Source organism: Leucoraja erinacea, chromosome 4, assembly GCF_028641065.1.
Source record: "Leucoraja erinacea ecotype New England chromosome 4, Leri_hhj_1, whole genome shotgun sequence".
Classification (NCBI taxonomy): domain Eukaryota; kingdom Metazoa; phylum Chordata; class Chondrichthyes; order Rajiformes; family Rajidae; genus Leucoraja; species Leucoraja erinaceus.
In genome coordinates, this window is record NC_073380.1 from 46606556 (window position 1) to 46750734 (window position 144179).

At 43.6% G+C, this 144179-nt stretch overlaps 3 protein-coding genes across 3 annotated transcripts; 1 reads left to right on the forward strand and 2 right to left on the reverse strand.

Moving 5' to 3' along the window:
• Positions 1 to 22345: 22345 nt before the first annotated feature.
• On the reverse strand, positions 22346 to 25865 carry LOC129696344 (uncharacterized). Its single transcript, XM_055634165.1, has one exon. The coding sequence runs from the start codon at positions 23501 to 23503 to the stop codon at positions 22547 to 22549; it is 957 nt and encodes a 318-aa protein (XP_055490140.1). The 5' UTR covers positions 23504 to 25865; the 3' UTR covers positions 22346 to 22546.
• Positions 25866 to 27294: 1429 nt separating this feature from the next.
• rnf139 (ring finger protein 139) lies at positions 27295 to 47650 on the forward strand. The gene is made up of 2 exons (XM_055634164.1): positions 27295 to 27646; positions 45487 to 47650. Exons 1-2 carry the CDS (start codon positions 27484 to 27486, stop codon positions 47319 to 47321), a joined length of 1998 nt encoding a protein of 665 aa, XP_055490139.1. The 5' UTR covers positions 27295 to 27483; the 3' UTR covers positions 47322 to 47650.
• A 4719-nt stretch (positions 47651 to 52369) lies between these two features.
• On the reverse strand, positions 52370 to 114109 carry tatdn1 (TatD DNase domain containing 1). The gene is made up of 13 exons (XM_055634166.1): positions 113966 to 114109; positions 107578 to 107643; positions 103504 to 103553; positions 101331 to 101394; positions 99305 to 99448; positions 99106 to 99148; positions 89886 to 89971; positions 83526 to 83556; positions 83336 to 83345; positions 80952 to 81028; positions 62344 to 62414; positions 57769 to 57895; positions 52370 to 53306 (listed from the first exon to the last, which is right to left on the reverse strand). The coding sequence occupies exons 1-13, from the start codon at positions 114015 to 114017 to the stop codon at positions 53204 to 53206; spliced, it is 924 nt and encodes a 307-aa protein (XP_055490141.1). The 5' UTR covers positions 114018 to 114109; the 3' UTR covers positions 52370 to 53203.
• Positions 114110 to 144179: the final 30070 nt, after the last annotated feature.

The following is a 144179-nucleotide window of genomic DNA, read 5'->3' on the forward strand; positions in this document are numbered from 1 at the left end:
CTTCACATGAAGATTGCCACAGCATGATGTTTTAAGCCATTGCACTCCTCTAATCCATCAAAGGACAACAGAGACCTCGGGGATTTATATAAAACAAATAATAACTGCTAAATTTGTCATGCAACCAAGGGTAGCGACAGAAGAAAAACTATATGGCCCCTCGGAACATGACAAATGCACAGGCTCCATTAATCTTATTCAAGTCCAGTGGCAGCACAATAACCAGCCTTTGGGCAGGGAGGATTTGAATGTCAGGACCTGCTGCCAGAGAATGAATGATTGGACTCTGACATTCAGCACAAAGGGGAGATTGAGGTTAGATGATGGTTAGATGATGGAAACTCAGGATTGCGGGTTTTATTGGGGGAGGTGGGGGCAGGTGCAGAAGATTAGCTCTGTTCCTGCTGGACATCACCAAAACTTTGCCTGTTCCCCTTTGCAGAACAAACTTAAGACAGCAGTCATTCAAGAAACTATTTTATTCCCATCAAGTGTAAAATAAAAAGTCCATAGGATTGGAGATGATGTTGAAACATTTCAACTAGATTTTTAATGGTGTTTTTCTATACTATTACTAAAAGTCTCATCTTGACCACTTCCTGTCTACATTGTAAATGCATTTTAGATAAAAATACTACCCTATATCGTAATGATTTTTTCGCCATCTTACTTACCGTCCTCCTCTCCTCCAACTGCCCCAAGTTTTTTTCCCGATCGGTAAAATAATAATAAAATGATGAATGTTTAAATAAATCGTGAGATCAGCAGATTGGTCTTCTCGCCTGTCAGTCACCGCGATGAAGGTTACGCCCCTTCTAGGGGGCCAGGAGAATAAAGCCCCGGACATGAGTCAGTCACCCTGGAAGACCGTGAGTGAGAGTTGAGTCCAGAACTGTGAGTCTATGCTGTGAGTGAACTGAACTGTGAGTCTGCAAACTGTGCTGCTTGAATTGAATTGAAGGGTTGGTCTACAAACTGTGCTGCATGAACTGAATGTCACGCTCATTCCGGAAGTCCTGCTCACTGCAGAAGTCCCGCTCAGGGGAGAGGCCGCGCTCAACCGTGTGAGTAGATTCAAGAGAGTTTTACTGTTATAGATATGTGTGAGAGTGTGTGATGGATGGTGTGAGTGTGTGTTTGGGAGTGATGGTGTGTGTTTGATATGGTGGGTGTGTGTGAGATGGATGTGTGTGTGTGTGTGTGTGTGTGTGTGTGTGTGTGTGTGTGTGTGTGTGTGTGTGTGTGTGTGTGTGTGTGTGTGTGTGTGTGTGTGTGTGTGTGTGTGTGTGTGTGTGTGTGTGTGTGTGTGTGTGATGTGTGTGTGTGTGTGTGTGAGAGAGAGATGGAGTGTGTGTGGCTGTGAGATGGAGTGTGATGGATGGTGTGTGTGTGATGGAGGGTGTGTGTGTGTGTGTGTGTGTGAGCCCACCAGCCGTGAGTCAACTGCCAGCCTACCAGCCATGAGTGAGTCAACTGCCAGCCCACTAGCTGTGAGTGAGTCGTCTGCCAGCCCCCCAGCCATGAGTGAATCAGCTGCCAGCCCACCAGGCCCGAGTGACTGAACTGCCACTCAAGAATCCATTTGCCCACAATGTCCATACTAGTCCTCTGGAAACCAGTCCCTTCATCCAATAACACTCATACTAGCGCTCCAGAAATATCCATCCAAACTTGTCCTATCCATATACCTCTCTAACTGTCTCTTAAATGTTGGGATAGTCCCAGCCTCAACTACCTCCACTGGTAGCTTGTTCCATACACCCACTGCCCTTTGTGTGACAAGGTTACCCCTCAGATTCCTATTAAATCTCTTCCCCTTCAACTGTAAACCTATGTCCGCTGGTACGCCCCCGATCCCCAGGGCATAGAGATTTGGTGAGTCAGTACCCGATCTAGTGAGAGTTCATCCAGAACTATACACCTCTATAATTGAACTGTGAGTCCAAACTGTGCTCCAAGAATTAATTGAAGGGTTGGTCTACTCACCCTGCTGAACTATAGTGTCGCGCTCATTTGCACCTGCACTTCTGATCCCTCCTGCTCTACAACATTCCCCACAGCCCTACCATTCAGAGAGTTTGGCTGTTTTCCGCTTCCTGGGAATGTGTGATTGAGGTGTGACCTGACGTTTGGGAGTGAGCGTGAACACCACTGGGCGCTGCTGAAAAAGGTGTGTGTGCAGAGACTGTGTGTTCCTGCGTGTGTGCTGTGTGTGTGTGTGAACAACATGTGTGTGTGTGTGTGGCTGCTGTGTGTCCTTTTATCGTGTGCTCCATTGAGAGCATACTAACATACTGTGTATGCGTGTGGTACACCAGCTGCACAGTGCTCAGAGGAAAGCGCTCCAGCCATGAGAGGCCAATTGACAACGCCCAGAGGATTGTCGGCTGCCAGCCCTCCTTACCTGGAGTGAACCTACAGTCCACCAGCCCTGAGTGCTGCAGCTGCCAAAACCCAGCCATGATAATCGGCTGGACATCTCCCACCCGAGTGACTGAGCTGCCAGCCCCCTGTTTGAGTGACTGTTGCCAGCCCACCAGGCAGAGTGACAGATGCCACTCAGGATCCATTTGCCCACAATGACCATACTAGTCCTCTGGAAACCCCCCTGCTATCCAATAACACTATAATGTGGCCAGCCATCCAAACGCAGGGTCCGATCCAGATACCTCTCTAACTGTGGTAACGTTGTGAATAGTCCCCAGCCTCACACTACCTCCACTGGTAGCTTGGGTGTGTACCCACTGCCCTTTGTCTGACAAATACCCCTTCCTATTATCTCTTCCCCTTAACTTTTATTCCTCTGGTTTCCCAGGGTGAGATTTGGTTCGTTACCCCGATCTATTAGAAATGATTTTTGAATGCTGCACTGACCCCTCATCATCCTTTCCAAAATTTCGTTGTACATCTCCCTATGTTAGAACCAAGCACAATAAAGAAACTATTCTATTCTATTCCCCACAGCCCTACCATTCACTGATAAGGTCCTGCCCAAAGATCTTATAGCGGAGCAAGATAGGCTACTCCTGCTAAATACAATGGGCTGACGTGTGGTACGCTACGGAGGGGATCCTGGGCATTTTCCCCCGCCCATTTTAGTAACCGGAGCCTGCCTGACCCGACCCGACCCGCAGTGTAATCAATGAACCGTTTGTGTGTGTGATATAGGGTGAGATTCATCATTCTGTCAGTTCATACTTCTTATCAAGATAAAATTTGACTCTGGTAATTGTCTTTTTTAATATATTTTAACTCATTTCTTTTTAAATGTCTCCCAAGCAGTGTTTGAGTTGATTTTGTAGTAACCGGAACCGACCCGACTCGCAGGGTAATTGACATTGCGGGGGAAGTTTTTGTGCGTGATATAGGGTTAGATTCATAATTCTGTTAGTTTTCTATAGAATTTTGTAGTAATTCTGTTAGTTCATACTCCTGTTAATTCTTGTTAAAGAATAAAATGTTTATAAACACACATACATGAATGTGATATAAATGTTTATAATCATATAACACACACAATTATATTTCTTCTAATCCAATGATTAACTTTATTTCAGACTAGACAAGGGACATTAAATAAGAAACATTGTAAACCTCCCCGCAACCTCACACACACTAGGCCTTATCCCCGGGCCCCACACTCCCGCTGCCGCGGGCCGCACACTCCCTCTCCCCGGGCCGCATACTCCCTCTCCCCGGGCCGCGCACTCCCTCTCCCGCTGCCCCGGGCCGCACCCCCCCTCTCCCCGGGCTGCGCAATCCCTCTCCCCGGGCCGCGCACTCCCTCTCCCTCTCCCTCTCCCTCTCCCTGGGCCACACACTCCCTCTCCCCGGGCTGCGCACTCCCTCTCCCTCTCCCCGGGCCGCACACTCCCGCTGCCCCGGGCCGCGCACTCCTTCTCCCCGGGCCGTACACTCCCTCTCCCCGGGCCACGCACTCCCTCTCCCGCTGCCCCGGGCCGCGCACTACTTCTCTCTGGGCCGTACACTCCCTCTCCCCGGGCCCCACACTCCCTCTCCCCGCTGCGGAAACAAAGATCCGATCTTTGACCGGAAGCAAGATGGCGGAACAAGATGGCGGAGCAAGATGGCGGGGGCTGGTTGCTAAAATGGGCCATATAATCACCCATGAATCCGCCCATGAGCGTACTACACGTTTGCGTGAGAGTAACCCATCTTGCTCTGCTATAAGATCTTTGGTCCTGCCCTTGTTTGACATCCCACAATGCAACATTTCTCTATTAAATTCCATCAAGCATTCCTCAGCCCACCTGGCCAATCGATCAAGATCCTGCTGCAATCTTTCACAACTGATATTTGCTCATTTCTAAGCTTCCCCCAGTCTAGTTTCAGTAAAAACACTGAATCAAGAACTTGAAACAACTAATCTTTATTTTAACAAAAGCGCGTCACAGTTCAACTACTGTACCTATCCCACCACGGGTTTGATCCTCGTATCTCCCTGTTCAAGCCCGCTAGGCCTTGCTCAGAGAGACATTCTAGAAAGTCACACAGTCCCAAGCCCTCTCCCAGAAGATTGACCCTGGACCTCGTGGTAGCAAACTTTTATATGTCCCAGGACCTTGAGGGGCCGAACCAACAATACAATACAATACAATACAATATGGTTTTATTCGTCACTTTGCACATAAAGTGCAAGTGAAATGGGGGTGGTCTCTTAATAATCCAATTACAGATATCGATTAACCCCATACATAACGTACATTTTCCTAACGCAATAATACAGCAGCTCAATACATTGTATAAGAAAGAAAGCTCTCGAAGGAAGCTAACAGGAACAAATATTGAAACATGTGCCCTGAGATTCAAACAATTTCTCCTATGCTCAACAGTTCAACCAATCATCAATTAACAGGATGACCGGCTTGCAACATTATGTATACTATTTACAATGCTTTTGCAGCGATCCAATAGAAATGATGCATTTAAGGTTAGTTTGCAAAACCACTATAGATGTTATCAATTTAAGAGAAACAGGGAGAGCACCTGGACCCCATACCATCCTGCATATCAGTGAGCCAAGACTGGCTGGCACCAATCAAAGCCTGTAAAGTTCAGCTGACAAGAGTTAAGCAATTCTGACAAGTGCAGGGATCCTCCATTTTATGGTGTCTTTAATTTAGCCAATATTAACACAACCATCTTCACTATCTGCAAAACCACCCGCTTTTGTATCATCTTGTGCTGGATAATTTGGTAGAGCTACCCAATAAAAACAGGGATGCTCTTTCTTTGTAATCCTGAAAATGATTTCCTGTCAAGTTTTTATGAAGTTCCCTTCTGAATCCCACACTTTCAAACAGTACGTTCTAAATCACATCAACCGCACGTTAAAATAATTCTGTGCCATTTTTGCATTTCTACATTAAAAAATCCAATCAACCAATGATCATTTTAATAGCTTTCTCAATTTATTGCATCACCTTTTCATGTTTAGACTAATCTTTAGAGATACAGCGCGGAAACAGGTCCTTCGGCCCACAAAATCTGCGTCCACCAGCGATCACCCCGTACCCTTGCACTATCATAAACACGTGGAACAATTTACAATTTTACTGAAACTAATTAACCTACAAACCGGCATGTCTTTGGAGTGTGGGAGGAAACCAGATTGCCCACAGGAAACCCATGCGATCACAGGGAGAAAGTATAAACATCGTTCAGACAGTCAGGGCCAAACACAGGTCTCTGGTGCTGTAGGCCAGTAACTCTACTGATGCACCACTATAATGCCCTCTGCTGTAAACGTCGCCCAGGTCAGGGTTTATTTATTCATTCAAGGGATGTGGGCTTTGTGGGTTGAGTTCAAGTGAGTTCAAGTGAGTTTATTGTCATGTGTCCCTGTATAGGACAATGAAATTCTTGCTTTGCTTAAGCACACAGAAAATAGTAGGCATTTACTACAAAACAGATAAATGTGGCCATATACCATGATATAAGCATTAAGTGCCTGTCCTTAATTACCCCAAAAGCTTTTGGATTTTAGGATCATGATCACTTTCATGCTGCTTTTTTCTCTTCATTATAAAATATGTTCATATTTCCTTATGGTATGTATATTCCATCTTCAGTACATTTGCGGATTTCAACAACTGGGATGTTCAGGAGCCTATTACTGTCCCACTCTTGTTTACTATCGCCCCAAGTATCATGCTGCAATCTTTGTCCACCCATACCTATCAAGCCTTGGTTGAGCAGTAGTTCTACTCACAATTCTTGGCCGATGACCGTTTCATTTTCTCTCTCGTCTGGAAAATAAAAAGGGACCATTGAGAAGTATTCTTTGCTTTCAGTCACTGATCATTTTCAGTCTCATCATTTGGACTCCTTTAACCTTGGATGAACCTATTTCCGGATTGGGTGACTTTCTACTTTATTGACAGTAAATCTTTTATAAATATTCTCCAATTACTGCAAACACTTTGATCATTTACTGTAGTAGGTAGCCTTTTCTCAGGTGGAGACAAATGCATAGTTGTTTAATACCTCCGCTGAGTGCTCTAGCAGCAGATTACCTTCTTTCTCATCCCCCATCAGCCCCAATCCTCCTTTGATTGCCCTATTACTATTTATGTGATTACATTATAAAAAGACGAGTTACATTTACAGTATGCGGTTAATACAGCAAAACATTTCAAGGAACTGCACAGAGGTATTAAACAGAATGTAACACCTAACAAATTAGAGGTATTATTGACCCTTCTTGTGTGACCCTTCTCCCTATGTGGCAAGTGGACCACTCAACACAATTATATTTCAAGGGTTTTATTACTATTCAATGCTTAGCCAAAACACATCCACAATTTAATAAACATCTGATGGATTAAATCCATACCCCACTACATGATGCATTTTTTGAAATCAAATAGGGACAATTCATATGTAGTAATTTATATATCATAAATAAACATAAAGTACTGCAGTAATTCAGTGGGTCAAGCAACATCTCAAACCCCTTCTTCAGACTGGAGGTCTTCTTCCAGTCTGAGAAGGATTCTGACCCAAATCTTTTTCTCCTGAGATTCTGCCTGTCCCGCTCAGTTACTCCAGCACTTTATGTCTATCGTCGATATAAAACAGCATCTGCAGTTCCTTACTAGGAATATATAGTAAATGACAGGGTGCGAAGGAATATTGATGAAATGAGGGACCTTGGGATTCAAGTCCATAGTTCCTGTAAAGTGAAAGGCAGTAGTGAAGAAGGCACATGAAGATCTCACCTTCATAGGACAGGACATAGAATGTAATAGTTTGGACATAATGTTGCAACTTTACAAAACACTGGTTAGATCACACCAATGGCCTACCCCTTATTCTTCAACTGTGACCCCTGGTTCTGGAACCTCCCAACATCAGGAGAGTTTTTTCCTGCATCTACCCTATCCAATCCTCTAAGAATTTATATCTATCTATATTACTAAATCTCTGTACTTGACCGCTTTTGGCCTACTGTGCTGCGATTTCCGAGAGAACGCCGCCGCCGCCTACGGCCGTCATTTTTGGCCACTTCGCTCAGGGCCCCACTCCGCCGCATGTGTGCCAAGGATTTTTCCCGTTGATGAAAAATGACAGAGATGTTAATGTTTTTACAAAATTCCCCATTCTCTCTGCTGCCCCTGCTGGAGGGAGGGGGAGGGACTATGAAACCAGGAAGTGGTGTGCCTCAATCAGTCTCTGCAAGTGGTGTGCCTCAATCAAGTGGTGTGCCTCAATCAGAGCTCTGAATAACACTGAACAAATGTCTCCACAGCTGTGAGTACCCATAATGCGGTTTGAAAATAAAAATATGGTTAGTTTGAGGAAAAAAGCACTGCCAGCAAATGGTTGTTTGGGTTGAAGTAAAAATCCCTCTCTCTTTCTCTCTCTCTATCTCCCCCCTGTCTCGACTCCCTTTCTCTCTATCCCCCACCTCTCTACCTCTCTCCCCCTCACCCCCTCCCCCCTTCTCTCTCTCCCCCCTCCCCCCTCTCTCCCTCCTCTCCTCCCCTCTTCTCCTCCCCCCCCATCCCCCCTCTCTCCTCCTCCCCCCTCCCTCTCTCCTCTTCCCCTCTCCCCTCTCTCCCCCTCTATCTCCCCCCTCTCCCTCCCTCCCCCCCCCTCTCTCCCCCCCCCCTCCCCCCCTCCTCCCCCCCTCCCCCCCCCCTCCTCCCTCCCCCCTCCCCCCCTCTCCCCCTCCCCCCCCCCCCCTCCTCTCCCCCCCCCCCTCTCCTCCCCCCTCTCCTCCCCTCTCCCCCCCCCCCCTCCCCCTCCTCCCCCCCCCCTCCCCCCCTGACCCCCCCCCCCTCTCCTCTCCCCTTCTCCTCTCCCCCTCTCCTCCCCTCCCCCCCCCTCTCTCTCTCTCCCCTATTTTTCTCCCTCTCCTCCTCCCTCCATCCCCTCCCCCCCCCACCGTCCCTCCCCCTAAACCCCCTCCCCTCCACACACACCCCTAACACCTTTCCCTCCACCCTCCCTTCCTCTCCCTCCCCCTCCCTGCCTCTCCCTCCCCCTCCCCCTGCTCCCCCTCTCCCCCCCTCCCTCGCCTCACCCCCCTCTCTCCTCCTCCTCTCTCCCCCCCTCTCTCCTCCCCCCCTCTCTCCTCCCCCCTCTCTCCTCCGCCCCTCTCTCCTCCGCCCCTCTCTCCTCCCCCCCTCCCCTCCTCCCCTCCTCCCCTCACATCCCCTCTCCCCCCCCTCCCTCCCTCCCTCCCCTAAACCCTCTCCCCCCCACACCCCCCCCCTACCCTCTTCTTCCCCTCCCTCCCCCTCCCCCCTCCCTCCCCCTCCCTGCTCCCCACCCTCCCCCCCTCTCAGCACCCCCTCTCTCTCCCCCTCTCCTTTCACCCTCACTCTCCCCCTCTCTCTCTCCTCCCCACCTCCCCCACCTTTCCCCCCTCACCCACCCTCCCTCTCCTCCTCCTCTCCTCCACCCCCCATCCCTCTTGCCTCTCTCTGTGTCTCTGTCTATCTCTCTGTCTCTGCCCCCTTCTCTCTCTCTGCCCTCACTCTCTAACCCCGCCCCCCTCCCTCTCCAGATGTGAGTGCAAGTTGGGGGAACAGACCCAACGGGTCTAGTGTTTCTATAAAATACCCTCTCATCCTTCTAAAGTCCAGTAAATACAAACCCAGTCGACCCATTCTTTCAGCATATGTCAGTCCCGCCATCATGGGAATTAACCTGGTGAACCTACAATGCACTCCCTGAATGGCAATAATGTCCATCATCAAATTAGGAGACCAAAATTGCACACAATTCTCTTGGTGCGATCTCACGAGACCCCTGTACAACTGCAGTGGGACCTCCTTGTTTCTATGTCAAATCCTCTCGCAATGAAGGCCAACTTTCTTCACTGCCTGTTGTACCGGCATGCTTACTTTCAGTGACTGATGTACAAGCACACCCAGGTCTTTTGCCTTCTCCTAATCTGACATCATTCAGATAATAATCTGTCTTCCTGTTCTTGCCACCAAATGGGATAATCTTACATTTATCCACATTATACTGCACCTACTATGCTTCTGCCCACTCACCCAACCTATCCAAGTCACCCTGCAGCCTCATAGCATCCTCCTCGCAGCTCACACTACCACCCAGCTTTGTGTCATCTGCAAATTTAGAGATGTTACATTTTAATTCCCTCGTCTAAATCGTTGTTATATTGTAAACAACTAGGGTCCCAGCAACGAATCATGCGGCACCCCTAGTCACTGCCTGCCATTCTGAAAAGGACCCGTTAATTCCTACTCTTTGCTTCCTGTCTGCCAACCAGTTCTCTATCCATATCAATACCCTACACCCAATTTGCATGAGCTCTAATTTTGCCCACTAATCTCTTGTGTGGGATTTGTCAAAGGCTTTTTGAAAGTCCAGATACACCACATCCACTGGTTCTTCCATATCCATTCTAATTGTTACATCCTCAAAAAAAATCCAGAAGATTGGTCAAGCATGATTTCCCCTCCATAAATCCATGCTGACTTTTACCGATCCCGTCACTGCTTTCCAAATGTGCTGCTATAACATTTTTAATAATCGACTCCAGCATCTTCCCACTACAGATGTAAGGCTAACTGGTCTATAAAACCCCGTTTTCTCTCTCCCTCCTTTTTTTAAAAGTGGGGTTACATTGGCTACCCTCCAGTCCACAGGAACTGATCCAGAGTCAAGAGAACATTGGAAAATGATCACTAATACATCCATGATTTCTAGGATCACCTCCTTGAGTGCAGACCATCAGGCCCTGGAGATTTAGCCGCCTTCAGTTCCAACAGTTTACCTAACACCATTTCCTGACTAATGTGGATTCCCTTCAGTTCCTCCCTGCCACTAGATCCTCAGTCCCCTCGTACTTCCGGGAGATTATTTGTGTCTTCCTTAAGGGCCTGTCCCACTTGCCGACTTTTTCAGCAACTGGCTGACGTATCAGGGTCAGCAAAAGATTTTGAACATTTCAAAATCCAGCGGCGCCAAAAAAAAGTTGCGACACTTGAGGGAACACCGCACATCAATACATCATCACGCTGCGTCACACCGCGACCTTTTCCGGTGACCTGATACATCAGTCAATGATGCCGATAGTCGGTGAAAAAAATCGCCCAGTGGGACAGGCCCTTTAGTGAAGACAGAACCAGTACTGGTTTAACTGTTCTGCCATCCCCTTGTTTCCCATTATAAATTCACCTGTCTCTGACTGTAACGGACCTACGTTTGTTTTCACTAATCTTTTCCGTTTTACATACCTAAAGAAACTTTTACAGTCAGTTTTTATATTCCCAGCAAGCTTTCTTTCATGCTGTCCCCCCCCCCCCCTCTTAATTAACCCCTTTGTCCTCCTCTGTTGAGTTAAAAATTTCACCCAGTTCTCTGGTTTGCCAATTTATATGCCTCTTCCTTGGACAGTGAATCTAATCGGAGAACTAGGGTGGGGAAGAGAGAGGGAAAGCAAGTGTTACTTGGTTAAAGAAATCAATAGGGAGGTTGCATGAAAGGTCATATGGTCAAAGGGCGTGATGCACGGAGTAGCGCAATCCTTCTGGAGTACAAGGCAGCTTCCGGCACTTATGAGTAACACACGAAGCACGTACATTCTTACCTGTTACAAACTGCAAAATGGTCAATTATTGTGCTGTAAAAAATTGTGGAAATAGAGTTAATCGTGAGAGATATTTATCGTGCTTCATAATTCCAAAAGTGAGGAGAAATTATGGTAGAGAGAAGCACGAGCTGAAGGGACGACAACAGTTGGCGAAGGGTTGGCGAACATTGGCCGTGCAGATATCAAGATTGAAAATATTGAGAATTACTTAATTATGCTAATTAAAGCATTCCATCTACATCTCTGGTAATGAAATCGTAGGTTCAATAATTGTATGGTAGAAAATGACGCACACACATACTCGGAGCTTTGTTGTGTTACAACATAAATGAATGAAATGGTCTCCGATAAATGCTTGAATTTGTGCTTGCTCTGTCCTTTCTTCCTAAACAATGTCTGTCATTGCTTGGGAATTAAATTGTGTTCTCAAATGGAGCTCAAGTAAATACCCTTATTGTTTCAGGTGGGGTTTCATTAGACGGTTTATTAGACATTTGTAATGTGCGTGAATCAAAGATGATATCTAGCACAATTGTGGCTGAAGGTTCTTTTCTCTTTGCAAAATTACTGATGAATATTTTATTAAGTTGCAGTGCCTCCTGGAATAGGTTTAAAGTTAAATGCACAAACAATGATTTTAAATCAGTCTGAAAGTGCTTTTACACTGCAGCATGAGGATATTTTAGATGCAGTTTGGGTTCCAACCTGACAGCACCGTGGTCACATTGCTTCTACCTGCTTGGAAAGATAATCTTGTTAACTTCTGCCTGCCTGGAAAAGTAATAATCTCTTTTGAATCGGCTTCCCATACCTATCACTTACCACTTATACTCCAGAAGGAGTTGCGTGGCAACAGTACGGGTTAGGTATCCTGACCTCGCCTGTCGTGCAAGGGCCCTATAATACCGCTGGGTTGTAAGCAGCCCAAGCGAAATATGACAGTGGAGGAAGCCCAGGATAGAATGGTCAGTATGGGAATGGGAAGGGGAGTTAAAATGTTTGGCAACCGGGAGATCATGTACACCGAGGCAGACTAAGCAGAGGTGTTCAGCAAAACGATTGCTGACTCAGCGCTTGGTCTCACTGATATAGAACAGTCCACACCTGGAACAGCGGATACAGTAGATGAGGTTGGAGGAGGTGCAAGTGAACCTCCACCTCACCTGAAAGGACTGTTGGGATGTTTGGACGGACTCGAGGGAGGAGGTATAGGGACAGGTGTTGCATCTCCTGCGGTTGCTGGGGAAAGTACCTGCGGAGTAGGTGGTTTTTAAAGCGGAGATTTATTTTATTTATTTTTATTTACTTTTATTATCTATTTCGAACAGAATAAAATAATAAAAAGCAAGTGTGAAACAGCAAACAAAAACGAAACAAGAATATTTATAAATAAGTGTCATAAACAATATCTATAAATAAATGAAATCGTATGTGTCCGAAAAGGAGCAGGAAGAAGCCAAAGCTTATTAATTCCCACCCCTTATTCAACTGCTTGTAATTATCTTATACAAATTTAGCAGCTATATGTACACCATATGTACACCAGCCACTATATGTACACCAAATTATTTACATTTATACACTAATCAAATATTTACAAAGCCATACAAAAAAAAAGAAAAAAAGAAAAAGAAAAGAAAAAAACCCTCATATACTATACAGTATCTTAGTCATATATACAATCCATCACTCTATAATCACCCTTCCCAATACAATCAGTATAACAAATATCCCACTCACAATCACCTATCCTCATCCCAATATCCTTTTAAACAAGTGTTTTTGTACATCTTTTTAAACTGAATTATGTTTTGTGCTAAGTTTTTTCTCCTGTTCCAGACCATTGCACAAATTCACACCACAGATTGCTATGCACATACTTTTAAGAGTTGTTCTGACATTGAGTTATTTTAAATTATGTTCCCCTCTCAAATTATACACACCCTGTCTTTCCATAAACAGATTTTGTATATTTCTTGGAAGTAAATTATTTCTTGCTTTGTACATGATTTGCGCAGTCTTAAATTTAACCAGATCGGTGAACTTCAGTGTATGTGACTTTAAGTATAATACATTGGTATGTTCAAGATATCCAACGTTATTGATAATTCTTATTGCTCTTTTTTGTAATGTGCATAACGGCTGGATGGAATTTGCTCCTACATCTGATGAAAACAATGCCTGAAAGTCAGTCAGTCCTCTGCATGCGTCAGACTGTGACGTGGTAGACGTCTGCCACCCTCCAATCATAATCACCCATCCCGCTGAACATTCTATCGCACATTAGGTGAACACAGGGCCGGATTTACGTATAAGCTAGACAAGCTTAAGCTTAGGGCCTTGAGATCTAGGGGGGCCTACTCACCTCGCTGCCTCACCGGACCCGTCGAACCTCGCTGATCATCCGCCCACCGGGACCTCCTACTCTTTGCCCGCTGAGCCAGACTCCACTCCCCCGCCCACCAGCAGCCCGCTGCCGTCGCCTTACCAGCAGCCTGGACTCAGCACTGGGCCTGAAGTTTCCACGCTGCAGATTCCCACTCCCCTGGGTTTGACTGCGCTGGGTCCAAGTGCTAGGCCCCTCCCAAAGCTGGTAATCTCAATGGCTGTTCCACTGGGTCTTCCCCATTCCCCTCAAACCATGTGACCCCAGCTCGTCCCCACCCACACTACAGTCTTCATACCCCCCTACCACCCACCACCCCTCCACCAGCCTTGGCCTCAGTCCACTCACCTGCCTTCCTCCAGCCCCAATCCCCATCCCAGCCGTATGTTCACCATCCCCCCCTGACCTCCCCCTCTCAGATACCGAACGGTCGGTCCTCAGCAGAGGTCTCACCTTTGTCCCACTCCGTCCCCACCTCAATGAGTTCCATGCCCGCCGCGATTTGGAGCTCTTCTTCCGTCGCCTCCGCTTCACACCGTTCTTCCATGGGAAGGAGTTCTCGCCCCCATTGATGATCCCTTTTCACATCCCCTCCTCTTGGACCACCCCTCATGGCCATTGGTACAATGAAATTTGGGGGTCACCGTCTTATGTCGGAACGGGAGAACATTCTCAGGGGCACCGCGGCTCCCGAAGTCCACAGGCTGAGCTAGGTGGAGATTCACACTGGCGGCCCTGGGCAATGGGTTCCCAGGGCTCCGCAATATTAAAATCAGCACGGCCCGAGGCTGGGAGGTCTGCAAACCACAGCTCCATAATGTTGAATTAGCAGGCCCAACACTCCAGAGCTTCAAACGGCGATCCAGGTAAAGCATCGCCCGCTCCGCGGTGAATCCAATATGTATTTTAAAACAACTGTTTAGGGACACCGTGGCTACCGTAGGATCTAAAAGTGTCTAGGTGGAGATTCACACTGACGGCCCTCGGGTATCATGGTCCCTAGTTGTGGGGGTGGAATTGGGAGGGGGGGGGGGCTCACCGAGGCTTAGGGCCTCTCTCATCTAAATTCGCACTGCTCCACCTGTTGCTCAACCTGCCAAGGCCTACGCAATCTCCCGATTGCTAAACACTTTAACTCCCCCTCCCATTCTCACAATGACCTTTCTGTCCAGGGCCTCCTCCACAGTCAGTGTGAGGTCAAACGCAAATTGGAGGAACTGCACCTCATATTTCGCTTGTGCAGCTTACAACCCAGCGAAATTATATTGATTTCTCTAACTTTAAGTAACCCTTGCTTTCCCACTCTCTCCGTCCCTCCGCCATCCTAGTTCTCAGACTAGTTTCACTATTCTTGAGCCATTCTACATTTTCCTTGATCATCCTCTGCTTTAATCTGTTGTATTCACACCTTTCCTTTCCATACTCAGGCCCGTACGAAGCTTTTCAAAAAGGGGGGTGGCATGACAGGATTACAAAAAAACTTAATGTGAAATAATGTGCGCGCTGCGCACATCACGAGCGCGAAGCGTGAAGTCCCTCGATGCCAGGGTCCAGGGCCCGCTCAAGGGCCCTGGCTCAGGGGTTTTAGATGCTTTCTGATGCATTCTGAGCCTTATTTTGGAGCATTTTTGCACCAAATCAATAATTCAGAAATTAACAGGAATCTGAGAGGTAGCTTTTTCCACACAAAGGGTGCTGGGTGTATGTAACGAGCTGCCAGAAGAGGTAGTTAAGGCTGGGACTATCCTAATGTTTAAGAGACATTTGGACACGTACATGGATAGGACAGATTTAGATGGATATGGGCCAAACGCATGTGAGTGGGACTAGTTTAGATGGGACATGTTGGTCGGTGTGGGCAAGTTGGGCTGAAGGGCCTGTTTCCACACTGCATCATTCTATGACTAAAAAGCGAAGAAGAAAAATGCATGTAGATAAGTAGAGCAGATTTGAAAGAGGAGTGAAGGCAGAGAGAGATTTATGGGTGGAAAGGAACATAGGAAAGGAGGGGGAGAGAGGCTTGGGCAGATGGGTGAAGGGAAAATAGTCACTGCTGGAGTAACTCAGATGGGTCAGGCAACATCTGCGGAGAACATGGATAGGTGACGTTTCACAGAGTGCTGGAGTAACTCAGCGGGTCAGGCAGCATCTCTGGAAAACATGGATAGGTGACATGTCATAGAGTACTGGAGTAACTCAGTGAGTCAGGCAGCATCTCTGGAGAAAAGGTATAGATTATATTTCGGGTCAAGACTGTTCTTCAGTAATATTCATGATGTGACATGAATAGACATTCCTGAATGTTACCCAAACCATCGTGAGCTACTTTGTTACGGTGCTTGCCCCCTCCTATAACGTCTCTGCTGCCTTGAGTGATGCAGGACAGGACCCAAGCTTTGGGGCACGGTGTGAAGCTGTTGCCGTCTGTCCCAGCCTGATAAAAACCTGGATGGAGTAGATTTGGAGAGGATGTTTCCACTAGTGGGAGAGCCTAGGACCGGTGGCCACAGCCTCAGAATTAAAAGACATTCCTTTAGGAAGGAGATGAGCAGGAATTTCTTAAGTCAGAGTGTGGTGAACTGTGGAACTCATTGCCACAGACAGCTGTGGAGGTCAAGTCAATGGACATTTTTCAGGAGGAGATTGATAGATTCTTGATTGATACAGGTGTCAGAGGTAATTGGGAGAAGGCAGGAGAATGGGTTTGAGAGGGAAAGATAGATAGTCATAGAGTGATACAGTGTGGAAACAGGCCCTTCGGCCCAGCATGTCTCATCTGCACTAGTCCCACCTGCCCACGTTTAGAAACATAGAAACGTAGAAAATAGGTGCAGGAGTAGGCCATTCAGCCCTTCGAGCCTGCACCGCCATTTGATATGATCATGGCTGATCATCCAACTCAGTATCCCATCCCTGCCTTCTCTCCATACCCCCTGATCCCTTTAGCCACAAGGGCCACATCTAACTCCCTCTTAAATATAGCCAATGAACTGGCCTCAACTACCTTTTGTGGCAGAGAATTCCACAGATTAACCACTCTCTGTGTAAAAAATAATTTCCTCATCTCGGTCCTAAAAGTCTTCCCTCTTATCCTTAAACTGTGACCCCTAGTTCTGGACTTCCCCAACATCGGGAATAATCTTCCTGCATCTAGCCTGTCCAACCCCTTAAGAATTTTGTAAGTTTCTATGAGATCCCCCCCCCCCCCCCCCCCTCAGTCTTCTGAATTCCAACGTGTACAAGCCGAGTCTATCCAGTCTTTCCTCATATGAAAATCCTGCCATCCCAAGAATCAGTCTGGTGAACCTTCTCTGTACTCCCTCTATGGCAAGAATGTCTTTCCTCAGATTAGGAGACCAAAACTGTATGCAATACTCCAGGTGTGGTCTCACCAAGACCCTGTACAACTGCAGTAGAACCTCCCTGCTCTTATACTCAAATCCTTTTGCTATGGATTCTAACATACCATTTGCTTTCTTCACTGCCTGCTGCACCTGCATTCCTACTTTCAATGACTGGTGTACCATGACACCCAGGTCTCGTTGCATCTCCCCTTTTCCTAATCGGCCACCATTCAGATAATAGTCTACTTTCCTGTTTTTGCCACCAAAGTGGATAACCTCACATTTATCCACATTATACTGCATCTGCCATGCATTTGCCAACCCACCCAAGCTATCCAAGTCATCTTGCAGCCTCCTCACAGCTAACACTGCCCCCCAGCTTCGTGTCATCCACAAACTTGGAGATGTTGCATTCAATTCCCTCATCCAGATCATTAATATATATTGTAAATAGCTGGGGTCCCAGCACTGAGCCTTGCGGTACCCCACTAGTCACTGCCTACCATTCTGAAAAGGACCCGTTTACTCCGATTCTTTGCTTCCTGTCTGCCAGCCAGTTCTCTATCCACATCAATACTGAACATCAGTGCTTTGAGCGGCTGATCTTGGCTCACCTCAAAGCCTGCCTCCCCCCCACACTGGACCCCCATCAGTTTGCCTACCGGACCAACAGGTCTACAGAGGACGCCATATCGGCGGCCCTACACTCTGCCCTGACCCACCTGGACTACAACAACTCCTACATCTGGCTGCTGTTCATTGATTTCAGCTCTGCCTTTAACACCGTCATCCCAGCCAGCTTGATCACCAAACTCAGTGGACTTGGCATCTCCACCTCCCTCTGCAACTGGACATTGGACTTCCTCACTAACAGACCACAGTCTGTTAGGGTCAATAACCTCACCTCCTCCACTATAACACTGAACACCGGAGTGCCACAGGGCTGTGTGCTCAGCCCTCTCCTCTACTCTCTCATCACCCACGACTGCATTAAAAAGTACGGATCCAACGCCATTATTAAGTTTGCTGACGATCCACGGTAGTAGGACTGATCAGCGACAACGATGAGTCAGCCTACAGGGATGAGATCCAGCACCTGACCACCTGGTGTGCCGACAATAACCTCATCCTCAACTCCAAAAAGACGAAGGAGATTATTGTGGACTTCAGGCAGACAAGAGGAGGCAGTCATACCGCCATCCATATCAACGGGACTGAGGTGGAGCACGTCTCCAGCTATAAATTCCTCGGCGTGCATATCTCGGAGGACTTGTCCTGGTCCCTCAACACCTCCAAGCTGATCAAAAAGGCACAGCAGCGCCTTTACTTCCTTAGGAGGCTCAAGAAAGCCCACCTGTCCCCCCAGATCCTGACCAACTTTTACCGCTGTACCATAGAGAGTATCCTGACCACCTGCTTCACGGTATGGTACAGCAGCTGCACTGCTGCGGACAGGAAAGCACTACAACGGGTGGTGAAAACCGCGCAGCACATCATCGGTGCCCCGCTCCCTGCCATGGATGCCCTCCACCGAAAACGGTGTCTGAGACGGGCTGGGAAGATCATCAAAGACCCCTCACACCCCAACCATGGACTGTTTGCCCTCCTCCCATCAGGGAGGCGGTACAGGAGCCTCAGGTCACGTACCAGCAGGATGAGGAAAAGCTTCTATAACAACACAATCACACTGCTGAACTCGGAGTCCCGACGATAGACTTTCTCTGGTCCCTCCGTCCCCCTTTGTTTAATCATTCTGTATTTCCTGATTATTCTGTATCTTCTCTCTTTCTATTTTTTTTCTTGTTTTTTTTCTCTTTATGTACAACTACTACGGACTGACGCAAAACTGCATTTCGTTGTACTGATACTTGTATTTGTGCGATGACATTAAAGTTGAATTGAATTGAATTGAATTGAACCCCCAATACCATGTACTTTAAGTTTGTTTGCTAATCTCTTATGTGGGACCTTGTCGAAAGCCTTCTGAAAGTCCAGATATAACACATCCACAGGTTCTCCCTTATCCACTCTACCAGTTACATCCTCGAAAAATTCTATAAGATTCGTCAGACATGATTTACCTTTCATAAATCCATGCTGACTTTGTCCAATGAACTCACAACTTTCCAAATGTGCTGCTATCCCATCTTTAATAACTGACTCCAGAATTTTCCCCACCACCGATGTTAGATTAACTGGTCTGTAATTCCCCGTTTTCTCTCTCCCTCCCTTTTTAAAAAGTGGGGTTACATTAGCTACCCTCCACTTCTCCGGAACTACTCCAGAATCTAAAGAGTTTTGAAAAATTATCACTAATGCATCCACTATTTCTGGGGCTACTTCCTTAAGTACTCTGGGATGCAACATCCGGCCCTGGGGATGTATCGGCCTTTAATCCATTCAATTTACCTAACACCACTTCCTGACTAACCTGGATTTCACTCAGTTCCTCCATTTCATTTAACCCCCGGTCCTTGCTATTTCCAGCAGATTATTTATGTCTTCCTTAGTGAAGACAGAACCAAAGTAATTATTCAATTGGTCTGCCATGTCCTTGTTCCCCATGATCAATTTGCCTGTTTCTGACTGCAAGGGACCTACATTTGTTTTAACTAATCTTTTCCTCTTGACATATCTATAAAAACTTTTGCAGTCAGTTTGATCCATATCCCTCCGAATCTGTCCTATCCATGTACCTGTCTAACTGTTTCTTAAATGTTGTAATTGTCCCTGCCTCAACTACCTCTTCTGGCAGCTTGTTCCATACACCTACCACTCTTTGTGTGAAAAACATACCCCTCAGATTCCTATTAAATCTTTTGCCCTTCACCTTAAACTTATGTCCTCTGCTCCTCGATTCACTTACTGTGGGTAAAAGACTCAACCATATCTATCCAAATCATGATTTTGTACACCTCTATTAGATCATCCCTCATCCTCCTGTGCTCCATGAAATAGAGTCCCAGCCTACTCAACCTCCCCCTATAGCTCTGGCCCTCTAGTCCTGGTAATATCCTCGTAAATCTTCACGGTACCTGGGCCCAGTGGGGGTCAGGTGGGCTGGGCCCAGCGGGGGTCAGCGGGGGTGGCGTGGGCCCAGTGGGGGTCAACTGGGGTGGCGTGGGCCCAGCGGTGGTGGCGTGGGCCCAGCAGGGGTGGCGTGGGCCCGGCGGGGGTGGCGTGGGCCCGGCGGGGGTGGCGTGGGCCCAGCGGGGGTGGCGTGGGCCCGGCGGGGGTGGCATGGGCCCAGCGGGGGTGGTGTGGGCCCAGCGGGGGTCAGCGGTGGTGGTGTGGGCGGGAGATGGCTTGGGCCCCAGCAGCAGGGGGAGGCGAGGGGAGTGGGCCCCGCTGCAGCGGCGTCTGGCATTGGGGTTACAGCCGCTGGGTTCAGATTCAGCCACTCCCGCCCGGTGACGGGAGAACGGAGAACTGGCTGTTTCCAAAGTGGAAACGCTGATTTTTTTTTTTTTCTTACTCTGGGGGAAAAAAGGGGGTGCGGTCGCACCCAACGCACCCCCCTTCGGACGGCCATGATACTTCTCTGTCTCCCTCTCCCCTGACTCTCAGTCTGAAGAAGGGTCTCATTCCTGAAAGGTCATTCTCGAAAGGCCTACTCCAGCACCTTGTCTATCTTTGGTGTTTAACCAGCATCTGCAGTTCCTTCCTACACAATATTTCATTTGTAAGTAGTTCCCTGATTCAAAAATTTCTTATATCAATGCAAAGCTGGAATTTTTTAATGCAGAGAGTGATAGTAAGAGAAGGAAAATGGGGTTGAGAAGGAAAAATAGATCAGCCATGATGAGGAATGGCAGAGCAGACTTAAAGGGCCGAATTAGGTTACTTTCCATCATCGATCTCTGTGCACTGTAAGTGGTCACAAGGTTAATTCCCGGGATGGCGGGACAGTCATATGCAGAGAGAATGGAGCGGCTGAGCTTGTTACTCTGGAATTTAGAAGGATAAGAGGGGATCTTATTGAAACATATAAGATTATTAAGGGTTTGGACACGATCGAGGCAGGCAACATGTTCCCGATGTTGCGGGAGTCCAGAACAAGGGGCCACAGTTTAAGAATGAGGGGTAAGCCATTTAGAACGAAGATGAGGAAACATTTTTTCACACAGAGAGTTGTGAGTCTGTGGAATTCTCTGCCAGGGTGGTGGAGGCTGACTCTCTGGATACTTTCAAGAGAGAGCTAGATAGGGCTCTTAAAGATAGCGTTGTCAGGGGATATGGGGAGAGGGCAGGAACGGGGTACTGATTGTGGATGATCAGTCACGATCACATTGAATGATGGTGCTGGCTTGAAGGGCCGAATGGGCTACTGCACCTATTGTTTATTGCCCTGATTATTCCACAATTCCTTGTATCTTATACTCTAGTCGTTGGGTTATTTTCAAAGTAGAAATTGAAAGTTTGTTGATTAGTAAGGAGCAGGAAAATGAGGCTGAGGGAAAAATAGAACAGCCATGATGTAGATAGGCGGAGCAGACCCAATGGGCCGAATGAATGGCCTGATTCTGCTCCTACGTCTTAGGAAAGAATGCAGAAGCAGAACCGATATTTCATTTAGATTACTTTTCTTTAAAACAATATATTTTTATTAAAAGCATTTGTACAAATAGTAATAAACAACACATTAGTTTCAGAGTTCTAACATAGCTTCAATTTTAAACGTTTTTTTTAAAGAAAAGAAATAAAGAAAGAGATAAGAGAAACTATAAACTAATAGAAAGAAAGAAAGCAAGAAAGAAAGATTACAAATATAAAGATTATGGATATAGATCCGGGAGATGTTGAGTATAATTGTTCATCCAACCTTAAACTCAAGTTTTGACTTTAATTTTGTGTTAAACTAGTTTACTTTAAAAAAAATTCAATAAATAGAAACCATATCTTTAAAAATAGTTCTAGTTTGTCAATTAAGACAAATCTTATTTTTTTCCAAATGCAAGGTCTCGGTCATTTCCGTAATCCACATTTTAATTGTGGGGGTTGCTGTTTTTTTTCCAAAATTTGGGTATTAATTTTTTTGCAGTTATTAAACTGTAATCAAGAAAGTGTCTTTGGCTTATCGTAAAGTTTGTGCTATGTTCTGATAATCCTAATACTATTAATTTTGGATCTGGGTCCAGTTGATTATCGATAACTTTAGAGATAATTTTTAAAATGCCCGTCCAAAAATTTTGCTTTTTTATATGTTGCAAAAGTGTGAGAAACTCGCTTCTTGAAATTGACATTTATCACAGAGAGGGGAAATACTTGGGAAGATCCTGTTTAATTTTGTCTTCGAATAGTGTAATCTATGTAATATTTTAAATTGTATTAAGGAATGTCTAGTATTTAACGAGCAGTGATATATATGTTTTAAATTTTCATCCCATGTGTCTTTCATTATGGGTTGAGCCAGTTCATCCTCCCATGCTCATCTGTATGACTCTGATGACGGAATGTCAGTATCTAAAAGGGTATTATAAATATAAGATGTTGTGAGGTAAATGAAACTTTCACTACTCGTAATTTACTTAACTTTATTTAAGCTTTAAGCAACTTATTTCTTTAATACATAAACTCAGAAACGTCTGGCAAACATGGCTGATTCCGCAGGCATTTCCCGCCCGAAATACTTCGTACATGCGCACACTCCGAAAAAGTCCTGCGCATGCGCACACTCTAGAAGAGCTCCGCACATGCGCCCACTTCATTCTCCCCTCCTATTTATAAGTTGAGACGGTCAGGAGGTTTAATACGTCTTGATGACCGTCGCAGCACTGGAGCTTCAGGAGATAATGGTGTTTCAATAGCTGGGGGTAGATATATTGCTTGGTCATCAACTTCACTCATATTGTTATTTAGATTTACAATTTTAGAATTTCTTATAGACGTTTCCATAGTTGGAAGTGTTGGAGGAAGTTCTCGATTAGTGTTATCAAGAAGTGACGGAGCTGATGGAGGAAGTTCTCGATTAGTGTTATAAAGAAGTGACGGAGCTGATGGAGAAGACGGACATGGTGCAAGGTCATGAAGTGAGACAGTTGACTGACGTCCATCCCGATACTTAATAGTTGCATAAGAAGGGTTGACATCAGTCAGTTCAACTTCATCAACAAAATGTTCATTCTTATTTAATCGGACATAACGGTGAAGCAACACAGGCCCAGGGCTAGTCAACCATGATGGCAGAGAAGTACCACTAGAAGAACGCCATTTGAAGTTAAAGAACCGCTTGGGCGGAGTAGTATTGGTAGCAGTTGACGGTAGAGATCTGATGGAGTGTAATGCATCTGGTAGAACATATTCCCAATGCTGATCTGGTATATCATTTGACTTTAAAGCCACTTTCGCTGCTTTCCAAATGATTCTGTTATACCTCTCTACCTGACCATTTCCAATAGGATGATATGGTGTTGTTTTACTTGTTGCAATTCCTCTCTTAGAAAGGTAGTCCTTTAAATATTTTGACATGAATGAGGTGGCCCTATCAGAACGTATGTAACTTGGAAATCCACAGATTGAAAACAGTTGATCTAAACATTTGATAACCATAGCAGCTGACAAATTTGGACAAGGAAAGGCAAATGGAAACCTCGAATATTCGTCAACTAATGTAAGTGTATAAACATTTTGAGAGGAGGATGATAAAGGCCCTTTGAAGTCAATACTCAAACGTTCCATAGGTTGAGTAGCTTTGATCAATCTTCCTTCTTCAGGACGGAAGAATTTGGTTTTAATTCAGCACAGATTCTACATGAAGCACACGTCATCTTCACATCTTCTGTAGAGAAATGTACGTTTTTGGAACGAACATAGTGTAACAAACGAGTGACTCCAGGATGAGACAGCCCATTGTGAAGATCAGTGAGTGCAGAAGAATGAACAGAGGCACAAAATGCTCGAGTTATTGTATCCGGAGCGACATTATCCTTACCAGGGCGTTACTCAATTGAATAACTATATGAGATAATTCAATCCTCCATTCATGAATTTTACTGTTTTTAATCTTCGTTCGTTTCCGATTATCCAGCTAAAAGCTACTGAACGCTGATCTGTTCAAAGTGAAGTGCTGGCGAGCAAGGAAATGACTCCATTTCCTCACTGCTTCCATAATTGCTGTAGCTTCCTTTTCGACGGGTGGGTAGTGCAATTCACTACCTTGGAGAGTACGAGACATGAAAGCCACTGGTCGTCCTCCTTGATTTAATGTTGCTGATACTGCTAAATCAGAGGCTTCACATTCAACAACAAAGGGGAGATCCTCATCGATGGCGTGTAATGTCGCAGAATCCATTTGTTTCTTTAAAGAAGTAAAGTCAGAAAAATTTGGTATCCATTTAGCATAATATGCAAACATCCCAAGAACCCTTCGTAGAGAGTTTAATGTAGCTGGAACAGGTATCTCTTGGAGTGGGCGGAGTCTTTCTGGATCAGGCTTGATTATATCATTTACAACTCAATAACCAAGAATATTAATTGATGACACTGATGCTATTGACAGCCTCATTTAATGTTAGCTTTTCAGAATGTACAACATTCTAAAACCGTTGTACATTTTCATCATGTTCAGCTTGGTCTTTTCCTGCAATAGTTATATTATCAAGATAAGGGAAAGTATCTTTAAGGTTTTCCTGTTCAACAAGTTTGTCCATCTCTCTCTGAAAAATAGCCACACCATCAGTTACACCAAGAGGAACTCTGCAGTAGTGATATAATTTCCCATTTGCCTCAAAAGCAGTGTATTTCTTCTCTGATTCTTTCAAAGGAATTTGGTAGCAAGCACTTTTTAAGTCAAAAGTAGAGAATATCTTATACTTAGCTAATGTATTGATAATCTCTTCTATTCGAGGTAATGGATATGCATCAAGCTCCGTGACCTGGTTTATAGTTTGACAGTAATCAATGCAGAGTCTCTTTCTATGTCTCTCCAAGGGGTCCTTAACCACGACAACTTGTGCCCTTCAAGGGGAAGAACTGGGTTCCATAATCCCTTCTTGTAAAAGATTAGCTACTTCTGTGTTGATAAAGTTCCTATCATCTTTACTAAAATGTCTTGATTTGATAGCAATTGGCTTGCACTTGGAGGATAAATTAGTGAATAATGAAGGACATTCAACAGATGCAGCAGAAAAACCACACAATACTGGTGGCTTTGACAATACAAGATCAGGCATAGTTCCTTCATACATTATTTGAAATGATCTGTGCTGTTTCTGGAAATCCTGACCTTGCATTATATCGCTACACAAATTTTTCAAAATACCAAGACATACAGATTTATAGCTAGTTTTGTTCAGAATAAAGTCTACAATACAAGATCCTATAATTTGAGTATTGAGAGTTGTCCGAGCCATCGAGATTTCTCTATTTGAAGGAATTATAGTTAGATTTAGTCGAGACACAACTTGTTCACATAAAACTTTCTGAATTGCCAGAATCAAGTAGTACATTAAGTGTATGGCCATTAATGGATACCGTTGTGGCTGCATGAGACAAGCTCTGAGGAAATGCAGCTGTAATTGCACATAAAGAAGGCGTATACATGGCAGCAGTCACAATTTTAGTAGTTGCTTTGGACTTGCGTACTCTAGAATAATGTCCCTTCTTGCCACAACTATTACAAGTTGCCTCTCGAGTAGGACATATCTCTCTCTTATGAATATTACCCCCGCAAAAGTAACAGTTCCTTTTTGAATCATTATATGCTGCAGCAAGGGCACCTTTATCAGTAGAAATTGTTTGTTTGCTCCATATTAGTACTTGGGTGAAATTATTTTGTAGTAGTTGCAGCAGATACACATTAGATGAACCATAAGCATCTGAATTTTTCAGAGCCAAGTCTAAAGAGTAAGCTTGATTATAAGCTGACTGTAAATCCAAGGTTTTGTGCCTTAATAGTCTCTGTCGTATTAAAGGCGATGCCAAACCATTGATAAAGGAGTCTCAAATAACTTCCTGTCGATATTGATCAGCTGTAACTGCTTTGAAGGCAGTCTTTACTAAGTCTTTGAAGTTCTTGTAAAAATTCATCAAGTGACTCACCAGGTTTTTGTTTCCGAGTAGCAAGGAGGTGTCGAGCGAATATCACGTTGGGTGTCTTAACGAAGAGTCTGCTTAGTACATCAATAGCAGAATCATAAGTTGTACATTCCTCTATGTAATCATATACATCAGAAGAGACAAAGCTTATTAATGCCTTGAGTCTGTCTGGTGCATCATTGCCACACTCATCAAAGAAGTTATTTAGTATACGAAGCCAGTGCTTCCAATTCTTTGCAGCAGCAGGTGAGTTGGGATCCAGATCCAAGCGCTGTGGTTTCAATAGTTTCTCCATCCCAAGTCGGACTGTTTGACTTCTAAGATAAGTTGCTTAAATTGTCGTGAGGCAAATGAAACTTTCATTACTCATTTACTTAACTTAACTTAACTTAAGCTTTAAGCAACTTATTTCTTTAATACAGAACTCAGAAACGTCTGGCAAACATGGCTAATTCCGCAGGCTTTTCCCGCCCGAAATACTTCACACATGCGCACACTTCGGAAAAGTCCTGCACAAGCGCACACTCTAGAAGAGCTGCGCACATGCGCCCACTTCGTAAGATATTAATTTATTTGTATTGGGATGTCGGTTCAGCCATTCATCAAGGATTTCTAAGTTGTAAATATCTAAAAAAATGCTGTAATTCCTGAAAAGAGAGAAAAGTCCCCTTTTGATAAAGGTCTCCCATCATTTTAATTCCATGAGTTTTCCATTGAACAAATCCTCTATCTAAGACAGACGGTTTGAAAGAAGGGTTATTTACAATAGGGAGAGATAAATTACCCCATTTTAAGGTACATTTTAATTGTTTCCAGATACGGATAACACTATGTATAATCGGATTTCCTCCATATGTTTTTTTATTCAAATTTATTGGAGCTAAAAGAATCGAGCCTATGTCAAAAGGTAAACAATCCTCATTGGATTAAACATTTAGATTAATTTTCATCACTGATCTTGTGCATTGTAAGTAGTTCCCTGATTATTCCACAATTCCTTATATATTATACGCCAAGTCGTTGGGTTATTTTCAAAGCAGAAATTGAAAGTGTTGATTATTAAGGAGCAGGAGAATGAAGCAAAGGGAGAAATAGATGGGCCATAATGGGGATAGGCGAGCAGACTCGACGGGCTGAATGGCCTAATTCCGCTTCTCCGTCTGAAAGAAAGTCTTCCGCGCGCGCCCGACTATGACGTTCCGGACGTCGGCAGCCGTCCAATCACAATCGCACATGCGTGACGCAGGACGTTCCATCGCACGTGACCTGCGGCACGCAGCTCAGCGCCGCGACGCTTCTGCGTGCGTCCCATTATGACGCGCGGGAGCGTATGACGTAAGGAGGGGGGTGGGGGAGGAGGGAAGCGAGAGAGAGAGAGCGCACGCAACGGCCGCAACATGGAGGGGACGAGGGGAGGCAGAGCGGCGGCCGAGCAGCGGCAACAACAACAACAACAACAACAACACCAGCAACAGCAGCACAGCACCGACGACAGCTGACTCACCGGCGGCCACATCCCGGCCTGCTAAAGGGGGGGGGTAGGTAGGAGGGGGGGCTGGCTGCGTGGCGGCTTCCCAGCCCCACCCGACGGCGGCGGCGGCGGCGGCGGGCGACCGTTGGCGATGTCCGCGCAATGGGTGTCCATGGGGAGTCACCTGCGAGGGGTCCTGGACGTGGCCCTCAGGGTCCCCTGTATCTTCCTCATCGACGCCATCTTGAACTCCTACTACGACGCGGACGAGCCGTTGCCCGTGGTGGCTCGACAAGTATCGCGGCGGCTGTTGGGTGAGTGAGGGCAGTCGGAGCCACCGCCGCTGGGGAGGGGGAGGTGGGGAGGAGGGCAGGCAGGCCCCGGAGTTACACTTGCTACTGGCTGAACGCCCGCCGCGTCCCCTCGCACAAGTTGATCTCTCCTATTTGGATCGGGTGATGTTCTAAAAGTAAAGGTTACTGGTGTTGGATTCGGTCAATTGCAGTCCTGTGGGAAAGTGCGCAGTTGTTGGCCGATCATTTACTATCGCAATCCGGCTGGCAAGACTTTCTCACCATCTTCTCTGACCTTCCTCTCTCCAATTTGGAAGGGTCTGACCTCAGCAGGGGACCCCAGCGTTTACAACTAAATGACTTGCGAGTTCACCATGATATTGAACTCTTCTAACGCATTTGCCCCCCCTGGTCTCTGGCAAAGAGGCCTCATTGCACTCACCGCCCCTCAGTGATAATCCCTGAACATTTTCACTGCTCCTTCTTGACTTCTGCTGGTCTTCTACCCACTCTGGACACTTCAATTTCCAACTGCTGGCATGACATCAACCATCTTGAGTCTCCACTCCCTTCACCCATCTTGACTTCTCCACTACCCTCATCCACGCCTGTGTCAACCCCTCTGAACATGCACTCAATAACAATCCTAATATTGTCATCAAATCTGTTGACAAGGAAGGTGCCATTGTCACTTCCTCGTATCTACCCCTTGACAGTGACCCCATGGATAAGCCACCAACTCCCAAGCCATCTCACCACCTCCAGCGATCTCCAACCCTGCACCTCCTTCCAAACGTCCACATGCAAGAGCCCTCGCAGACTCATTGTTTCTGCCTGCCAAAATCGTCTCCAAATACTTTTTTCTTCTTTCTCGCCCCCCCGCCGCGCCCGCTTGTGTCTACTCCCAATTGAGCAGGAGACTGTGTACACTCTTCAAGGGTCTGATGAATGATCCCAACATCGTTTATCCATTCCCTCAACAGATGCTCTTGACCTGCTGAGTTCATCCAGTACTTTGAATTTTGTTTAAATTCCAGAACCTGCAGTTTCTTGTGTCCCCTGGGATAACTTTTTTTATTTCATTCATTTTTTCACCCCCATCAGTTGGGAAGAAATGGGTCTATAATACTTGAGTGTCCGATAAGAAAGAGCTTGGACAGGCTTCTGCTCTTGTACCCATATTAGTAAAGGAGAGAATATAATTGAAGAAAAACAAGTGCTTGTAGATAGTTTTGTCCATTCACTGAAAGTGTAAGTACATAGGTTCACTGAAAGTAACAGCTCAAATGGATAGAGTGGCATAGAAGGTGTACGGCATGCTTTTCCTTATCAGTTGGGCCATTCAGTATAACAATTATGAAATCGTGTTGCAGCTGTATTAAACTGGTTTGACCACATTTGAAGTATTTTGTCCAATTCTTGTCGCTGCGTTGCAGGAAGGATGTGGAGGCTTTAGAGAGGCTGCTGAACTTTTAAATGAACCTTTATTGACTGGTTAGCGGTGAAGAGAGTCAACAAGCTCCTGGATGTGCATATCTCGGCATATCTGACCTGGGCCCATAATGCAATTATAAAGAAATACCTCTACTGCCTTAGAAGATTGAGGAAATTCAGTATGTCGACGGATACTCTCTTGCACTTCAAGATGTATACATTCAGGAACATTTTAACCTCACAGCTTGGGCCGGCAACTCAATACAGGAACAGAGGAGATTACAGAATGTAGTGGACATTATCTGATCCATCACGAGTACTGACCTCCCCACTATTGAAGGGATTTATAGAAGTTGCTGCCTCAAAGGCAGTCATCATCATCAAAGACCCGCACCATCATGACCACACTCTCATTTCACTCTTGTTGGGAAGAAGGTGTAGGAGTCTGAAAACTGTGACCACAAGTTTCAAGTTTAGCTTCTTCCCAACAATCATCAGGCTCTTGGACACAACACTAGCCAAACTATGGACTGTCTTTGGTTGCATTAAGGACTTTGGACTTTTTGTACAAGTATTAGGGTTATTAGTGTATTGATTTTTTTATTACATCTATTGGTAATGTGTTTGCAGGCCTTTTGTGCTGCTACAGGTAAGAATTTCATTGTTGAAACTGAAACTAAGAAACTTGGGAAAGTTAATGGAGATGTTTTGAAGACAGTCTGTATTATAGTTGTGAAGGTGCTGGACATCCAAAGACATTTGAAAGTGGATACATTTCACATGCTGGATCAGATACTTCCAAGGATATTGGAAAGCTATTTTAGAAATTGCAGGCTGAGATGTATGAATTATTGTTAGCCACACGCGAGGTGCCAAAGGACTGGAGAGTGGCTAACGTCTCTATTTAAAAAGGGCTGCAAAGAAAAATCTGGGAGTTATAAACGGTGAGTGACATCTGTGGTAGGAAAGCTACTATAAAGGATTCTGAGATATACATACATTTGGAAAGACGGGTTGATTTCGGATAGTTATGGCCATCGTGTGTGGGAGAACGTGTCACAAATATAATTGTTTTTTAAGAAAGAACCAAGAAGGTTGATGAGGGCAAGGCTATAGACCTTTTTGACTTTTGCAAGTGTTCTACATGGTAGTTTGCTCTGGAAGGTGAGCTCATGGGTTCTTGTGAGTGCAACGATTTGTATGAGATTGTACGAGGCATGATTAGTACGTTTGCAGATGACACTAAAATAAGTATACTAAAATAGGTGGTTGTGAAGATGGTTATCAAGAGTTGTGGCAGGATCTTGATCATCTGAGCAAGTGGACTGAAGAGGCAAATAGAATTTAATTTGGATAATGGGCCTATCCCACTAACGGAACTTTTTCGGCGACTGCTGGCACCCGTCATAGGTCGCCAAAATTTTTCAACATGTTCAAAGTCCAGCGGCGACCAGAAAGAAGCTATAACTCTTTGGGCGACTGAGGAGACTACTCACGACCATACAGGCGACACCCCGGCGACATGTCTGGTCGTGATGGTTGTGAGTAGTCGCCCAAAGACCTTGTTCCTCAGTCTGAAGAAGGGTCTCGACCCAAAACGTTGCCTATTTCCTTCGCTCCATAGATGCTGCCTCACCCGCTGAGTTTCTCCAGCATTTTTGTCTACCTTCGATTTTCCAGCATCTGCAGTTCCTTCTTCTGGTCACTGCTGGATTTTCAGCATGTTGAAAATTTTCGGCGTCCTGCAATGACCTACGACGGGTGTCAGCAGTCGTCGAAAAAGTCGCGTAAGTGGAACAGGCCCATAAGTATAAGATTTGGCATCTTGGAAATCAATCTAGGGCAAGACCTTCATGGTGCACGTTAGGGCCCTGAGAATGTTATAAAACGGTGTGATTGATGGATGCAAATACCTAGTACCCTGGAAGCAGCTTTGCAGATAAATAATGTGGTGATGAAGGTTTCATCAGTCAGGCCGTTGAGTATTGAATTTGGGATATTGTTATAGTTGGGATATTGGTGAGGCTGCACTGGCGTATTGTGTTCAATTTTGGTCACGCTGCTATAAGAATAATGTCATTAAGCAGGAAAGGATATGAAGAACATTTATTATGTTGTTGCCAGGACTTGAGAGCCTGGGCTCTCGGGAGAGGTTAGGCAGGCTAGAACTTTATTTATTGGAGCACAAGAGACTGAGGAGTCATCTTACTGTGGTATATAAAATCGTAAGGCAATACATAGGGTGAATGCACAAGGTATTTTTCCAAGGTTAGGCGAATCAAGAACCAGAGGGCATTATTTAAGGTTAGGGGAGAAGGCGCTAACTTGTTCACTCGGGATGATAACTATATGGAACGAATTGCCAGCGGAGGTAGTGGAGGCAAATATAATAGCATTGAAAAAACATTTGGACAGGTATATCGTTAGGAAGGATTTGGAGGGATATGGGCCGAACACTGGCAAATGTGGCTAGTTAGATGGGGCCTCTTGGTCAGCATGAACATGTCGGACAGTTTCCATGCTGACATAATATTTTACCCTAGGTAGACAAAAATTCTGGAGAAACTGAGCGGGTGAGGCAGCATCTGTTACAAAATTTTGAGATTTTAAAAATCAAGCCTGCAATTTATCCCATCAGATAAAGCATAAAAATGCCTATTTTGAGACTTGATTCACTTTCATATCTTCAGTATTAAAAAAGTTATGGTCATTTTCATACTCGGAAATTAGCATCGTGTTCCCTATTGCTTTTCCATGAACTTAATACAAAGACTTTAAGACTTTTGCCTTCCATCACAGTGAGGAGGTGCCTGGTGAACTCACTGTGGTGGATGTTAAATTTGTGTTTATTGTGTGTTTTTGTTATTTTTATTATATGTATGACTGCAAGGCAACAACATTTCGTTCAGACCGAAAGGTCTGAATGACAATAAAGGATGCTTTGAATTTGACTTTGGTAGGGGAAAGAGGGAGAAAGCGAGGACTGCCTGAAATTGGATGTCAATGTTCATACCGCTGGGGTGTAAACTACCCAAGCAAAACATGAGGTGCTGCTCCTCCAATTTGCGGTGGGACTCACTCTGGCAATGGAGGAGGCCCAGGACAGAAAGGTCGGATTCGGAATGTGATGGGGAGTTGAAGTGCTGAGCCACCGGGAGGTCAGGTTGTGACAAAAATGCTGGTAAAAAAGGGTAATATTTTACCCTTATTTGCTCGTTGCATAAGCATGGTAGGTTTAAATTACATGTTTACAAGGACACCATATAACCATTTAACCATATAACAATTTACAGCACGGAAACAGGCCATCTCGACCCTTCTAGTCCGTGCCGAACACATATTCTCCCCTAGTCCCATATACCTGCGCTCAGACCATAACCTTCCATTCCCTTCCCGTCCATATAACTATCCAATTTATTTTTAAATGATAAAAACGAACCTGCCTCCACCACCTTCACTGGAAGCTCATTCCACACAGCCACCACTCTCTGAGTAAAGAAGTTCCCCCTCATGTTACCCCTAAACTTCAGTCCCTTAATTCTCAAGTCATGTCCCCTTGTTTGAATCTTCCCAACTCTCAGTGGGAAAAGCTTTCCAAAGTGCCTTTAAACATCAACATTTTCCTGTTTCACTATTTAAAAAAAAAAACTCGACTTTCTTTCTAGCAAAGCAAATTACCTCATTTTTAAAAGTTGTATGCCTGTCTACTTAACTATTATATTGCTCATTTACTCAAGTTTCATTCTATTGAAACTGCTTTGCATCCTAATTGCTACTCACCTTGTCACTCGTTCTGTCATTGGTAAAGTAGGATTTTTTTTATGGCTTTCGCCAAATAGTTAACCTAGCATGTGGTGAGGTGTGCCATAACAGTGACCCATTTGTTGCTCTACAAGCCAAGGCCTGCCAACACAATTAGTATGTGACGGGTATGGAAAAAAAAGACCGCAAGAGATGAAGGGAATTAAAAGAATAATAGATCTTCAAAAGATAAATCATAAATCACAAAGTAATAAGTTAATAGTCAGTTTGAAGGGAATCGTCTCATAGGGCTGTAGGGATCATATCATCTGACCTGCTGTGCATTTCGTAGTAGGCTATTGTCCAACATTAATAAGTCATTACACAGACAAACATAGAAAAATGGGTGCAGGAGTAGGCCATTCAGCCATTTGAGCCCACACAGCCATTCAATATGATCATGGCTGATCATCTAAAATCAGTACCCTGTCCCTGCTTTTTCCCTATATCCCTCGATTCCTTTAGCCTTGAGCTAAAGCTAACTTGAAAGCATCCAGTGAATTTGCTTCACTGCCTTCTGTGGCAGAGCATTCCACAGATTCACAACTCTCTGGGTGAAAAAGCTTTTCCTCATCTCAGTCCTATCCATGTCACTCTGCAGCCTCATAGCACCCTCCTCGCAGCTCACACTGCCATCCAGCTTGTGTCATCCACAAACACGGAGATGTTACATTGAAATTCCCTTGTCTAATTTGTTAATATATATATTGTAAAGAACTGGGGTCCTAGCACCCGAGCCTTGCGGCAAAGAGGCTTAACTGTCACATAATTTTGCCTTATTATCTGAATGGGAGACACAAAACGCTGGAGTTACTCAGCGGGACTGGCAGTATCTCTGGAGTGAAGGAATGGGTGATGTTTCAGGTCGAGACTCATCTTCAGACTGAAGTCTAAAGAAGGGTCTCGACCCGAAACGTCACCCATTCCTCTCCAGAGATGTTGCCTGTCCCGCTGAGTTACTCCAGCATTTTGTGTCTACATTTGATTGAAACCAGCATCTGCAATTCTTTCCTGCACATTACCTGAATGGTGTCAGATTAGGAGAAGGGGGGGGGGGGGGGGTGCAGGGAGACCTGGGTGTGCTTGCACATCAGTCACTTAAAGTAACCATGCAGGTACAGCAGGCAGTGAAGAAAGCTAATTGCATGTTGGCCTTCATTGCGAGAGGAATGAGTTCAGGAGCACTTCCTATTGCAGTTGTACAGGGCCCTGGTGAGACCGCACCTGGAGTATCGTGTGCAATTTTGGTCGTCTAATTTGAGGAAGGATATTATTGCTATTGAGGGAGTCCAGTGTAGGTTCACCAGGTTAATTAACGGGATGGCTGGACTGACATATGATGAAAGAATGGATCGACTGGGCTTGTATTTGCTGGAATTTGGAAGAATGAGAGGGGATCTTATTAAAAACATATACAATTCTTAGAGGATTGGACAGGGTAGGTGCAGGAAAAAAGTTCCCGATGTTGGAGTCCAGAACCAGGGGGTCACAATTTAAGAATAAGGGGCAGGCCATTTAGGACTGAGATGAGGAAAAACTTTTTCACCCAGTTGTGAATCTGGAATTCTCTTCCACAAAAGGCAGTGGAGGCATTCACTGGATATTTTCAAGAGAAAGTTAGATTTAGCTCTTGGGAGTAAGGGAATCAAGGGATATGGGAGGGAAAGCCAGAACGGGATACTGATTTTGGATGATTAACCATGATCATATTGAATGGTGATGCTGGCTCGAAGGGACGAATGGCCTATTCCTTCACCTATTTTCTATGTTTCTCTGCTCCCTAACTTATTTGTGTCACAGTTCCAATGAAGAATCCCAGGTTTGAAACATTAATATCTCTTTCCACTGATGTTGCCTGACCTTAGTTTTTCTGCAAGTTGTGTTATCTCAAGCTTCCATCACCTGCAGTTTCTATAATATGCAAAATACTGTATACAGTTTGTATTTTTACCCTGTAGTGTTATGGACAGGAGCAAAAAGGGATGACATTACTCAATTTTGTACGATTGTAAATATGATTGCAGAACTGGAAAAGTTTGAAACATTGGTAGAACTCAATATGGGAAAGTGGAAAACTTGCTCTGCGCATGCAAAGCAAAATTGGGGAAATAAAGTTTTACCCACAATTTTATCTTGCACTACTTGTCTTTGGAACTTGTGCCAGAGACTGCTACTTTAACATCTCTTCAAGAGAGAATGGGGATGATCAGTGATGTCAGTAATGGGCAAGCTTATTTAAAATTGTCAGTGTCGTTATAGAGACAGCATGAACACATACCTTTTAGCCACTAAGCCTGTGCTGATCTTCAGGCACTCTTTGTTTACAGTGATCCTATCCAAATCCACTTTACTCCTTTTACTCATTTACAGCCCCCTCTTCCTTATATTCTACCACTTGCACATTGGGGATAATTACAAAGGCCGATTAACCAGCCAACCCATCCATTTTTGGTTTCTGAGAGGAAACTGGGGAAACCTTCAATCGCCAGGAAAACCACACAGACAACCATAGGTTATGAACACAAACCATGTGACACCAGCTCTATTAGCTGTACCACTGCTCAATTCAGACCACTTGTCTTCGGTGATAAGCACTGTGCCCTCCATAATGTTTGGGACAAAGACCCATCATTTATTTATTTGCCTCTATCCCACCATTTGAGATTTATAATAGAAAAATAATCACATGTGGTTAAAGTGCATGTTGTCAGATGTTAATAAAGGCCATTTTTATACATTTTTGTTTCACCATGTAGAAATTACAGCATATACATAGTTCCCCCCCTCCCCCCCATTTCAGGGCACCATAATGTTTGGGATGCAGCAATGTCATGTAAATGATAGTAGTCATGTTTAGTATTTTGTTGCATATCCTTTGCATGCAATGACTCCTTGAAGTCTGAGATTCATGGACATCACTAGTTGTTGGGTGTCTTCACAGGCGAGATGATTTAAAAGGAATGAACTGGGACATTTTGTTTTATGGGAAAGATGTAGAAGAGAAATGGAGGACATTTAAAGGGGAGATTTTAAGAGTACAGAATCTTTATGTGATGAAGCCGGATTTTAGTTAAAAATATAAGAAGATATTAAATTGGCTTCTGGGCTAACTTACAGCTTATATTTAGTGTCAAATTAGGCTTGCCTTAGGTTGCGGTGTGTGTGAGATAATAAATCCTATAACATTGTCTCCCAAGTGACAGGCAGAGAAGGAGCTAGTCAAATCTTTGAAGTGAGATGCCATAAAGCAAATGACCAATGTTTATGGGGGAGGAGGCAATAGAGGAAGAGAGACATAGCTAGTCACATCTTTGAAGCAAGAGGCAATAACACAAATGACCTATGTTTATGAGGGACCAAATGACAGAGGAAGCAGCGAAAAGAGCTAGGGTGGTCTATTTGGAGATAAAATGACCTAAAGCAAATGGACAATGTTTTTAGTATATCTTGTATCATGTAAACAAAAGGTTTGATGTGATGCATTCTGTGGAAACCTTTTCCTGTACCTCTGACCATGACTAATGTCTGTGGAATGTGCTAAGGGGACAATAAAACCCTATTTAAGGCAATGTAATTCTGTTGTTCAGAGAAGGTGGCTGAGCACAGTGAAGTGTCTACATTGGTCACTTAGCTGGAATTCTCGCTCCCTTCCATCGGCCGATGTTAAGTAAAGCTGGTCTACCAAACAGTTTGTGTGGTGTCTGTTTATTAAGAAGCGAACCTGGTTTAGTAGTTATAAAAGTAGCTTTTTCATATGTTCCTGTTCGGTTGAAAGGAAACAGTAAAAATTGGAAAGAGCCCTGGTTTTCAAAGGAAATTGGACATCTTGTTCGGAAAAAGAGGGAGATCTACAATAATTATAGGCAGCATGAAGTAAATGAGGTGCTTGAGGAGTATAAGGAATGTAAAAAGAATCTTAAGAAAGAAATTAGAAAAGCTAAAAGAAGATATGACGTTGCTTTGGCAAGTAAGGTGAAAGTAAATCCAAAGGGTTTCTACAGCTATATTAATAGCAAAAGGATAAGGGTTAAAATTGGTCCATTGGAGAGACAGAGTGGACAGCTATCTGCAGAGCCAAAAGAGATGGGGGAGATATTGAACATTTTTTTTCTTCGGTAGTCACCAAGGAGAAGGATATTGAATTATGTGAGGTAAGGGAAACTAGTAGAGTAGCCATGGATACTATGAGGTTCAAAGTAAAAGAAGTACTGACACTTTTGAAAAATATAAAAGTGGATAAGTCTCCAGGTCCTGACAGGATATTCCCTAGAACATTGAGGGAAGTTAGTGTAGAAATAGCCGGGGCTATGACACAAATATTTCAAATGTCGTTAGAAACGGGAATAGTCCCCGAGGATTGCCGTACTGCGCATGTTGTTCCATTGTTTAAAAAGGGTCTAAGAGTAAACCTAGCAATTATAGACCTGTTAGTTTGACTTCAGTGGTGGGCAAATTAATGGAAAAGATACTTAGAGATAATATATATAAGCATCTAGATAAACAGGGTCTGATTAGGAACAGTCAACATGGATTTGTGCCTGGAAGGTCATGTTTGACTAATCTTCTTGAATTTTTTGAAGAGGTTACTAGGGAAATTGACGAAGGTAAAGCAGTGGATGTTGTCTATATGGACTTTAGTAAGGCCTTTGACAAGGTTCCTCATGGAAGGTTGGTTAAGAAGGTTCAACTGTTGGGTATAAATGCAGGAATAGCAAGATGGATTCAACAGTGGCTGAATGGGAGAAGCCAGAGGGTAATGGTGGATGGCTGTTTATCGGGTTGGAGGCAGGTGACTAGTGGGGTGCCTCAGGGATCTGTGTTGGGTCCTTTGTTGTTTGTCATGTACATCAATGATCTGGATGAAGGTGTGGTAAATTGGATTAGTAAGTATGCAGATGATACCAAGATAGGGGGTGTTGTGGATAATGAAGAGGATTTCCAAAGTCTACAGAGTGATTTAGGCCATTTGGAAAAATGGGCTGAAAGATGGCAGATGGAGTTTAATGCTGATAAATGTGAGGTGCTACACCTTGGCAGGACAAATCAAAATAGGACGTACATGGTAAATGGTAGGGAATTGAAGAATACAGTTGAACAGAGGGATGTGGGTATAACCGTGCATAGTTCTTTGAAGGTGGAATCTCATATAGATAGGGTGGTAAAGAAAGCTTTTGGTATGCTAGCCTTTATAAATCAGAGCATTGAGTATAGAAGCTGGGATGTAATGTTAAAATTGGACAAGGCATTGGTGAGACCAAATCTGGAGTATGGTGTACAATTTTGGTCGCCCAATTATAGGAAGGATGTCAACAAAATAGAGAGAGTTCAGAGGAGATTTATTAGAATGTTGCCTGGGTTTCAACAACTAAGTTACAGAGATAGGTTGAATAAGTTAGGTCTTTATTCTCTGGAGCGCAGAAGGTTAAGGGGGGACCTGATAGAGGTCTTTAAAATGATGAGAGGGATAGACAGAGTTGATGTGGACAACCTTTTCCCTTTGAGAATATGGAAGATTCAAACAAGAGGACATGACTTCAGAATTAAGGGACAGAAGTTTAGGGGTAATATGAGGGGGGAACTTCTTTACTCAGAGAGTGGTAGCGGTGTGGAATGAGCCTCCAGTGGAAGTGGTGGAGGCAGGTTCATTGGTATCATTTAAAAATAAATTGGATAGGCATATGGATGAGAAGGGAATGGAGGGTTATGGTATGAGTGCAGGCAGGTGGGACTAAGGGGAAAAAAAAATTTGTTCGGCACGGACTTGTAGGGCCGAGATGGCCTGTTTCCGTGCTGTAATTGTTATATGGTTATATGGTGATGCTCTGCCAGACCTATATTGCAGCCATCTTTAGCTTATGCTTGTTTGGGGGGTTAGTCCACTTCAGTTTTCTCTTCAGTATATAAAAGGCATGCTGAATTGAGTTCAGATTGGGTGATTGACTTGGCCACTGAAGGATTTGCCATTTTTTAGCTTTGAAACACTCTGTTGCTTTAGCAGTATGTTTGGGATCATTGTCTTGCTGCAGTATGAACCACTGGCCAATGGCTTTTGAGGCATTTGTTTGAACTTGAGCAGATAGGATGTGTCTATACACCAGCTTCTATAAGCAGTTGTGTCTTCAATGAAGCTATGTGAGCCAGTACCTTCCGCAGCCATAAATGCCCAGGCAATAACCCACACCACTGTTTCACAGGTGAGGTGGTATACTTTGGATCTTGGGCAGTTTGTTCTCTCCTCCATACTTTGCTCTTACCATCACTCTGATATGTTAATCTTTGTCTCATCTATCCCCAAGACCCTTTCCCAGAACTGTGGTTGCTCATTTAAGTACTTCTTGGCAAAGTAACCTGGCCATCCTATTTTTGCGGCTAACCAGTGGTTTGCATCTTGCAGTGTAGCCTCTGTATTTCTGTTCATGAAGACTTCTGCGGACAGTGGCCAATGACAAATCCATACCTGACTCCTGAAGAGTGCTTCTGATCTGCTGGACAGGTGTGTGGGGATTTTTCTTTATTATAGATATAATTATTCGGTCATCAGCTGGACAGGTGTTTAGGGATTTTTCTTTATTATAGAGAGAATTCTCCTGTCATCAGCTGTGGAGGTCTTCTTTGGCCTGCCAGTCGCTTTGCGATTAGTAAGCTCACCAGTGCTCTTTCTTCTTAATGATGTTCCGAACAGTTGATTTTGGCAAGCCTATGGTTTGGCTGATGTCTCTAACAGTTTTATTCTTGTTTCTCGGTCTCATAATGGCTTTTGACTTTCATTGGCACAACTTTGTTCCTCATGTTGATAAACAGCATTAAAAGTTTCCAAAGGTGATGGACAAACTGAAGGAAAGACTAGATGCTGAGAGTTCTCTTATACCTGCATTAAGGAGGCAATTAAACACACCTGAGCAATTACAAAAGCCTGTGAAGCCATGTGTTCCAAACATTATGGTGCCCTAAAATGGGGGACTATGTATAAACACAGCTGTAATTTCTACATGGTGAGACCAAAATGTATAAAAATAACCTTTAATAAAACCTGACAATGTGCACTTTAACCACATGTGATTTTCTCTATTATAAATCTCAAATTGTGGCGTACAGAGGCAAATAAATAAATGATGGGTCTTTGTCTCAAATATTATGGAGGGCACTGTATGCAGTTCAGTCTTCATTTTAAAGTTTTATATTCTGTTACTTTTTTTATATTTCTGTTTTGCTGTCCATTGTTGTAATGGAAAATAATATGAATTTGCCCATGTTTAAATTTATGTAGCTGCTTTCTAGGTTGTAAATAGTATGCATTCCATTAAGTTTGTTCATATGAATTTTAATTAGGGGAAACCATTGCTTGAAATATATCCATGCACATACATAATTAACATGTGTGTTATTTGTCTTCTGTGATACCAAATAGAGAAATAGAACATTGCTTGATGCAGATAAAACCGCCAATGTGATATAGAATTGGATATGAGAACAAAGGAGATAGCAAACCGAAAATTGATTAAGGGTAGAGAGACATTTTTTTCTACAAAAAGACAAAAGTTAGAACAACTGAAAGAAAGTTGTTAATTATGTGATCAGGGCTTGAATATGTGATCCAATTATTTTATTTCAGTTGTTGAGCAACATTAGCTATTTTTGGTATTAATATATCTCAGAAGCAACTATAACACATTCCTTTGCCTCTTGCATAAAACTCCATAAATTTTGGAAAGGAATCTTTGATTACATTGCAGTAGAACTGGCTATCATGGGCTATTTTCCGTATAGGACAATCAGGCTTAGAACATTTTCAGTAAGTTTTTTATTTTACCAATGCATATTTCCAAGTTTTCAGTATTAAAATTTGTAGTTTCAAATGATGTGCTATCTGACCTATTGCTCCAGACCAGTATTGGTTCAGTAGCAATTACTGAATGTGATACTTCAAATATTTGCACTATTATATTAAGTTCTGTTCTAACTTTTTGTTTGAATTGTGTCTATAATGGCAGATTTTACAACATTCTCAAAATCCAACTTCGATAGCCATTAATTATCGGAGATGATTTGAAGGTATAGCCTAATGCACTCACAACACAAAAGACAGCGAAGATGAATCTTCCAGACGTCGTTTCTTGATTAATTAGTCATTTATTGAAGTAATACAAAGTAAAACAAATAACTTCCATTCAAGTCATATAAATCACATACAAGTTTCTTATAAAGGCATGTTGTCTCGTAACATGTGTGTTGTAATCATGGTAGGAAACTAGTTCCCCTCATACTCCGACACAAAAATAAAACTTCTAGTCTGCTAGTCTGCGCGAGACTCCTCGAACAAAATAACTCGTCCCTGCTACGTATCAAATCCCACCTACAAAAATACAGACAGATAAAGACTAAAATATAAAAAATGTTAAACATGGCTACAATGTACTGACTTAAGCCTAATGGTTCTTACACTGTCCATTATAAATTGCAAGCTATTTTGCTTAGATCAGCTATTCCCCTAACAGATTACATCCGAGTCAACTCCTACATGTGACTTGTATTTCTTTAGATATTTCCTGTCCCGTCTCAATTACCATTTGGAGAGGGTGGGGAAATATGCATGACAAGTTGTGGAAGTGGCTATTCTTTCAATTTGAGCACACCTGAGATGGCTGTTAGCCGATTCAGTGGAGAGGTATTTGGGATTTATTTCCTTTAATGGAGTAATTGATTCGATACAATAGAACCTTATTTATCCCAGGAGGGAAATTGATCTGCCAACATTCATAAAACACAAGATACATGAAGGATTGGGGATGTGCAAAGATTTGGGGGGGGGGGGGGGGGGTGTCAATCAACCCCATGACTGAAGGGGAAGGAGTTGTACAGTTTGACAGGGAAGATGGATCTCCTGTGGTGTTCTGTACTGCATCTTGGTGGAACCAAGATGTTGCTGAAGATACTCCACAGGTTGGCTTGTATCATGGAGAGGGTGAGCTGTATTGTCCAAGATGCTCTGCAGTTTGAGGGGCATCCTCTCCTCCAAGCCCACCTCCCATGAATCCAACTCCATCCCCAGGACGGAGCCAGTCTTCCTGTTGAGTTTGTTAATCCTGTTGGCATCTGCGGCCTTTTTCCTGCTGCCCCAACTCATCAGGATGTACATGCCCAATTAGTGAAGCTTTCTGCACTATAACGCTTAATGTTAAGTGGCAGAAACATTGCATCGATGTTTACAATAAGTGTTATTTGAAATGGTAGATACAACAGCGTCAACAAATTTATATATGCCAGACTGATAGTTGCAGAGACCATTGACATGAGTACTAGTAGAAACAAACTGCAGCCTATTGACTGTTGATAAGATTTTGAGAAATAGATTACTATTGATTGTGGAATATTACTTTTGAAGGTGCATGATGTGTCATGAAGAGCAGGGATGTTATAATGATGCGAAAAAGGATTAAGCATGTAGTTTAGATTGGAATCAACAATACATGTCCCTGGATTTGACGTTGATCTGTGGATGTACAGGACTTCAAAAAGATATGGGGCGATTTTTGAATACAGTTCAGTACGTATCATTATACATAATTACTTGGAAACTTCTTAGATAAGCCTTCTAACTTATTAGATAAACTTTTCAGATACACTACAAATCAATAGCAGTAGTACATTGAGTCAGTATACAAAATTGCCAGATTTAGTGCCATCTTCAAGTCCCAGTTGTAAGTGCAAGGTTCTTGGCCTGACCATGAAGGCCTGTTGTCCAGGCAGCTTTGCAGAGTTAGCCTGGTCATGTATAGCCATGATGTCCTCAGCCGCTCCTCCATTGCTGCAGGCCGCATCCGGTACTCTTAGAGCAGCACCCGGGCCAATGAAACCCAGGCTGTTGCAGGGCCTCTAGCAGGCCACTCCACCATCGATGCAGTGCACTACCACCCGCTGCCATTCTGCTTACCAAGCCTCTGTGTTTGGAACTGCTTCTGGTTCCCTGTGCACGGGTGAGCTGGGCCTTACGGGTGAGTCCTCGATCCCCAACAGGCAAGTCTGCAGGAGGTGAGCCAGGCCTGCTGATGGGTCTAGCTGTAGCTTGCTGGGATACTCCCACCGCACAGATTGCTTAGATTTGCTTTAGCTGCTTCAAGAAGTCTGCATATCTGCGTCATATTTAGCTTGCTGGAGAGGCAGCAAGTGCAGATAATTTGGCAACACAACATTTCCCAAAGTTGCTGAAATAAGCTATCAATAAGAAATGGAATTGAATTTTTGATGTGAAGTGTTGCAGTTGAACCAGGGCAGGACCTGCAGAGTAAATGGTGGAGCCCACAAGAGTGTTGCAAGAACATAGAGATCGGAGAGTACCGATGCATGCTCCATGAAAGTGGTGAGTCAGACAGACAGTGTGACGAAGAAGTGCTTTAGCGAACTTGCCTTCATTGGGAAGTACATTGAGCTTTCCTATCCATATACTTGTCCAAATGTATTTTTCTATCTTTCCAGAGCAGCCTGTCATGTCAGCCTTGCATGTTGTACTTCCAAGACTTAATAGAGAATTTGTCCATTGCTTAAAAGTTAAAGGATTCCTTTCAAAGGATAACAACATACAAAGTAGAAAATACATAAGTTTAAAAGTAGTTGCCAAAAGATGAGGTGATATTTTGCTAGGATTAGTGTTGGTAACTTTTTTTCGTTCAAAACTCTTTAGATTCTGAGGCAAACAACACTGTTGAAGGAAACTGCATCTGTGGGGTTGAAGGTGGTATTGTTAACATTTCAGTTTAAAGCCCCACATTAGGGAAGATGGCTAGTAAAAAGAAAGGTGGAAAATTGCCCAGTGGGTGATGGGTGGATTGAGGATGGGTAAAAGATGACTGGCAGACAGGAACCAGGAGGGGGAATGGTGGAGTAGAACACCAGAGGTAGGTGTGAGATAGGTAGAAACAGACAAGAGAGAAAAAAAGGCAGATGGAAACACGTTTGCTTATTTTGGGTGGTGGAGGAGAGTGGAATGGTTGAGACAGCTGCTGGGAAGTGATAAGTAGGGACATTACTGGAATATGATAAGAAAATGACACTGGGAAACATTACGGGAGAGATGAAAGGCAGATTGAGTCAAATGGCAGAGATGATCCAGTGGATGAGATGTGGGCAGTAAGTGGATGGAACCAGAAGGGGGGAGGGGGACAGAATTGGTGATGTGAGACTGATGGGGTGGTATGGGAAAGGGAAAAGAAACAACATATGTATAGGAGCTGTTCCCTTGATAAGGGCATTGTCTACTGTGCCTTTAAAGCTGTAGCAAGTAAGAATGTAATTATCCCGGTTCATATCCATTGCATTTGATAAATGAACATGCTTGACTCTTGGAAACACAAGGAACTGCAATTGCTGGTTTATAAAAAAGACAGTGTTGGAGTTACTCAGCAGGTCGGGGAGCATCTCCGAAGAACATGAATGGGTGACGTATCTGGTCAGGACCCCTCTTCAGATTGTGGCGGGAGAGAGGTGGCGGCAGGACAGAGCTTAACAAAGTGATAGGTAGATGTAGATAGATTGGGGGGGGGGTGATGGGTAGATGTTTGAAGAAATGCCAGAGATGAAGAGCCAAAAATGTGAGCTAATGATAGAAGTGAAAATTGTAGCCAGAGGAAGAATACAGGTGGAAGGGGAGAAATTGACGTGAATTCAGATGAGGCATAAAGGAATGGAGGGAGGGGGGTTGTCAGTTGGTTACATTGGTGAATCTGAAATTGAAGAATTCAATGGTCAAACCATTAGATTGTCAGCCACCCAAGCAGAATCTTGAGGTGCTGTTCCTCCCGTTTGCATATAGCCTCTCTCTGGCAATGGATGAGGCCCAGGACAGAGAGAAGGTAAGTATAGAAAGGGGATTAAAATGGTTTGCAACAATGAAATCCAGCAGGACTTGGTGGACTGAGCGCAAGTGTTCAAGGAAATGGTTGCCTCGTCTATGCTGCCCGACTTGCCTCTGGTTTGGACACGCTAGAGGCAGGAAACATGTTCCCGATGGTGGGGGAGTCCAGAACCAGGGGCCACAGTTTAAGAATAAGGGGTAAGGCATTTAGAACGGAGATGAGGAAACACTTTTTCACACAGTTGTGAGTCTGAAATTCTCTGCCTCATCTGTTCACAGGATACTTTCAAGAGAGAGCTTAATAGGGCTCTTAAAGATAACTGAGTCGGATATATGGGGAGAAGGCAGGAACGGGGTACTGATTCTGGATGATCAGCCATGATCATGTTGAATGGCGGTGCTGTCTCGAAGGTTCAAATGGCCTACTCCTGCACCCATTGTCTAGGGTGATGATTCTTTACCTTGTAATGGTCTTTAAGGTAGTAGTAAGATAAAGCAGCTGGAGGAAAGACGTTTCTCTGGACACAGGTTTAGATGGAGTATCATTGTCTTTTTTTTCTGCTGGAAATATGTGAATCCTATCATGTCAGTATGAAGAATGGTTCCAACTCAGTCATTTGTCCATTTCCTTCTACAGATGCTGCCTGATCAGCTGAATTCCTCCATTACTTTGTTTTATATATATTAAGCAAGGGATTAAATGAAAATGTTATTAAATTGTACTTAAAATTTTCTCCAGTTATATTTGACAATGACAATTTTTTACAATGTTTTTCAGGTCTTTTAGTATCGTGTGTTGTTCTGATCCTATCGCAAAGGGCTCTCTTCAGACTGTACGTGTTTGGCTGCGTGGTTCTACTTGCTACAACTTCTGTCCTTATAAACTACTACACGACTATCCACACAGACTTCTACAATGCATATTACTCTGCAGTGATTGGGATGCAGCTATTGCCGCGTAATGGTGCAACACTCTGGTTGGCCCTCATTGCTGTTCAGCTCACACTTGGTATTGGATATGTAACGTTGCTCAGCATTCCAGCAATCTTTTCTGCATTAACTGTGGTAAATTTCCTACTGCCTGTACTGGGTCTGGCCTTGGAGTTACCAGAAGACTTTCAGAATCTGTTAGTTGCCTTTTCAGGCATGTATATAACAGCACAGACTTTACTTTACATTACAATGAATTTAAAATGGTTTTATTATACAGTAAGGTATGTTTATTTGCTGGTACGACATATGTATCGTATCTATGGATTACAAGTTATAGTGGAAGATACATGGAAGAGGATCCGTTTCCCTGATGTATTAAGAGTTTTCTGGTTGACTCGGCTAATGGCACAAGCCATCATTTTAGTTTACGTTGTTAAAGTAACTCAAGGTGACTCTGAGAACAAAAGTTATTTTATTTCCTGGAATGACAGTTGGGAAGTGCTCTGCAATCTTATAATAAGTGGTTGTGATTCAACATTGACTGTTCTCGGCATGAGTGCAGTCATTTCATCGTTAGCACATTATCTGGGACTTGGAATCTTGGCTTTCATTGGGTCTACCGAGGAAGAAGACAAACGATTGGGGTTTGTAGCTCCAGTTTTATTTTTTATTTTGGCGCTACAGACAGGTTTGAGTGGACTGGAACCTGAAGAAAGACTAGTTCGCCTTAGTCGAAATATGTGCCTTCTGTTGACTGCAATCCTGCATTTCATTCATGGAATGACAGATCCTGTGCTCATGTCACTTGGTGCCTCCCATGTTTCCTCCTTCAGAAGACACTTGCCTGTTCTCTTGGTTTCCATTAGCCTTTTCATTCTTCCAATTATACTCAGCTGCACCTTGTGGCAGGTCCACACATTGAACACTTGGTTGTTTGCTGTGACAGCGTTCTGTGTTGAATTGTGCTTAAAAGTAATTGTTTCCCTTACTGTGTATACTTTGTTTATAATTGATGGATATTACAATGTGCTGTGGGAAAAACTAGATGATTATATTTACTATGTTCGCTCAACAGGGAACGTTATTGAGTTCATTTTTGGAGTTATAATGTTTGGAAATGGAGCGTACACAATGATGTTTGAATCTGGGAGTAAAATCCGTGCCTGTATGATGTGCTTACATGCTTACTTTAACATTTATTTGCAAGCTAAGAATGGATGGAAAACATTTATAAATCGGAGGACTGCTGTTAAGAAAATTAATTCTTTGCCAGAAATAAGAGGCAATAGTTTGCATGACATTGGTGATGTGTGTGCAATTTGCTACCAAGAGTTCACTACTTCAGCACGTATTACACCTTGCAATCATTATTTCCATGCGCTTTGCCTGCGCAAATGGTTGTACATTCAGGATACATGCCCCATGTGCCATCAAGGAGTGTACATTGAGGAGAACCAGAATGAAAGTGCAGTATTTGTTAATAATAATGGAAATGTTCCCCAGCACCAACAAGTGGTGGATCACATAGTGATGGCAGATGCTGCTGTTGATGCTGACAGTGATCTCAATGAAGACAATGATAGCATTGAATATGATGAAGAGGAGTGGGCAACTCAGAATGGCAATGTCGGGGTGGTGGATGAGTACCTTGATGATGATACAGATGCAAGTGATGAATGAGATTGTAGATGCCGCAACTTTAAAAAAAAAACTGCCAATGAAACATCAGGGAAGAAAGTGACGTTTTTTTGCTTGGGTGATTGTTGAAAGTCACTTCAGACCAGTGATCTGAAGGGTAGGAAGTGAAAATTACATTCCACTTATCACTGGAGTGCTGAATGGACAAAGCACAACAGCTGTGAAAGACACTGGTTATGGACAAGTAATTGTTTCAGCCAACTTATTTATTATGATCTGCTGTATGGTTTACCTCTTTAAAAATTGCTGGCCTCTTGTGCACCATAAATTTGTGTATACTGTACATGAAATAAAAAGTTTGACTTACATAATTGTTTGGTTTCCAAAAATGTTTGAATTAATGCAAGAAATATTTAAGTTGCATCATGTATTTTCACCATATTTCCTTCCTCGCCAGCTCGTGAAATTAATACAGCATGGATCACAATTCTCTGATCTGTATGGGCATTTGAAGTTATCAAATTAAATGCTTAAAGTCCTTTTTGAAATAGCATGTTATTTCTCATCTGTCCATTTTTCTCTTGGTCTACAGCATTTAAAAAAAACCTTGTTTATGTGGAACTGGCGTTGGGCTGAATATTTAAATTCCTCTTAGACATTTAACTCCATGTCAAATACTTAAATAGCATAAGTACAATGGCACTGAATTCAATTTTATCTTGAGGATTTTTTGAAAAAATTGCTATTATTTCTCGCCTTGAAATGATTCGTCATCTACATTGCATCACAGCAACCAAATAGATTATTAATCCAACTAGTTTGTGCAGATGTTCATGTCCCGCAAGTTGTATTCCATTCCATCTACCTATTCATGTTTGTGACATCCATGGGAACCAAAATTATTGTCCTTGGAGAACACTCAGTAGACTAAATATTGTTGGCATCTACAGTGCCCTCCATAATGTTTGGGACAAAGACCTATCATTTATTTATTTACAGCAATGTCAGGTAAATGAAAGTAGTCTTGTTTAGTATTTTGCTGCATATCCTTTGCATGCAATGACTGCTTGAACTCTGCAATTCATGGACATCACCAGTTACTAGGTGTATTCTCTGGTGTCGCTCTGCGAGGCCTGTATTACAGCCATTTTTAGCTTATGCTTGTTTTGGGGGCTAGTCCCCTTCAATTTTTTCTTTAGCATATAAAAGGCTTGCTCAGTTGGGTTCAGATCGGGTGATTGACTTGGCCACTCAAGAATTGACATTTTTTTAGCTTTGAAAAACTCCTTTGTTGCTTTAGCAGTATGTTTAGGATTATTGTCTTGCTGTAGAATGAACCGCCGGCCAATGAGTTTTGGGGCATTTGTTTGAATTTGAGCAGATAGGATGTGTTTATACACATCAGAATTCATTAAGCTACTACCATCAGCAGTTGGATTAGCAATGAAGATAAGTGAGCAGGAACCTTCAGCAGCTATACATGCCCAGGCCATAACACCCCCACCACCGTGTTTCACAGATGAGGTAGAATGCTTTGGATCTTGGGCACTTCCTTCTCTCCTCCATACTTTGCTCTTGCCATCACTCTGATATAAGTAAATGTTTATCTCATCTGTCCACAACCTTTTTCCAGAACTGTAGTTGCTCTTTTAAGTACTTCTTGGCAAACTAACTTGGCCATCCTATTTTTGCAGTTAACCAGTGGTTTACATCTTGCAGTGTAGCCTCTGTATTTCTGTTCATGAAGTCTTCTGTGGACATTGGTCATTGACAAATCCACATCTGACTCCTGAAGAGTGTTTACGATCTGTCCGACAGGTGTTTGGGGACTTTTATTTATTATAGAGAGAACTCTTCTGTCATCAGCAGCAGTGGCCCTGCCTCTTTAAATAAAAATCCAATCTTCCTTGGCTGCAGCTGAAAAGTTCAGTGTCCCTTTGTTTCGAGTGTGGGAAGCTCATGTAAATGTGCTCTCTTTATTTTTTAATACTTGGGGGTGGGTGGGGGGGGGGGTGGGTGGGTTGATTTTGGTAAAACCTAATGCTTGGCTGACTTAGAAAGAAAAGCGTCTCTCGAAATAACAGATTTATGGGCGTGGCTTGTATCTCACTCTCATGGAATGGCTTATTTGACTTTTATTTGCACAACTTTGGGCCTCATGTTGATAAACAGCAATAAAAGTTTCCAAAGGTGATGGAAAGACTGGAGGAAAGACTATGTACTGAGAGCTCTCTTATACCTGCTTTGAGGAGACATTTAAACACACCTGAGAAGGCATTTAAACACCTGAGCAATTACAAACACTCATGAAGCCATGTGTCCCAAACATTATGGTGCCCTGAAATGGGGGACTATGTATAAACACAGCTGTCATTTCTACATGGTGAAACCAAAATGTATAAAAATGGCCTTTAATAAAATCTGTCTGTGCACTTTAACCATATATGATTTTTTCTATTACAAATCTCAAACTGGAGTACAGAGGTAAAATAAATAAAGTAGGAGTCTTTATCCCAAACATTATAGAGGGCACTGTATGTGCTTGTGATTTGCACTAGTGCATAAAGGGTGCTGGACTGATGATGTACGTACTGTCAAACTGCAGCACTTGTGGTTTGGAAGGGTTGCTGACAATAGTCATGTAGAACTGGGAAGCAAACCTTAACTTGAGGGTTCTGCTCTACAAGATCCTATAGCTTTATAGGATCTATTGGTTCTGCTTGCCATCTCAAACCTGTACCATAAAGTACAGCTTTGTCCCAAACACATTGTATGTGCTTGGATTTGCACTAGTGCTACAGGGTGCCTGATGATGTACGTACTGTCAAACTGCAGCACTTGTGGTTTTGCTGACAATAGTGATGTAGAACTGGGAAGCAAACCTTAACTTGAGGGTTCTGCTCAAAGATCCTATAGCTATAGGATCTTTGGTTCGGCTTGCCATTAACCTGTACCAGGTAGTTCAGGTAGGTGTCTGCATTAACATTACAATTTTACATACTGCATTGTTCCAGCTCACTGTCAATGTTTACATATGCTGACGTAATGTTTGCAATTCCCTTATTCTCATCACTGTAAAACCACATACTTTGATTCTCTTGTCCTCAAATTCACCATATTTCCTGCAGTAACCCCATCCTTCTTTGATCTTTAAGTCATCCTTAAGTTCTAAAATGTTTATTTAGTGATTGGAAGCATTTTTTTTTGTCCCACGGAACCTTGTTTCCTGCTTGCAAAATAGTTGCTACAGCTCAAATTTGGTAGTTGGGCCATATAATATCCCTAATTTAAGTTATTGCCTCAACCTGTGATGGTTCTTTTCTGAGGAAATATATTTTTATCACTTCCATCTAAGATTGATTAGAAACCGATTTGTTCTAATGACCCCTAGTTTTTTTGTTTTTTTTTGCTCATGCAACATCCATCTTGTTCATTAATCTTTTATTCTCCAACAGGATCTGAAGTATTTTAAATCCCATTCATCTGCTTTACTGTGCAAATTGTTCAATCTTTCCCAATTGTTCCAATCTCTGCAGTTGCAGGTTTAACTTGTTATTTCCAGCGATAGTAAAGGACTTTGCTGAAATTGTCCATCCAAGTTCCAGTGTGGTGAGATTGGTTTGGTTTAAATTGCTTAAAATTCCTCTACCTGGAGCTTCTAAAATGTATACTAGCAGGTATCAACCAGGTCCATGACCAATTCCATGATCTTTCCTGTGTTTCTCTTCTATAACTATGATTTAGTTCCCACTTGCTAGTTTCCTCTACATCAGAATATTGACATTTGATATTTAACATTTAAATTTGACATTTAAAAAAATCACTGCTGTGGAGACTGGTTAAATCACAAAAAACATTTTCATCTTATCTGTAATTGGTATTTGCCGGTGATTTATTTTCCTATTATAGTTTGTTCAATTTCTAATGTTGACATGTATTGTCTTCAATCTACAAACTTCCTCAAAGCCCATTGTTCATCTACGAACTTCGCTCCAAAAGGTAGACACCCTCTCAGGCTCCCGTGGCCCCCAGCAACACCATGATCTCAGTCACAGGCCAATGTCAGAAGATTCTTCATGAGGGTGAACCCTCGGAAAACGTCTTACCATGGTCCATCTTAAATGGCCGATAGTACTAGTCCAATCTAGCTAATTTCTTTGAAGCAGTAAAATTTTGGCCAATTATCCACTTCCCAATACTGTACACTAAAAAAGTAAATGTATCCCTTGATAGCATTCCAGCTTCAATCAGCAAACTAATCGTTGCATACGATGGTTCTTGATCCATCTAACATTGGTGAACAAACCTGATGAATCATTACGAGGCTGAATTTTAATATATTCCAGAAACATTTATAAAATTAAAGATGCTGTGTTGATATTTTATAGATTGCTATTGTAATTAAAAATTATAGAAACAAATGGAAGGTGAGGTGCAAAGTAGGTGCATGTTTTTAATATACCCACTCAATATATCAAAAAAGTTTAGAGATTGTTTATTTAAGTGCAAGTTCCTGGTTCAAAGTATCTAAATTGCAGTTAAACTTTTTTTTCTGCCAGTTATGAAGATTAATTAAGTTCTGTGATTAAAAATTTTAAGGTGACCTCTTTTGCTATTTATTGTACCATTTTTCCTCACTTTCATTTACCTGACTGGCATGAAATATTGGAGACAAAAGAGATTGCACATGCTGGAATCTTGAGCAAAAAAAAAACAAGTGTAGATTATGCAACTGTTTTGCCGAGCATAATTATTCTGTACACCATGTCATTTGCTTCTCCCTCCATTCATTTTTCCCATACTTCCCCATCTGGTTTCACCTGCCTAAATTCCCCTTCTGGTTCCACCTATCGGCTTCTGACCTCCCGCCCATGCACTGTTAATACATTGGTATTCTTTCACTTGCTTTATAATCCTGAGACTGCGTAATGACCCAAACCAACAGTTGCCTCCATAATTGCTGCTTGACCGAGTTCTCCGTGTTCTGATTTTTGTTCCTTTTTCCAGCAGCTGTTCTCTTTTTCTGTGTCGTTGTATTTTTCATTGAACTAGTGTTATAGGCAACTTCAACATATTAACCACAAAAGATTGCTTTATATTTATTTATTTTTTCAAATGAATATACTAACCAAATAATACTTTACCATTTCTTGCATTTTCATAATTTACTTTGTCACAATGTTGGTTTATTAACATTGATTGTATACAACATTGTGTTCAACTCAGTCGTTGCTATATATTTTCTGAATCTGCACCGGAACATGATTGTACATACATAGATGAACATGCTATTTTATAATAATTTACAATGGCCTGCTCCACGTAAACCACTCCATTACATCTAAGTTCATAATATGTCTAGGTGGGTTAGAAATGATTAGATAAAATTTCACATTAATACTATGTAGTTCCTTGGTTGTTTGCTACTGCCACATTTCGTGGTCCAAAGCAGACTCGCCCATTATAACATAATTGACCAATTGATTTTTATTGACATAGGAACTGGACATTTAAACAACACTATTCCTCACACAAGAGATGTATTACAATGTTAGAAGCAATCAGGATTTGTATTTAATAATACAGTAATGTAAAATGTATTGTTTACATTTTGGGTAATATTTTTAAAAATCTCATTGAGGTATTTAACTGAATTTCTGATTATAATCTTGACTTATTCAAGTGAGTACTAAAGGGAAGCTATTTCCCTTTACAAATAGATGTTTTCCTTGGGTCAGGTAATTTCAGTGTCTAGTAATGGCAAGGGTAAAATTCACACTAAGTCTATGATGACATATGTATAAGAGTTCAACACCCATCTTGTATAACACAATAAACTAAGGAACTGCCCAAGTATCTCTGTCAGCTGCCAGTTAAGTTGTGTCAAATTGAGAACTAATAGATTGGAATGATATGATTGGTGATCAGCTATTAGGAAAGAAGACTTTCACGGTGTTATTATACATGGTGTTGCTCAGTTCACGCGTGTCCTCTTCTCGCACTGCAGCCATTATTTCCAATATTTGACTGTTAAGGAAACATTTCAGAAACGTTAATTTGGAAAATAATACATTTCTAAGCATATACAGATCTTGTGTGCAGAGTTAATTTTGAGAGCAAATTAACAACATTCTATGGTAAATATTTTCCAGTTCCTGTAGCACAATGTTTCAGGAAAGCTGGCTTTCATAAGAATTATTCACTTGTTTTATGCTTTAATATTCTTAAAATTCAACAGAGGACAAAGGGGGAAAAAAAGAGCATGAAAGAAAGCTTGCGGGGAATATAAAAACTGACAAAGCTTCTTCAGATATGTAAAAAGGAAAAGATTAGTGAAAACAAGTGTTGGTCCCTTACAATCAGACGTGGATTTATAATGGTAACAAGGAAATGGCAGAACAGTTAAACGAGTACTTTGGTTCTGTCTTCCCCAAGGAAGACACAAGCAATCTCCCAGAAATACTAGGGGACCGAGGATCTAGTGGGAGGAACTGAAGGAAATCCACACGAGTCAGGAAATGGTGTTAGGTAAACGGTTGAGACTGAAGGCAGATAAATCCCCAGGCCGTATTTCCCGACAATGAAGACGCTATTTTTTTTTTACCCTAAAATAAGTCCAAACAATTACATGAGTCTTGGAGGCCGAAGGCTAGGCTTTTCATAGGCCTATAGCAGGTTGTCAAACTCATTTTACCTCATTTTAGGTCACGGGCAAAATGCGACTTCATCCCACGTGCCGGATCGGATGCAGCTCGCGATCAATGAGTTTGATACCCCTGGTCTATAGGAAGCTTTTCAGTACAAAATGGCAATCCAATCAGAAGCGACATGCATGCGCGCGGGGATTTTCGCCATTTCAAACACCTGGTCTAGGTAGGAGCTGTGTAAATTTTGTTTAAGACGACTGTCTCTTTGATGATAGTGATACTTCGATCAGCAGTGATGACCCTGATGAATTACCAGGATTATGCTTTGAAGATTCGGATGAAAGTGAATTTTTCAGATTTGAAGATTAGAATGCTTTCTGTTTTTGTAATCTCTGTAATCTTTGTTCCATGCACAATTAAATGTTATTTTATTCCGAACGCTATATTTTTTTAATTACCACATCGGTGTACACATTATCTGTGTTTTGCACTGGAAATGGCCGCCACAACGGCGAATGTCCGTTTTTTATTTTTCGGGACCCCAGTTATTTACAATATATATTAACGATTTAGACTAGGGAATTAAATATAACATCTCCAAGTTTGCGGATGACAAAGCCAGGTGGCAGTGTGACCTGCGAGGAGGATGCTTTGAAGCTGCAGTGTGACTTGGATAGGTTGGCTGAATGGGCAGATGCATGGCAGATACAATATAATGTGGATAAATGTGAGGTTATACACTTTGGTGGCAAGAACAGGAAGGCAGATTATTATCTGAATGGTGTCAGATTAGGAAAAGGGGCGGTGCAACGAGACCTGGGTGTGCTCGTACATCAGGCACTGACAGTAAGCATGCGGGTACGGTAGGCAATGAAGAAAGCTAATCGCATGTTGGTCTTCATTGCGATTTAGGAGCAAGGAGATCCTGCTGCAGTTGTACAGGCCCCTGGTGAGACTGCAGCTGGAGTATTGTGTGCCATTTTGGTCTCCTAATTTGAGAACATTCTTGCTATTGAGAGAGTACTGCGTAAATTCACCAGGTTAATTCCCGGAATGGCGGGACCGAGATATTATGAAAGAATGGGTTGACTGGGCTTGTATTCACTGGAATTTAGAAGGATGAGAGGGATTCTTATAGCAACATATAAAATTCTTAAAGGATTAGACAGGCTAGATGCAGGAAAAAATGTCCCGATGTTGGGGAGTCCAGAACTGGGAGTCACGGTTTAAAAATAAGGGGTAGGCCATTTAGAACTAAGATGAGGAAAAACGTTTTCACCCAGAGCATTGTGAATCTGTGGAATTCTCTGCCACAGAAGGTAGTGGAGATCAATTCACTAGGTGTTTTCAAGAGAGTTAGATATAGCTCTTAAGGCTAAACGAATCAAGGGATATGGGGGAAAAAGCAGGAACGGGATACTGATTTTAGGTGATCAGTCATGATCATATTGAATGGCGGTGCTGGCTCGAAGGGCCAAATGGCCTCGTGCATCTATGTTCCAATGTTTCTAAATAAATGTTCTACTCCTGGATTACATAACCCTTAGTTCTTTGCGGATTCTATGTTCCTTTCTGTCTTAGACACTATTTGAATTTACGTGAAATAGCCAGTTCACCTCAGAAGGTTTGAGAGTTTCATGATTAACACCTCTAATAAATGCAATGGTTAATATGGTTTGCCCAACTGGGAAAGTAACAATGCTGGAGTAACTCAGCAGGATAGGCACCATCTCTGGAGAGAAGGAATGGTTGATGTTTTGGGTCAAGACCCTTCTTCAGACCAACTGAGTTGTTGGGAATAAATGCAATTGTAAAATTACGGAGACTACTTCATTTGTAAGTTATAACTTAGTTTGAAAAATAGTGCAGACAGAAGCATGAAAAGAAAATGGACAAATGGGGGTGGCAGAAGGATAACAGGTAGGAGAAATCGGGAAAGAATTGGAAATGTAATGGAGGACCCCAGTGAGATGAAAGATTAGCACTCTGGCAGTTCTACCTTAATTAGGTAGAAGATTCAAACTTGCGTGGAAATAGTTGCGTGATAAGTGCAACAAAATTCAGGAGAAACTAAAGGGTGTTCACAATATTTGAATTAGAGATAGATAGGTTATATAATCATGGAATAGTTACAAAAAATGCTCAAGAGGCCAGGCAGCATTTACAAAAAGAGAAATAGTCAACGTTTTAGGCTCTAGATCATTTATCAGATCAACTCTGGAAAAGGGTATGAAAACCTGAAATATTAAATAGTAGGAAGTGGCAGCGCTTCCTGCCTGCAGTCCGTATGTCTTTTCTTTTTTTCTGTTTTCTTTTGTCCAGTTTCAGTTTATTTCAGTTTTTTAGTTGTGTGTGTGTGTGTGTGGGGGGGGGGGAGAAACTTGATTTTAGTCTCTTCCTTCGGGGGGGATGTGACCTTTTCTTGTCGTATCCCCCGTCTCCGTCTGCACTGAGGCCTAATGGCGGAGCTGGCAGCCTCCAACTGGGACCGACCTCGAGGCTCCAGAGGCAGAGCCAGGACTTACCAACGCGAGGCTGGACGACTTCGGGACTGGTGGCGTTGCGGCGGTGGTGACCCGACTTTGGAGCCTTGGAGGCTCGGCCGCGGGCCAGTGGATGACAACATCGGGAGCTCGCAGGTCCCAGGTTGGTGACCGGTTTTCCAGAGCTCCCGTAACAACAACTTTGTCCGCTGGACTGGAGGGTGGCAGCTTGGTCCACCCCGGGCCGTGGAGTTTGAACCGGCCCGTTCGTGGAGCTCCGATTCAGCCACGGGACTTACCATCACCTGGCGGGATAACATCGGAAGCCTGGATCGCCTCAATGCAGTGGGAGAACAAGGAGGGAAGAGACAAGGACTTTAAGACTTTTGCCTTCCATCAGTGAGGGCCTGGTAGACTCACTGTGGTGGATGTTAAATCTGTGTTTATTGTGTGTTTTGTTATTTTATTCTATGTTATGACTGCAAGGCACAACATTTCATTCAGACAGAAAAGTCTGAATGACAATAAAGGATACTTTACTGCTCTTTCCATATGTTCTGCACAGTTTGTAACATTGCCAATATGATTTTATTTCCAGTTTCCAATTTCTAATTTGTTTTTCCCACAATCATTAAATTACTATGATGAATTAATATTGCCTTCCTTGAGGAAACCGAGATGAGAACTTTTTCACACAGAGAGTGGTGAATCTCTGGAACTCTCTGCCACAGAGGGTAGTTGAGGCCAGTTCATTGGCTATATTTAAGAGGGAATTAGATGTGGCCCTTGTGGCCAAGGGGATCAGAGGGTATGGAGAGAAGGCAGGTACGGGATACTGAGTTGGATGATCAGCCATGATCATATTGAATGGCGGTGCAGGCTCGAAGGGCCGAATGGCCTACTCCTGCACCTAATTTCTATGTTTCTATGTTTAAATGATTTGTCTTCAGTTGGTAAGTTGAGGTTGATGGCATCTAATTTTTAAACTCTTATTTTATGCCTGATGCTCTAAATTGCAATGAAGAGGTTTAGTTTCCTGATTTGGTCATTTACAGGCAATGCGACTAATACATTATATTTATCGTGGATGAAACACAAGAAAATGTAATAACACTACTGAATGCCAAAATATGATCTAGTTAATGAAGCATACAGAATAGCAGTTTCTTGGTCACACATCGTTAATCTCCAGCATATGTGATGTCTTGAAAGTATGGCTTCTTAATAGCTTTCAATAATCATGAAAGAATTCTAGCAAAATACTTGCCATGAAACGTGAACATCTGAATCGACTGGGTGTTCGGAGTGGATGGGGGCAGCTGCCGAGAAACAAGGTTTTTCCCTGCTATGGATACTTACATAACATGGCATGGTTCATTTCTGTCCTTGAGGCAAGAACCCTCTTCCCACTTCTTCTTTGTTGGAAAAGTTGTTTTCACATATTTAGCGCCGGCATGAGTGTTCTTTACTCCACACCATGGTGCATCTTTTTAAAAAAACAAATTACACCAGAGGTTTAAGAACCTGGGGCCAGGAGATAGCTCTGGCAGATAGCATTAAGGACAATCCCAAAAGGTTTTATAAATACACAAGGGGGGGAAAAGAGTAACTAGAGAGAGAGTGGGACCCCTCAGGAATCAAAGCGGTCGCCTCTATGTGGAGCCACAGGAGATGGGCAAGGTCCTCAATGAGTATTTCTCCTCTGTATTTACTGAAGGCAAAGATAGGAGGACGGAAGAACTTGGGGGCAGTCAATGGAAGTGTCTTGAGAGCAGGCAGTGTTACGGTTGAAGAGGTGCTGATGGTAGACAAATCTCCAGGGCCTAAGCAGATATATCCGAGGACATTGTGGGAAACCAGAGAGGAAATTGCTGGATCCCTAGTTGAAATTTACAAGTCGTCTTTAAATACAGGAGAGGTGCCGGAAGACTGGAAGGTGGCAAATGTTGTGCCTCTATTCAAAAAGGGCTGCAGGGAAAATGCTGGGAACTATAGGCCAGTGAGCTAAACATCAGTAGTTGGAAATTACTAGAGGGTATTGAAGGTACTGAGGGATAGGATATACAGGCATTTGGATGGACAAGGGCTGATTAGGGAGAGTCAGCATGGTTTTGTACGTGTGCTATCATGACTCACAAATCTGAGTATTTTGAAGACGTGACCAAACATTTTGATGAGGGCAGGGCTGTAGACGTATATATGGATTTTAGTAAGGCATTCAAGGTTCCGCATGGTAGGCTGCTCTGGAAGGTAAGATCGCATGGCATCTAAGGAGAGATGGCAAAATGGATAGAAAATTTGCTTAATGGAAGGAAGCAGAGAGAGATGGTGGAAGGTTGCTGCTCGGACTGGAGGCCTATGATGAGTGGTGTGCCTCGGTTTGGTGCTGGGCCCATTACTGTTTTGTCATCTACATCAATGATGGATGAGAACATACATGGCAAGATTAGCAAGTTTGCTCCAAAGTTGGTGGTTCTGCAGATAGTTATGATGGTTGTGAAAAATTGCAGAAGGATCTTGATCAATTGGCCAGATGGGCTGAGGAATGGTTGATGGAATTTAATGCAGAAAAATGAGAGGTGTTTGTGTTTTAGATAGTCTTAACACGGGCAGGACCTACACAGTGAATGGTAGGGCTCTGGGTAGTGTAGAGCAGAGGGATCTAGGAGTGCAGGTGCATGGTTCCTTGAAGGTCGAGTTGCAGGTAGATAAGATGGTATAAAAGGCTTTTGTCACATTGGGCTTTATCAGTCAGGGTATTGCGTATAGAAATTGGAAGGTCATGTTGCAGTTGTATAAGATGTTGGTGAGATTGCATTTAAAGTATTGTGTTCAGTTCTGGGCACCATGTTTTACGAAATGTGTTGTCAAGCTGGAAAGAGTACAGAGAAGATTTACAAGGACGTTGCCAGGGTCTGAGCTATAGGAAAAGATTGAGCAGGCTGGGACTCTATCCCTTGGAATGTAGGAGGATGAGAGGTGATCTTATAGGTGTATAAAATCATGAGAATAGATACAGACAGTAGGTGCAGGCCATTCGGCCCTTCGAGCCAGCACTGCCATTCAATGTGATCATGGCTGAATAGAGCGGGTACACAATCTCTTGTCCAAAGTAGGAGAAACGAGAACCAGAGGACGTAGGTTTAAGGTGGAGGGTGTATGGAACAAGCTGCCAGAGGGGGTAGTTGAGGCTGGGACTGTCCCAATGATTAACAAATAGTTAGACAGGTACATGGATAGGACAGGTTGAGGGATATGGACCAAATGCAGGCAGGTGGGCTAGTGTAGCTGAGACGTGTTGGCAAGTTGGGCCGAAGGGCCTGTTTCCACACTATCACTCTATGACACACCCAAACAGACATCTATAATGAACAGATTCTGATCCAGATAATGGAGTACAATAATTTTTCTTTCTGGAGCTGGAGTTCATATATTCAAACAGCAAGAATAGGAGCAAGGGCAGACACCACCCAAGTCTGGAATGAGGATGGATCTCTGTCACTGAGGTGCCAGCTCTACTAAATACACCACCATTCTAAATTTAGTCCTAAATGACCTCCTATAATTTTGACACTGTAACACTAGCCCCAGATTCTTCAGCCAACAGAATGTCCTCTATCTCAAATAACGTTGACATGGAAGAGTAAAGCACAGGGCCAGAACCTTTGGCATATGATGTTTGTGCTCAACATGTTGCCAATTTAAACTACCCCAAGCTGCATATCCCTTCATATTTGTTGATCTAGCTACAAGCCTCAATCCCCACAATTATATCTGCTTTGACCACTAACTAGCCCTGGTCGCACATTTCGAGCACCCACCACTATATACATTTTATTTTTAAAGTTGCCCCACACAACTCCTTTTAACTTTCTCCATCTGACCTTTTGGCTTTGACATTACCGTGCTAGAGAAAAGGACTGCATTCAGAGTGCTATAGACTTGTACATCAATGCTGTTATACTTTCCCCTTGTATTTGACCTCCCAGAGTGCAAAACTTCACGTGCCATTTCTCTGCCCATGTCTATAATTTATCGCTATCCTGCTGCATCATTTGACAGCAGCCTTCACTGTCTGCAACTCCACCAATTTGGTGCCATCAGCCAACTTACTAACCAACCCATCTACATTTAGGCAAACTAATTTTTAATATCACATCACTGATCTCTGTAGAACACCAATCAGAGCTCGAGCCAAATAAACCTCCTTCCAGCTGTAAGCCAGTTCTGAATCCTAACTATGACGTCACCTTGTATTTCATGCATCGTAATCTTCTAGATCTTACTAAAATCAGAACTCTACCGTCAACATTGACAACATTTTCTGCTCTACCCTCAGCAATTTCTTTTGTCAACTCTTTAAAACAATTAATTAAGTTTAAGATGTAATCTGCACAAAGTCCCTAATTTGCTCATTCTCCCAAAATGAGAATAAATTCTACCCTGAAGAATACGGATAAATTCTCCAATAGCCGTCCTATACATAGATGGTTGAAAGTACTGAAGAGTAAGTATCACCAGCAACTTGTCCTGGACTAGCCATAAGCCAAGGAAACACAACAACACCTCTATTTAGAAGGCTTAGTATGTTTGGCATGTCCCCGACAACTCCCATCAATTTCTACAGATGTACCATAGAAAGCATTTTATCGAGAGGCATTGCAGTATGGTTTGGAAGCAGCTAAATCCAAGACCGCAAGAAATGGCAGAGAATTGTGGATGGAGCCCAGAGCATCACACAAACCAACCTCCCTTCCATTGACTCTATCTACACTTCACACTGCCTCAGCAAGGCCACCAGCATAATCAAGGATGTCTCTCACTGCAGACACTCCCTCGTCTCCCCACTCCCATCAGGCAAGAGGAACAGTGTGAAACTCCAGATTCAGGTACATTTCTTCTCTAATGCTATCAGACAACTGAACCATCTTATGTTCTGGACAGTCAAAGCTGCCACAGCCAGACATAAAAACAGCTTTTTTTCCATGAGTAGTAGCTCTACTCAATAACCAAAAATCTGTAGCCTCCTTTTGCTCTGGTATTTTATTTAATTCACATGTTTAATCGATAATGTTTTATTATTAATGTTTAATGCATCACTCCTAACTATCACTATGTCATATAGTCACTTGCAGGCGGAGCACCAAGGCAAATTCCTTGTATGCGAATACCTGGCCAATAAACTCATTCATTTCACCAACTAGAGAGCAGTCACAAACTACCATCTACCTCTAATCAGACTTTATCTTGCACTAAACGTTATTCCTTTTATCCTGTATCTGCGGATGGCTCAATTGTAATCAACGTAGTCTTTCCATTGACTGGATAGCACAAAAGAAAAGCTTTTCACTGTACCTCAGTACATGTGACAATAAACTAAACTACCATATTTGTGCAGTTCAACAGCCACCAATTTTCTAGCTTATATCTATTCTTCTTCTTAAATAAAGGAACAATATAGTTATTCTCAAACCTCTTCTGTGGCTAGAGAGAATGCAAAGATCTTTGCCATGGCTCCAACAAAACTCTTCTCTTGCCTCTCAATAACCTAGGATAGATCCTATCAGGCCCCGTGTACTTATCCACATTAATGTCTTCAAGAGACACAACACCACTATCATCTTGATCTTAATATTCTCCATGTCTTGGTGAATACCAATGCATAATTATTTAGTACCTAGACTAGTTCCTCTGACTCCAAGCATAAATCCCCTCATCTTTGAATGGTCCATTCACTTCTAATTACCCTCTTGTTTTTAATGTAGGTATAAAAAGTCTTTGGATATGCCATACAACACAAGTATCTACCCAAACTTACTTTCACAGCCTTTGGCCCAGTTGTGAAAAAGATCATCAACCTGAAACATAAATCTATTTCCATCTCTGGGGCCTGAACCGTCATTACACCACTTCCTTATTTGAAAAACAGCTTACCGGTTTCTATCATCAGTCTTTCACTTGGGATAGATTTCATAGCTTCAAGGTTGGATTCTGTTTTTAAAGAGCTGAAAAAAGTTTGTAATTAGAGCAAGAAAATTAATTATGTGTCCATTCCAAAATAAGAAATAATCTAGATTTTAAATTGGGATATTTCAAATTATTCAATGGCGATTGCTCCGATATTGACTGAGCAAATTCAATCCTGCCTCGAGCTTGTAGTTCTGTAGAAAATCATTATAAGTCAGCAAGTCTGTGACTTCCAAACCAATGCATTGAAATACTTAAGTCAGATGAGCTGGAGGTCAGTTATCAATGCATCTGACCTCCTGCTCCATCTCTGGAGTCACCTTTGAGTCCAACAATAGGACACTGTGATCAGTGACGGTCTAGTCAATTGATATTCTGCTTGGATTTTTCCATAATTCGTCATATATTTGTTTACAATAAATAAACTGTCAAAACTGGCAGCAAAATAAATAAAATTGGTCATGCAAAGTGACTGACACCAAAAAGGTAATGTTTCTGTTGCTTCTCTCCTTACACTCCTATTTTTAAAATATGTACAACTGGTATACAATTAGATCTTTTTACTTCTTAGTTTCTTTTCCTTCAGTGTTCTGACTTAGGGTTTTGGACCTGACACATTAACTCCATTTCTCCTTACACAGCTGCTGCTTGACATAAGGGTATTGCCATAATTTTGTTTATGTTTTAGATATCCGCATCGGCTCAATTGTGACGATCATCAGGTCTCATCCAGTTTCATTGAACTGGTGTTCATTGCATTTATTCCTTTTGACTAAAGAGGTCCCAGCACAGATCTCTCCACACAGACCTCCAGCCTGAATATTGTCCGTCCACTACAACCATCTATCTGTATTTATAAACCAGTTCTGAATCCATATGACCAGGTCACTATTAATCCTGTGCAGCTTAATCTTCTGGATCAACCTACTATGGAGGATTTTATCAAACATTACTGAAATCTATGTCGACAACATCCACCTCCGTACCCTCAATGATCAGCTTTGTTGCCTCCTCAAAAAACTCGATCAAGTAGTAAGACACGATCCACTGTGTACAAAACCATGCTGATTGTCCCGAAGTAACCTATTGTCTTCCAAATGGGAGTAAATCCTATCTGGAAGAATTGTGTTAATGGTTTCCCTACCAGTGATGTGAGGCACACTGGCCCTTAATTCCCTGGATTCTCTCTACTTTCCTTCTTAAAGAATGGAACAACGTTAGCTGCACTTCAGTCCTCCAGGATGTCGCCTGCAGCTCCTGGAGGACTGCAAATGTCTTTGTCAAATCCTTCTGCAATATCTTCTCCTGCCTCTCTCAAAAACCTGGGATAGATCCCATCAGGCCCTGGGCATTTATCCACCTTAATGTTCTTCAGGAACCCTAACACCATCTCCACCTTACACTGTCCTCAATGTCCCTCTCCTTGGTGAAAACAAATGCAAATTACTCATACGTTCCTTTATATTTGAGAGTCCTGCTTCTCCCTGGTCACCCTCTTGTTTTTTTACATAGATTTTATTTAATCTGTCGGGATTTTATTTAATCTGTCTCGCCAAAGCCATTGCATGGCCGTTTTCACCCTTCTAATTGCCCACTTGAGTTCTTTCCTCCTTTCTTTTATTCCTCAATAGCCCTGACTGATTCAATTGAGGATGAAGGGATACAAGTAACATCAGCAAATTTGCAGATGACACAAAGTTGGGTGGCAGCGTGAACTGTGAGGAGGGTGCAATGAGAAGGATGACTTGGACAGGTTGGATGAGTGGGCAGATGCATGGAGATGCAGTATAATGTGGATAAATGTAACCACTTTGGTAGCAAAAAGAAGGCAGATTATTATCTAAATGATGTCAAGTTGGGGAAAGGGGAAGCACAACGGGATCTGGGGTGGTCCTTGTTCATCAGTCAATGAAAGTAAGCATGCAGATACAACAGGCAGTGAAAGAAGCGAATAGCATGTTGGCCTTTATAACAAGAGGAGTTGAGTACAGGAGCAAAGAGGTCCTTCTGCAGTTGTACAGGGCCCTAGTACAACACCTGTTTACAAATACACAGGACTAGATGTTAAAAGTCCAAAGTGCCAAATATCAATTTACTCCCGATGGTGATGGGAGCCTTCTGCACTCACCTATTCTCTTCCGATGTTGAGAAAGGCTAGGCAGACACGTCATTGGGGTTATCAAGTGGGCACCTACTTTCATCGACGTTTTGCTGATTGAACCCACGACGTCTCCAGTAGGCTCAGAGGTGCATACTGGCATCCCGGAACCACCCCCCTCTGCATCTGTCTAGTTGGTTATTTGGGTGACCAAATGGGGTCTTTCCTCTTCAGCCAGAGCCACTGGCTACTCCGCTCTGCCACCCGTGATGTTTCTTTGATGGCCTGGCATAGGGCTTGTCCGCTGATCCCCAGGTCCTTCATCAGTCTTAAGGTAGATGTTGCCACGAATCCTCGACATCCAACTTCTACTGGGCAGATCTTAACTCTCCAGCCCTGCTGTTCTGCCTCCGCTGCAAGCTCTGTAAATCGCAGTTTCTTTCTTTCGAAGGCTTCCTGCACAGCATCCTCCCAAGGGACTGTGAGCTCCACAAAATACACCATAACCATATAACCATATAACAATTACAGCACGGAAACAGGCCATCTCGGCCCTACAAGTCCGTGCCGAACAACTTTTTTCCCTTAGTCCCACCTGCCTGCACTCATACCATAACCCTCCATTCCCTTCTCATCCATATGCCTATCCAATTTATTTTTAAATGATACCAACGAACCTGCCTCCACCACTTCCACTGGAAGCTCATTCCACACCGCTACCACTCTCCGAGTAAAGAAGTTCCCCCTCATGTTACCCATAAACTTCTGTCCCTTAATTCTGAAGTCATGTTCTCTTGTTTGAATCTTCCCTATTCTCAAAGGGAAAAGCTGATCCACATCAACTCTGTCTATCCCTCTCATCATTTTAAAGACCTCTATCAAGTCCCCCCTTAACCTTCTGCGCTCCAGAGAATAAAGACCTAACTTATTCAACCTTTCTCTGTAACTTAGTTGTTTAAACCCAGGCAACATTCTAGTAAATCTCCTCTGTACTCTCTCTATTTTGTTGACATCCTTCCTATAATTGGGTGACCAAAATTGTACACCATACTCCAGATTTGGTCTCACCAATGCCTTGTACAATTTTAACATTACATCCCAGCTTCTATACTCAATGCTCTGATTTATAAAGGCTAGCATACCACAAGCTTTCTTTACCACCCTATATATATGAGATTCCACCTTCAAGGAACTATGCACGGTTATTCCCAGATCCCTCTGTTCAACTGCATTCTTCAATTCCCTACCATTTACCATGTACGTCCTATTTTGATTTGTCCTGCCAAGGTGTAGCACCTCACATTTATCAGCATTAAACTCCATCTGCCATCTTTCAGCTCATTCTTCCAAATGGCCTAAATCACTCTGTAGACTTTGGAAATCCTCTTCATTATCCACAACACCCCCTATCTTGGTATCATCTGCATACTTACTAATCCAATTTACCACACCTTCATCCAGTTTGCTGAGAGTTCGACCAGAGCACAAGATATGGCCTCAAGTTGGTGATGGCTATCTCTGATGTAACTGTGGTGGTGCTGGCTCGAAGGGCCAAATGGCCCACTCCTGCACCTATTGTCTATTATCTTCGGAAGCATTGCAAGCACTTTATTTTTCTTTTACACCAAATTTACAATCAGTTTGCTCATCTGATGTTCCATTATTTGGCCATCCTCATCCTTCCTCTTCATTGGAATATGCCAGTCCTGAACTTCGATCAACTAGCCTTCAAACGACTCCCACATGTCAGATGTGGACTTATCTAATAACAGCTGTTCCCAATGCACCCAACTGAATTCCTGCCTAACAACGTTGTAATTTGCCTTACTCCAAGTTGGTACTTTTCCACTAGGTCCAGACTTTTCCCTATTCAAATCAATCTTAAAATGTTTGGATCTGTGATCACTATCCCCAAAATGCTCTTCCACTAAAATAGCACTCACCTGGCCAACATAAATTCAATGAATTTGTAAGTAGTTGACAATTTAGAAAAGCTGTGCCAATTATTGGAGCTGTTCAAGATTTGATCTCCTGTACTTAGTCCACAATGCATGTAATCTATCTATAGTGCATGTAATCTATCTTCACTTTGTTCTTGTGTCTGTGTGGGCCAGGGTTGTGTCAGCGTTCTGTCAATCTCCTTAATTCCTATCTTCTTTCAAACGCTAGGCCACAGCCGTCCCATTTTCACACATGCTACTCACATTTTTCCCACGAACGCGGTAAATATCTTCCCGTCGCATTTCAACCTATATTTCCCAAGTTACTAACCTTTTAAAAAGTTTCAAAATATTAAAGTTTTTAAAGCTCTCATTTTGAAGAAAAAAAAAAATTCCGACTGACGTCACAATCCATTTGCACGCTCCGGGCGCGAGGGTCACTCAAGCACTCCAACCCGCTTAGCCCAGCTGAGATCCCTCATTCTACCCATCCTCCCTCTAACCCCCTCCCTCTCTACCCCCCTACAAGTAGAACTACAGCACTCCAACCCGCTCGGACCCGCACACTCGGCTCCGCTGGGGCCCGTTCGGTCCTGCATGCTCGCCTCGGACTCGCTAAGCCCAGCTCCATCGGATCCATTCAAAGAGGTGAGGGAGGGATTGGGGGAGTGGAGGAAGAAAAAATCCTGGGAAATTGAGGAGGATGCAAGGGGGGATTGAGGAGGAGGTAGGGAGAGTTGTTCAAACGTCTACACTTGCTCTCATGCCCCCTCCCTCTCTACCCCCCCCTCTCTCTCTCTACCCTCCCTCCCCCCCCCCCCACTCGACCCCCCTCCCCCGACTCTACTTCCCTCTCTCTAACTAGGTATGCTACAAAACTTATCTTCAGCGGCGCTGCAGTTCCGACACTGGCCATGTGCGCGATTTTGGCGCCTTAAGGGGGAGGGCGGGATTAAAATGCCGTTTTCTCCTGCCTGTCCGAGATATATTTTCTCGGGCTACTACCTGATGCTGAAAAATCGTTCCGACTGCCGTTCTTGGAATTAAAAAAAAAACCGCGGGACAATTTAAGCGCTGGAGTAAAATAAAAATCCAATTCTAACGCCGTCAATGCTGACAACGGGACGGATCTCACGTAAGGGACAAAACATATGGTAAGTCGTGTATTTTACATATAAACTTGCTTCTTAGGATTACTTTAATCAAAATTTCATCAGCGAAAATGTGATTAAGGCCCCATAAGAACCGGCAGTGTTTTTCCTGCCGATATGGGGTTTAAATTCACCGCAACCGCAACGTTCCAAACGAGCGTGTTCCACAAAATCTCACTCGCAAGATGATTTAAATGGCTATTAATTTACGGGAATTAAACATTAAATTCCTTCCATTTGGCCTATAAATTCATGACAATGAGGTTTAAACATCATGTTATATTGTGAATTCTTGTGTGAATGTTATTTGAACACTTAGGCTATTAGAAATGTTAACCTTTTCTTAAGAAATGGATAGATGTTTAGATCTAGTAATTGAATTTTGTAATTAGCTACAATTAGGTAACTAATTATATGCTTTAATTTCAGGTCATCCAAGTAAGATTGTTTCATATTTGTTTCAGAATGCTTCAATCTATAATAACTGAAAATGTCTCTTAACTCTTAATTTTTAAGAAAGATATGGGCTTTTGACTGTCCTCGATCACAGTTTTTGAGTTAAGTCAATGGAAAAGCAATAGGGAACAAGGTGCTAATTTCAAAGTATGAAAATGGCCATAACCTTTTTAATACTGAAGATATGAAAGTGAATTAGGTGTCAAATTTTACTTCGGAGTCACGTGAGTGACTACGTGAAGAAGCACGCTAGGACGCATGCGTGTCATTGCGCTACAGGCATTGCGAAACGTCAGACGCGGTGGAAGGACGTTCCCCCGCGGCGGCAATTTAAAAAGCCGCTATTGCAGGTAAAGTTCTTACTCTGCGGTCTTTTTGCCCACTACAGAGAGAATGGAGAAAGGCAAAAAGACAACGAGGGCTGCGACGAAGCTGGTCAGGGAGGACCGCGAAGGAGCGGACAGCCAGCAAAAGCAGCCGTCAGCACTAAGATCACCCGTAGTGGGATCAGCTGTGCCCTGTGTAGCCGCCGCACCGGCCAAATCAACGCGGCCGAGCGGCAAGGCAAAACACAAAACAAACAGAGTCGTGGACTCGGAGGAGTCCGACTCTGATACACCACGGGAGGCCAGCGACCGAGAGCGCTGGACCCGTATGGAACGGTGTTTGGAGCATCTGCTCCAGCGTGACCGGCTCCGCGATTTGGAGTCAGGCCACTGTGGGCCCTATATCAAACCCACAGCAGCACCTTTCCAAGGGCTGCATGATGTCTCCACCTTATCAGAGGGGAGCACCTCAAGTCAGTTCTGGGCTGACTTGGAAGAGGGGTTCGCGGAAGAAACAAGTGTGCATGGGGTGCAGGACAAAGAAAAATTGCTGGATATGGTGGCAAACTTCATACAGCCAGAACAAACTGGGGGAAACCTGGAGCCAAAGCTTATTAACAGCTGCATCTGGAAACATATCGGACCAGGGGTCAGAAGTATGGACGTGAAAATCCAAAAAGTCCTAAAATTGCTGACTGCAGGAATAACGGCATTTGCCCGCACTGTGGACGATAGGGTTATGTCCCAAGATCAACAGGATGCGCTGGCACTGTTCTGCAATATGCAACACGAATTAAACAGCATCAGAAAAAGTGCCATACAGCCGACACTCAATCCTAAATTCGCGGGACTGTGTAAACCTGGAGCCACCAAACCATCCATTCTCCTGTTCGGAAGCAACTTGTCTAAGCAGGTAAAGGAGCTAGACGAAGAAGCAAAAACTTTAGGGTTAATAAAAGGAACAACCCTGCAAAACCCACCACAGCCTACGACTGCACCCTTACGCACCCTTAAGCAGTATCCAGGGATATACCATAGAGTTTATGCACGAAAACAGCCCTCCAGTCCAACATAAACCAAACCGAAAGTTTGTGCTCTCTGATAGGGAGAAAACAGAAGCACAAGCTGAACTGGAACGGCTTTACATAAAAAGTGTAATTGAGCTAACGTGACACGAACCATTAGAATTTGTGTCCAATATATTTACCAAAACGAAAAAAGATGGTGGTTGTCGCATCATCATAGATCTGACAAAATTGAATACATTTGTACAATATTATCACTTTAAAATGGAAACCTTTGTTACTGCTAAACAACTAATTTCCAAAGGGTACTTCATGGCTAGCATCGATTTAAAAGATGCTTACTATTCAGTACCCATACGAGGTGACCACAGATGTTACTTAAAATTCAACTGGATGGGACAACACTGGCAATATAAAGCACTGCCAAATGGGCTAACATCAGCCCCCAGGCTGTTCACAAAAATCTTGAAACCAGCCCTAGCGTTTCTACGGAAATGCAAACACATGATTATGGCATATTTAGATGACATACTCATTGTGGGCATAACTTTAGAATTGGCCATACTAACGGTAACAGCCACAAAACAGTTGTTTGAGCAACTGGGATTTATCATCCATCCAGTTAAATCTAAACTAACACCGTCCACTACTTGGGATTTACCATTGATTCAGTTCACATGACAGTGACACTACCTAAGGAAAAGGCCAGAGAAATAATGGAGGTATGCAGCAACCTCATTGACATCAGAAACCCATCCATCAGATTGGTAGCTAAAGTAATTGGTAAAATGGTGGCTGCTTTCACAGCCATACAATTTGGAACCCTACATTACCAAAACTTACAGAGAGCCAAAATTCAAGCTCTAAAAATTAATGCAGGTCACTTTGACAGACCTATGAGACTACCAATCCAAGCCAAAACGGAATTAAAATGGTGGATAGATAACATCTGACTTTGTTCCAACCCAATCATTGTCAGTAACCCTTCGATGGTACTACAAACTGATGCCAGTGCACTAGGGTGGGGAGCCACCAATACCATCACCAGCTGTGGAGGTAGATAGACAGCACAGGAGGCATCCTTCTTACTCACACTGGGTATAAACTACTTGGAAATGTTGGGTGCATTTCATGGCCTTAAGTCATATTGTACTGGATCACACCACCAGCATGTTAGATTACAAATAGACAATACCACTGTGGTAGCATACATCAACCACATGGGCGGCAACAAATCGATATCATGTGACAATCTCACTAATTCAATTTGGCAATGGTGCATCCAGAGAAATATTTGGATATCAGCCACTTACCTACCAGGGAGACTAAATTTAGTGGCAGACACCAGGTCACGCAAATTGAATGAAAACACCGAATGGATGTTAAACAAAACGGTGTTTTCTGATATTACAGCAAAATATGGTACACCGGATATCGATCTTTTCGCATCCAAACTAAACAACCAGATATCTAACTATGTTTCATGGGAACCAGACCCTGGGGCAGCGGCCACAGATGCATTTTCGTTGCATTGGGGGAAATGGTTTATTTACGCATTCCCTCCCTTCTGCCTCATCAGTCGGGTATTAAGGAAAATACAACAAGACTCTGCGTCTGGTATTTTGGTAGTACCCGATTGGCCTACTCAACCATGGTTCCCAGTGGTGCAAAACATGGTATTAGAACCATGTATTACAATCCCACACAGACCAGATCTACTACTACATCCCGTGACAGGGGATAGCCATCCAAGCCATAAAAGCTTGAACCTGTTAATTTGTAGAGTTTAAAGACACCGCTTCTACAACTGGGACTCACGGACCGAACAGCAAACATCATCTTGGCGGCCCAAAGAGAATCAACCAAGAAACAATATCTGGTCTACATCAGAAAGTGGGAAACGTACTGCCATAAGAACAAAATCACCAACAGAAATATCAACATCCCATCTGTTCTGGAATATCTGGCAGGCCTCCACTATGATGAGGGGCTCAGCTACAGTGCCATCAACAGCGCCAATGCCCTGTCGACATACCTATAGCAAGGGACAGAGCGTTACACGGTAGGGACTCACCCTCTGGTAACCAAGCTCATGAGGGGAATATTTAACACAAACCCCCCAAAAACCAGGTACTCCCATATATGGGATGTAAGCATTGTCCTGAAAGCACTCAGGAACTGGTCACCAGCATCTACCCTGTCCCTATACAGACTAACGTTAAAAACAGTCATGTTAATGGCACTGGTCACGGCACAGAGGGTTCAGTCACTGCACAAACTCAGACTGGACAACATGACCTCCTCACCTGACGATATTACGTTCCATATTTACGAACTAGTAAAACAGAACAGACAGGGATCAGCAGGCCTCAATATCCAATGTAGGTCATACCCTGCAGATGACCGCCTCTGTATAGTTAAACATCTATCACTATACATGGAGAAAACAAAAATCATAAGAGGCAATGAGAAGGGACTGCTGATCAGCCATAAGAAACCTCACAAAAAAGTGACGGTCCAAACGATCTTGAGGTGGCTGAAACAGGTACTGACGCAGGCTGGGGTGGATACTAACTTGTTCAAATCTCATTCCACCAGGGCTGCAGCTACATCAGCAGCAGTACAACTGGATGTGCCCATGGACCAAGTCCTCGAAGCAGCAGGATGGTCAGGGGAAATAACTTTCCAGTTATTTTATAATAAGCCAGTGAGGAAAACTGGAACATTTGCAGAAAAATTTTTAAATTCTGTAAATTAATTTAAAAACCCATAAATGGGGTTATAATTTGTGTTAATAAATGTTATGATTTCAATAACGAATCATATGCAATTATGTTAACACTATTCCTCCCACAGTCAAGGCAGACGTGTGCATGGACTCGTTTCCACAGCATGAAATCACAGAGCTTTGAAATCTTCACGTAATCACTCACGTGACTCCGAAGTAAAATAGTAAGATTAAACGAGAACTTACCAGTTGGAAGTTTGATCTGTATTTTATGAGGAGTTACGATGAGGGATTACGTACCCTCCGCTCCCACCCTGATCATATACTTAACTGGTACCTCTTCTCTAATCTTACTATGTTTAGTCATTACAGTTATCTGTGAATTCACACCGCTGCTTTGAAGAATGACACGCATGCGTCCTAGCGGGCTTCTTCACGTAATCCCTCATCGTAACTCCTCATAAAATACAGATCAAACTTCAAACTGGTAAGTTCTCGTTTAATCTTACTATTAAACATTTTATGCTTTATCTGATGGGATAAATTGCAGACTTGATTTTTAAAATCTCAAAATTGTGTAACATTGCTACTCAAACCCCCTCACTCTTTATCCCTCCCTTTCCCTCTACCCTCCCTCTCTACCCCCGCCTCACCTCCCTCTCTACCCCCATCCCTTGCCACCCCCTCACCTCCTTCACCCTCTCTACGGCCTCCCTTTCTACCCCCCCTCATCCCCTCCCTCTCTACCCCCTCCCCCTCCCCTCTCCCCCCTCCCTCCACTCTCCCTCTCCAACCCCCCCCCTCCCCTCCCTCTCTGCTCCCCTTACCCTCTCCACTACCCCCTCTCTCTCTAGCCACGTCTGTGCAGTTGGGGGCTATGCGTGAGTGGATAGGGCGGGGGATGGGGGAAATGGAGCGAATGAAAGTGTTACTTGAAATTAAAGAAATCAACCAGGGCTCTCACTTAACCTTTTTTCCTCTGTTGCCTGCCGGGCAACCTAGACGGCTTTTTAGGTTGCCAAATGACGGTTTAGGCGGTCATTTCGGACGGCTTGCATGACACGTGCGATGATGTGCTCGGATGAAGTGAGTAGTTACCAGTCGGAATTATCGTCAATGAAACATTTACATATTATTTCTGCTTCAAATAAAGTCACAAACTAAACATATTCACCAATCAAGACATGATATATACCACAATGACATGCAGCAAAATTACAACAAAGTATCTCATCTCTTTTTACACGTTGCAATGAATGCAATTTCTATTATTTCTTTCCACTTCCAAACAAACATCTGGTTGGATTATTCAGCGTATGATCAACCTCGGTGAGACGAAGTGCAGGCTCCACTCAGTTCGCAATAACCAACCTGATCTCCCGGTGGCTCAGCACTTCAACTCCCCCTCCCAGTCCTAATCGAACCTTTCTGTCCTGGGCCTCCTCCATGGCCAGAGTGAGGCCCACCGCAAATTCGTGGAACAGCACCTCATATTTTGCTTGGGTAGTTTACACCCCAGCGGTATGAACATTGGCTTCTCCAATTTCAGGTAGTTCTTGCTTTCTCCCTCCTTCCCCGCCTATTTCCTTCGCTCCATAGATGCTGCCTCACTCGCTGAGTTTCTCCAGCATTTTTGTCTACCCACACGCTTGCAGGGAAAATGTGCAAATTCAACACAGACAGTGCCCGAGGACAGGATCGAACACAGATCTCTGGCATGTGAGGCAGTAAGTGCACCAGATGTGCCACTATATTTTATTTTCCAACACACAAAAAATTATACGTTGATAACTTTGGATACTAAAAAAAAGAAACTATCCATTTCCAGTCTTAAATCTCGAAGTGATGCTATATCCCCCTTTACAGCTACTGTATGTTTTAATTCAGTTCAAGACTATGGGGCAGTACATTGGCCATAAAATTGATGCCTAAAATTGCCAGAGACCCAGAATTGATCCTGAATATGGGTGCTGTCTGTATGGAGTTTGCTCCTTTTCCCTTTGATTGCATGGGTTTTCTCCGGGTGCTCTTGTTTCCTTCCACATTCCAAAGGTGTGCAGGAACCTTTGTTTACATATTCTGTTGTGCTGCTACAAGTAAGGATTTCATTGTTCTAACTGGGGTGTGAGAGAATAAAACACTCTTGACTTACGTCGCTAATGTGTGGGATAGAACTAGTGTACGGGTGATCGGTGGTCTCGGTGAGCTGAAGGGCCCGTTTCCACGCTGTATCTTTAAATTAAACTAAAAACACTTAAACCAGGGGAAATCTAAAGAAGGGTCACTACCCAAAACGTCTTCTATCCAGAGATGCTGGCTGCTCCATGGAGTTCCCCCGCACAATTAAAGCATGGAATAGTCTTCACCCTACCATAGTTACCCAACCAGACGCAACTAAATTTAAGGTAGCTCTTATTTCCCAAGAACCCTTTTTTGCTTAAGTCCAAGTCAAGAGTCAAGAGAGTTTTATTGTCATGTGTCCCAGATAGGACAATGAAATTCGTGCTTGCTGCAGCTCAACAGAATATGTAAACATAATACAGAACAGGAGATAAAAGTTCAGTGTGTCTATATACCATAGACCATATATACACAATAAATAAACAGATAAAGTGCAATAGGCTGGTATTTTTCAGAGTTTGGTGGTGGTGGGTCCACTCCTTTTAAATTGCATTTGGAATATTTTTGGATGACCAGGAAACTAAGAAGCAAGAGTTACTCCAGGGAGTTACTCCAGCTCCAGGGAGTGATTCTGCATTGGTTATCAGCGGTCGCGGCGAGTGGACCAGATCTCCCACAATGCAAAGGGAAGAAGAAAGTGGTCGACGCCGACCAGTTGCCGTGGCAATGCGCATGTGCAGGGTGGCACATGCGCACAACCACTGCCGATGTGCTGGCCGTGGTTGTGCGCATGTGCAGGGGGAGGATGTGCAAGCCGCGGCAGTGCGCATGTGTAAGGCGGCCGGCCGTGCCGGCGGATGAGGAGCGAGCGGAGAGCGGAGAGCAAAGACCCAAAACCCGGACACAGATATGGATGGTGGGCGGAGACGGAGAGTGACACACAGAGAGAGAGAGAGATAGAGAAGGGGCCTGCTCAGAATTAAACGATAGGTGTCCCGGTTGTTTGCCAAGCGAGGCAAAATGGCATGGCATTTAGGTTGCCCGGTGGCACTTTAGATCGCCATTGGCACCCGGGCAACCGCTAATTTCGAGCCCTGTCAACGTTCAAATCGTGGCTTGTAAGCTGCCCAAGAGCAATAAAAGGTGCTGTTCCTCCAATTTGCGTTTGGCCTCACACTGACAGTGGAGCAGGCCCGGGACAAAAAGGTCAGATTTGGAATGGGAAGGGGAGTTAATTCATTGACCTGCTCCATTATAATACATTTGACATCATCACTACATTTGAAAATGTCCCAGAACCTGACTGCTGTTCAACAAAGCTCCCAGGTTTAATATATTTAGATGAACAGTCTGCAGACTTCAATTTGCATTTGTGTCATGATTATAAAACAAACAATGGAAAATCAGTTTGAAGAGAACCATGGACCAGGTTCCAGAATGTGAATGGAAGCAAGCAGATGGGAAACTGATCTCTTACACTACAAACCTTGCAGCACCATCCACCTTTGACGCTGAGGATTCCAAGTGCCCCATGGTCACTTTGTGCCAAAGCCACTAATTTATTACAACATTTCAACATTGGATATTTTCCAAATTGGAATTGTCAGATTTACTCCACAGGTCAATGTTCCTGATCAGTAAACTATGTGCTTGATAGTGCATGGAACCAGAGAGAGGTGTTCAAATCCCTCTAAGGCATCTGTGGGATTTAAATCCAACTAACAAAATAAATCTGAAGAAGGGTACTGATCCAAATTGTCACTTATCCACGTCTTCCAGAAATGCTGTCTGACCCACTGAGTTGCAACAACTTGTCTTTTTTGGTCAATTAGCATCTGCAGTTCCTTCTGTCTCTCTCTTAATTAAATATTGATTAATAGTGATTATAATATTAATATAATATCAAGGGGGGAATTAGTGTGTGTGTGTGGGGTGGTTCGTGTGTGTGTGTGACGCCGCAAGCCCCCCCTCCCCCACAACCACACGTTGAGAGGATGGGACCCAATGGGTCCCACTTGGTCTAGTAATGTACTAAGAGTGATTTTTCCAATGGGCATTACCTAATGATGTCTGACATACTCTCCTTTCTTTTATTAATACAGAAAATGTCCTAACCAATGTTTGCAATTTAACTCAATTTAACTATTTGAAGCTGTTCATCTGTTTCTAATGATTTTGGATGACAATTCTACAGATGGTATTTATAAATACACGTATATTGTGTTAACCCTCAAGTCTAGATATTAACTGCTAAATGAATGGTTATCGATTACAAGATCCACTCGGGTTTTATTTACGTCTATATATTGTCAGATGTTTAATGTGGAATCAACTGTGAGATTATTTTGATAATAAAAGTATAATTTAGGCTTTTTTTTTTTAAAGACTTCTTCTGATACATTGTGGAAACAGGCCCTTTGGCACACCGAGTCCACAGGGATCTACACTACCACTATCCTATTTGCTAGGGACAATTTACAATCTATAGAAGAAAATAAATCTATAACTGCACGTCTTTGGAAAGTGGGAGGGAACCAGAGCACCCCGGAGAAAACCCAGGTGGTCACACGGAGAATGTACAAACTCAGTACAGGATCAGGACCTGTAGTCAGGATCAAACCTGGGTCTGTGGCGTGCGCCACTGTGCTGCACTCAATTCATAGTATTAAATTGTGCATCTTCTTTACTAAAAATCATCTATGTATTAAGGTGGCAATTATTCAATGACTTTGGATTATATTAAACCCTTGCAAACAAATATATAAAGACCAAGCTTTCAAAGCACAGACATTGCTACCAGCTAAAATAAAAATCAAGCCTTAAACCCATCAGTCAGGAGGATCGTGTGGAAATATTTCCTTCAATTCTGAAGCATTCTTTAAGTTTTTTGAAATGGGGCTGAAATACAATATTTTCTATTTGATCTTCAAGGTTAGATGAATGGATGAGAGCTCTAGGAAAAAATATTCATTACTGTTCCCTAAACTCTTTAGACCCTAAAATGAAGCATTGGAAACAAATAATCCACCATAAAGTCCCATTCACACATGATCCCAATGTTTACTGACCTAATTGATTCATAGCAAGAGTTGATTTCATAGTGAGAGGATTTGAGTATAGGAGGTCCTGCTGCAGTTGCCCAGGGCCCTGATGAGACTGCACCTCGAATATTGTGTGCAGTTTTGGTCTCCTAATTTGGGGAAGGACATTCTTGCTATTGAGGGAGTGCAGTGTAGGTTCACCAGGTTAATTCCGGGATGGCGGGACTGACACATGATGAAAGTATGGACCGACTGGGCTTACATTCACTGGAATTTAGGATAAGAGGAGATCTTATAGAAACATATAAAATTCTTAAAGAATTGGACAGGCTAGATACAGAAAAAATAGTGCCGATGTTGGTGGAGTCCAGAGCCAAGGGTCACAGTTTAAGAATAAGTGGTAGGCCATTTAGGACTGAGATGAGGAAAAACTTTTTCAGCCAGAGAGAAAGGCAGTGGAGGCCAATTCACTGGATGTATTCAAGAGAGAGTTAGATAGAGCTCTTAGGGCTAATGGAATCAAGGGCTTTGGGGAGAAAGGGGGAACAGGGTACTGATTCTGAATGATCAGCCATGATCATCTTGAATGGTGGTGCAGGCTCGAAGGGCCGAATGGCCTACTCCTGCACCTAATTTCTATGAAGGGCCGAATGACCTACTCCTGCACCGATTTTCTATGATTCTTGTTTCTGATAATACAGGTGCACACCTTTTATCCGAAGATCCAAATAACGAAAAGCTCTGAATAGCGGACATTTTTTCAGTCCTTGAAGACGTTCACCGAGGGCGGCCCGCAGAGGTGACAGCGGAACCTCCGGTCGGTCCTCGAAGAAAGGGGAACTAAATCCCCATTCATAAAAGAGGTGAGGGTATATTGCGCGGGAGGGTTAATAATTGGCAATCTGCTGCTGCCTGCCCGCTGAGTTAAAAAGTTCCCACGGTAGACTCACGATACACAGTGTATCGTGAGTCTTGCGTGGGAACGTTTTAACTGGCGGGCAGCAGCAGATTGTCGCTCCCTTCAGTTTCACCCCACCTACACCCCTCTGCTTCCCCGCCATGTGTGTGACCACTTCCCTCCCCTCTCCAGTTCCCCGCCCATTGCACCGGCGCGGGGGCTTTGCACTGTCTTCACGTCGGCGATGCCAGCCAGCAGGTCAGTGCCAGTCACCGGAGACGTCAGGACCAACGGGACACCGACCCCCAGGCCCACTGCAAGCACGGAGATGCCAGAGACCCACAGCCAGCAGCAACCCAGCCCTGTTCCAACTCCAGAGGAACACGCTTCCCGTAGGGACAGAAGCTGATGGTGTGCAAGGTACGTCTTGTTCTTGGGGTTGAGGATGAGGGGGCGCAGTTCAGGCTGTGTCGTCTCCGGCCACCCCCCTGTACAGGAGCTGAGACTGGGAACTGTACCGCCCTTGCAGGTGAGCAGGAGAGTGGGGTTGTTTGCAGTTGCAGAGGGAGGGGGCAAGGGCGGTGCAGTTCCCAGTCTCAGCTCCTGTCCAGAGGGGTGGCTGGAGACGTCAGGACCAACGGGACACCGACTGCAAGCACGGAGATCCCAGAGACTCACAGCCAGCAGCAACTCTAGCCCAGCCCCGCTCCAACTCCAGAGGAATCCCGGGTTGCGGATGAGGGGGCGCAGCTCGGGCTGTGGGCGAACTGCCACTTGTCGCTGTAGCGGCCCATCGGGGAGTGGGTTCCTGTTGATCCTGACGTCTCCGGCCACCCCCCTGGACAGGACCTGAGACTGGGAACTGTACCACCCTTGCCCCCTCCCTCTGCAACTGCAAACAACCCCACTCTCCTGCTCACCTGCAAGGGCGGTACAGTTCCCAGTCTCAGCTCCTGTACAGGGGGGTGGCCGAAGACGTCAGGACCACCAGAAGCCGCTCCCCGATGGGCCGCTACGGCGACAAGTGGCAGTTCGCCCACAGCCCGAGCTGCGCCCCCTCATCGGGACACCGACCCTCAGGCCCACTGCAAGCACGGAGATCCCAGATCAGCAACTCCAGCCCAGCCCCGCTCCAACTCCAGAGGAACATGCTCCCCGTAGGGGCAGAAGCTGATGGTGTGCAAGGTACGTCTTGTTCTTGGGGTGGCGCAGCTCGGGCTGTGGGCGAACTGCCACTTGTCGCTGTAGCGGCCCATCGGGGAGTGGATTCCTCTGGAGTTGGAGGGACAGGGAGACACAGCGGCTTTTGAGGTTGGTGGGCAATCACTTCCAAAGTTCTGCCCACACAGTCAGTACACCTCTCCTATACTTGTCTCCCGCACTAAGATTATCTTGCAGAGAATGATCCCAGCCTAACCCTCCCTATTCTCTCCTATTCTGCAAGAAAAAAACTACATTGAAGACTCAAACTCGCGATCGAGTAACTGCCGGGATCGAAGCGCAAATTTGCAACCTTGCGGATATGAGCCGAGCACTCTACCATTTAGCCAGCCGTTAAAATCTACGCTAAAAATCTTCCAATCCGAAAGCCGAAAAATTCCGAATTACGAAAAGTGTCTGGTCCCAAGGCTTTCGGATAAAAGGTTGTGCACCTGTACCTTTAATACCTTAAATAATGTAAAAATGTTAATTCTTGCCTTCAAATCATCATTTAAATGATGCTGCTCCTCCCTATCACTCTTACCCTCCCCAGCCCCAACATTGGTCAAAGGTAACTGCTCTCCTCTATTGTTCTTGTGTATTCTCTATTGCATACATGCCAGCAGTTTTTTTTTTTAAAGCCCAGGGATCTGGATTCATTTATTACTTCTTTGCCTTTCTGCCTTTTTTTTTTCCATTTCAATGCGCCTAAAACCCTAATCCAGTCTCTAATAACTAACATGGCTATGTGCTAAATTTTGTTTGATAATAATCGGTGTCTTGGGACAATTTACTTACCCAAAGGTGCTGATGATGTCAGAAAATACATTATAGGACATGGTGGAATTATACCACCATCTTGTGGACAGAGTCTACAACTACTTTGGCACTAGCACCAAAGACTATATATATAATGGATTACATTGGCAATATTAAATATGATTCATTAACAAAATGCATTTTAAAATTTATGACAATGAGCTATCATTGCAGGATGGAATATCTTCAGGAAGCAGAATAGTAACAGGCCAGGTGTGTAACAAGGAACTGCAGATGCTGGTTTACAATGATGACAAGACAAAATACTGGAGTAACTCAGCGGGTCAGGCAGCATCTCTGGAGAGAAGGAATAGGTGACGCTTTGGTTGGAGATCCTTCATCAGACTAAGGGTCATGGAGGGGGACACTGGAGATATGGGAAGGTACAAAACAAAGCAGAGCCTGCATTGATGACTCGAGAAAGGTGAAGCTCACCATGGTCATTGTTGGCTGGGGACGAGATGATAACGAAGGAATAAAAACAGTGAAAAGAGCAAGGGGACCAGGGTGGGCGAGGGACAGAGTGAGAGGGAATGGAAGAGTCACTTGAAGTTAGAGAAATCAATATTCATGCCGCAGGGTTGTAAACTGCTGAAGTGATATACGAGGTGTTGTTCCTCCAATTTGTGTGTGTGTGGCCTCACTCTTTCAGATATTCGCGTTTCAGGAATATTAAATCAGGCATAAACATAGGCATGATAACTCAGGCCTTTAAGCTACTAACAAGATGAGAAATATTTGCAACCACACAGTAACTGCAATTAAAGCTTACCAGCCATTGATTCCTATATACAGGCCCATTTCTAAAAGGGCAGCAGCTTCTTCTTTTGTGCCATCAAAAGAATGCACCTACAATAAATGAAGTCAAATTAACAAGTCAGTTCCAAAAATACACTAACTTTATATTTGCTGGCTTTAATCAAGAAATATATTATTGTTTGAAGTAGGATAGATAATAATCATATGTGTTTCTGTGAACGCATTACTCTGAATTTTCCTTTACAAATGCAGCTAGCACATCTGGATTACATTATCAAAATATGTATGTGTAGGCAGATGGGAAGAGTTTAAATTGGCATCATGGTCAGCACAGACCATGGTGGGGGTGGCAGAGGGGAAAGGAGAACCAGTTCCTGTGCTGCACTGTGGGTAAAACGACTGTGCATTCACCTTATCTATACCCATCATGGTATTATAAACATGGTCCTATGCTCCAAGGAATAAACCTTAGCCTGCCTAACCTCTCCCTATAACTCAGGCCTTCAAGTCTTGACAACATTCTCACCAATCCAGTTTGTTCCCATTCCAGTTTAATAACCACTTTCCTATAACAGGGTATTGTGTATTTATCCAAACAGGAAATTATGATAGGCTCCAGGAAGCCAAGCAGTACATATGCCGCCAACGTAGAGACATAAAGCTTCAAGTTCCTAGGAATAAATATTACCAGCAATTTGTCTTGGATCAGCCACAATGAAGCTATGGCCTAGAAAGCACACCAACACCTCTACTTCCGTAGAAGGCATAAGGGCCTGTTCCACTTACGCGACTTTTCAGCAAACTGTCTGTGACCTTCAAGCTCGGGGGCACTCGCCTGAAAAACCGTGAGCTGGAACAACCGTCAGCGCGGAACACACACACACACACAAACACATCGCAAAGGCGGGGGCCAGGGAAAGCGGGGGGAGCGCTGTCTGAAATTCACATGGTGCAAAGCCAAGGTGATACCCGCGATGAACAGGAAGGCTAAAGACGGCTAACACAGTGTACGGTAAGTCCTTTAAAAGAGCGGGGAGAAGGAGTGGAGACACTTTTAAAAAGCCAGACAACGTTGAATAAGTCAGAGACACACATCTGTGAAGTTTAGTGGGCATTTAACATTACCGGTCCGTTTTCCTTGGTTCTGAAAACTCGTCCTTACGTTTTTTGTTCCCAAATGAGCCAATTAAAATGCCCGGTCAGCAAAGGAGATTACCTACGGCTACCTCGACTTGGCGAAAAAGCCAGACAACGCAAGTAGTAACCACTATGCGGGAACTCCTCTCGACCATGTGTCGAATGGCGAGTGTAGAGTCTCCTAAAGTCAGAGACACACACTCTGTGAAGTTTAGTGGGCATTTAACATTACCGGTCCGTTTTCCTTGGTTCTGAAAACTCGTGCTTACGTTTTTTGTTCCCAAATGAGCCAATTAAAATGCCCGGTCAGCAAAGGAGATTACCTACGGCTACCTCGACTACCTACAACAACATGGCGACCCCACTACCACTGCACTACGAGCTCAAAATTATTGATTTGCTCCATGCCGACCAATTTCTGGTGAAAATCTTTCCACGACCAAACTGAGGCCGCAAGTAGTAACCACTATGCGGGAACTCCTCTCGACCATGTGTCGACTATGCTGCGAGTTTGTGGTGAGTGTAGAGTCTCCTAAACTCGCCAATAAGATTGCCTTAGTGGGACAGGCCTTTAAGAATTTTGGCATCTCCTAAACAAACAACTTCTACAGATACTCTGTAGAAACCAATCCCCTCCAGTCACTCCCTCTTCAAGCAAAGAGTACAGAAGTTTGAAAATGCAAACGTCCAGGTTCAGGGTCACTATCTTCCGAACTGTTATCAGGCTACTGAACAGTCCTCTCATCAACTAAAATGCATTCCTGACCTCCCATCTATCCCGTTGAAGACTTCTGAACTATCTTTGGTCAGAACTTCATTGTTATATCTTATCTTACACTAAATGTTGTACCCTTTATCTGTGCACTGTGGCGGCTTGATTGTATTCATATAGTTTTATTTAACTGGATAGCACTCAAACAAAAGCTTTTCACTGTACCTCAGTACATGTGACAATAATAAAGTAAACAAAACCATTCCTCAGCCCACTTAACTTGCCGATCAAGTTCCCAGTATAAAACGATCATTTTTTCCACTGTCATCTGCAACTTTACCAACTATGTTTTATACCTTCACTTCAAAATTGTTTAATTAAATGGTAAACAACAATGCGCCAGGCATTGATCCCCGAGACATGATTTCCCATGCACAAATCCGTGTTGAGTATCCCAAATTAGTCCTTGTATATCCAAATGTTGGCATATCATGCCCTTCAGAATCTCCTCCAGTAACTTACCCACCATTAATGTCAGGTTCACTGGCCACTCCTTTCCTTGCTTTCCCTTGCTGCACCTTTTAAACAGTACAACATTAACTACTGCCCAGCCTTCCAGACCTTCACCTGTGGCCAAAGATGAAGCAAATATCCCTGCAAGGGCCTCCACAATTTCCACAAATCATGGGCTAGGTAGATTGGCATAAGCATTAAGGTTAGACTTACCACTCCTCCAACACACATCTATCCATATTTCTCTTCACTATATCTACAAATGAAACAGATGAAATTTTTACACATTTTATTATTTTCATGCCCAACGTGCTTTTATATTTTTGTGAATGCATAGCAAACAAATACAAAAACTAAGTTAAAGAAATCAAGCGGTTTCAACCTTAAATTTGGCCAGCCATTCAAGGTAAGCTGTGATTCCCTCAGCAAGACCACAAATAAATGTAAACTAACACGACTTTTCAACAGAATGCTTGACGAATCTTCCTGACTGTTTTGAGCATGTAACAAATTGAATGGATACGTGAGAGCCAGTGGATGTAGTGTATCTGGACTTTCAAAAAGCCTTTAATAAGGTCCCACAGGAGATTAGTGAGCAAAATTAGAGCACATGGTATTGGGGGTAGGATATTGACATGGATAGAAAATTGGTTGGCAGACAAAGGAAACAAAGAGTAGGAATTAACGGATCCCTTTCAGAATGGCAGGTAGTGACTAGTGGGGAACCGCAAGGCTTGGTGCTGGGATGAAGGAATTAAAGTAACATTAGCAAATTTGCAGATGACACAAAGACGGGTGGCAGTGTGAACTGTGAGGAGGATGCTAAGAGGATGCAGGGTGACTTGGATAGGTTGGGTGAGTGGGCAGATGCATGGCAGATGCAGTATAAGGTGGATAAATGTGAGGTTATCCTCCTTCGTGGCAAGAACAAGAAGGCAAATTATTATCTGAATGGTGTCAGATTAGGAAAAGGGGAAGTGCAATGAGACCTGGGTATCCTTGTACATCAATCGCTGAAAGTAAGCATGCAGGTACAGCAGGCAGTAAAAAAGAGCTAATGACATGTTGGCCTTCATAACGAAAGGATTTGAGTGTAGGAGCAAAGAGGTCCATCTGCAGTTGTACAGGGCCCTGGTGAGACCACACCTGTAGTATTGTGTGTAGCTTTGGTCTCCTAATTTGAGGCAGGCCATTATTGCTATTGAGGCAGTGCTAGTAGGTTCACAAGTTTAATTCCAGGAATGGCCGGACTGTCATATGGAGGGCCCGAACTGCACCGGCTACGGGAGTCAAGATCGTCCCGTCAATGGCGGGCTCGAGGCCCACGACCGAGGAAGAACAGAAGGAAGAGACTTGAATTTTATTTCACCTTCCATCACAGTGAGGAATGTGTAGGAGTCACTGTGGTGGATGTTCATGTTAAAATGTGTTTTTGAGTGATCTGTTGCTTTTTAATGTATGACTGACCTGGCCAATGAAATTCCTCGTATATTGCAAAACATATTTGGCGAATAAAGTATGATTCTGATTCTGAATGGAGCAGCTGAGCTTGTATTCACTGGAATTTAGAAGGATGAGAGGGTATCTTATAGAAACATATAAAATTATTAAGGGATTGGACACGCTAGATGCAGGAAACATGTTCCCGGTGTTGGGGGAGTCCAGAACCAGAGGCCGCAGTTTAAGAATAAGGGGTAGGCCATTTAGAACTGAGGTGAGGAAAAACATTTTCACACAGAGAGTTGTGAATTTGTGGAATTCTCTGCCTCAGAAGGCAGTGGAGGCCAATTCATTGGATGCATTCAAAAGAGTTACATAGAGCTCTTGGGGCTAACGGAATCAAAGGATATGGGGAGAAGGCAGGAATGGGGTACTGTTTGTAGATGATCAGCCATGATCACATTGAATGGCGGTGCTGGCTCGACGGGCCGAATGGTCTACTCCTGCACCTATTTTCTATGTATCTATGTAGAATGGACAGACATACATTGCTGACAGATGAATAAAATAGGATAGATGACCTGTGTGTTCTTAAATGTAGACAAAAATGCTGGAGAAATTCAGCGGGTGAGGCAGCATCTATGCAGCGAAGGAATAGGTGACGTTTCGGATCGAGCGGTGGGACTCACTGCGGTGGGACTCACTGTGGCCATGGAGGAGGCCCAGGCCAGAAAGGTGGGGGGGTTGAAGTGTTGGGCCACAGGGTTGCTTAGTGCGAACTGAGCGGAGGTGTTGGACGAAGCGATCGCCAAGAATACGCCTGATCTCACTGATGTGGAGCAGTTGACACCTAGAGCAGCGGATGCAATAGATGAGGTTGGAGGAGGTGCAGGTGAACCTCTGCCACACCTGGAAAGACTGCTTGGGCCCTTGGATGGAGTCAAGGGTGTAAAGCGACAAGTGCAGCATTTCCTGCGGTTGCAAGGGAAGTACCAGGGGAGGGGGTGGTTTGGCTGGGAAGGGACGAATTGACCAAGGAGTTACGGAGGGAGCGGTCTCTGCAGAAAGCCGAATGGGGAGGAGATGGGAAGATGTGGCCAGTGGTGGGATCCGTTGCATTGCGAAACTGTCGGAAGATAATCTGTTGTATGTGATGGCTGGTGGGTTGGAAGGTGAGGGCAAGGGGGACTCTGTCCTTGTTACGAGTGGGGGGGATGGAGAGTGAGATCAATGTCAATAAAATTCAACAGGCACATTATAACATGCCAGTGAGGGATTGGCGGATATATGATAGAGGAAGATCATACATAATTGAAAAACTCTTCACAACATTTCCATGAAAAAAACTCAATTATTTAGCTGCCTGCCACAGCTGATTTGTATCTCAATGCCCAGATGCCATAAGAGTTCCAGTGATCCCCAATCAAAAAAATAGAGAGATTAGGAACTGCATATGCTGGAATCTTGAGCAAAATAAAAGTCCTGAAGGAACTCAGTGGATCAGGCAACATCTGTGAAGAGAAACAATCCAGATGATGTTTTAGACACAAAATGCTGGAATAACTCAGCGAAACAGGCAGCATCGCTGGAGAGAAGGATTGGGTGACGTTTCACATCCAGATCCTTCTTCAGTCAGTTCTTCATCACCCATTCCTTCTTGAGTTACTCCAGCATTTTGTGTTAATCTTCAGTTTAAACCAGCATCTGTGGTTCCGTCATACACAGAGGATGTTTCAGGTTGGATCTCTTCTTCAGACTGATAAGTCTGAAGGATACCGACCTGAAACATCGTCTGTCCATTTCCCTCCACAGAGGCTGTCTGACCTGCCAAGGTCCTCTACCACTGTATTTTATAAAGCAAAATATACTGAATTAATCTCCCATGAATAAAATTGCCAGCATTGAATACACTCAGATCAGCAACTAATGAAAACCTTACGCTGTCTATAGTTTACAGTTTTGTTTATTGTCACATGTACCGAGGTACAGTGAAAAGCTTTTGTTGCGTGCTATCCAGCGTCCACACAATCTACTTCAACATTTTAGTCAGTTTACAACTGTGTTACAAAGCAGTTCACAAACTGCAATGTCGCAAAATCCCAGGTAGTTGGGATTATATTGGCGACATCATTAATACTGTGAAATAAATACAAACGTTGGTGAAAATATACATCAGGTCAGGGCAGCATCTGCAATGAAAGAAATAGAGTTACCTTTTCAGGATATTAGAACCGGTCAACTCTGTTTTCCTCTTCGTTGATGCTGTCTGATCTGCTGAGAATTTCCAGCATTCCCTGTTTTTATTTCAGATTTTCAGTGTCTGCAGTATTTTCATCGTTTTGCTTGAATGGATTAAATTAAACCTTTTTGATTTCAGTTTTCTGGTGCCACATTATGGCCTCATGTGGCCATAATTACCAGCTATGCATTTCTACCTTTTTCTTGCAACCAATACATGTTAAATGATTTTGAATTTATCGTTGCACAAACTAGCATGTTTGTCTTAAAATGTTGCATTTGCCTAAGAAAAAAAAAGTGAGCTCAAAGCACTAACCATTTATGTGAAAATCATACGGAAACATCTGTTGAAGCAACTCCATAGTTCACAATGAAAATTTGGAAGTTGCTATCCAAGATGCACCATTCCACTTTGCAAAAAATGGCAACACACTCTGATTTACCATTCAAATTAATTGAATGGTATGACTTTCTTGCATTTGCTTGGAATGTGCAAACGAAACAAAAATCACCAGGTTGGTCCTTGGCTTTTTACATAATTTGTTAACCTTACAATAAATATTAATGACTACCAGTTTAACTCTCCAGCATTGAAAATGAACAACCTAATGTTTTCAGGTTTCATTTGTATTAAATAATACTTTATAAACTCGCTTATAATCCAACCATTCTTTCCCCTTTTTTTTCTCCTAATGATTGGACAATTAATTTATCACCCGCAATTATTTCCTTGGTCATCCTTATTCATTGTTATATTCTCTTAATCACACTCTGCACCCTTCAATCTGATTTGATTAACTGGCCCTCTTTTACTTGAACCTGGAGAAGATTTCCCTTTTACTCCTCCAGTAATGTTTAGAATATATCGGGGTGCTTTGCTAGGTTAAAACAAATTCTCCGCCATTTAACAAGTTTGACTTTTCCCAAAAAATAAAGCTTATGCTATTCGACACAGAAAAAGAACCTGAGAGGCAAGGATAAATTATAACAATTCAAAAAATTGCTGCCAGTGCAAACATGGAGTCATTTTAAAAAAGATTGGAAGTGGTGGAGGCAGGTTCATTGGTATCATTTAAAAATAAATTGGATAGGCATATGGATGAGAAGGGAATGGAGGGTTATGGTATGAGTGCAGGCAGGTGGGACTAAGGGGAAAAAAAATTTGTTCGGCACGGACTTGTAGGGTCGAGATGGCCTGTTTCCGTGCTGTAATTGTTATATATGGTTATATGGTTATATTAACAACATTTGGAAGCTGTTGTATCAATTTGGAATACAGCACCAGATTTGAGGGTATTACTTGTATGGATGAAAATGTGTGTTTGATGGTGATGTTAGACTAACAGTTCCCTAATTCAAATCCCATCATGGCAAATTGTAAAAATTAATTAATTTATTGAGGACTGAAAAAGTAACAATGAATGCCAGCAGCCAAAAAATTCAGCAAGTATATTTTCTTAGAGATGTTGTCAGCATTCTGTTGCTTATGTTTTCAGACTCAAAAGAATGTAAATATATTGTTATGCATCAAGAGTTATTACGACATTGCTGTTTGTCACCTTTATCAACAACTTGAATTAGAATGTAGAAGATATGATCAGGAAGTTTGCTAATTACACTAAAAGAGGTGGCATCGTAGTCAGTGAAGATAATCATCAAAAAAATTACAGCGGGATCTTGATCAGCTGGGCAAGTGGGCCAAGGAATGGCTAATGGGATTTAATTCAGATAAATGTGAGGTGTTGCATTTTGAGAAGTTAAACCAAGGTAGGACCTTCCCAGTGAATGGTAGAGTCGTGAAGAGTTGTGGAACACAGAACGTAAAACAGTTGAGCACAGGAATAGACTCTTTAGCCCACAATGCACAAACATATTGAAAGTGGCATTATAGGAGGATGAGTGATAACAAAGGGTTTTTGAGGAGCTGGTCTTCATCAGTCAGGGAATGGAGTATAGAAGTTGGAACATTATTTTCCATTTATTCAAGACATTAGTGAGGCTGCACTTCAGAGTATTATGTTCAGTTTTGGCCACCCTGTTACAGGAAAAATGCCATTAAGCTGGAAAGAGTTCAGTAAAGATTTACGTGTAAGATTGGCCAGGCTGGGATTTTATTCCTTGCAGCACAGGAGGCTAAGGAGTAGTTATAGAGATGGATAAAATCATGAGGGTGAATGCACAGAGTATTTTTCCCATGGGTAGGACAATCATGAACAAGAGAGCATAGATTTAAGGTGAGAGAGAAAAGATTTAATAGGAATCCGAGGAGCATCTTTTTCCACACAGAGGGTAGTAGGTATATGGAATGAGCTGCCGGATGAAGTGGTTAAGGCCGTTACTATAACAACATTTACAGGAACATGGATAGCAAAGATTGAGAAGAATATGGGTCAAATGTGGACAAATGGGTCTAGCTTAGATGGTACATCTTGATTAGCATAGATTGGTTGGGCCAAACGGCCCATTTCTAATCTGTATAATTCGATGTCTCTATGACATGGGCAATAAGTGTAATCTTGCCAAGGTTTAAATATAGAAATGCTTAGAAAATAAGGGGGATACATTGCCTCAAAAAATAAACAACTAAATGATAATGAAATCAGGAAGTTGTTTATTTTTAATTTAGTTACTAGAAAAGTAAAGCAATTTAAAGCTAAAAATGCACCCGTATCAGAAGGAAAGTAAACCCAGTGTACAGCAGAGGTATCAGCAAGCACTTGAGAATCAAGGGTAACAAACACGTCACCAGGCTCAAGGTGCATCTTATTCCTGCCCCATTAGAGATCAGCTTATTCATTACGAATCCAAATAAAACTTAAATATGCAAGGACCAGTGGATCAATTACTTGAAGCAAAGAACTTGATTTAATAATATCACAGAAACCTTTCTTGTCATTTCAAGCATACCTAGAAATTCTGGATGTGAATTTCTGCAGTGTAGAAACATGGGTAATTTAGTTGCTTCTGCCAAGTCAAATTGCTTTTCAAAATATCTGAAAGAAAAAGTATATTCTCATTATTTATTTTGACCACTTTTTTTTTTTAAAGTTAAAAAAAATCTACTTATTAGGTCTTAATGTCAGTTTACCCTCATTATATAACACAATAGTTGCATTCCTGAGAAACACCCCCGTAAGAAAATCTTGTTATAAAAACAATTATGTCAATGAGGGAAAAAGCGGGGTTAGGGACTCGAGAATCTCAGCCTTGCAGTAACATGCTTATTCTTCCTGCAGGATTTAAAAAATATAAAGGTCCTTAAAATAGACATGTGGTTTTTATTCCAGCAAGCTAAAAAATGCTAAAAGCTGTATGTTACATTGTTTAATAGAGTATCATTGCATACGTGTCAATAGAAGCAATAGCTTGTCAATTTCTATGACCACCCAGTTACAGTAGCAGCGGTTTCCTTAAGAGACAATGGCGCCTGATTACAGCAAGGAGGCCCTACACTTTCTTTCTTCCAAGCAGCTATTTTTTCCTGCTTGTCAGTTCACAAAGTAAATTTATGTGGTTCTGTAGCTCCCGATCAAAATGGTGTTATAAACATTTTGGCACACTTTATACAAATGATGTTCCCTAATTCATCACTTCCATCATATCAAATTTGTGTTATGGAAACATGTGCTGCAGCAGAGCTACTTGTATATTAAAACATAATATACTCTTGGGTTTGGGAAATGGAAATTTTGAAAATGGAAAGATACTTCCATGAATGGGACAGGGAAAATAAAATGACATCTAGTTGAGATCAATATGCCTAATTACAAAAGTTTAAAACAAATCAATGTTTGGGGTTTGTACAATGAGCAAGGGGAAAAAAAGAATCAGGAAACAACATCTGTAACTTGTATTCCCCTGTTTTAATAAGAAATACACCAGTTTTATTCCCTATAGTGAGTGCCTAACAAATCCCCCAAAACCTGGAGAGTCTATTTTACCCTTCAGAGCTCATCAAATCTTATCATTGAATATAGAACAATACAACCTATCAACAGGCTCCTCAACCTACAATGTCTTAGCTGACCACAATGTCAATTTAAACTAATCTCATCAGCCTTCAAATGGTTTATATCCCTCCATTGAGAGACACTGTTCAGACTTGGAGTTTATAACATTGAAATGCCGACCCTTCTATCTGCCGCGGGAGTTCACAGTTGTTGTTACTATGGCTGTTTACATTCTACCAAGCGCTAATGTCAAGCTAGCAATGATCACCCTGCTAACATCCATCAACAAACTACAGACTGCGCACCCTGATGGGATTTTCATCGTGGCTGGAGACTTTAACCAGGCAAATCTACAAAAATGTCCTCCCTAAATTCCACCAGCGCGTCACGTGTCCAACGAGAGGTCAAAACACATTGGATCATGTGTACAGCAACATCAAGGATGGATACAAAGCCTCCAACCTCCCTCACCTCAGCCAGTCTGACCATCTTTCTCACCCCAGCATACAGACCTCTCATCGTGAAAACTAAGCCCAGTGTGAGAAACATAAAGACTTGGCCTGAGGGCGCTGCCGCCTTACTTCAGGACTGCTTTGAGCGCACCCAGTGGGATTTTTTTGAAAACCAGGACATAACAGACAACTCATCCACAGTCATGTTCTACATACAGAACTGCATCAATAACGTCACTGTCGACAGAGAGGTCAGGTGTTATCCAAACAGCAAACCATGGATGACCAGTGATGTTAGGAAGTTGCTGAGGGAATGCAACTCAGCCTATAGATCTGGCAATGATGAACTGTACAGCACTGCCAGACCCAAACTAAAGAGAGCCATCAAAGAGGCAAAGGCAGCCTATGGAAGAAGACTAGAGGGGCACTTTAATGAGAGGGACCCTCAGCGTGTCTGGCAGGGTATTCAGCAACTTACCAACTACAAGGGCAACGGAGGGCCAACCGGATCATCAAGTTTGCAGATGACACGACTGTGGTGGGGCTGATAAATAGCAACAATGAGTCTGTCTACAGAGATAAAGTCCAAAAACTGACTGTCTGGTGCACTAAAAATAACCTGGTACTCAACCTAACAAAAACAAAATAATTGGTTATTGACTTCAGGAAGAGGAGAGAGGAACCTGCTCCTCTATACATCAAAGGAGACATGGTGGAGAGTCACTGACTTTAAGTTCCTGGGAATATACATCTCCCAGGACCTCAAATGACAAATGAACACCATCACTCTCGTGAAGAAGTCACAGCAGTGGCTGTATTTCCTGAGGTCTCTGCGGAGAGTAAACGTTTCACAGCCGCTGCTGCTGTCCTTCTACCGGTGCGCCGTGGAAAGCATCCTCTCCTATGGCATCCTGGTGTGGTTTGCTAGCTGCACTGTGGCTGAGAGGAGGGCGCTGCAGAGAATGATTAAAATTGCACAGAGTATCACAAACGTTCAACTGCCCTCCCTGGATGACATATACAGGGCCCGATGGCTGAGCTGGGCCACAAACATCAAGCAGGACACATCCCACCCTGCCAACCACCTTTTCACTCTGCTACCCTCTGGGAGGCGATACAGGTCTCTGAAGGCTCGCACCAGTAGACTAAAAAATAGTTTCTACCCATGTGCGATAAAATAACTTAATTCTAACAGAGAACACTGGGGAAGCACAATATAATTCGGGGTGCAAGATAATGTGCAATATTCTTTTAAAATATTTTTAATACCTATTTATTATTTTCTTTACTGATTTTGTGTATAGGCGAGTCAATGGCTGTTGTGTTTTGTTCTTTTTAAACTGAAGGAGATGCAATGGAATTTTGTTGCACAGTATTGTGCAATGACAATAAACGTATTCTATTCTATTCTATTTCCAACCTGTTCATGTGTCTGTCTCATTGGCCTTCAAAAGTGCATTTGTATCTGCTTTCACCATTTACCTTGCACATTCTATGCATCTCCTACTCTGTGTAACAAAATATTGCCTTATAAATAATCCTTAAACCTCCCCCCTCTCAACTTACACCAATGCCCTCTAGTATGTGACAATTCCACTTTGAGAAAATTATTCTATCTACTCTATCTATGCCTCTCAAAGTGCTACATGCATCTATCAGGTAGTGCAATCTTTATTAAGGATGGCATAGACATCAATACCACCGCAAAGGTCTGAAGAGGATAACATCGAAATCCGAACTCTCGAACTCAGTAATGTTATCATTACATGTCTACAAACCACCAGGTCTTGTCAAAGTTCATCTCTTAAAAAAGCAGACAGCTACAAAATTATTAAAGGTAAACCATGGCAATCTTTAATAGATTCGTCAGACGGGAGTGGCAAGATCTACAATGAGCTTAAACTTTGCTCAGAGCTTCTCGGACTCCACTCACAGAACAAAGGAAAGTTAGCGTAATTATACATTTTTCTTATCAGTAAAACACTCCTACCAAGTCTGAATATGGCATGACTGAAAGATTCTATAGCCTTTTAGAATATAGGAAAAGCTGGGTCCAAATCAAGCTCATCCAATAACAAGTTATTACTCATACCTGGAACATCAGTTATTTTTTAAATCTTGGCTTCTTTATGGCCTTGAAAGAAGCACATGTTATTACACAGGTTTCCATCTTAATGTCTTTATTAAAAAGACAACCTGTCCTCCATTTAATTCCATATAATTTGCAAAGTCATTCAGACTTGGCACCGAGCCATTCTTTTGTTCGACTAGACCATGCTTTTGTAGAAGAACAACTCCATTTTGTAAACTATATTACATTTGTTATATGGTTGTTATATGGTTATTTGACTATTAGCTCTTTCATTGTGGGCCTTTAAGTTTAAAGACCCACTAGACAGTCCCCAAAACAAACCCTGGCTGAACTGGAGATGTCTCAACCGACTGCGAACCGGGGTCAGGCGGTCAAGGGTGACAATGCACAAATGGGGCTACATCAAGGGTACAACAACCTGTGACTGTGGCACACAGACCCAGACAATGCAACACCTACTGCAATGTCATTGCTGGATAATCCATGTACGACTGCAGACCTTGCACTTAACACTCCAATAGCGCAACAATGTGTACAGCAGAGGCGAGCCACTATATAGCATAAAGACACGATAGAAGATCTATCAGGTTGCCCGTCCATTCCAGAGAAAATAATCAGAGTCTGTCCACCCGTTCCTTATAGATAATGCATTATAATCTGAGCAACATCCTGGTGAATTTTTCTGCATCCTCTTCAAAGCCTCCACATCCTTCTGCGATGGGATGATCAGGACTGCAAACAATACTCCAAATGTACGTATAAAATGCCCTGGGATTCTCCTTATCTTACTCACCAAGGACATTTGCATTTAAGAGGGTTGAGTTTGAGGTTGATGTCTCTGGCACGATGTAATATCTTCTTCATTTAGGAATTAAATCGAATTATGGGTTGGGTGATGGGTGGGGAGAGATACGAAGCAGGTATAACATCACTTTTTGTTTTTCTTTCTGTTTTTGTCTTTTTATTTCTCTATGTTTTTCTTATTTCTTTTACTTACTCAAAAGGGTTCCAAGAGTAAACCTAGCAATTATGGGCCTGTTAGTTTGACTTCAGTGGTGGGCAAATTAATGGAAAAGATACTTAGAGACAATATATATAAGCATCTAGATAAACAGGGTCTGATTAGGAACAGTCAACATGGATTTGTGCCTGGAGGGTCATGTTTGACTAATCTTCTTGAATTTTTTGAAGAGGTTACTAGGGAAATTGACGAGGGTAAAGCAGTGGATGTTGTCTATATGGACTTTAGTAAGGCCTTTGACAAGGTTCCTCATGGAAGGTTGGTTAAGAAGGTTCAACTGTTGGGTATAAATGCAGGAATAGCAAGATGGATTCAACAGTGGCTGAATGGGAGAAGCCAGAGGGTAATGGTGGATGGCTGTTTATCGGGTTGGAGGCAGGTGACTAGTGGGGTGCCTCAGGGATCTGTGTTGGGTCCTTTGTTGTTTGTCATGTACATCAATGATCTGGATGAAGGTGTGGTAAATTGGATTAGTAAGTATGCAGATGATACTAAGATTTAGTTTTGTGGATAATGAAGAGGATTTCCAAAGTCTACAGAGTGATTTAGGCCATTTGGAAAAATGGGCTGAAAGATGGCAGATGGAGTTTAATGCTGATAAATGTGAGGTGCTACACCTTGGCAGGACAAATCAAAATAGGACGTACATGGTAAATGGTAGGGAATTGAAGAATACAGTTGAACAGAGGGATCTGGGTATAACCGTGCATAGTTCCTTGAAGGTGGAATCTCATATAGATAGGGTGGTAAAGAAAGCTTTTGGTATGCTAGCCTTTATAAATCAGAGCATTGAGTATAGAAGCTGGGATGTAATGTTAAAATTGTACAAGGCATTGGTGAGACCAAATCTGGAGTATGGGGTACAATTTTGGTCGCCAAATTATAGGAAGGATGTCAACAAAATAGAGAGAGTACAGAGGAGATTTACTAGAATGTTGCCTGGGTTTCAACAACTAAGTTACAGAGATAGGTTGAATAAGTTAGGTCTTTATTCTCTGGAGCGCAGAAGGTTAAGGGGGGACCTGATAGAGGTCTTTAAAATGATGAGAGGGATAAACAGAGTTGATGTGGACAAGCTTTTCCCTTTGAGAATAGGGAAGATTCAAACAAGGGGACATGACTTCAGAATTAAGGGACAGAAGTTTAGGGGTAATATGAGGGGGAACTTCTTTACGCAGAGAGTGGTGGCGGTGTGGAATGAGCTCCCAGTGGAAGTGGTGGAGGCAGGTTCATTGGTATCATTTAAAAATAAATTGGATAGGCATATGGATGAGAAGGGAATGGAGGGTTATGGTACGAGTGCAGGCAGGTGGGACTAAGGGGAAAAAAATTTGTTCAGCATGGACTTGTAGGGCCGAGATGGCCTGTTTCCGTGCTGTAATTGTTATATGGTTATATGGTTATTACTCACTCTTCGGCTACACCAATTTGGTAGTCTAGGGGTTCTATTCTAGCACATTCACTTTCTCTCTCTCTCCTTCTTTCTCATCTTTAGCTAAAAATTAAATTTGAAGCTGTACAATAACTGTACTATGTCATATGCCGCGGTTTATACTTTTGTACACTGCTTCTAATTAAAAAAAAATATATATATATATATATATTTCAGGTTAGCGTCATGCTCGGCAACATCGCTGCTGTGAACTAAGATATTGTCAACAATGATGGCACCTGGATATTCTGCGAACCGTTGTTCCATTGCACGTTGGAAGACTTCGCTTGCAGAGTTGATGCCAAAAGGCATCCTTAAAAACCTGTAGCGGCCAAATGGAATGGCAAAAGTTGTTAGGGCAGACGATGCCTGGTCCAGTGGTATTTGCCAGAAAGAGCTTTTGGACGCAAGGACTGAGAACACCATTCCATTTCCGATTTGCGCAACTACATCCTCAGTGGTTCTTATCTTGGTTAACTCCCAGAGTGACATTACGTTCACCTTTGCACCAGTGTCGACCTTGGCGGTCAGAACCTTGTTGTTTATTACCATGGTCACCGCAGGATCCAGCAGCGTGCCTGAGGAGCTCAGGAATTACAGCACGGTTGAGTCGTTGTTTGTGTTATCGGAATCATTCCCGTGGGAAACATCGTCTTGCTCTTGGGAATCAGAGTCAGACAGCTCTTGTTGAAGTAGGTTCAGATTTGTCCTTGAAGCAGTGTTCCCACGAGATCGACAACATGTGGCAAAATGATTAAGCTTCTTGCAGTTGTGACAAACTTTCCCATGAGCGACGCAAAACTGGCACCCCTTAGAGTGGAAATAATTGCAGGCATATTGGGATCTTTGCAAGACGCGTTTAAACATTTCTGCGGATAGTTGGCTAGATTTACGCTATGTTGCTCTTGAGGGCAGGGTCAAAATCTGCTAATGGGGCCACAGTCTCTGCCATTCGATACGAGTGAATGGCTTGATCTAAAGTCAGTTCAGTGTTCTGAAGCAGTTCAGCTCTTCGCTTGCGGTCGCTCATTCCTCCCACAATTATATCGCGTACCAGCTCGTTAGTCAACTCACCGAAGCGGCACCGTGTAGCCATGTGTCGTATATTGCTGATAAATCGTTCGACAGGTTCGTCGACCTGCTGCTGATGGGTGAAGAATTGTGTTCTCTCGAGCATACGGTTCGAGAGCAGGTCGCATAGTTATCTAAACTTTCTCAGTAGGACCGTAGGGTTATCGATAGTTTCTGCTGGCACCAGGACCTGACAGTTCGCGTCGAGGCGTGCTGGGGCGAATTCGAGGTTGTCTGCATGGATCATTGCTTCCGGACCCGCTAGATTAAGTAGTAGCAATGTCTTCAGATCGTCGGGGTCGTTTCAGTGAACGATACGGATGTAGTGAGCATAGACGTGCTCAAACATTCGCCAACGTTCGGCTATGTCAGAATCAAACACGAGGGGACTCGGCTTTCGGCAGGAGTTAGTCATGTTGTCAAAATCAAAATCACAAATAAAAACTGATAAAGAAAATAAATCAAATCTGCCTCATCCACGACCCCTGATAATGTGTTCCAGGCCTCCGCCACTCTCTGAATCTGAATCCCTATCCCAACTCCTCAGCCATGCATTCATGTGTTCTATCCTCCTATAGCTACCCTCACTAGCACATGGGACCAGTAGTAATCCAGATTATCACCACCAAGGTCCTGCATTTTAACCTTTTGCTTAACTCCATGTATTAATTCTTTAGGACCTCTTCCCTTATCCTACCTATGTAATTCATGCCGACGTGCACAACACTTCTGGCTGCTTCCCCTTGAGCGTGTTCTGCAGCCTCTCCAATAATTTATTTCCTGCTTTCTAAACAATCCACACGTCCCTGTCCATTTTAACCTTACCTATGCTTCCTTTTCCTTTTTGACTAAATATACAACATTACTCATTGTTTGTTCCTCAACCTTGCCTTTCTATCTTAAAACATGGTGGTCCAGGAGTGCCAGAGAACTGCATTCCTATGCAAAATGGTCCAGGATCTCCATAATGGTGTTAAATGGACTATTGTAGGAAAAAATACCTCGCCCTGTGTGTCTTGATGCAGAAATTGTTTCAAGGGAACTAGGATAATTTTTGCCCAGTTAAAATTATGGAGTGATGTGAAATAATCTGGATTTTTCTCTGTTTCAGTTGATTGTTGATTGTTTCTCTGTTTCAGTACAGGTGATAATATAGCTTTTCAATTGCATAATGTTGAAAAACTCCTTGGTCTTGAATTATTAGACATTTGTTCTCAAACAAGGAAATTTCAAGTGAGAAGAAAACATAAAATGAGATTAATTAACTGACGCCACTCATATCATGATAGAATAGGGATACATTTTGCCACTAAGGCTAATAGGTTAACTGCACCTCAAAAATAAACATGCACGATGACAATTTATACTTAGCCGCAACAGAAATTGTTTAAAGACTTCCATAAACCATTATTTTCCATGGACAGAGACTTTTTGTCACTTTTTAAACTACTATTTGTAGGAACATAATATGAGAGATTATCCATGATTTATTGAACTACACGTGTTCACTTCACATTAAAAAATGAATTGTCATTCGGAGCTCAAAACTCTGTGGTAACATTGACACATTGCATGACAGTAGGGAAACATTTGACGGCACTGTTGCTTTCTTGTCTCATCGTTCCTGTGAAAAGCTTGAGAAGATGTTGTGATTGACAGGTGGCTGTTTCTCACCAAAATACATAGAAACATGGAAACATAGAAAAAGAGGTGCAGTAGTAGGCCATTCGGCCCTTCGTGCCAGCACCGCCATTCAATATGGTCATTGCTGATCATCTAAAATCAGTACCCAATTCCTGGTTTTTCCCCCATATCCCTTGATTCCCCTAGCCCCATGAGCTAAATTTAACGCTCCCTTGAAAACATCCAGTAAATTGACCTCTACTGCCTTCTGTGGCAGACAATTCCACAGATTCACAACTCTCTCCTTGCTCCTAAACTCAAATCCTCTCACAATGAAGGCCAACATGCCATTAGTTGCCACTGCCCGCTGTACCTGCATGCTTACATTCCGTGACTGTGCGTCCAATGTATAACATAGAAAGAAATCTGTGGAGGGCTGAGAACAAAATGTAATCAACGTTGGTTTAAACAAAGAACAATACTTACTTTAATTGAGTCTCTTTTGGACAGAATTCCAATCTGTCAAAATCTATGAAAAATAAAATAAATAAAAATAAGTTAAGTTTAGGTTCTAAAATTATCATTTAGAAGTGTCCTCTATCGTTCATTTACAAAAAATATTAAGGTTATTTTCAATAGAAAATAGAGCTAAAACAACTGTTCCATGATTTTATGTTAAACTTACCCAAGCCACACTCCCCAATGGCAACTACTTTCCCTTTGTTTTCTATGGCCAATGTTTTAAGATCACTCAGATACTGTTCTGGATTATTCTGCTCAAATTCACCACACCGTGTGGGGTGACAACCAACCGTACTGTAGAAAATATCTTTGAACCAATAAAATGAAAAAGAAATCATCAGTGAGATTTATATAAAACCATACATCAAGGCAAGAGGCTGTCTAAAGAATGAGAGATATCCAGGCTGCACTCCCTAGTTATGAGAAGGTTAACGGCTGCTCTCATTAAACTGTTTGTGGAAATATAGAAGTAAAAAGTATATAGTGCCCTCCATAATGTTTGGGACAAAGACCCATCATTTATTTATTTGCCTTTGTACTCCACAATTAATTAGAGAAAAAAAAAATCACATGTGGTTAAAGTGCACATTGTCAGATTTTAATAAAGGCCATTTTTATATATTTTGGTTTCACCATGTAGAAATTACAGTGGTGTTTATACATAGTCCCTCCATTTCAGGGCAGCATAATGTTTGGGACACAGCAATATCATGTAAATTAAAGTAATCATATTTAATATTTTGTTGCATATCCTTTACATGCAATGACTTCCGAAGTTGCGATTCATGGACAATCACTAGTTGTTGGGTGTCTTCTCTGGTGATGCTCTGCCAGGCCTGTATTGCAACCATGTTTAGCTTATGCTTGTTTTGAGGGCTAGTACCCTTCAGTTTTTTCATCAACATATAAAATGCATGCTCAATTGGGTTCAGATCGGGTGATTGACTTGGCCACTCAAAAATTGACATTTTTTTAGCTTTGAAAAACTCCTTTGTTGCTTTAGCAGTATATTTGGGATCATTGTCTTCTGTAGATTGAACCGCTGGCCAATGAGTTTTGAGGCATTTGTTTGAACTTGAGCAGATAGGATGTGTCTATACTTTAGAATTCATTATGCTACTACCATCAGCAGTTGTATTATTAATGAAGATAAGTGACCAGTACCTTCAGCAGCCATACATGCCCAGGCCATAACACCCCCACCACCGTATTTCACAGATGAGGTGGTATACTTTGGATTTTGGGCAGTTCCTTCTCTCCTCCATACTTTGCTATTGCCATCACTCTGAGATAAGTTAATCTTCGTCTCATCTGTCCACAAGACCTTTTTCCAGAACCGTGGTTGCTCTTTTAAGTACATCTCGGCAAACTGTAACCTGGCCGTCTTATTTTTGCAGCTAACCAGTGGTTTGCATCTTGCAGTGTAGCCTCTGTATTTCTGTTCATGAAGACTTCTGTGGACAGTGGTCAATTACAAATCCACACCTGACTCCTGAAGAGTGCTTCTGATCTGCTGGACAGGTGTTTGGAGATTTTTCTTTATTATAGATATAATTATTCGGTCATCAGCTGTGGAGGTCTTCCTTGGCTTGCCAGTCCCTTTGCGATGAGTGAGCTCAGCAGTGCTCTCTTTCTTTGTAATGATGTTCCAAACTGTTGATTTTGGTAAGCCTAAGGTTTGGCTGATGTCTCTAACAGTTTTATTCTTGTTTCTCAGTCTCATAATGGCTTCTTTGATTTTCATTGACCAAGTCCTCATGTTGATATATAGCAATAAACATTTCCAAAGGTGATGGAAAGACTGGAGGAAAGATTAGGTGCTAGGAGCTCTCTTATACGTGCATTAAGGAGACAGTTAAACACACCTGAGCAATTACAAGCGCCTGTGAAACCATGTGCCCCAAACATTATGGTGCCCTGAATTGGGGGACTATGTATAAACACTGCTGTAATTTTTACATGGTGAAACCAAAATTTATCAAAATGGCCATTAATAAAATCTGACAATGTGCACTTTAACCACATATGATTTTTTTCTATTACAAATCTCAAATTGTGGAGTACAGAGGCAAATAAATAAATGACGGGTCTTTGTCCCAAACATTATCTTGGGAACTGTAGCTACACCTAAATTTGTACAGTATGCTTTCCAAGAGAAATACTTAAGCAGAATAAATTTCTTCTGTTACCACTTGTCTTTGCCAGTTCCAGGGCATCTGTACTATCTTGCAAACTGCCTCCTGTAATCATGAACTGAGGATTAAAAGAAAAATCATTAGGCAAGACAAAGTTTAAATGCATATGCCTAGAAATATAATTGTATTCTTTCACTTGGCATATGCAATTTGATGGTTGAATGCAATCGTGATCCTTTCTAGATCAACAGCTAAGATGGGGGTCTGCTCAAACAATGACCCAGCCCCTGGCTTCCTGATTTTCCGCAAATCTCAAATATATCAATGTCCTCAAATGACCAATATCACCAAACACTGCCATCCTTCAATGTCAGGCTCCTTTTGATTCTCCCTCTACACCCCATGCACCCCCCCCCCCCCCCCCCCTCCCCCAAACCTATACCCATACCCTCGCCACCAACACGACTCCATTACTCCAACCACCCATCTAGTTTTGGACACCATCTAGTCAGAGCACAACACCAGTGATTAATGCTGGGCTCCAATGCTTTCCCGCATTTTTGCCCATTACCCCACTCCATTACCCAACCCAACACTAGCAAACAAAGGAGGGGAGCCAGGGATCTAAATGGTTAGAGATCGTCTGCTGTTAGGACAATCTAACAGCCTTTAAAGTGGCCTGAAATTTCTCTGCCATATTGTGTAGTTTTTGATAATTTCCTGTTTTACATCCATAGGGAAATGCGGACAGATAGTAAATTACACAGAGAATGCAAAAAGTTCAAGAAAGGATTAAATACAGACTAATTATTAGGAAATGCGTGATGTCAATATAATTCTTTCAAAAACTTTTCAAATAGTTTCTTTGAACGATCCAACAAAGGTTCAATTTTTTTTTAAATGTTAGTGTTCAGCCGATTCTTTAAAGACAAAATTTCAACGCATGACAGGCAACATCTCTGGAGAGAAGGAATGGGTGACGTTTCGGGTCGAGACCCTTCTTCAGACTGATGTCAGGGGAGTGAGGGGGACAGAGATAGAATGTAGTCAGGGACAGTTAAGGGCCTGTCCCACCAGCATGCGACTGCATGCGACAAGCGCGACCTAACATGGTCGCTTGAGCCGTACGGCCTCGCGGGGCCGGTCCCACTTCGATCGCCAGAGCCGTATGGAGTTGTGCGGAGCTGGTCCCGACATCGCGCGGGGCTCCAAAAACCTGACTGTGTTCAAAAATTCCGCACGGCAACAACCTGCCGGCCTGCAGCCGCCTCAACGCCGTACGTTGCACCTCGACGGGCGTGCGCAGCGTCTTGATGCCGTACGTCACGCACGGACTTCGCTCGAACTTCACGTCACTCACTCGGCCTCCGCACAGCCCCCACTTCCGGTTTGGTCGCGCTTGCCGCATGCAGGTGGGACAGGCCCTTAAGACTGGTTGGAGAACTGGGTTCTGAACTGGAATTCAGTGAAACGATCGCCGAGCCTGCGCTTGGTCTCGCCGATGTACAGAAGTTTAAGGCGGACTGAGCAGAGTGTTCTTAAGGCGGATTGAGCGGAGGCGTTTTTAAGGTGGACTGAGCGGAGATATTTTTAAGACGGACTGAGCGGAGGTGTATTCTCCCCCCTCACATTCCCAATCTGAACTTTCTGTCCTGGGCCTCCTGTTCGAGGAACAGCACTTCATATTTCGCTTGGGTAGCTTACACGCCAGCAGTATAAACATTGACTTCTCTAACTTCAAATAGCCGTTGCTTTCCCTCTCCCTCTCTCTATCCCCTCGCCTTACCAGTTCTCTCACCAGTTTTACTGACTCTGACTACATTCTATCTCTGTCCCACCCACTCCCCTGACATCAGTTTAAAGGGTCTCGACCAGAAACATCACCCATTCCTTCTCCACAGAGATGCTGCCTGTGCTGCTGAGTTACTCGAGCATTTTGTGTCAACCTTTGATTAAAAGCAGTATCTGCAGTTCTTTCCTACACAAATTCCAAAATGTTATTTTATAATCAAGAGAGCAATTTTTTTAGCTAAGATATGGTTCACTCACGAGTCATCTCCAGCCATCTTTTAACAACTTATCCGCAAATTCCGCGTTTCTTGCAGGATTTGATACACATCAATCTGGCAACTCGATCTTAATTCTGAATATCCAAACAATTTACAAATTGATCTTCAAACAAAATTGTTAAAAGCTGTTCCTCCACATAAAAGACAATTCGGTTTACCTTCTGAACTCCAATTTTTGCTGCTCTTTGGATTACATCCAGAAAGTCATCTGTAAGAGTCCACAAACAGATTCTGCATCTTAAAAATCCTCATTTGGGACAAGTAAATAAATGCTTTTGTTGTCCAAGCCGCTAGTAATTAAACAACACTTTGCACGCAGGAGGAGATGGTACCAGCATTATGGTAAATATATCATAACATTTCAACACTATAGGTTTCATTGGTTGGCTAGGTGGAGTTTTAGCAACACACTGTGCAGCAATTGCAAACCAAATATGCAGCTTGTTCTTTTTTGAAGTAAAAGTGTTATTTTTCAAAATTTGCCCCAGTTTTAGTTTATTTGGAGAAACATGTAAACAGGCCCTTTGGCCCAAGCCAATCTTCAATCACTTGGTCACACTAGTTCTGTGTTATCCCACTTTCCCACTGCCTACACACCGGAGCAATTTACAGAGGCCAATTAACCGACAAACCCGCATGTCTTTGGAATGTGGGAGCAAACGTTGTGAGGCAACAGCTCTACCAGCTGTGCCATTGCTCAGCCTCTTTAGTCTGTTTTTTTTTGCTTCTCCTTGAAAATTTCAAAAGCTGTTCAGGATGTATCTAATATTTTCTGTGTCATATCCACCCACCCCACAATTCCTGCAATTTAAATTTTTTTTTTAACAAGAGTTAAAATTAAGTTCCTAGCTACTGTGTGTGTGTACGGACCTGCATATTAATTTCAATGAGATTCATAAATAAACTAGACCAAGTGCTGGGTCTGCTCCTCCAATGCACCGGTTCCCTACCCGTTGCCCCCATGGGAGGCGTGGTCCTCCAACTCAAACCATTCCCGAACGTTAAGATTCCAGCACTCCCCTGCCTAAAATGTATCTGTCAAATATGTCAGCAGGTAGCCACAGCGTACTGAGGCTGCACAAATCCACAATGTATCTATTTAAAATATTCTCCATACAGCACCAGCATTGAAAACGCAAGAATGCCTGGAACGAACCTGTCAATTATCAAATCCCTGGCATTAGCCTGAGGCACAGCCATTCAAATTTGATATTGATTTACACGAATTACAAATTGTGCGGTCAACCAAATTGAGGCAGTCCTATCTAAACAATCTTCCTGGATTAAAGGAAACGAGGAGAATGTGCCATGTAGGGATAGGTTAGAAAGTTCAGATTGGATTCAAACAGGCTGGTTAAACTTTAGAGGTGGGTTGGCTTAAATAAAGACGCTGTCCCTTTAACCTCTGGGGTTGGTTCCAGTCTGTCAGGGCACACAGTTGGGAGCCTGGTCCGGCTGACCGGGCGGTGATAATTATGAGAATTTGCAGCCATTTGAACCAAAGCCAAACTAGAGGCTTCACTCAGGAGTGAGTCACAGCTCTCCGGCTAACGGGACCTGTACTCGCTCTCTTTGAAGGAGGTGCCACCCGCCCCAGCAAGTGGGCAAACGCTGAGCCAACCCATAATATGAGTGAGAGAGTTTCTCAGTCAGATTTTGACAACAGTTGGGGTGGGGGGGATCAGGGAGAGAGCGAGCTGGCGATGTCGCTCAGACAGAACAGTTTAATAACGACCCATCAAAATCCACCCATCGGCCACTCGGCAACCTGGCTGATCTGATCTAACAGCCCTCTCGATAGCTCACTGCGTGCCCAATCCTAACACAGAACTTCCACAAAACCTTTAGGGTAACACCTGCACAAAGAGCCTCTGCAAACAAGGGCTGGCGAACTGTGCTGGTCAACGTGCACTGGGCCAGATGGCTGGGGAAAACGCAACGCAACCACCGCAAACATGGAACAGCACAGACCCTCTACTCAATCTATCCAATACTAAAGGGCAGGTATTTCGCAGTTAAATGTCTTATATTGGATTGGCGGCTTCTTCACATGGACAACACTGTACTCCGTTTTCCTCGGTGATTAATCTTTGCCTTAATGGTACATGTCGGCAAAGCATCAGCCCACATCACACTGATACAGTCGCTGCCTGCCTCAGATTAAATACATTTTTACACATAAATTATGAATAAAGATAAGAAAATGTTTCAAACACAAGTAATATTTTCTTATTCCATTAGCAAACACATTAAGGTTTAAATGAAAATAATAAATCCTTTGTAGAATAGTTAACAATTTATACACAGTTTATACAGCACTGCGTTCGCTTTTTAAAATTCCGAATGACCTTTGACAAATCCCATGATTCCTTGCGTTTATCGAGATACCGAACTCGCTTATTACTAATGTTGTTAGGATAGTCTTGCTACCACTAGAGATCACTCCAAGAGTACTTGTGGGCATAAACCAAAAAAGCATTGCCTCGAAACAGGTGTACAAACAAAACACCTGTTAACCCATTATCGTGGGACGGGCCAACAAACAATATTCTGGGTAGGATGCTAGGAAATTAAGTAACCAATCACGTCCTATTAAAAAAAGGCCTTTTCTTTAGACTAGAGCCCCTGGAAAGCAGTGGACAAGAGGCTCAGTTGTGGGAGGAGGAGATCAGGGCTTATCAATGAAGATAGTTGTTAAGGCAAGAGTTGGCTACCTGGGATCACCGAGGATTATGAATAGTGGAGGGAATGGTATTTCTTAAGGAGACCCAAGCAAGTATTAACTTGCATGGAACAGCTGCCTAGGCCCTATCACGCCATGCTGAGGCAAGCCTCAGGCACTTGAATACATGCTTCTGGAAAAAGTGTTGTGTAGTGTTAAGGGCCTGTCCCACTTACATGTCCTTGGCACGCAAATTAAGCGACCTCGTGGTCGCGTTTAGCCGCGACGGTCCCGCGAAGGTCGTGCCGACTTCATTTGACCGCACAGCCGTCTGGAGCGCGTGACATCATTTGAAGGTGGACACAAAGCTGGAGTAACTCAGCAGGACCGGCAGCTTCTCTGGAGTGAAGCAATGGGTGATGTTTCGTGTTGAGACTCTTCTTCAGTCTGAAAAGAAGGGTCTTGACCCGAAACGTCACGCATTGCTTCTCTCCAGAGATGCTGCCGGTCCCAGAGTTATTCCAGCATTTTGTGTCTATCTTCAATTTTCTTGGCCCCGTTCTGGGAGTCGAATTGGGGGCGGATCCAGACCACAACGGCCGTGAGCCCCAGGCCGAGTTCGGCGATCGTTTGCCTGCTTCTGCTGCTGTTGCAGGTGAGGCGTTGCGTCGCGCCAGGTTCTTGGGCCTGTCCCACTTTGGCCGTCAGTTCCGCGACAGGCCGTTGGCGCTCAAAGATTTTGTTCGCTACAAAAATTTCAGAGCCCCACGCGATGTCGCACACAATTACATACCCCTCCATGTTTCTCAGTGGGACCGGCCCCGCACGGCCATACGATGCCCGTGCCCCTCAACGCGACCACGAGGTCGCGTAATTTGCATGCCAAGGACACGCAAGTGGGACAGGCCCTTTACTCCTAAAATTTAGGTGCAACACCACAAACCCTGAATGCCATAAGACACTTATGACGTTCTCCAAGTGATAACATACCAGACAAAGAGAATTTTGAATTTTAAAAAGTGTTACAGACTTCATATAATTTGCATGAGATCCTTGATTGTCAATATTTTTTTATGGAAACAGGCCCTTCAGCCCAACCTGCCCATGCCGACCAGTCTCACCTGCCTGCTTTTGGCTCACATCCTTGTAAACCTATCCGATCCATGTACCCGTCCAAATTATAACAGATCTTGAAGCCACCAAAAAATAACGACAAATAGGTGAAAATGCTCTTCCCTGATTATTTGATGACGTGGTAATGCTACTGGTATAAAAAACACTTAATCCTGAATTGTGTTGTACGCACAAATTTCACTAGAAATAAAAACTAATTCAAATTTGTGATTTTTATCCCACCATCACTATTAATGACCATTAAAGGGAACTGAAAGGTACCTTACATTCATGTACAAAATTTCAAAATGTAAGCATTAGAACAATAGGGTGTCTTAGCCATGTTAGCTTACAGTGCACGACCATAAAAAGCAGCATTTCACAAACTATTTGGATAATCACGTTCTTTGAATAGAGTATGAAAACATTATTACATAGATTAAATTATTAAACTTACCTTGGTGCTTTTGAGTACCACGATAAATCCCATGAAACATAGGATCAGTCAGATTTATACCAATGTCTGATAAGGGAATAAAATATTAAATAAATTAAAGAGATTACGGGATTAAACAGTAAACAAAATAAACAACACTAAAGGCCAAGAGAACATTTCAGAAAATTTATATCAATTATTTTACATTGAAAACAATAAGGTTTATAAATATCTTACAGAAGCTTCATTAATATTTATATTGTGAATGCTTTTGTGTATTTCCCTGACATATTTTAGCATGAAAGCAATTCCCAATTAAGGATAAAAAACTGTGTGTTATTGAATTACTATGAATTGGCCCACACAAGCACCACCTCAGAAAACAATCCAATTGAAAATGCATTCCCTGGAACAATGAAAACGGCAATGGATGCTGTTCATTTGTTAAAAGCAGCATTATAATTTATGAACAAAACACAACTTGCCGGTGTTGAGGAACTAAACAGGCCAGGCAGCAAGCAAGGAGGGAATGAACAGGCAATATTTCAAGCCGGAGCCCTTCTTTTGCTACAAGACTTTATGAATGTTTTTGTTTTGGCCAGCCACAGGGAAGCACACAACCACAGGTAACCCTAGGGTCAGCCTTAGCTCATCTTTCAGGACCCTTGCCTTCCAGTTAGTAGATCCCAGTCCAAAGAGAAGTACATGATCTACCTTAACATTCTAAGGTTTCAAAGGTCTTTTATTGTCACGTGTACCAATTAAGTGATATGGAAATTACCATATAGCCATACGAACAAAAGCAACAAGACACACAAATAGATAAAAGTTAACATAAACATCCACCACAGCGGATTCCCCACATTCCTCACTGTGATGGAAGGCAAAACAAGTCCAATCTTCTTCCTCTTTATTCCTGTGCAGCAATGAGGATAGTGTTTCTTCTGTTCAAAGGGGAGTTCTCACTGGCATCCAGAACAATATTATATTCATTCCTCAACCAAATTCCATGCAATATATTAATTGGTTATTGTCATATTTTATAGGGACCCACGTGTGTTCAATATGCCTGTAATATTTCTGTGTTTGAATATTTGAATGAGGTTTCCATCCCTTCCACAGTTCTAATTTCTAACAGTTTTTCTATTAAGTTTACCTTTCAGGACTGGTAACCTATATTCAAGAACTAACAGTGCTTCAAGCCTAGTTTTTTTCCAGAACAGTTACCACAACGGCATATATATGACAATGTAGAAAATTTCCCAAGCATGTCCTGTTCACATGAAGCAGGAAAAAAAACGAATTGCTATCCAGCCAGTCTATGTACAATTTTCAGCAAAGTAATGGAAGCCAATGCTGTCAGTGGCACATCATCGCCAAGAGACAATTTAACCTTTGCCAGATATGTCCAGCTCTTCACCTCATCTCAGTGTTGTGCTAAAAAGTCATCAAGATATACAATTTTTTTAGCAGCTCAATAGTTTTTTTTAATGTTTTTCTCTTCCCTGGATTATTAACACTGATTTATTGGGGCATCTACTCCTATACATGGCAGGGTTGTTCACTCAACAAATATTTGTGTTTAAATGTGAACCAAGGCATTGGGGCAGGGATGAAGGATCAGACCAAAATTATTCTCACCCTCCTGCAGAGATCAAAGATAGCCGTCAGAAACGATACACATTCTAACCAAACATACAAACACTACAACTTTAACCAGAAGATAAACACAAAGTGCTGGAGGAACTCAGTGGGTCAGGCAGCATCTCTGGAGAAGAAGGACAGGTGATGTTTCAGGTCTGGACCCTTCTTCAGACTTTCAGTCTATTCTTTTTCTCCAAAGATGCTGCCTGACCTGCCGAGATATTCCAGCACTTTGTGTCTCTCTACGGTATAAACCAGCATCTGCTGTTCGCTTCTACACAACTTTAACCATGTCAGCTAATACAGCAAAGACCATAAATAAATTATGGTACCTGCAATTTAAATAGTAAGTGACTAATTTATATTTAAATTTAGATGAGTAATTTATAAATATTCCACAAAACAAATTAGTTTCATTAAAAAAGCAATAAACTATACATGCTAGAAATAAAATTAAAATAGGACATTTAAAAAAAAATTCAACAGGTTAGGCAGCGTTGGTACAGAAAATAGAGTTATTGTTTCAAGTTATACCTTCCTGATAAATCATAATGAAAGGTCAATTGCCAAGAATGTTAGCTCTTTCTCTCTGTGCATAAATCTCCCTGGAGAGGCTGGTTCTCACTCACCTGCGACCCCTGGTTAAACCCAACCTGGACCCCTGCAGTTCGCCTACCAAACAAAGGTGGGGGTCAAGGACAAGGATGCTCCTCAGCTTCTTTCCGCAGGCTATAAGACTGATAAACGGACTTTGCCCCCTGCCAAAGTATCGCGCACCAACCACCAACCTGGACACACTGCAGCAGAGCCACTGCCGTGCCGCTGCCGATCGGAACGCCTGTTGATGTTTAGTGGAGAGTAGTGTTTAATTTGTTCATGATATATGTATTTTTAATTCTATTTATTTTTTACTGCACACTGAATGGACACTGGTTAAGCAACGTTTTTTTGTTTCCTCTGGGTATGAGTACTCAGGAAAATGACAATAAAGATATACTATACTATACTATACCATCATCCACCTGCTCCATCGTTCCTATGCTCACCTGGATGAGTGTGATAACTGTGAGAGTCATGTTTTTTTACTTCTCCAGTGTTTTTAACACCATCCGGCCTGCACTGCTAGGGAGTAAATCGACGAAGATGCGGGTGGATGATCCAACTACCCGACTGGATGACCACAGTGTGTCAGGCCACAGAACTGTGTCTCAGACATGGTAGTGAGCAACACAGGGGATGATCTTCTCTCCCTTCCTGTTCACCATCTATACCTCGGACTTCAGACACAACTCGAAACATCACCTATCCATGTTTTTGAGAGATGCTGCCTGACCCACTGAGTCACTCCTGCACTTTGGGTCTTTTTTTGTACACCAGCCTCTGCAGTTCCAATGTGGGTGTGCTGAGCGTTCAATCATTTTTTACTATTTTAAATCACAGTGATATAATTGAAGATACCGAGGAGGAAGAATAAAATTACTGAGGAAAAGTTAGATGCAGGGTCCCATTACAAATATCACAATGACTTTGCCTCCATAGATGCTGCTTGACCTATCGAGTTCCTTCAGGAGTTTGTTTTTTGTTATAATAATGTTTATTTATATAGCACTTTTCAACAAAATCAATTTGAACCAAAGTGCTTTATAGAGATTGATTAAACTAATTGAACAGATTAAATGTCAATAAATCCATACAAAACAAAAAAGAGAAAAAGAAAAAAGACACAGAACAGTACACTATAGAAATCAACGAGAAACGTCCCCCCACAGCAGAATTCACTGTGAGGTAAGGTACTAAAAATATCCAGTTCTCCCCCTCATAGTCCACCCGAGGTCGGGGTCTATATGTGGCCTCCTCAGCCAACTCGATGTTTTCAGGTCCTCTGCCGCGAAGCTGGATCATCGGCTTCGGGTGAACATTCTTCAGCGGCCTGGACTGAAGCGGCCGCTTCCTCCCTGAAGACTGCAATGTCCAAAGTTCTCAGGCCGCGCTGGCCGGACCTCTGATATTTTAGCTCACAGAATATGTTCAGAATGGTGGGGCTGCCTTACAGCGCTTACAGCGCCAGAGACCCAGGTTCGATCTCCGCTACAGGTTCTATCTGTATGGAGTTTGTACGTTCTCAGAAATCTTCTGTTTTCCCCCACACTCCAAAGACATACAGGTTAGTAGGTTAATATGCTTGGTACAAGTGTAAATTGGCACTCGTGTGTGTAGGATAGTGTTAATGTGTGTGGATCGCTGGTCGGTGTGGATTCAGTGGGCCAAAGGGCCTGCTTTCGCACTGTATCTCCAAACTAAACTTAAATCAAAATGGGTAAATATTCGTCCAAACCAATTCAACGGGGCCAGAAAGCACCAACTCAATGGTTATAACTAAGCTGATTCACAATCCAATCAGTTCACAAGCAAGGGAAAAAATGATTCATGCTGGAGACATTTCACTTATTTTAGTTTGAAATCTCTTGCAGAATGTCAAAATGTTACAAATCACTGAGAATAAAGCAACCTATAATTCTGAATATAGTATTGTGTTCTGATATCTTGACAATAAATTATTCTGGGCTCCAGGGTAATAAAGTAAAAGTGAAAAAATAATTTTCAGAATCAGAATACTAAAATGCGAGGGATTAATTAAAGAATGTTGAATTCTTCAAACAGGAAAGAGAATAATGGAACATCTCATTATAATTATTCAAGATAATAGGACATTGGCCTTAATATCCACCTACTGAATATTAGCACGCTGTGACAACAGAATGTATTATTGAACATAATAGATATATTATCATTCATCCCTAAAAAGGTTTAAAAGTTCTGATAATTGCGACAAATAAATCTCAAGCTGTGAAAACAACCAGTATCCAAAACACACCATAAAAAAAACTAGATGCTAGAAGTCTGAAATAAAACCTGAAAATGTGGCAAATTTTCATAAGGTAAAGCAGCATGTGGAAAGAGAAAACTAGTCACATAGAAAATGGGTGCAGGAGTAGACCATTCGGCCCTTCGAACCAGCAATATGATCATGGCTGATCATCGAAAATTAGTACCCTGTTCCTGCTTTTCCCCCCCATATACATTGATTCTGTTAGCCCTAAGAGCTAAACCTAACAAAGTAGTATGTCTCCAAAGACGTACAGGTTTGTAGGTTAATTGGCTTAGTCAATGTAAAAAATTGCCCCCAGTGGGTGTAGGATAGTGTTAATGTGCAGGGATCACTGTTCGGCGCGGACCCGGTGGACTGAACTAAACTAAACTAACTCTCTAAACTAAACTCTCTTGAAAACATCTAGTGAATTGGCCTCCGCTGCCTTCTGTGGCAGAGAATTCCACAGATTCACAACTCTCTGGGTGAAAAAGTTTTCCCTCATCTGAGTCCAAAACAGCCTACCCCTTATTCTTAAACTGTAAACCCTGGTTCTGAACTCCCCCAACATGGGGAACATTCCAGGATCCGAACTGAAACATTAACTGTTTCTCTTCTCACAGATGTTGCCTGACCACCTGAGTATGTTCACTAGTTTGTTTTTATTTCAGTGTTAAAGTCACATTGATGTTGATTTAAATGCATTATAATAAATAAAAAGTATTTAATCCTAATTTTGCCACCAGGCCTTGAAGTCAGCAAAAGGTCTATTTCTGTCTTAAGTAAACATATGCCATGTTTCTTTATGCTATTTTGTACATTGTCTTTTGCCTACTGACTGCAAAATTTGCTAATATTTATGTCCACAGCTATTCATGCTCTTTGGTAAGTAGAAATGAGATTCCACATGAATTTACCAACTATGCTTTTATCATTTTACTTCAACATAGTGGAGCCGTTAACAACTTTTGTTGCCGAATGTAACAGCAAAATATTATCTTTTGTATTGCAACAATCTTGCTTTCACACTATCTCCTATTATGATAACCGTGTTTAAAAGCGTTAGTTTCATCGCAATAATTCATTTAGATTGATGTTTATTCAATTGTCTTATTTATATCAGCCTATATTTATGGTTAAATGTCCTGGTCCTTAAATTCAATGTTTTCAACTTAATTCAGACGAAAACAGTCTTTTTTACGGACATAATTAAATCAATTTTTCTGCACTATTTTGAAAGAAAACGTGATTTAACATGAACTATATTTTAAACAGATCATACGCCAAACGCACTGCTGCAAAGGTGCATCTCATGGGAATTCTGTCACAACATATATCAGGATATGTATTTCGGATAGTACTGTCATCTCCAAGTCACACGCTCTGACTAAAGCCACTGCCACCGTCAAGGCAAAGGACAGCTTCATCAACATTCCCAGTACAACTAAAGTGAGGGGATGTATCATCTGGGTCATCTTTCTACACAGAGAGAGTGTAGGTGATTCACTGGATGAAGCAGGACAGGGTGAGCGATGTCGTTTAACGGAAGTGGGTCAGGCTCTATGGGGAGAATTGCAGTCGCCGGGAGCTTCCCCTTCCGACCTGGGCGGTCCCCGTCGGCCGGGCGCTTGCACCCTGGCCCAGTGATCTTATAGCGAAGCTACAAGAGCTTGGCCCTGGCCGGCCGGCCGGCGTGTGGGCGCTTGAGCCGGGCGCCAGGCTGCAGGAGCTGCCGGCAAGGGCCTAGGGAACAGGGAGCCCCGTCCACAGGCCGGCCCCCGGGAGGGAGGGAGCCGCCCGCCCGCCCGCTGTTGCTAAAGGCCCCGGTCAGGCCGGGAGCCAGCCCGCGGCCCAGCGTCCTCCCGTGCAGGGCCGCCCTTCAGCTCCAACACTCACCGATGAAGGTAAAGGCCGCCATCCTCCGCACGGCGGGGAACTTGGCCGCCATCCGCTCCCGGAACTGCTTGCTCTTTCGCTGACCCCTGACCTGGGCGGGTTGAAGTCGGGGCAAGCGGGACCAAACATCCTAAAGCGGGACGGCCGACACCCGGCGATGGACGACACTCCCCACTCACACCGGGCAAAAGGTACACAAGTGTGAAAACACACACCTCCAGATTCAAGGACAGTTTAGTTCCCAGCTGTTATCAGGCAATTCTGCCACAGAAGGCTGTGGAGGCCAAGCCAATGGATATTTTTAAGGCAGTGATAGATAAATTCTTGATTAGTATGGGCGTCAAGGGTTATGGGAAGAAGGCAGAAGAATGGGGTTAGAAAGGAGAGATAGATCACCCATGATTGAATGGCGGAGTCGACTTCATGGGCTGAATAGACTAATTCCAATCCTACCACCGATGACAATTGAACCATCCTACCAATAACTAGAGAGCAATCCTGAACCTCATTGGTGACCCTCGGACTATCTTTGATTGGACCTTACTGGCTTTATCTTGCAAAAAACTTTATTCACGTTATTACCTTTATTATGTAGCTGTACACTGAATGGCTCCATTGTAATCAATTATTTTCTTTCTGTTGACTGGTTAGCACATAACAAAAGCTTTTCACTATACCTGGGTACGTGACAATAAATAAACTAAACTAAACTAGAAGAATGAAGCTTAGTGTAGTTTAGAGATACAGCACAGAAACAGACCTATTGGCCCACTGAGTCCAGACTGACCAACGATCACCCCGTATACTAGTTCTATCCTACACAATAGGGACAATTTACAGAAGCCAATCTACAAATTTGGACGTCTTTGAGATGTGGGAAGAAATCGGAGCAGCCGGATAAAATCCACGTGGTCACAGACAGCACCCGTAGACAGGATTGAAGCCGAGTCTCTTGCGCTGTAAGGCAGCAACTCTACCGCTGCACCACTGTAAGCCATCGGGTTAATGGTTGAACGACCTGCTGAAGCAAATGATCAACGGTACGCTGAAACCCCCTGTGCCAGTCTGTGTTATCAGATCACAAAACCTGCAGCAAGAAAAACAGGAAATGCTGGAAAATCTTAGACAATGGATAGGACAGGCTTAGAGTTATATGGGCCAAATGCAGTCAGGTGGGACTAGTGTAGATGGGACGTTGGCAGTTGGGCCGGAGGGCCTATTTCCACGCTGTAAGACTACGACTCTAGGTCAGGCAGCATCTAGGTTCATGTTATAGGAGCAGAATTAGGCAATTAGGCTATTCCACCATTCAATCACGGTTGATCTATTTGTCCCTCTCAACCCCATTTTCCTGCTTTCTCCCTGAAACTTTTGATACCTGTATTAATCAAGAAGCTTACAATCCCTGCTTTAAAAATACCCAGTGACTTGGCTTCCACAGCTGTCTTTGACATTGAATTTCACAGATCCACCACCCCTCCTCATCTCCTTTCTAAAGGTACGTCATTTTATTCTGAGGCAGTGCCCTCTGTCCTAGACTCTGCCATGAGTGGAAACATCCTCTCTACATTCACTCTATCCAGGTCATTCACTATTCGGTAATTTTCGATCAGGATCCGCATCATCCTTCTGAATTCCAGCGAGTACAGGCCCAGAGTCGACAAACACTCATCATATGTTAATCCAATCTCAGGGCTCATTCCAGTAAACCTCCTCTGGGCACTCTCCAATGCTAGCACATCTCTGCAAATGTTTCTGATTTCCAACGTGCAGTTCTTTATCAAGTATTACTACAGAGGTATACAGCATGTAAATCGGCCCTTCAGCCCATCTTGTCCATGCTCAGTTGGAAAACTTGGCTTAATGAACTTGAACCTGCCAGGTTGCAGGCAGAACAAAAATCTTCACTGGCTAAATGCCAAGCCTGGATTTTGCCATGGAAAGGTTGGTAATGACTGTGTGTCCTTAAGCAACTTCAACGTGTCTTCTGGGATATTTTTGATGCATTTTCAGATTGGTACCAAGCAGAGAGAGTTTCAACAAACATAGTCCAGCACCTGATGGACTTGCTGGTGTAAAGACCATAGCAGATGTTATTCTTCCCTTTTGGAGAAGGATAAACTATTACCAAGGCGGAGATAGATTATGACAGATAGTTGAGAGCATTAATAAAGATGCAAAGAGAAGCAATAACAAGAAACTAAAATTGGATTGCTCTTATAGATTATCCTATAGATAGCCAGTATAGATTTAATGGTCCAGATGGCCTATTTCTATACTGTAACTTTTCTGTGACATCCAACCTCTTTTAATGATCCATGCACATGAACCCCCATGTATCTCTGTTCTTGTATATGTTTTAGAACTGTCAGGAATAAATAGGTTAACATTTGATGAGCGTTTGACTGCGCTGGGCCTATACTCGCTGGAATTTAGAAGAATGGGGGGGGGGGGCTAGGATAGAGTGGATATGGAGAGGATGTTTCCACTAGTGGGAGAGTAGGACTAGAGATAGCTTCAGAAATAAAGGACGTTATTTTCAAAAGATGAGGAATTTCTTTAGTCAGAGGGTGGTAAATCTGTGGAATTCTTTGACACTGAAGGCTGTGGAGGCCAGGTTTGTCGATATAATTAAGATAGAGATAGATTCTTGATTAGTACTGCTTTCTGGGGGCTAGCATGGGTGTTGTGGGTCAAGTCAAGTCAAGTACAGTGAGTGCAGCCAACAATCCATTTCCAACAATCCATTTCAAGTCAAGTCAAGTCAATCCATTTCAAACACAGTGCAGGCCAAACAACTCATGGTATTGTCATTTCATTGTCAATTTGGCATCGCAGTTTCAAGCACAGACAGGGCAGGCCAAACAGCTCGTGGCATTAACATTTCATTTCCAATTTTGCATTGTAGTTTCAAGCACGGGCAGCGCAGGCCAAACAACTCATGGCATTGTCATTAAGGGCTAACAAATCATTTATTGCAAGTACATTGCAGACTCACAGTTGTGGCCTCTCCCTCGCAATCTTCTGACTCACATCTAGGCATCTGGGGTTTTGTAGCCCCCCTGCCCCCCCCCCCCCCCCCCCCCCCCCCGGAAGCGTTACCTTCATCATGGTGACTGACAGGCAAGCGGACCAATCAGCTGATTTCAAGATTTTTTAAACACTCATAACTTCTTTCTTTTTTATCGATTGGAAAAATCCTCGGGGCTGCCTCAGCGGAGGAGGACTGTGAGGAAGATGGCCAAATATCATAGCGATATATGGTAGCGTTTTTTCTAAAATCAATATACAGACAGGAAGTGGTCTTGATGAGACTTTTAGTTATATAGACATGGAGAATAGATTTTTTTTAACGCAGAACAGTGGATACCTAGAATGAGCTGTCAGAGATGGTGGCGGAGGCAGATACAATAGTGGCATCCTAGATAGGTGCATGGATGTTCAGGGAGGGAATGGAGGGATAAGGATGCAGGCAGGGAAGATTAGTTTAACCAGGTATGTAGGAAGGAACTACAGGTGCTGGTTTAAACCAAAAATAGGCACAAAATGCTGGAATAACTCAGCAGGGACAGGCAGCATCTCTGGAGAGAAGGAATGGGTGACGTTTTGGGTCGAGACCCTTCTGACTCTTCTGAAGAAGGGTCTCGACCCGAAACCTCACCCATTTCTTCCCTCCAGAGATGCTTCCTGTCCCGATGTTTGCATGTACGGCAAAAACATTGTGGCCCAAAGGGCCTGTTCCTGTGCTGTACTCTTCTATGTTCTATTTAACGCATCAAATGTTTGCTAGCTCCTTGTATCATGGGACTTTGGGAGAAGGAGGGAAAATGAACCTGGTCTCTACATTTTCCAGTACTCACGTAACCTATTCAACTCACACATGCCCATCTACTCACACATGCCCATCTCTTTTAGTCATTAACCTACACTAAGGGGCAATTTATAGTAGCAAGTTAACCCATTAACACATCATCAGGATGTAGATTCTGCATTTCCCTCATCAACCTTTGATATGACTATCATATTTCATATCTATCTTATAATATAAAAGTGTGTGTGTCAGCCTGACTTGTGGCTGCCAGCCTTTGATTCATTGCTACGCTAACACCAGACGCAGAATCGCCGAGATTTTTTCCATTTCGGTAGAGATTTCACTTTTCATTCCAAGTATCCACTCCTGATTAAATTTTGTCGTGTTTATGTACACATTTTTAATAAAATCCTTCTCCCCCCGCCCCCCAAATTAAAAAAAAAACAGCCCTCAGCCATAGAATGTTGGTGAACGTTCCATCGTGTGATGTCACAATGCCCAATGCTCACAGATGTCCAATCGGAATGGATCCATTTACATATGCCTTTGCAGCAGCCCAGCCCAAGCCCCTGGTGAACGTTCCATCGTGTGATGTCACAATGCCCAATACTCACAGATGTCCAATCGTAATGGATCAATTTACATATGCCTTTGCAGCAGCCCCAGCCCCAGCCTGTGTCGCAGCGCGTCATCACGTGTGTGGGAATAGAGAAAGAGGATTGGGGGTGATAGGGAATGGGGAACAGATGGAATGTCCCTACCCCTCCCCCTTCCACTCACCCTCCCCACTATTTCCCCTCTCTCCCCCCACCCCTCTCCCCCTCCCTCCACACTCTTTCCCCCTCCCTCCCCTTCCCCATCTCTCTCCTCCCCCTCTCCATCTCGCTCTCCTCAGCCCTCTCCCTCTCCTCCCTTCCTCCTCCCCACGCCATCCCTCTCTCTCCCAACCCCCTTCTCCCTCCCCACTCTTCCCCCTCCCTCCACACTCTTCCCCCTCTCTCTCCTACCCCCATCTCCCTCCCCCACCCCTCTCTCCTCCCCCCTCTCCATCTCCCTTGCCAAAGACTTTCTTGCCATAGAGGGTGTACAGAGAGGTTAACCAGACTGATTCCTGGAATGTCAGGACTTTCATATGAAGAAAGACTGGATAGGCTCGGCTTGTACTCGCTAGAATTTAGAAGATTGAGGAGGGATCTTATAGAAACTTACAACATTCTTAAGGGGTTGGACAGGCTAGATGCAGGAAGATTGTTCCCGATGTTGGGGAAGTCCAGAACAAGGGGTCACAGTTTAAGGGGGAAATCTTTTAGGATCGAGATGAGAAAAACATTTTTCACACAGAGAGTGGTGAATCTCTGGAATTCTCTGCCACAGAAGGTAGTTGAGGCCAGTTCATTGGCTATCTATCTATCTATCTATCTACTAGACTAAGTGGGACCCGTTGGGTCCCAGCATCGCACGGGAGGGCTGGACACCCAACACAATATTCCACCTCTCCACCAATTCCAATATTGCTGGCCTGTGGGGGATGGGGGGGCTTTTTGTTACACTAGTATGAGTGTTGGGGGCCGAAGGTACTGATTTCCAGATGTGGGCCAAATGGATGTTTGGGCTGGCAGCACAGTCACTGAGGGCTGGCAACTCAGTCACTGATGCCTGGCAGTACAATCACTCGGACCTGGCAGGCTGGCGGCTGAGAAACTGCCAGAAATTCTGCCCAAAACAGGTGAGACTGTAAGAGAGAAGGGGGAAGAGGGTGGACTGAATGGATTATTGGGCTGGCAGTTCAGTCACTTACAGCTGGTGGGCAGGCAGTTCACTAACTCACGGCTTGTGGATTGGCAGTGCAGTGACTCACGCCTGGTACGCTGGCAGTTCACTCAGTCACCCCACCTACCTTCACCCCCCCCCCCCAACTGCTCCTTGCCATTCCCCTCCCACCCACACATTCAGTACATCTCCAAACAACCTCCTCCCCATGCACTCTTAGTGGCTCTCCCACAGAGCAGCCATTCCTGCCTATTACGTTCTATTGTGATGAAGAACATGGCATTAAAAGTGCAAAAAGGTGTTATTAAATTTTAAAATGTGAATGACTCTTAAAATATAAGAACAATTTAAATTGCCTCTTGATGACTATTTCCTGTTGATAAAAAGAGACAATTTTAATATAGAGAAAGTCAGCGGTCAAATTTTGAGAAGGAAAATCTGAGAATATCTCAGGTCATCATTCAACGAAGCACGCTATTAATGACAACATTCTTGGGCGATGTTCCATCCTTCAAGAAACCTTTGACATTTCCCTTCATATTTCTGTTGAGCTAGTATGTTGGGCCAAAGGTACTAGTTTCCAGAGTGCTAGTAAGGAGTTTGTGGGCGGAATGGATTTTTGGGCTGGCAGCTCAGTCACTGAGGGCTGGCAGCTCAGTCACTGAGGCCTGTACTGGCAGGGGGGCACCAAAATGCTTAGTGTTGCTGAAGACATCTGGAAGAGTTCTGTCCACAACTTCAAGGCATTCGCTCCTAATCATTGGACATTCATCCCAAACAATGACTTTCACTGCCAACTTGCCTCGTGAAATGTGCCGTCTTAGACTTCTTCTCGATGTTGCACAATGTATCCTCGACCACTTGGATGGGTATCTTGAATCGAGAATGTGTAGTTCTTCCACCAGGCAGAAATGTAGCTGCTATCCTAGAGGATACTACAGCAATAGCACATCACCTTGACCTCTAACATTTCCTGACATGATGTTGAAAAAGCAGCCTAAAGACAATTTCACTTGTTAATGAACACTGAAGATTTTGTGCAAAACATTTTTTTGAGGTGGGGGCTGTCAGGGTGGGGGTGGTAAACATTGTGCAGCCAAGGGAGGGGCACAGCTTCAGGTGGGGGTTCTCGTGAGCTGATGAGAAATGGGGGGCGGGGGCTCATGCAGGGAATGAGGGCGGCTTCAGTAGGGGGTGCATCCTATAGCCAGGCGGAGGTGTGGCATGTCAGTGGAGGAGAGGGGGCAGTGAGCGATGTACTCATGACCTGTGGACTCACTCACTGCCTTGGGATTAACTCATGCCCTTTAGACTGACTGACTCTCACGGCTTGTGGACTGACTGATGCCCGACTTCTGGAGTCACGTCCGACTTTTGTAAACTGAAAATGGTAGCATCTACATTGAGGAACAGCTTCTTCCTGACAGCCATCACGCTATTAAACTTAACAAATAAGCTCTGAACTACGAAATACTATATTATTTCACACACACATATATATTCACGCACTCACACACATATGCGCACTCACTCATACACACATTTATTCACACACACACACATTCAATCACACACACACATATTCACTCCCACACTTACTCACACGTACACACACACACACATATTCACACACATATTCACACGCATACACACACACACATACACACGCACACATATTCACACACACACACACACACATATTCACACAAACACACATATTCATATGCACACATATTCACACACACACAGACTCATTCACGCACACACAAACTCAATGACACACACACATTCACACAAAGACCCACACACCCATAAACTCATACACACACGCACACACAGACTCAATCACACACACATACACAAACTCATCCCCCACCTCAAGACACTGCCCTATGGATGGTAAATGTCGTGCAGCCAAGGGCAACTTCAGGCAGGGGTTGTCGTGAACTGATTGGTTTGGGGTGGGGTGTCCTCATGCAGGGGATGTGGAGGGCTTCAGTAGGGGGTGCATCCTATAGCCAGATGGATGGCAGCGTCTTGAGGTGGGGGATGTCAGTGGAGGAGGGGGGAAGTGAGCGATTTACTCATGACCTGTGGACTCACTCACTGCCTTGGGATTAACTCATGGCCTTTGGACTGACTGACTCTCACGGCTTGTGGACTGACTGATGCCCGACTTCTGGAGTCAGATCCAACTTATGTAAACTGAAAACTGTAACATATACATTGAGGAACAGCTTCTTCCTGACAGCCACCACGGTACTAAACATAACAAATAAGCTCTGAACTACAAAACACTATATTATTTCTCACACACACATATTTCACATACACACACACACACATATATTCACACACACACACATATATTCACACACACACACACATATACACACATTCACACACATATATTCACACGTACACACACACATTCACACACATATACACACACACACACACACATATTCACACACATACACACACACACACACACATATATTCACACACACATATTCACACACACACATATTCACACACACACATATATTCACACACACACACACATACATTCAATCACACACACATGCAGGAGTAGGCCATTCGGCCCTTCGAGCCACACCGCCATTCACTATGATCATGGCATCATCCAACTCAGTATACCTGCCTTCTCTCCACTGATCCCCTTAGCCACAGGACCACATCACAGCCACTGGCCTCAACTACCCTCTGTAGAGTTCCATATATCACACACACACACACATATATTCACACACACACACACACACACACACACACACACACACACACACACACACACACACACACACACACACACACACACACACACACACACACACACACACACACACACACACACACACACACATTCACACACACACATATACACACACAAACACACACACACACATATATTCACACACACACATATATTCACACACACACACATATACACACACACACACATATATTCACACACACACACACATTCACACACAATACAGTGTGTAAAACGAATCTTCAGAGCCTGCACACAGAGTCTGTGGCTGAAACACAATGCTGCTTTTAAATAACGTCCAACAAACATACACACACACATATTCACACACACACATATTCACACACACATATTCACACACACACACACATACATACACACACACACACATGCACACACACACACACACACAATTGCAGCTTTTGCTGAAACACAATTGCCGCTGTGGCTGCAACAAACAAACACTTACCAGTTCTGTAGAATTTTTCAACAACTCGTGCACTCTGTGGGCAGCGCCATCTTGCCTCCGACTGGAAATGACGTCATCGCCGCCATCTCGCCTCCAACCGGAAATTACGTCATCGCTGTCGGCTTACCGATCGCCGGAAATGACGTCATCGCTGCCATCTTGCAACCGCCAAAATCACAAAATGAGCGCTGATTTTAAATTTAAACACAGTTCTGGTCCAAATATAAAGCTTTATTCGTGCATTACTCGCCTGAAAACGTTGCAACAAATGCATTTCAATTTACATCAACATTTCAAAGACATCATGCTTTAGTCACCTGAAAACGGGTGCAAACATTTCAAAACCCAAGAGAAACAAATTTACAAACGCTTTATAACAATAACAAATGCATTTCATGTTCAATACACATTTCAAACACAATATAGACAGACAAATATACAAATAGTTTTTATTTTCAATATACATTTCAAACACAATATAGATAGACAAATATACAAATGGTTTTTATTTTGAATACACATTTCAAACACAATATAGATAGACAAATATACAAATGCATTTCATGTTCAATACACATTTCAAAGACATTATAGATAGGCAAATATACAAATGCATTTCATGTTCAATACACATTTCAAAGACATTATAGATAGACAAATATACAAATGTATTTCATGTTCAATAGATAGATAAATATACAAATGCTTTTCATGTTCAATACACGTTTCAAACACAATATAGAGAGATAAATTTACAAACTCTTTCCAACAAAATGCCAAGAAACGTTAGACCACGGTGAATAGTGAACACCATACATATCAATTGGCTGAAAAAGCATATGCAGGGGACTCACCTTGGAGTAGAGCCGCAGCTCAGAGAGCCGTGACCCTTTCACTTTGTGGTCCGGCAGAAAGTGATTGAAGCAGGACACTTCCGGGTTTTATAGTCCCCTCCTCCCCTGCTGCCAGCGGGGGCAGTAGAGAAAATGGGGAATGTTGTAAAAGCATTAATATCTCGGTCATATTTAATCGACGGGAAAAATCCTCGGCACACATGCGGCAGAGGGGGGCTCTGAGCGAGGTGGCCAAAAATGACGGCCGTAGGAGGCGGCGTTCTCTCGGAAATCGCAGCACAGATCGCCAAACGCGGTCAAGAACAGAGTTTTAGTAATATAGATATTATTAAAAGTCTGATCTTGACCGCTTTTTGCCTACTGTGGTGCGATTTCTGAGAGAATGTCGCCACCTAAGGCCGTCATTTTTAGCCACCTCGATCAGAGCCCACGTCTGCCTTCCTGGACCAGAGTATTTTTCCCATCGGTGAAAATCAGAGAGAAATTAATGTTTAAAAAAATTCACCATTCTCTCTGCTGCCCCTGCTTGAGGGAGGGGGAGGGACTATAAAACAAGGAAGTGGTGTGCCTCAATCAGTCTCTCCAAGATGGAGGTCCCTCTGAGCTCTGAATGACACTGAACAAATGCCCACACAGCTGTGAGTACCCTTAATGTGGTTTGAAAATGAAAATATGGTTAGTTTGAAGTAAAAAAGCACTTCCTGCAAATGGTTGTTTCCTTGAAACCCTTTCCCCCTCCCCCACCCCTTTCTCATCCCCTCCCCACTGCACTCTCCTCCTCCCCTTCCCCGCTCTCTCCTCACCCCGCCACCTCCTCCCCAACGGGTCTGCACTTGGTCTAGTTATTATATAAAACTGAGTGTGTGTGTGTGTGTTTGCGTGACTTGTGGCGGCCAGCCTTTAATTCGCTGCACCAATCACAGACGCAGAATCGCCGAGATTTTTTCCATTTCAGTAGCGATCTTCATTCCAAGTATCCACTCCTGATTAAATTTTGTCGTGTTTATGTACACATTTTTAATAAAATCCTTCTCCCACCCCCCCCACCCCCCACCCCCAAATTAATTAAAAAAAAACAGCCCTCAGCCATAGAATGTTGGTGAACGTTCCATCGTATGATGTCACAATGCCCAATGCTCACAGATGTCCAATCGGAAGAGAGAGGGGAGGTGGAGAGAGGCAGCAGCCCCAGCACCAGCCTCAGCTTCTCCCTCACCCCCGCAGCCTGTATCGAAGCGCGTCATCACGTGTGGGAATAGAGAAAGAGGATTAGGGGTGATAGGGAATGGGGAACAGATGGACTGTCCCTACCCCTCCCCCTTCCACTCTCCTCCCTCCCCACTATTTCTCCTATCTCCCCTACCCCTCTCCCCTCCCTCCGCACACTTACACCTCCCTCCCCTACCCCATCCTCCCCCCCAACATCTCTCTCCCTCTCCCCCATCCCGTCTCCTCCCCATCCCTCTCTCCCCCCTCTCCCTCTCCCTCTCCTCTTCCCCCTCCCTCTCCCTCTCCTCTCCCCTCTCCTCTCCCCTCCCACCCCCATCCCTCTCCCCTCCCCCTCCCCCCCCCCTTCCCTCTCCCCCTTCCCCTCCCCCACCCCCTTCCCCTCTCCCCCACCCCCATCCCCTTCCCTCCCCCACCCCCCATCCCCCACCTCTTTGCCTCTCTCCCCCCACCCCCTTCCCCCCCCCCCTCCCCCCTCCCTCCCACGCTTACCCCCCCCCTCCCCTACCCCATCTCCCTCCTCCCCTCCCTCCCTCCCCTCCCCCACACCTCTCCCATCCCTCCCTCTCTCCCCTCCCCATCCCTCTCTCCTCCCCCTCTCTCCATCTCCCTCTCCTCACCCCTCTCCCCCTCCTCCCCCCCCCCCACCCCATCACTCTCTCTCCTCCCCCACCCCTCTTCCCTCCCTCACCACCCCCTTCCCCCTCTCTCCCCATCCCCCTCCCCTCCCCCCCCACCCCTTCCCCTCTCTCTCCCCTTTCCCCCCCCCCCCCACTCTTCCCACTCATCCACACTCTTGCCCCTCTACCCCCTACCCCCCATCTCCCTCCTTTCCCCTCCCACCCCCCCCCCCACACCTCTCGCCACCTCTCCCCTCGCCTCCCCCCCCCCCCTCTCCCCCCCTCTCCATCTCCCTCTCCTCACCCCTCCCTGTCCCATCCCTCTCTCCCCCAACCCCCTTCCCTATCTACCTCCCCCCCTCCCTCTCTCTCCCCCCCCACCCCCTTCCCCTACCCCTCTGTCCCTCTTCCACCACTCCCCTACCCCTCCCCTCCCCACTCCTCCACTCTCTCTCCCCTTATCCCCCCCCTCTCTCTCTCCCCGACCCCCCCTCTCTCCCCCAACCCTTTCCCTACCCCTCTGTCCCTCTTCCACCACTCCCACTGTCCTTCTTCCACCACTCCCCCTACCCCTCTCCCTCCCCTCCCCCCCGCCCCACTCTTCCACTTCTATCCCCCTCTCCCTCCCCAATTTTTCCCCTCTCCCCTACCCCCCCCACCTCCCTCCACACCCTTCTCCCTCCCTCCCCCCATTTGCCGTCCTCCCCTCCCCCACACATCTCTCTCCCCCATCCCTCTCTCCTCCCATCCCCCCCCACCCCTCTCTCCTCCCCCTCTCCCCCTCCCTCTCTCCTCCCTCCCCCCCCCCCACCCCTCCTCCCCCACCCCCTTCTCTCCCCCCCTTCCCTCTCCCCATTCCTCCCCCCCCTCCTTCCACACTCTCCCCCCTCTACCCCTTGCCACCCCTCTCTCCGTCTCACGCCTCACTCCAACACACCTCTCTCTCCTCATTCCCCCCCCCCTCCCTCTCCCCCCCCCCCCCCCCCCACCCCTCCCCCTCCTCCCCTCCCCCATCTCCCTCTCTCTTCACCCCTCTCCCTCTCCTCCTTCTCAACCCATCCCTCTCTCCCATCCCCCTTCCCCCTTCCCTCTTCCCCTCCCCTCCCTTTTTTCCACCCCCCTCCTCCCTCCCTCCCTCCACCCCCTCCCTCCCTCCCCCCCCTCTCCCCTCCCCCCCCTCCCCCCACCCCCTCCCCCTTTTTCCACCCTCTCGCCCCCTCCCCCTCCCCCCCCTCCCCCCTCACCTCTTCCCCTTCTCTCCTCCCCTTCTTCCCCCCACCCCTCCCCTTCCCCTCCCCCCCCCCTCTCTCTCCCCCCCCCCTCTCCCCTCTCTCTCCCCCTCTCGCTCCCCCCCCCCCCCCCCCCCCCTCTCTCCCCCCCCGCTCTCCCCCTCCCCCCCGCTCCCTCTCTCCCCCTCCCCCCCCCCCTCCCCACTCTTCCACTTCTCTCCCCCCTACCCCCCTCTACCCCTACCCCTCCCCTCCACCCTCTTCCACCCCTCTCCCCCTCCTTCCTCCCCCCCTTCCACTTCTCTCCCCCCCAACCCCTCTACCCCCTCCCATCCCACTCTTCCCCCCCCCTCCTTCCACCTCCCTCCCTTCCCTCTTCCCCCCCCCCTCCTTCTCCTCCCCCTTCCCCCCCCCCTCTCCCCCCCTCCCCCCCCCTCTCCCCCTCTCCTCCCCCCCACCCCCCTCTCTCCCCCTCCTGCCCCCACGCCCCCCCCTCTCTCTCCCCCACCCCCCCTTCTTCACTCCCCCCCCCCCCCCCTCCCTCTCCTCCCCCCCCCCCCCCTCCCCCCCCGCTCCCCCTCCGCCTCCCTCCCCCTCTCCTTCCCCCTCTCCCCCCCTCCCTCCCCCCCTCTCTCCCCCACCCCTTCCCCTACCCCTCTGTCCCTTTTCCACCCACTCCCTCTCCCCCCTCCCTCCCTCCCTCCCTCTTCCCCACTCCACCACTCCCCCTACACCTCTCCTCCCTCCCCATTCATCCACTTATCTCCCCCCGCCCATCTCCCCCCCACCCCTCTCTCTCTCCCCCCTCCCTTGCCTCTCTCTCCCCACTCTACCCCTACCCTCCTCTCCCCCCTCCCCCTCCCTCTTTCCCCCCTCTTCCCCCTCTCCCCCTCCCCCACACTCTTACCCCTTTCCCTCCCCTCCATCCTCCCCTCCCCTCTCCTCCTTCCCCCCATACCCCCACCCTCTTTCCCCCCCCCTATCCCCACCTTCTCCTCACCCCCTCCTGCTCACCCCTCTCTCCTCCTCCCTTCCCCCCTCTCCCCTCTCCCTCCTCCCCTCCCACCCCAACCTCCACCCTCTCTCCCCCCCTCTCCCTCCCACCCATCTCTGCCTCTTCCACCACTCCCCTACCCCCCTCTGCCCCTCTTCCACACTCTTACCCTCCCCTCTCCCTCCACCACTATTTCCCCTCTCCCCTCTCCTATTTCCCACTTTCCCCCACCCCCTACCACTCTCCCCCTCCCTCCACACTCTTCCCCCTCTCTCCCCTTCCCCTACCCCTCCCTCTTCCCTCTTCACTCTTTTCCCACCCCTCTCTCATCCTCCCCCCTTCCCCACCCCCCACTCTCATCCTCCCCTTCCCCCACTCTCCCCCTCTCCATCTCCCTCTCTCCTCACCCCCTCTTCCTCCTTCCCTCCCACCACTCTCCCCCCTCCCCTCCCCACCCTTCACTCCCTCCTCTCCCACCCCCCTTCACCCCCATCTACCCTACCCCCCCCCCTTCCCCTCTCACTTCCACCACTCCCCACTACCCCTTTCCTATCCCTCTCCCCCCTTCCTGCCCTCCCCACTCTCCTCCCCCATCCCATCCCCCTTTCACTCCCCCTACTCTGGCCTACCTCCATAATCTCTCCCATTTCCTCCTCCCCCCTCCTCCGCTCCCCCCCCCCCCCCCCCTCTTCTCACCCTCCCCTCCCCTCCCCCCCCTCCCCCCCCCCCCCTCCGCCCACCTGTGTGTTTGGGGGGTGGTTAGTGTGAGTGTGATGCCGCAGCCCCCCTCCCCTCCGCCCCCCGCAAACGCGCGTTGGGGAAACAGACCCAACAGGTCTGCACTTGGTCTAGTATCTATTAAAACTGTGTGTGTGTGTGTACCTGTCTAAGTGTTTTGTAAATGTTCCAATGGTCCCTGCCTTAACTACCACCTCTGGCAGCTCGTACAATACACCCAACTTTGTGTGAAAAAGTTACCGCTCAGATACCTATCACATCTTTTCCCCTTTACCTTCAACCTACGTCCATTGTTTCTCTATTCCCCTATTCTGGGCAAGAGACTCGTGTTCTATTCCTCTCATGATTTTATACACCTCTATAAGATCACCCCTTATCCTGCGCTCCAAGGAAAAGAGTCCCAGCCTGCTCAATCTTTCCCCATAGCTCAGACCTTCGTGTCCTGGCAACATCCTCGTAAATCTTCTCTGTACCATTTCCAGCTTGACAGCATCTTTTCTATAAGATGGTGCCCAGAACTGAACACAATACTGTAAATGCAACCTCACCAACGTCTTATATAATGGCAACATGACCTCCCAACTTCAATTCTCATCAGTGCCCTAGATAATTGTAGCAAGCTGTTATAACTCCCTCATTCAATTTATCTTGCAATAAAGCCACATAACATTTGCCTTACAAATTCCCTGCATATTAAATTTTGAGAAATTTAGGGATGTGGTACATCCAGATCCCCCTGAAAACCAACCAGCTTGTTACTATTATCTTTCAAACTCTCGACTTGAAAAAGTGCCTTGCATTTCTATTTTTACTATGTAATGTATGATGCCACATTTTCCATATTTTATTCCCTCTGCTTTGACTGTATTCATCCACTTAACCTGTTGAAATTGCCATGCAGCTTCTCAGCATCCTCCTCACAGCCCACACTGCAATCCAGTTTTGTCACACCAGCAGATGTGAACAAACTACACTTGATCTCCTCATCCAAAAAGATATGCAGCAGTCTAAAGTGGAACCATTCATCACATGGCACTTATTCTTTGTCAGACTCTGTTGTGTTTATGTGGCTGATCCAATTAAACTTATGTTTTCTAGTGATCCTAATGGTGTTGATGGCGAGGACTATAATGCTGCTATTGAAAATCAAGGGGAGCTAAATTTGTGTTTTCTGCTTGGGATGCTCTTTTTCTGGTAATTCTATTTGCAAGAAATTCTACATATCCTTGATTATCATCCTTTTTGATCTGTGCTTTCACACCTTACCCTTCCATATCTCTATTTCCCTCTCTCATCTGACTCTCAATGTGAAGAAGGGTCTTGTCACAAAATGTCACCAATTCTTTCTCTCCAGAGATGGCGCCTGTCCCACTGAGTTACTCCAGCATTTTATGTCTATCTTCAGTATCTGCCATATCGTTTCTGTAAAACATCCCTGTTCAGTATCTGCTGCAAGTGGTGTTATTAGAGATGTTGTGAATGGAACTGAACTGCTCCATTCCTGAACTTGCGATGTAGTGAATATCATTGTTAAAGCAGCTTAAGATGATGGGGTCATCGGGGGAATGCAACTTTTTCGTGTCGTTTCCCCCTTCTCTGCCTTCGTCTGCGCTGAGGCCTAATGGCGGAGCTGGCGGCCTCCAACTTGCGACCGACCCCGAGGCTCCGGAGGCAGAGCCAGCCAGGATTTACCAACGAGAGGCTGGCCGTCTTCGGGGCTAAGGCAGCGGTGGCCCGACTTGCTGGTGCGGGGTTCTGGCTTTCGGCGGCGGCCTGGAGCTAATGCAGCGGGGCTCGGAGCTGAGACTGCGGGACCCGGAACTGGGGCAGCGGCCTGGAGCTGGGGCGGCTGCCCGGAGCAGAGACTGCGGGACCTGGAATGGCGACTGTGGGACCTGGAGCTGGGGCGGCAGCCCGGAGCTGGGGCAGTGGCCCGGAACGGAGACTGGGACCTGGAGCTGGGGTGGCGGCCTGGAGCGGGGACTGCGGGGCCTGGAGCGGGGGGCGGTGGCCCGGAGCTGATGCTGTGGCGGGCCGTCTCGGAGCGGAGACGGCGTTCCGGCTTTCGGCAGCTGCGACATCACCACGGAGGTCCGCTGGACTGGAGAGCGGCATCTCCGGCCTGGATCGATCGCCTCAGTGCAGAGGGAGAACAAGGAGGGAAGAGACGGAGACTAAGACTTTGCCTCCATCACAGTGAGGATGTGCTTGGTTAAATCATTGTGGTGGATATTTAATTTGTGTTTATTGTATGTTTTGTTATTATTGATTCTGTGTATGACTGCAGGCAACATAATTTTGGTCAGACCGAAAGGTCTGAATGACAATAAAGGATCTATCTATCTATGTCAAGATTTGACCTGAGATACTTTACTCTGATGGCATAGGAGTCGGGAAAATGTGGCTTCTGACAACTACATCCAATTATTTTTGAATCAGAAATTCGTTCAGACGTTAGAGAGATTTTACTTTGATTCCCATTGACCTTATCTTTGTGAGAGCTCTGTGGTGACATATTCACTCGGCCGTTGCAGAATGACAAGGCAACTTCCTCACTTCTGGCAGTCAACTCTTAAATCAAGAACTGGATCATAAGATTATAAGCATTAAGAACAGGTGTATATTATTCAGCCCCTTGAGCCTGCTCTGTTATTCAAATATTTCAAGGCTCATCCAACCTTCCTCATCCACTAGCCTCAGCTTTCCCAAAACCCCATTGATTCCCTTCTGCACAAAAATCAAGCTTAGTTTGAATATATTCAAAGGATTTAACTTCCGCTTTCCGGCCCAAGGACTCATAATCCTTTGAGAATAGAAATTCTTCCTCAATTCATTCTTAAATGGATGCCCCATTATTCTGAGACTGTGCCTTTTGGTCCAAGACTCTCCTGTAATTGCAACATTAGCACTCAATCTCTCTAAGAATCTTAAACGAAAGCAGAAAATGCTGGAAATACTCAGCAGTTAGGAGGAGAGACAGTGTTATCATTTCAGGATAGAGTACCTCAAAAGAACCTCTGACCTAAGAATGATAAATATTTCAATAAGATTGCCTCTCTTCTTAACCTCAATGCCTACAGATCAACCTCCTCAACCTTTCCTCCTCAGATATTGCCTGCAGATTTGAGATCATCCAAGGGAAACTGTTCAATACTAATGCATGTTTCCTTTAATCAGGGGACCAAAACTATTCACAGTTTTTTTTAATATGGTCTAATTTGTGCTTAATATAGTTGCAATAAAACTCACTTACTTTGATACCTTCAGATAAAGTCTAGCATTCCATTAGCTTTCTGATTGCCGATTGCTAGCTTTCTGTCTTTCACATATGCGAACCATCAAATTAATTTGTGTTGTACTTTTCGGCAGGCTTACTCCATTAGAAATCAACATGTTTTATTATTCTTCTTTTCAAAGTGAACAGCTTCACTTGCTCTCACGTCGTGCTCTCATTGCCATTTTTTGGCCCAGTCGTCGAACCTATCAATATCCCTGTGTAAACTGCATGTATCTTTGCCACAGCCTGCTTTTCCACTTACTTTTGCATCTGCAAATCTGACTACACTAAATTCACTTCCTTTCTTAAGTCCCAATACAGTAGATTCTGTAAAAAGCTGTGACCCAGCATTGATCTCTGAAGCACCCCAATTGATTGTAAATAGTTGAAAAATTACCCTATCCTTATGACTATCTGCTGCATAACCAGTTTTCTATCCATGCCAATAGTATTATCTCCAATACCACAAGCTTTTTTATTGCAAAGCAAACCAGTATTGAGTATTTGTCAAATGCATTTTGAAGATCAAATATATTGCAATTCCTTGTTCTCCTATATTCAGTCTGGTTGATACTTCCTCAAAGTTCTAATAAATTATGTGGAGCATTATTTCCCCGTCATGTAGATGCTGTTTGATCAGAATTTGACTTTCTAAATGCTCTGTTATTAATTTATACTGACATTTTTCCAATAATCAAAAATCAAGCTAACTAACTAATTGTTGGCATTGTTTTGGCTCCCAACCTTTTTGAATAAGGTTATTACATTAACAAATTTCCAATCCTCTACTGATCCTCCAGAATCTAAGGATTTTTGGATCATGGCTGTGGTAGCATTTGCAGCCAAACAATATGCTAGTTCCATAGCTAAGCATTTCTCTGGAATGAGCAGAGGTCTACCTAAGCACTTGCAACATATGGCTCCTAACATAATCCAGTTCAATAGTAATAATGTATTGAGCACAGTTTCTAAATGTTATCACTTTTTTCCTTATTCACTACATTACTGGAATTGTACCATAAAATCATGAGATAGGAGCAGAATTAGGCCATTCGGCCCATCAAGTCTACTCACCAATCCAATTATGGCTGATCTATCTCTCCCTCCTAATCCCGTTTTCCTGCCTTCTCCCCATAACCTCTGACACCTGTACTAATCAAGAATCTATCTATCTCTGCCTTAAATACATCCATTGACTTGGCCTTCACAGCCTTCTGTGGCAAAGAATTCCACACATTCACTCCCCTCTGACTAAAGAAATTCCTCCTAGTTTCCTTCCAAGAAGAACATCCTTTAATTCTGATGCTATGACACCTAGTCCTAGAACCTCCCACTAGTGGAAACATCCTCTCCACATCCACTCTATCCAAGCCTTTCACTATTCTGTACGTTTCAATGAGATCCCCCCTCATTCTTCTAAACTCCTGCCGTCAAAGAAAATGATGGTCAGGTAAACGATAAAAAAACGACGGTCTACTTTGTATGGTGAATGTGGGATTAGTTAGACCTGTTAGGATTGTTTCAAATTGGAACTTTAATAGGCACTACAATGAGATATTTTAATTGTCTTTATGGACTGAATTTGAGTTGGCATATTATAAGAAACTCAGATGCAATTCTATTAATGTTTATTGCTAGAGTAGGAAAATGGTATTCATACTGGTTCCAGCATTTAGAAAGAATTAAACTAAGAAGATCAAGATATTACAAAATCCATCAAGAATTAAAAAAAGCTAATAATGAAAATATTTTCAAATAGGATTTTATATTATCAAGTTGGCATTAAATTAATTTCAGTTCAACCTTTGAACATTCTGTAATTAATATTCTCAATGTCAATCTCACTATTAGATTTAACAAAGCTTAGATAAGACATGATGGAATTAAATGGATACAATTCCATTAAGCAGTTAATGTGCAAGTTATTATTGCTAGCCAAAGAAAGCAATGAACAATCTTGATGAGAACCTTTCTGGGTATTCTTGTAATGTTGCATTTTTAAAGGTAAGCATTAAAAACAGTGAGGTTGTTTACAATCAAGCTGATGACATGATGTCATTTATATTACAACAGAAAAATGTGTTGCTTTGAGCAACTTCAGCCATCTCGTTGAAAATTAGACAAAATATGTTAATTTAGTACATTAAAACGACTGAGATAAGGCTTTTGTAGCAAGAATGATATAGCAAATAAATCATAATGTCGAGCAGTAATATCTAAAGCCATCACTGCCGCAACATCTTCCATACATGCCTTGGTGTATCAATTAGAAAATGTTTTAAATAATCTTAAAAAAATATTTTTTTAACTATGCAAAATACATAGGCTTAGATCGTAATGGAAAATATATTTCCAACTCTAAAAACTAAGCAAAGTTGTTTCATGTTGAACTGGTAGTCTTATTCTCCACCTGTTATCCAAAGTAACAGAGGAAAACAGTGAATCAGAGGTAAATCCACAGGGAACTCATCCCTGTCTTCACATCAGAACCTCCATAAACAAGGGCTGGTAAATTAAGATCAGGATAATATGGCAGTAGTTGGCCTTGTCTGCTTCTCACTTATAGGCTGTGGGCCGAGCATCGAATATGTGTCTAGAATTTGACCTTCATGACCCATCTCTGGGATCTACTTGAAATTTGGCACAGATTTAGATAAAATATAATTGAGAAGGAAGTCATCATTCGTCAGTGCCAAAAGTTGAACATTAATTAATTAAGCTAATTAGAAAATGACATCGATAAAGTAAGTGCCATCTAGTGTTCAATGCTCATATTAAGGGCCTGTCCCACTGCTGCGACCTAATTGGTGAGTTTAGAAGAGTTTGCCCTCGACTCATACTCACAGCATGGTCAACACGAGGTCCTAGGAGGTCTTTGTAACTCTTCTTCATGCTCAAGAGTAGTCCCCGTGTACTCGAGGCCTCAGCTAGGTCGTGGCATATTTTTCAACATGCTTAAAAATGTCCGCGCGTTAAAAAAATGCGCCATGGAAAAAATCAATACTTTTTTTACTCGTAGGTTTAGTTGTAGTAGGTAATCGTAGGGTAGTCGAAGGTAATTGAAGGTAGTCAAAGGTAGTCATAGATAGTCTTCAACATAGTCGAAGGGAGGTCGAAGGGGATCGAAGGAGGTCATCTTCACTCTCCACTATTCGGTGCCCAATTTTCCCGAAGCTAGTCTTCAACATAGTCGAAGGAGGTCTTCTACATAGTCGAAGGAGGTCTTCAACATGACACTTTATCAAACTCTCCTAAACTCTTCCGAACTCGCGAATTAGGTCGCCACATTGGGACAGGCCCTTTACTCCATGAGGAGCCTAATTCCGTGCTGCTGTCTATTTAAACCATATATTATTATACCATATCTTATTATATTACTAAAAGTCTGATCATGACCACTTCCTGTTGTTCTCTATATTGATTTTAGAAAAACGCTGCCACTTACAGCTGTGATTTTTGGCCATCTTACTCAGAGCCCTCCTCCGCTGCGCAGGACAAGAGGATTTTTCCCATCGATGAAAAATAAAAGATTTATTACTGTTCAAAAAATGTTGAGATTCTCTCTCCTGAAGGCCACGCCCCTTTCGGAGGGACTATAAAACCTGGAAGTGTTGAGTGCCTCAGTCAGTCTCTGCAAGATGGGGGAAGCGATAGGGTCACGTCTCTCAGTCTGAGCTGCGAATAACACTGAACACATGTCTACTAAACTGTGAGTGGTTTTACTGACCTGTCAGTGCCCTTAATGTGGTTCGAAAATATAATTTGGATATGCTAAATCTGTGTTGTCTTTAGTTTGGAAATGCTAAAGCTGTGTTGCCTTTGGTTTGGAAATGCTGACGCTGTGATGCCTTTGGTTTGGAAATGCTAAAGCTGTGTTGCCTAATTAAAGTTGCCTTGCCTAATTAAAGTTGCCTTGCCTAATTAAAGTTGTCTTGCCTAATTAAAGTCGCCTTGCCTAATTCAAGTTGCCTTGCCTTCTTTTTAATTCAAAGTCTAATCTTGACCACTTCCAGCTTGCGCTTTATATTGATTTTAGAAAACACGTTACCACATACGGCTGTGATTTTTGGCCACCTCACTCAGAGTCCCCCTCCGCTCATCAGGTGCCGAGGATTTTTCCCATCGATTAAAAATAAAGGAGTTATTGATGTTTTTAAAATGTTGAGATTCTCTCTCCTGTCAATCACGTCATGATGGCCACGCCCCTTTTGGTAGGAGGGGGGAGGGACTATAAAACCCTGAAGTGTGGGTGTGGCTCAGTGTCTGCAAGATGGAGGAGGGAGAGGTCACGACTCGCTGTCTTTAGTGGCCTTACACCCTACTTGAAATGGTATGAAACTGCACTTGAATTTGTTGGCATTGCACCCTGCTTGAAGTGGTAAGAAACTGCACTTGAATTTGGTGGCCTTGCACCCTGCTTGAAATGGAATTTCAAGGAATAGCCGTGAGTCAACTGCCAGCCCACCAGCCGTGAGTGAGTGAGCTGCCAGCACAACAGGCTTGAGTGACTGAGCCGCCAGCCCAAGAATCCATTCGGCCCACAATGTCCATACTAGCCATCTGGAAACCAGTCCCTTCAGCCCACAACACCCATACTAGCGCTCCAGAAAGCCCACCCCCACTGGCCACCAATATTGGAATTGGTGGAGAGGTGGAATATTGCGTTGGGGGACCAGCCCTCCCATTTGATGCTGGAACCCAACGGGTCCCACTTAGTCTAGCATATATATATGCTCCTGAACCCGCCTAATTAATGGGTGAGGCAGTTCCTGTGGGTTCCCCCATTTACTGACCCCCACTGACTGCCAGTGTGCAGAGTGGGGGTCACGGCAGTAGTGGGATTGGGGCAGTGCCAGGCTGGGGGAAGGCTACGGCATCTTCTACTGAGAGGATAATGCCTAACCCTCACTCACCGCCCTTCCAGAGCTGCCCACGTCTGGAGTTGGAGCCGCTTTGGGACCGGCTGCAGGCTCCGTAAGTGTGGCCGCTCAGCGTGTCCACCTCAGCCAGCATGCCCTTGGATCATGATGGTGGGGAGCACGCCACCCGGGAATCCTTCAGCACCCCCATAGCGTTGGGTTCGTCAGTCTGCCCACTCTCTCGCTGCAGCACCGACAGCCCGACAGCTTGACTGATCCTTCACAGCACTCGCCGTCAGGCCGACAGCCTGACCATCCCTTCACAGCACTCACCGGCGGGCCGACAGCCCGACCGACTGACTGACCAACCGACCCTAATCCTAACCTTAGATCTACATATTATTTATCATTTTTATTTAACAGTTCACGTCATAACTTTACAAAGATAAATCAATTGTAAAACACAATTATCAGCAAGGTTAGCATTACCTTTATTCCTTCAAAACCGTGCTATCGTTTTGATGTAATTAGGATTCAGCCATGATCCCAGAGTGTTCGTTGCCTAGCTACCATGAAACAAAGTGCGTGATTGGTCAATTGGCGTCCGATGAAATGTCGAGCGTGCTTTGATTGGACAATTACTATTCGGAAAATTGGAGGTTTTTCTCATATTTTAAAAATATGTGCAGGTTTTGTTCTTGACATGTTTCAGGAATGATTTATATAATATTTTTACACAAGATGTTAAAAATTCAGGTAGTTATGTGATTTGGGTCACAAACTTAAACGAAAAAGCACCCCAGCACACAGCCTATTAAGGGTCAGAGATCTCTCACATGCCTAGAATGCTGTTTAGGTTAAATTCCAAAATCTCCCTAAACTCTATAAATCCCTGAGATATCAAGACTCCAACAATTCTGTCCCTATTTACATCCTTAAATTTAGTTTGTACACCACTGGTAGCCGTGCATTTACAGTACCTTGCAAGATCCTATGTTCATAAATTGGCTCTCAACATCTTTACCTCTCTACCTTTTTTCCTCCCTCTGTACACATTATAACTACCTCCTTTTGTTGCATCTCATCTACTATTTTTCTACCTCTTAGTGCTGGGAAAACAAAGTTAGACTGAAACAATAATAAATCAGCAGATAGGATCACAATAGATTTAGTTTAGTTAGTTTAGAGATGCTGCGTGGAAACAGGCCCTTTGGCCCACTGAGTCGGTAACGACTAGCGATTCCCGCACATTAGCACTATCCTACACACACTAGGGACAAATTACATTTACACCAAGCCAATTAACCTACATACCTGTATGTCTTTGGCGTGTGGGAGGACACAAAGATCTTGGGGAAAACCCATGCAATCATGGGGAGGACGTACAAACTCCGTACAGACAGCACCCGTAGTCGGGATCGAACCCAGGTCTCCAGCGCTGCAAGCACTGTTAAAGGCAGCAACTCTACTGCTGTGCCACCGTGCTGTCGTATTCTTAACTTTCATCGGAGAATAAATGAGTAAACAAGATTCACCAGACGGATTCCTGGGACAATGAGTCTGTCATATGAAGGGAGATTGAGGAGGTTTGGTCTCTATTCTCTAGAGGTTAGAAGAATGAGAAATGACCTGATTGATACATTGTTATTCAAGGGCTCCATAGGTTTGCTCCAAGCTGAAGAGGGAAAATATCATTACTCTGATGCTAGTTAATCATGGAATTCTTTAACCCGGACAGCTGAGGTGTTTCAATCATTGATTTCATTCTAGACAGAAATCAATAGGTTTCTGTATATTGAAGGAATCTAGGGATTATGGGGATAAAGTAGGAAAATGGTGTTAATGGAGAAGATCAGGAATGGACGTTAATTTGTAGAGCTGACATGAAGGGTATACTGGTCGAATCCTATAACTATTTCTTATGTTATTGTGCTCTTATATTCATGTGTCTCACAGACAAATAGAGAATTTAAAATTTAACCAAAACAATAAAGCTACTCTAGAAAGTCATTAGGAAAGTTTAAAATATAGTCTGACATAAACAAGAAAATTAGAAAAGACATATCTAATTTTTAAAAGTGTGAATCAGATTATATGCTGTTGACGTGCCGAGTAGATAATGGAAATGACTTGGACTGTCAAGACACGAGTCACTTGCCAGGCGATACATACCCTCAGATCTGCTCGTGTATTTATCTGGCTAGTCCAGTTGAGTTACTGGTCAAGGATGATTCTCGGAAAAATGAAAATGGTGTCTCACTGCTGGTAATGCCATTAAGTATCAAAGGAATACACGTGTATGGCTTGATTGTACTAATGTACAGTATGATCTGATTTAATTGCATAGCATGCAAATAAAAGCTTTTCACTGTAGGCCATGGGCCGAACATCGAAAATGTGTCTAGAATTTAACTTTTGTGACCCATGTCTGATATCTACTTGAAATTTGGCAAAGATTTTGATAAAATATCATTGAGAAGGAATTTGTCAGTGCAAAATGTTGCACACTAATTAATTAAGCTAATTAGAAAAAGTAACAGCGCCCTCTTGTGCTCAATAACAGGTAGCTGTATATTAGTCTATGGGGAGCTGGATTCCGTGCGGTGGTCTATATAGCGGGTTCTGTGGTAGCGCCGAGACTCGAATGGGAACATTGAATACTATTACGGCAATTACACAGGACGGGTAACTTCACCATGGGAATTTCAGTCTTTTAATCCGTGATCTACAGGGCGAGGACGCTGGTGAATATGAGGTGACTTTTGGAACAAGATCAGGAGGTGAAACTCAGGCAAAAGTCCAATTGGAGGTGTACGGTGAGTGAGACTGCTGTAGAGGTCCCGGGTTTCACCGGCTCCCAAACCCACCTAATCAATGTGTGGTTCCCCAGTTTACTGAACCCCACTGATTGCCAGTTGTCCTCTGGTAGGCACAATTGCAAGAGTAAATCAGCGGGTCAAGCAGCATCTCTGGAGAAAATGGATGGGTGACGTTTCGGGTCCAGACCTTCCTTCAGTTTGAGAGTGAGGGGAGAGAGAAACTAAAGATATCTGTGCCTCTGTCTGAAGAAGGGACTCAACCCCAAATGTCACCTATTCCTTTTCTCCAGAGATGTTGCCTGTCCCGCTGAGTTACTCCAGCATCGTGCGTCTACCAGAGGAAAGTAACTTTGTTTTAGGTGCTTTGCATGAACCAGTGTCCGGATCGCTGGACTTGATCTGGTTGAGTAAGTACACTGTTCATTACGTCTTAGCGGCCTCAATCACCGCCTGACCGCGGGCTGTCTCCCAACCCATCTCGGAGAATGAAGCACGACCCGTGGTATATTTTGGGGTCACGGTGAGGCGTATTCCCTCTCTGTACAGCAAGACTGCTTTGCTGGGAACCTGTTGATTAAAATCGATCCAACCACCACACTCGCTGTAACTGAAAGGAACAGGTAGACCTGTCTCATCCCTACGGTAATCGATGAGATGTGTTGTATTCCAGTACACGCGATGTATGAAAGAAGAACACTACAATCTCACAATAATAATCATGTCTTGGACCTGTCTCCTTTTTGGAGAACATTATTACTTTAGTACAGTTGCAGTTACAGTTATAGTTACAGTATTCTTATCCAGAGTCTTCCTCAAAGTTGAACTCTTTCAAACGTATGCATGCTCAGTAATCTACAGTTCACTCCCTTGTAAAAATTAGATGACAACTTGCTGAAAGTTCACGGCAATCATCAATCATACTGTCATGGTATGGCATTTTTTGAAGTCTTGTTTCTATGGCCATTTGCTAGAGTGGAAACACCATCTAGATTTTTCCTGGGATTATAGTAAAGAACATCGGAGCTGGTGTCGAAAATTCCAGCTTTCTGTCAGACTCTTGATGGTCTGAACCTCAACTTCATTTACATCTTTGGTTCCTATTCCTTGATATTTTTACCTATAAATTCAAGACATTGACATTTTCAATTAACACAGCATCTACCGCATTCCATAATTCCAGATTTTTACAAGTTTTGCATTAAAAGATAGTTTCCTATCAACAAATGTAATACTTTATTTGCCTTTCCAACTCCTTTTAACATTTTAAACAAATAAAACAGGTCCAAAACTTCAAAACATTAAGGAACTTAAACCAAAATTATTCAATGTCTTGTTCACCCCTTTAAACTCTGATACCATTCTAATCAATGTTTCACTTGCTGGTGAGAGCCTGCCCACAGTTTACAGTAATTACTTAATATCTGTGAACAAAATTAATTATAATCTGTGGGTTGTTGATAGCGAGGAGGGTAGTCTTAGACTAGAGATGGGAGACTAGAGCAATGGCAGATGGAATTTAATCCTGAAAAGTCTGATACATTTTGGGGAGGAGGAGCTTAATGTAAGGATAGGACATAAAGTATAACCAGTTGGGAGTATTAAGGAACAATGGGACCTCGGTGGATGAATCCAAAGACACCTAAAGGTGGTAGCACAGATAGATATGGTGGTAAAAAAGACATATGGGATTCTTGCCCATTGACAGGGCCAAGAATATAAGAGCGGGGGCTTCTCAGGACAACTTTATACAATATCGTTTAGGGTCTGACTGGAGTCAGGTTGCAAAACTATGTGATTGTACTGGAGAGAGAGTAGAGGAGATTCTCCATGATGATGCCTGGAATGGAGTTTTCCAGTTTTGAGGAGAGACTGGATAGACATAGGTGTACAACGGAAATCTTGTCCATGCCAAGCAAGTTGGCATATTAGGCTGATCTCATTTACCTACATTTGGCCTTTATTCCTCTCAGCTCCCTATCCATATACAGTATCTTCCCAAGTGTCTTTTAAAAGTTGTAATGCTATCTTCTTCTGTTGCTTCCTTTGACAGCTCATTCCAGATACGGCATACGTTCTGAGTGAAAAAGATTCCCCTGAGATCCATCTCTCCCCTCTCACCTCAAGCCTACGTTTTTGAATCCTCTATCCTGGGAAAAAGACTGTGAGCATTCACCTTATCCATGCCTCTCATGACGGTGAATACCTCAATAAGGTCACCCTTCAATATGCTCCAATGGAAAAAGCCTCAACCTGTCCGACTTCTCCCTATAACTCAAGCCCGTAAGCTTAGGTAACATCCTGATAAATCTCTTTTTCACCCTTTCCAACTTATTTACATCCTTCCTATAATTGGGCAACTAGAATTTCACACAGTACTCTTAAGTATGGTGTCTATAGTAACTTGTATAGCGACATCATGATTTCCCATCATATGAACTCAATACTCTTCCCAGTGAAGGCAAGTGGGCCAAACACCTTCACCACACTATCCAATTGACTCACCACTTTTAGGAAAGCATGTACCTGTACTCCTAGATTTCTCTGTTCTGCAACATTCTCCAGGATTCTACGATTAACTGTTTTAGTCCTGCCCTGGTTTGACATACCAAATTGCACCACCTCACCATTGTCAGAATTAGATTCCATTTGCCATTCCGTGATCCACCTTTCTAACTGATCTCATGTCTATTATACCGCCTATTTTGGTATCACCTGCAATTTTACCAACAATGTTAACTACATTTTCATCCAAATCCTTAATGTATGTAAGAAATGACAGCGGGACCCAGCACAGATCCCTATGGCACTCCATTGGACACAGTACTCCAATCAGAAGAAACACCCTCCAGAACTACCCATTGTCTCCTTCCTCCAAGCCAGTTTTATATATTGGTTAATATTTATTGGAATTCATTTGATCTAACCTTCCAGACTAGTCTACCATGTGGTTTCCCATCAAAGGTCTTGCTGGTTCATATAGTCTGCATCCATTACCTTGCCCTCATGAGTCCTCAGGATTGGCTGGGTTTGTTTTCCTAGGAGTGGAGGTTGGGGGGGGGATCTGAGGAAGCTTTATTTCAACCAGGGTTGAAATAGAGTAGATTTATAGTTTGTTTTTGTTGTTTTATGGGAAATATGTCTTTTAAATATTTACTCTTTCTTCCTGCTTTGATGTTTGGATGTGGTCATTGAAGGCTCCAATGATGATACATGTTTACAAGCCATAGTGAAGTCTCGTAAAGCTGTGGCAATAGTGCGTGGGAGAACAAGTCATCGTATTGAGAGAAATTTGAAAGAAAATTGATAAAAGCAAAACACCAGTCACAGCATTATATATCAGAAAAGTTATGGAGAGAAAATACTTTTAAAAGCGTGTGTTAATTTGCCTTTAATAGCATTGTAGTTACGTAAGCAGCAAACATGAATATCAAAGTACTTAGGAGTTATTTTTCAAGTATTGTTGACATAGGAAATGCAGAAAGCAGTTGGCATAATATAATACTCCCACAAGCAGCAATATCATAAATACTGGTCTGCCTATTAATTTTGAGTGAGAAATAAGGACACCAGGGATAACTCCTTTGCCTTGCTTCAGAACAATACAATGTAACCTGCTACATCCACCTGGGGAACAACAAAGTTTCAGTTTCATATTCTGTCCAGAAGTTGGTGCCTCCAGCAATACAGTAACCCCTCAACATTGCAGTGGAGTGGCGGCTGATATTGTTGTTCCCTCTACGTACCAGCAGCAACCTGAATTACAGCTAGCTCTTAATGATATACTGAGTACAACAGAACAACATTACGCAAAAGCAAAGTGGTTTACAATTTGCAAGAAATTTAAAGTTGTAAGAGAAATCAAAAGCTGCTTTAAAATATCAATTTGAGACATTATTAAAGATGCTGTAAAATTGCTGAGCAAAACACAAGTTGCAACAGCAAGCTTTTTAAATAGCTTTCGCACCAGAGAGTTAGTTCATGCAATCAGAGCGTAGTGTGAAATAAATATTCATTACTAACATTATGTAACATTTCCACCATATACAGTGCCCTCCATAATGTTTGGGACAAGACCCATCATTTATTTATTTGCCTCTGTACTCCACAATTTGAGATTTGTAATAGAAAAAAAAATCACATGTGGTTAAAGTGCACATTGTCAGATTTTATTAAAGGGTATTTTTTTATACATTTTGGTTTCACAATGTAGAAATTACAGCTGTGTTTATATTTATCCCCCCCCCCCCCCCCCCCCCCCCCCCCCCCCCCCCCCCCCCCCCCCCCCCCCCCCCCCCCCCCCCCCCCCCCCCCCCCCCCCCCCATTTCAGGGCACCATAATGTTTGGGACACATGGCTTCACGGGCGTTTGTAATTGTTCAGGTGTGTTTAATTGCCTCCTTAATGAAGGTATGAGAGAGCTCCCAGCACCTTGTCTTTCCTCCAGACTTTCCATCACCTTTGGAAATGTTTATTGGTGTTTATTAACATGAGGTTTAAAATTGTGCCCAATGAAAGTCAGAAGAAATCATTATGAGACTGAAAAACAAGAATGAAACTGTTAGAGACATCAGCCAAACCTTAGACTTACCAAAATCAACTGTTTAGAACATCATTTAGAAGAAAGAGAGCACTGGTGAGCTTACTAGTCACAGATGGAGTGGCATGCCAAGGAAAATCTCCACAGCTGATGACAGAAGAATTCTCTCTATAAGAAAACACCTGTCCGACAGATCAGAAACACTCTTCAGGA

Coding starts and splice junctions, on each gene's coding strand:
- LOC129696344 (XM_055634165.1), bottom strand. CDS start 23,503: ATGGAACGTTTGAGTATTGACTTCAAAGGGCCTTTATCATCCTCCTCT.
- rnf139 (XM_055634164.1), top strand. CDS start 27,484: ATGTCCGCGCAATGGGTGTCCATGGGGAGTCACCTGCGAGGGGTCCTG. Junction 27,647..45,486: donor AGTATCGCGGCGGCTGTTGG/GTGAGTGAGGGC, acceptor AATGTTTTTCAG/GTCTTTTAGTATCGTGTGTT.
- tatdn1 (XM_055634166.1), bottom strand. CDS start 114,017: ATGGCGGCCAAGTTCCCCGCCGTGCGGAGGATGGCGGCCTTTACCTTC. Junction 89,972..99,105: donor CCAAAAGAGACTCAATTAAA/GTAAGTATTGTT, acceptor TTTTTCTTTCAG/ATATTTTGAAAAGCAATTTG. Junction 53,307..57,768: donor AATGAACCATGCCATGTTAT/GTAAGTATCCAT, acceptor TTTCCTTAACAG/TCAAATATTGGAAATAATGG.